General features: G+C 44.7%; 5 protein-coding genes across 6 annotated transcripts; 2 read left to right on the top strand and 3 right to left on the bottom strand.

Moving 5' to 3' along the window:
• Nucleotides 1–9,249: 9,249 nt before the first annotated feature.
• Nucleotides 9,250–41,801, bottom strand: b4galt1l (DP-Gal:betaGlcNAc beta 1,4- galactosyltransferase, polypeptide 1, like). The gene is made up of 6 exons (XM_079745442.1): nt 40,995–41,801; nt 36,729–36,964; nt 24,928–25,115; nt 20,412–20,534; nt 15,078–15,182; nt 9,250–11,234 (listed from the first exon to the last, which is right to left on the bottom strand). The coding sequence occupies exons 1-6, from the start codon at nt 41,323–41,325 to the stop codon at nt 11,105–11,107; spliced, it is 1,113 nt and encodes a 370-aa protein (XP_079601568.1). The 5' UTR covers nt 41,326–41,801; the 3' UTR covers nt 9,250–11,104.
• Nucleotides 41,802–43,040: 1,239 nt separating this feature from the next.
• Nucleotides 43,041–51,962, top strand: rest (RE1-silencing transcription factor). Its single transcript, XM_079745006.1, is given in 7 exon segments — nt 43,041–43,188; nt 44,447–44,811; nt 45,100–45,702; nt 45,960–46,120; nt 46,385–46,468; nt 48,354–50,374; nt 50,376–51,962. Coding segments are annotated over 6 exon segments (3,159 nt in total). The 5' UTR covers nt 43,041–43,188; nt 44,447–44,542; the 3' UTR covers nt 50,397–51,962.
• Nucleotides 51,963–51,982: 20 nt separating this feature from the next.
• noa1 (nitric oxide associated 1) lies at nt 51,983–57,323 on the bottom strand. The gene is made up of 8 exons (XM_079745007.1): nt 55,997–57,323; nt 54,889–55,053; nt 54,482–54,595; nt 54,285–54,379; nt 53,891–54,022; nt 53,203–53,319; nt 52,857–52,974; nt 51,983–52,588 (listed from the first exon to the last, which is right to left on the bottom strand). Exons 1-8 carry the CDS (start codon nt 57,258–57,260, stop codon nt 52,314–52,316), a joined length of 2,280 nt encoding a protein of 759 aa, XP_079601133.1. The 5' UTR covers nt 57,261–57,323; the 3' UTR covers nt 51,983–52,313.
• Nucleotides 57,324–57,606: 283 nt separating this feature from the next.
• Nucleotides 57,607–63,029, top strand: nipsnap3a (nipsnap homolog 3A (C. elegans)). Of its 2 annotated transcripts, none has more exons than XM_079744516.1 (6): nt 57,607–57,747; nt 58,189–58,396; nt 60,588–60,749; nt 61,134–61,283; nt 61,915–62,001; nt 62,393–63,029. In XM_079744516.1, the coding sequence occupies exons 1-6, from the start codon at nt 57,676–57,678 to the stop codon at nt 62,467–62,469; spliced, it is 756 nt and encodes a 251-aa protein (XP_079600642.1). In that variant the 5' UTR covers nt 57,607–57,675; the 3' UTR covers nt 62,470–63,029. The 2 variants fall into 2 exon arrangements, with proteins under 2 accessions (XP_079600642.1, XP_079600643.1); XM_079744517.1 differs by having other exon boundaries at nt 57,629–57,747; nt 58,192–58,396.
• An 11,204-nt stretch (nt 63,030–74,233) lies between these two features.
• On the bottom strand, nt 74,234–112,070 carry abca1b (ATP-binding cassette, sub-family A (ABC1), member 1B). The gene is made up of 49 exons (XM_079745383.1): nt 111,964–112,070; nt 110,653–110,760; nt 109,411–109,504; nt 106,724–106,865; nt 106,275–106,393; nt 101,845–101,966; nt 100,692–100,895; nt 98,756–98,845; nt 95,040–95,280; nt 94,563–94,702; nt 93,752–93,868; nt 93,202–93,396; nt 91,739–91,944; nt 91,003–91,179; nt 90,226–90,448; nt 89,847–90,068; nt 89,242–89,446; nt 88,996–89,109; nt 88,343–88,517; nt 87,902–88,033; nt 87,316–87,593; nt 86,736–86,956; nt 86,395–86,470; nt 85,951–86,195; nt 85,597–85,648; nt 85,222–85,344; nt 84,892–85,046; nt 84,417–84,541; nt 83,960–84,058; nt 83,416–83,605; nt 83,109–83,203; nt 82,986–83,018; nt 82,771–82,876; nt 82,550–82,624; nt 82,111–82,280; nt 81,831–82,008; nt 81,288–81,403; nt 80,812–80,956; nt 80,590–80,713; nt 80,138–80,267; nt 79,840–79,966; nt 79,544–79,606; nt 79,252–79,358; nt 77,747–77,888; nt 77,480–77,614; nt 76,932–77,035; nt 76,697–76,789; nt 76,098–76,341; nt 74,234–75,816 (listed from the first exon to the last, which is right to left on the bottom strand). Exons 2-49 carry the CDS (start codon nt 110,716–110,718, stop codon nt 75,655–75,657), a joined length of 6,897 nt encoding a protein of 2,298 aa, XP_079601509.1. The 5' UTR covers nt 110,719–110,760; nt 111,964–112,070; the 3' UTR covers nt 74,234–75,654.
• Nucleotides 112,071–116,380: the final 4,310 nt, after the last annotated feature.

The raw sequence follows: 116,380 nt of genomic DNA, 5'->3' as shown, positions 1-116,380 counted from the left end.
GAGCTTTCCTGGAAATGAGTCTCTTGTGTGTGTGTGTGTGTGTGTGTGTGTGTGTGTGTGTGTGTGTGTGTGTGTGTGTGTGTGTGTGTGTGTGTGTGTGTGTGTGTGTGTGTGTGTGTGTGTGTGTGTATGTGTGTGTGTGTGTGTGTGTGTTTATTAGAAAGATAAGATTGGTTTTGTGTAAAGAGACAGTTGGGGAGATAAGAGATGCAATATAATTTACCTATATGAGTAACTTGGGTCAGTGTGCTCACGATCGAGCAAGTCAACTACCGTAATACACTTTTGGATCCGACTATTTGTACAGTTGACAAGACAGGTTTGAAAAACTTAATCCGTACGCATCAAGAGCTGAGTGAAAGAGAGAGCTGCATACTTGGCCACTCACGATAAACAAATACCACCAACCCCCTCGTATAATCCCAAAAGAGAAAAGCTGTTCGTACAACGTTGCTAATTCCTACTGCTGCCAAACAGGCATGGTAGGGTTTGTTAGTTGTAAGAACAGAATAGTTAATAGGTTTTCCATTCTACGTTCGGCCAATACCAGTAATATGTGTTTATGTTCTCCCAGGGACGTGGACAGGGAAAAGTTACACAACTGTTACGCCAGTGACCCAAAAGGAAACCCAGACATGCACAAGAATTATGGAATGTAACAGGTTCTGATGCAACATAAGTGGAGCCTATAAAGTGGAATTTTTCCATTAAATATTTGCAGGACAGCTGTTGGCATAGGTGTAGTTGCCTGGTTTTCCTTTAAGACCTTTGCTTGTAGTTTATGGCTGCACTATTGGCAATAATTCAGCCAAAAACTAAAGGAAACAATCGGAAAAGGAAATAGTGAACTTCTTTCTATGATATCCCCTGACATAGACCAATCATATTATGCCGTCCGTCCCTACATATAACAAACCGCTAAACACTGCTAATCTACCGACTCAAATGCATTGTCCTAGTTTTGAATGTTTTTGTAAGTGTCACTCTGTTTTTCAACCCGCTCTCCAGCGTTGTGCCATGAACGTACAACCACTGGAGTCCCCGCTCCCTCCTTCCAGCTCCTCCTCCTTGTTTGTTAGTTTTATTCTTTCTTCCTGACCGAAGGCTCTTCCCCCGTTGTGTTGTGTACCAGACGACGTGCATACCAAAGCACAAACAGATGTGTTGAGGAAGGTTGCCCACATCTGCAGATGAATCTCTGGTCTCGTAGGTTCTCTGCAGTTGTATTATGCAAGGCAAAGGTTCAGGATGTGAAACAATTATCATGTGGATTTTCATATTATTATATTTAACAAGGTCATCATTTTCAACCTCTCTCCCTCTGATTAGAATCTATTAAAATCAATTAAAATGTATAAACTATTTAAATCAACTATTTGATTTGAAATTTAAATTAGATTTTGCCACCCCATCTCGATCTGCCATTTGATAGGGTTTGAACACGTAAATCATGTAGACAAGAGAAAGGCCATATGTTGGATAAACTAAAGCAAAGAAGGAAAAGGTAAACATATGGGTGCTTACAGCCACGGTCCAAATCTCAACCCTTAAGTTAAGCGTTCCGAACATGGAGCAGACCAAACTTTATGCTTTTGTTCCTCATTAACGAATACATAGCACCACAGGCAGCACGGTGACCAGGAACATTCAAAGGGAGATACATGTTAGGAAAGCAGTCAATTTTACATGCTTGGGAAATACACTACCTGGAGACTCTGTAGCACTATAGAAACCAGCTCTGCCATTTTTTTTGCCTTGTGCAGATGGTTGAGCAATACAGAGAACGGAACAGCTCCCCTAGGAATAGTTTGGCAACCTATTAAACAATGACAAGGAAGTGAAATCGATATGAGCCTAACGCTATCCTATGTCCTCTGAACTATCCCAGATACATTTCCTACGTGGTTTCGGTAAGCGTTGCATATTAAACATTTGCATCCTTGAAAGCTTACTGGAGCGAAACCACACGTAGATATTGTATAAATATTTGCACAATTACAAGGGGCACTTCAACCCTGTGGTTTCCTCTTTAGACTCAGGGTTTGATTCCAACAAATTCTAGCATTGATTAGTCTTTCATTTTATTATTTATTTGACCTTTATTTAAGGTCAAACTAAATAGGTTGCGTGGTTAATGTTTATTAATTGTAATTCATTGAAGGCTGTTAAGTATAGTATAACAGTGTAATCAGTTGTATTATTTACAGTTAAAATAATATATTACTAAATACATTTTATTTGTATTACGTTTGATATTGATTTGAGACAATTTCTATTGTGTGGTCAAGCAAGTGGTTAAAGTCGTGAATGTGAATGAATGTACGGGCGGGCGTACAAATGGATAGCACCAATAAGGGAAGGGAGTCTAGACTAGAGCTCGCTGTTTGCTTGTATTTGAAGCAAGTGCTATCCATTTGTATGGTACACCAATACGTACGACCTGCTCTAGAGAGAACAAGACGTAATTTCCTGTCTTGCAGCACTTATAGCGTTCCCGTTTCTCATTGGCTAGTCATTGTTATAGTTAGCTATATTAGCCTCTTTAGCAAACCAGCTCGACAACAAACAACACAACCTTACATTGTATTGCACGCACAGCAAGACCGTGCAATGCCTAAATTGGTGACCGGAATGAAGTAGCAATGTAATCAAGTGTTTGAGAGCATTTAAAATCTATATTAAAAAGACCAACGTGGTACAAATACAAAGAAAATAAATCTCTTTACGGGAGCAGCTATTTTGCTGTCGAGTCGCACGGTCGGCCTCACTGAACTCGCTCTACTATCAGAAAAGCGAGAGGGACCGACTAAAAGGGGGCGTTCCTCCGTGAAATGCCGCAAGAAAGATGGGAGATTTACAATTTACGACTAGCACCTACCGGCGTACCATACAAATGGATTAAACAAACAACACAACTTTACATTGTATTGCACACACAGCAAGACCGTGCAATGCATACATTGGTCACCGGAATAAAGTAGCATTGTTATCAAGTGTGTAAGAGTATATAAAAGCTACATTTAAATGAACAACGTGTTACAAATACAAAGAAAATAAATCTCTTCACGGGCAGCTTCACTGAACTTGGTATACTCTAAGAACTACGAGTGGGAAGGTCTATACTACGATCAAAAGGGGGCGTGCATCCGTGAAATGCCGCAAGAAAGCTGGGACTCGTACGGGCGGGCGTACCATACAAATGGATAGCACTTTCAACTGTTCCTCATACAGAAAGCTTTGGTTTTAATGTCCGATGCTATTATTTCAAAAGGTAGTTTGTACTACAACCTGGCGAAGGCACCTGTACAAGTACATGGTTACAAAAATAATTACATAGAGCATGTCTAAACAGACAGGGAACATTGAAGGAAAATACAACACGATAAAAACAGATACATACATAAAATTCCAGTTTAGGTAAAGCAATTATCAGAGCTTTCCAATACGGATAATCAGTGGCGCCTGGTGAATTTTAGTTTAGGGGGGGCTAAAAGTTTGTAAACCAAACCCCCTGTAGGGGGACTGGGGGCATCCTTCCCCTGAAGATTCTTTTGTGATTTTCACAGACAAACTAAGCATTCTGCTGCATTCTGACAAAATAATAAAGACAAAAGAGAACATTTCATTACAAAGACGAATGGAGCCGGGGAACTAAGTTTTAACTTAATTTATTTGCCTTGTAGAATTCAGCAAGATTAAAAGTGCAAATACATCAATAATAATTGGGAATTATACACGAGAGAGAATGTGATTCTAAAATGGGTGAGTTACAGCCAAACTATTGTGTTGGTATCTTCACTCATAAATCTATCTACAGTCAAGTATGCATTTAGACAAATACGATAAAATATCAATATAATATGTAACATATATATATAACATTTTATGCGTGGTTGTTCAAGACACACTGAAGGCATGATGCCACCATAGGTTTGCAGAGAGCTATATACAATATACACACTGAAGGCATGATGCCACCATAGGTTTGCAGAGAACTATGTACAATCTACACTTGAAAAGGGGTGGGGTGGTGTGGGGTTGTGAGGGCCGCTGTAACCCAGTGTCCATCCTCACAGGAAGGGGGGGTGGGGGGTTGTGAGGGCCGCTGTAACCCAGTGTCCATCCTCACAGGTAGGGGGGGTGGGGGACAGAGAGTGAGAAACAGAGAGACAGAGAGAGAGACTACATTAGACGTGTTCGCACTGTAACGACTGCCAACTGCACTGTTTTTATCACAAACATGAACCAAGCATCATGTCCCGAATTCAATCAATATCAGGCCTCGAATCACAACAAATAGGATGCAGGGAGACAGCAGGCGATACGGCGAAACGATATGATTTTCCAAAATCACATCCGAGGTACAGTCCAGAGATACAGCACCAAGTTACAGCAATTAATAATGCTCTATAAACAATTAGATAAGTAGGCTACAAACATGTTCTGATGGCAAAAGTTTCTCTCACATACACACAAACACACACAAACAAACAAAACGTGTTCGCACTGTAACGACTGCCAACTGCACTGTTTTTTATCAGAAACATTATGAAGCAAGCATCATGTCCCAATTACAATCAATATCAGGGCAGCTCGGGCCTACCTTATTTGAAGAGAAGCTCACATCGACGGCCTTTCTGAGTCGCAACCAGGTTAATCACCATGTCATTGAAGTCCGGTGATTTTTGGATGAGGTCCCGCTCAACAGACAGCATCGCTAGGGCGTTAAGCCCATCTCGTCCCGTGGCACTTCGGAGAAATGTTTCGATCCTCTTCAGTGTACTGGAGAACCTCTCTTGACTCTGCCGATGACACAGGGGTTGCAACTCGTTTGGGCTAGTCTTAGGCGTGTACTTGGCAACATGTGCGTTTGACAGGTGATCTGCTAACTGGCTGTCTTAAAAAAAAGAGAACTGGTCAACGAGGTCCAAAAACACGGCCCGCTGGAGTGAGGTTGCCGGTTCCTCAGAGCCCCTGAGAGCTAGCTCGTGCGCCCCACAGAACCTAATGCAGTCCACAATCCGTGACAGCGAATGTCTAGTTTTTCTTCACCTGCTCGTTGTGTCTCTGTGTACGGGGAGATGCGGTGGCCGTCATCCAGCTGACAGGCAATATTTACTTTGACCAACATTGAAAGCTTCACAGTTTCCAATGTGAGTTGCACTGCCTTCATGTTTCTTTATTTTACAGGACACATGTTTTAAATCCGCAACCCCATGTTGGGTCCAAGCTGTTTCTCCTCCGAACAGCACGCAAGGGAAACGGAACAGAGCGCTCCTAGCTAAGCTAGCCGTTAGTCTTTCCTTTCGAACCAAGAGGTGCAAAATGAACGAGTTTGTCGCGTGCCCTTTTGTTTTATCTGAACATTGTTTGGCCGATGTGCCCCCAGTCTCTTTCTTTCTTTTTTTTCTTCTTAAGACATCAACGAAAACGGATGAGTCATTAGATAGTCCACTTCGTTAGGTAGATTAGCGCTCGCCTTTGTGGTCAGGTTTTTTTTTTCACTTTTTTCTCCCGCCTCCGACAGTGACCGACACCAGTGAGAGTCACTGTCACTGTTGGTCTGGGCTATATTCCTTTAGCCCAACTGTTCTCTAAATCAAGGGGGTATGTCATAACACCCGTCAATCACGATTGGACGACACCGATTGGATGCTGATTTTCTTAAGCATGGTCTTAGAAAAGTCAGCCCAGACGATCTGTCTGGGTTGATTTTTCTAAGCCCACACAACATATCTATATGTATCTCCTGCGTTTTTGTGACTATTTGGTGCTGTTGCTTCTCCGTTGCACCAAAATCAACCAATTCTAAGTTGTAGTAATTATAATATTTTCATTAATTTAATAATGTTCTCATGTTTATTCTAAAAGATAGGGAGGGCTTAGCCCCACTAGCCCATTGATACCAGCCGTCCCTGCGGATAATTATCAAATATTCTGTTTGTTTTTTTAAAGTGTGCCGGAATCAGGGGCTGGAAACTGCAAATTAGATGAAGTAATCATCTTAAAAGGTCCCATGGCACGAAAATTTCACTTAATGAGGTTTTCTAACATTAATATGAGTTCTCCCAGCCTGCCTATGGTTTCTGAATGGCTAGAAATTACGTATCCTGCTCCGCTCTGACGCGCCGATTTGGAATTTGGCCCCATATGTCGTCATAAGGGGCCAGATTACCTCCCTTTTCTCTCCTTTGCCCGCCCAGAGAATTTGGCCCGCCAATGAGACAATGAGCTACGACCACGGTGTGAGCGCCACATGTGTGTGTGTGTGATTACACACACTGTAAATCAATTGTTGTACACTCTTTGTTATTTGGATAACCGTTCTGCTGTGGGTGTTATGGCGCATAACACGCAACATAAGGTAAGGTTTGCGTAAAGCTCCCATTTGTTGAGGGCAACATTCTCTTTCTCCTCCATGTCGACGTTCAATCTGGACTTGAGTGGGGTATTCCAAAATCACATAACCAATCACATAACCGGGTAAATTAACCCAGGGTTTACGGTAACCCTAGGTTTTCGGTTCCAAAATGAACACGGTATGTTAGTTACTATAGAAACATATGCTCTGAATCAAACCTGGTCGGAGCAGGTTTTGCGCAGGTTAAGTTTGGAACATAGCCCGGTTTTGGGTCAAACCCGCATTCACCGCAGATTTCATGTGTTCACAATGGCACGCCCTTTTGATGAGAGGCCTGTTGATATCGGAGCACAAATTATTCGTGCAATCCACCGGCTCGACATCTTGGCATATCCGGATGAATTTTTGCTGGAGAGATATAGATTCTCGCGCAAATCTTAAATATATTTAAATAGCCTTCTCCAGCCTTACATAGCCAACACTACCAATCGAGGACCTGGCCTCAGTTCACTCCAGACTATTTGCGTAGCCCTCCGTTTGTGGCAAATGTTTTATCTATAATGCTGTAGATGCTGAGCACATATCAGTCCTTTCAGATGACCCATCCACGTCCGGACCAAGATTTTCATCGGCCTCCTATCATACAAAGAGAAATATTGGCTGAGTACTATGCCGAGAGGCGCTTACAACAGAAAGTATCAAATAGTCCAAACGGACTTACATCCACTAGAGAATGTTCGATCGTAGCCGGCGGCTCCATTACAAGCACTAATCCATCTTGATCTGTGAAGTTGATGAATTGTCACTTTTAGGTTTTCTACCCAGTTACCAAAAAAAAACATTTGGAACATTTGCGCTGTGGCAAGCACACGGTTTGCATGTGTTACTTCGAAGACAAACAAAATCTAAAATACAAGAAAAACAGAAAAGCCTACATTCAACCAGTGGGGTACCCTCACATGGCCCCTGACTCTCTGAGAAGGTACCTCCAGGTTCCCCCTCCGTGCCAGGGTGCCCTGAATTTATGTCTATTGCCAGCTCCTCCACCGGGGTCAAGACAATTTGAGGGTCAGATCCAGTCTGATGACTGTCGGCCTTTTCACGATTGGCTTAAAAAAAAGGGCCTATTTAAATGCAGGAGTGACAAATATGGTATGACAATTTAAATGCTGGACTGACAAAATATACCAATACGATGGTGGGAAAAGCTTACCAGTTTGTATGTTTTATACTTCATTTTTATACTTGATCCGCTGATGACTTGGGAGCCATCGGAGTACATATTATTTAGAAGAAAAGGGTTATGTGGTAGGAACGTTAAGAATGCTTAACTGGGATATTAATAGATTCATGACTCAAATATTAAGGATCATGCTTTTGACATGTAACTAACGCATTTACGCGGTCAGCGATCCGCTGCCAGGCTTTGGTTCTCTGGGTTGCAGAGGCTTTAGCGTTCCCTTTTCTTGGGATAATGTCCATTTCATTGAAATAAGCGGCCCGTTTCGCTATTTCGATCAGGGTTTCCATGATCCATACATCACGTATTCATAGGTTTGGCGTGGACGCGCACAACCCTGTGTTAACCAACCCCTTGTTGATTGAACTAATGCATAACCCGTGCGGTGGAACCGACAGCTCTGGTTTAGTTGGCACAGGGTCAATTAACCTAGAGGTCAGCGTTAACTCTGTGTTTGTTAAACCTCCGTTCGTGGAATACCCCACAGGGAGTCAAAGACAAAGTTCCTTTCCCCCAATTTCTTCTCAACCATGGCCGAGATAACCCCCACTACGAGTCTCGTTGTGGAAGTACCAGGAGTCCCCAAACGGCAACAATCCCTTTCTCCTCCATGTCGCTGCTTAGTCCGTACTTCAGATTGACGTGGGAGTGGAAGAACTAGAGACGTCGGAGAACCCGACTGTCGTTTGAGATTCATAATATCCTCCTGAGGCACACACAACTTCTGGCCATGATTATATATATTATATCATATATCTATATATTATATTATTTAGATATAGAGCTCCAGGACTCGCGCCAGAGCACCCAGTGTTCTAAAATATTTACAGAACACGGCCAAAAGCTGTGTGCGCCTCCGGATGATATTATGAATCCGAGCCTTTGGGATACATCCACTGTAAACACTAGCGCACTGTACCATGGCCGCAAGCTGCTCAGGGCCACACCTTCAACCTCCACCTTGACCCGCCTCTTAAAAAACGGCACGTTTGTGGAAAGCTCATTGTGGGACTGGCTAGTAGTGGCTGTAATTCTGCACCAAGGCTACATTTCTTGGACGTCTTCAAATACTGTATTAGGGGCCCACTAACGCCTATATAGAAGCATCCATAAAGTAGCATGCAATGGGACCTTTAAAAATCTTGTTTACATTATTTGCTCCTGTATAATGAAGCCATCTACCACATTGTTTTCTGCTGAAGTATTTTCTGTAAGGTTTTAGGGCTTGCAGAGAATTGATTATTGAAAGGTTTACACAACCAAGAGCAGGCAGCGATTGAAAAATATACATTGTCTATAAAACGTTATCAGTCAGTGATTCATTATCGTGTAGTGCTGATGAGGAAGACATCAGGGCCATTGGGTCCAAAACAATCTGTCAGCTGTGAGGTGGATACACAGAGGTAGGCTATTGTATTCTAAAGTATTTATATACGCAAGAAAGAAACTAGAGCGCCAATCAGAAGGGTGACCTGGCTTACCGATATCAGACATCACACACCGCACCTATTCAACACAAGGTTTAATGTTAGCTTGGCAATGCATGGCTACAATAGGCTAAAGTGTATCCTAGCATATTAGTTTCCACTTTCATTCTGCATGAACAAATACAGAATAGAGCCATTCAGAAAGAGACCCAATGCATAAATGTGATAAACTACAACAATCTTACACTTTATTCCACAATCCAACTTTGGCAAAAAAATAAAGGAAAATAAAAAATGTTGAAAGAGATGGATATGCATAAAGATTCTGATAATTCCATAGAAAACATTACATGTGAAATCAAAATAAAGAAAATAACAAAATGCCTGATCAATTCATAGGGACGTGGCGGTGATTTATCGGACTATAAGCCAGCCAACTAAGGCTGTTGTCCACAGATTGACATCAAATCAATGCAACAGAGGTCAACTCTGAACATGACAACCACCCCAGTTACTCGCATACATCCACACACACCTGATAGTCATCGGGAAAGCTCCCTGCAGTTTATTGGAGCACCGTCATCAAGACAACCCACACGCACACTGTTTGGTCTACCAGCTTCTGGAGCAGCGGTCCCTGGGAACAAGCACTAAATGTTGCCAGGTAAGGAGTAATGGCTGCGGGCAGCCAGAGCCCAGTGTTCTCCAGCGGGGGAGAAATGAATGCATGGGCAATAATTTACTGTTAGCCGTGGAATCAATCAAAGGATGTAGTCCTCGGAGTGATCCCACAGCCAGAAGGTTTCATGGCAGAGGAATGACAGATAGTCACTTTTACTCAAGCTTCCACGCCACTATGTGCATTAATCTAAACTCTAGCAGACACTCTATTGCAAGATCTCTCAGCACTTTGATTAGGTCTTCAAAAGGCATTATTAAAAGGCTCAGGTGAGTGTGTTCTCTCCACGGATAACCAAATCAAACCCAGAGAGAACCTTCCCCAAACAGCATATTGATGAGTAAAAAGACCCACGCTATCAAGAAGGCACATTTTGTCATTTAAAATGAACCAACATCATATTGCATCCACACAAGACACTCGCACGCATGCATACACACGTTATTCCTTCAATCTAAACATTTACACAGCCACAGTATATTTCCCATTAACAATAACCCCCCTTCTTCACACCCTTAAGTAATCCAAAACCTCTTATCAGTTTAAAAGACACCTGATATGACTGAATGAACTCCTGACTGGGTGGATTCAAATTATAAGTGACCGGGCCTGTGACAGCCCTGCCAGCAGAGTACATTTGGTGGGACTGAGGAGCCCCCAGGGCAGGCTCATTCCCGGGCAGGCTGGGAGAGGGCTCCAATTCGATAAAGCCAGGGACACAGAGGAGGGGAAGTTCCAGCCCCTCCCCCAAGAAACCCAGAAGTTCATTTCCAAAATATATTTTTGACCTTTTGTCACACACACACACCCCTCCTAAAAACAGAATAAGATAATATATTATACCCAGGGTGCGATTTGCCGGTGGGGATGGTGGGGATTATCCCCGCCTCTGGTTTACACGTCCTACCCTCTGCTGAATTTTTTTTATCCTCGGTGGGGATAAAAATTATCCCCCCCACCCAAGTATTTTCACCATTACATCGTAATAATTAACAACCAAAATACACAGGGTCCGTCTTCATTTTGAAACATTTTAAAATGTTTCTCAAAATTATCCCCCCCTCTGGTTTTTTCACAAATCGCACCCTGATTATACCCCAAAACATTTATTGGGCTGAGAACCACACACACACACACGATGGTGTTGCGAACAAGATTCTGCAGATGTCCCAGGGACCAGCCGGCACTTGGGTACAAAGTAACGCCACAACACATGTTCATGTGTTCAAAAGATTCACTCCTTTATTCCTCAGCGATGTCCAATGGTTGTGAGACAAACCCCCCCCCCCCCCCGCCTAAAAAAATATTAAAACGCGACAAAAAGAGTTTGGTGGCTGGTTTCCATAGAAGGTCATGTAAGGCACATTTGAGTATTGCGGCGGTCCGTGGAGGTGAGGTCATGGTTTCCCCACTTCCACTGTGATGTAGGTGTACAACGGCCTCTGCTCCTTGTCAGTCACACTGTACGTGAGCGAGTTGATGCCGTCCTTGGCCATGGTATCTCTGGTATGTGCCAGTCGGTTAAACCTGGAGACATATAAAGGCATAGGGTTGGATGTGCGCCAAAGAATAAGTCGATTTTAATAGAGATAACATTTACAAAATAAGATCTTAATATTAGGTATAACTGAAAATGACGGTGTCCTTGTTAGTGTGATCCCACATGGCCGCACAGGAGAAATGCAACAATCGGTCACTGCATGTTAAAGGTTGTATCAGCAATTCTAGGCCGAAACATAAATGATCACATTCATCTGATCTTTCCTCACGATCCGCTAGCTGCCTGCCAAATAAGCACGCCGTCAAAAAAACGCTTCTCTGAGATCGTACACAAAAACAAATGGTACTACCAACCACTCAAAACGAAAACAAATAGTATTCAAACCAGTCACCGACGAGGGGTGGGTGTTGTGGGGTTTTGCACTTCGTTCATGATAGTTTTTACCGGATGCACGAAACATGGAAGGGAGGGGCGAGCTGGCTCTGTTTGTTTGGGATCTCGCTTCAAATACCAACAGTAGTGACGTCGCCCAACATCGCTGATACAACCTTTAATATAGTTATTATGTAATAACGTTATGGTACGGCCCAACCATAACCCTACCCTGTCCGGAAAAAGCTTCTTCGCCTTTTCCTTAACTAACTACCCCTTAACAAACTTTTTCCCTACATGCTGTTCCATAACGATATTAAGCATCAAGTACCCTGTAACAGGCAACCTGGGGCCTCATTACAGAAACTTCCTAACACTGAAATCCTATCCTACCTTGAGATAGGAAGGCATTTAGGGGTTTTGATGTTACAGAAGGAGGTTTCCTAACTTAACTTAGGAAGAAATCCTATCTTATCTTAAGATAGGAATTTAGCCATTACAGAACTATCCTAAGTTAGGAATTTCTTAAGTTAGGATCCCTAAGTTAGGTGGCCATACACCCTGTCCTAAATTCAAAATAACTGTCAAAAACAGAAAAAAATGGTAGCAGCACTGCTAGTAGGTCTGTATGAACCAATGTGTACCAATACCCGCCATGACCGTAGTACTAGTGCTACTAGCTTGCCGTTATTAACAAAGATCCTCAACAGTCTCTGTTAACGTTAAAAGCAACTCGTTCTATCTAAGTCCCTAACTTAAGTTAGGATGAGAAGTTAGGATTTTTTTTGTAATGAGGCCCCTGGTCTCACAGAAATCTGTGAAATGACCACAGACGCTTTGAAATTTCTGCACTGACGTTAGCGCTGAGACTTCAAAACCCTTCAACTCATTCATTCTTCATCCTACAGACTTCATTCTATCATCAAATGTTCAGCAGATTTCCTAGATTCAGTGTAATGATTCTTCAACGTTCAGCTTCAGCAGTGTAGCGGAGCATTTCAGCGTCAGCAGACGTTAGCAGGATGACTTCAAAACCATTCAACTCATTCATACTTCATTCTACTGACTTCATTCTACATTCAAAATGTTCAGCGGACTTCCTCGATTCAGTCTAATGATTCTTCAACGTCAACATCATTTTTGGGTTATTCACCCAAAATTCCCCCATTCACTCCCATTGAAAATTCAAAAAACGTTGATTCATCCTTCATCCTCTTCGACACTTAAGACATCACAACTTGGTCAAATTTCAACCGTTTACCATCATTCAAACAAGTAAACAGATCTACACATTTGTATCTTCAATAATATTCAAACAGAATTTCGCTACCATTTATACTTTTTACAGATTCACAGTTTTAGTTTCATTCCGGATTCGTTTTCAGTTGGTCTGACTCTAACCGTTTGCCTCAGCTGTTGCTCGTTGAGCAATCAGTGACCAACACACCACTCTGGAGTCTGGTTAAAGTCACCGTGGGGGAGGGTAGTGTAGTCTTTGTTACAGTCCTCTCTCCCTCATGGACTACAATAGTGGACTACAACAATGGACTACAATAGTGGACTACAATAGTGGACGTTAGCGCTGACGTTAGCGTTGACGTTAACGGTGACGTTAGCGTTATTGCTGACGGTAGCGTTAGCATTAGCGTTGACGTTAGCATTAGCGTTGACGTTAGCGTTAGCACTGAAGTTAGCATTAGCGCTGAAGTTAGCATTAGCGGTGAAGTAAGCATTGACGTTAGCATCAGCGCTGACGTTTGCGTTGACGTTGGCGCTGAAGTGAGCATTGACGTTAGCGTTAGCACTGAAGTTAGTGTTAACGCTGAAGTTAGCATTGACGTTAGAATTAGTGCTTAAGTTAATGTTGATGTTTGAGTTGACGTTAGCGCTGACGTTAGCATTAGCGTGACTTTAGCGTTAGCGCTGACGTTAGCTGTGAGACTTGAAAACCCTTCAACTCATTCATACTTCATCCTACAGACTTCATTCTACCTTCAAAATGTTCAGCAGATTTCCTAGATTCAGTGTAATGATTCTTCAGCGTTCAGCTTCAGCAGTGTAGCGGAGCAATTCACCATCAGCAGACGTTAGCAGTATGACTTCAAAACCATTCATACTTCATTCTACAGACTTCATTCTACATTCTACATTCAAAATGTTCAGCAGATTTCCTAGATTCAGTGTAATGATTCTTCAACGTTCAGCTTCAGCAGTGTAGTGGGGCATTTCAGCATCAGCATTCACACCGCAATACCTTCAGGGATTGCAATTCTAGTTTATTACTTGTTACTGTCATTTCAAAGTAATTAGTTACATTACAATATTACTGTCTTTGAATTGTAAGGAATTACACTACTTTTACATTACTTTCACCAAAATTACAGGAAATATGGATTTGGTGTTCTCAATAGATCTTCTTGTGTTCAATGCAGCCCATTACACAGCAGGAGGTGATGTGCTATGGCATAATGACTGAGCTAGGCTTAAGGCTAACAAAAGTACAATATAATGGTCGCAGTTATGGCTCATGGTGCAATACATTTTGTAATAGAAATACTGTTACTTTAGGTATTCATATTGAAATCAATAGAGCTAGAGCCTACTACAGTTGATTGTAAAAAACAACAACATTTGTGAAATTGTGACTATTGGTCCTGTCTCGGGTATTTGGCTCATTTCGAATCGCCCATGCCTGCTTAACAATTGCTGGCTATGGGTATTCACAAAACTGTCCTTAAAACAACCCTAAACATTCGTTTTCAGAAATGTGCAACTCCAAAAATCAAGTTCCAAATCAAGTATCATAGCGAAATATAGTTTTTGTCGTGTTCTATTCGGCATTTTGTAAATCGATTGACTTTGGTGGAAGACTCATTGCTACTTGACCGGAAACGGAAAGGCAGGCCGGTTGTAGTCTTTTCGCTCCGTTCTAGCCCTACTGTTGATATGGAGTACCGAGCGAAAAGACTACAACCAGCCCCACTGGACTCTGCTGCTGCCAGGCTTCTCCTCTAGCAGTAAGAGGAAGTAAACATTTGCACAGATGTTTTTCGGTTTTGTTGAATTTGTATAAAATCAACACGCAAGTTAATTTCGGGTTTAAAATGCATTGTAACGCATGTTACTGAGATTTGTAAAATATTACACTTTTTTTTGTAATGCCTTACATTACCGCGTTACAGCAAAAAGTAATGCATTACTTCTGTTACTCCCAACACTGTTGGTGAGCAATGATAAGAGAATAAGCGAGACTATCAGGAAGGACCCAGCTGTGTTTGAACGAATGCTCTTCTGTGTGGCCAGAAGCCTGCCATGCATGGTAGTACGGTCTTGATAAAACATCCCCACCCACCTAATGCCTTAGGGTTACACAGGTTCTGGATTAATTATAGAGTACAGAGAATCCTTTTTTCGTCTGTTTTCGAAAACCGATGAAAGGAAGTGGAAAATAGCAGAAAGGAAGTGGAATCCTGGAGAACAGGAAGGAAGCGTCTCACCTCTGAGGGTTGGGCTCGTTCTTCTTGTCCCGGTTGTGTCGAATCATTCTGCATTTCCCCACCGTGCCACTGGCCCGAGAGATGGTCATACCCTTCATGGATAACCTGGAGACAAAGACAGACCCCCACACTTTAATGTTTGCAAGCAAGATGAAAAGCACCTACACGTGTCTTAAGTCTTTAAACTTTGGCCCTTTTGGTGATTATGATGATGAGGGCAGCAATAAAATAACCATCTGTCACCGACTCACATACTTGAACTGATAGACACATGTTGACATCTACGTGTTCGTCTATGTCTACTGACCCTGAATAGTGTCAAACTTGTGGATGTGTGAGTTATCATTTTTGAGAACGGGTCGGTGGTTTGAGGCCAGGTTCTCGTACACGGCTGTTTGTCTGTAGAGGCTAAATGCTACAAATGTACTTAAAAACAATATTTTTCATGTCATGCTATATACACACATGATATGTTATATGAAAGCTGAGACTCCAACAATGTAAGCCATATCATTCTGTGAGCTAATCTCAATTAACTAGATTAGAGAAAGAATAAGCACAATACCAAGACAAATGACACCTTACCTGTGATTGCCATCAGATCATGTTTGATTGCAATAAACCACCTTTAGGAGATATCTTAGTGTTGGTGTGTGATTAGGAGCCTTAGCCATATATCCATTTAATTTAGGATTTAATTGGTCACGCTGCTGGCAAACGCACCGGTTTGCAACAAACATTGTGTGGAGTGGTGGCACTGTGGAGCTTGGTAAGGTCCCAGTTAATGTTGTTACTGATAAACATTCTATGTCTGTTCACTTTCATGGGCAATACTACAATCATCCATTAATCACAATTGTAAGTTTGTTTGCAGGCGTGATCGTGGATGTCTGCAGCATTTATAATGTGACGATTAGTAACATTTTCTTCGTGTTTATACTATATGTAACCTTGGTTCATTTTATGTTCCAAACTTTGGGGCTTAGTTAGTCAATAGACGTCTTTGCAATGTATATGGTTACTCGACTTTCAATTGTTAGTGTTTATTACTACAGTCGCGACACACTGTAGTTCAGCCTTAGTCAAGTTGGTGTTTAACTCCGGTCCCCTGAATACGATGAATAGCATTGATAGACTTATTGATTTATATAATTCCTATTTCATATTATCTACATCAGTGGGACTGTCAGTAGTGTGTATATTTGTGTATTATGTCTTCCGTGGTGTCTATCAATGATACTGTCATGGAAATATCCATCATAATTATATATATACACAATAATATACAAATTATATTAACCTTATTTATATAATTACTATTCACATTAAAAGGAATTGTATAGATTCTCCCTGTATCTAAAAGATACCTCCCTTCCTCTCTCTGACTGAGAGCTATTAAGATCGTTGTCATTTGCATTGCCATCGTAGCCATGAAATCTGATACTCAGGCCAAGCCACTTGACTGAGTTCTTTGTTCTGTAGATTCCTTGAACTGTGTTGCAGCCTTGCTTTCATGTTTTCAACATATTATTGTGGGCTAAATTGGCAATAGCTGGAGCAGAATGGTTTTCTGCTACCAACCTGTCCATCAGGGATCCTGAAGAAATAAACGTGGCAAAAGCAATCATAGGTGGAATGTACAGGTACTTTCCTCCTCACACCTTACAAAGAACATAACTGACAGTCACAGCAAAGCAATATCATGGGAGCATTTATATTACGCTTTTGTCTTAAGCGACTTACATCCATTCATACACATTCAGACACTGACAGCACTGTCAACCACACAGGGCGACAGCCCTCGGTGCAGTTAGGGTTATGAGTTTTGTGGGAAAAGTATCCAAATTTGATCAGGATAATCAGCATATTCCAATGGTATAGATTTGCACTGATATTTTGATTAGCGATAGTTGTAACACATTGGGTTGTGGAGTTCAAAGTTTTGTATGTTTGCCTACAAGGGAGAGAACAGTCGTAAACATACCTTAATGGGCTATGGCTAGAGCAGGTCAATTATCTGCTTGCTAAAAGAGACTAACCCGTCTATCAGAATCAGAATCCTGAAGTAGTTACTGTATCAAAAATAATAGGAATGTAAACCTCCTTTGGAATCTACCACCAACCGTCTCTTGGAACCACTTCCTCGCCACACCTTACAAAAAAATAACATAACTGACAGCCACAGCCAAGCAATAATCATTTGAGATTTATGAATAAGAGCCATTCATACAGACATTCAGACTGATAGCGATGTCAATCAGACACGGCGACAGCGAGCTCGTTGGGAGCAGTTAGGGTCATTGTGCCCAGTGAATGAAGACATCTGTCTGTAGATGATATTTGGAAAATAAATTTTGTCTAAGAATTTAGTGTTCTAGAATTTTAAATAAATTCAGGATGGCCGTAAATCTATCCAAAAGAAGTTATAGGTTCTTGAGGTAGATTTGTTCACAATGAGGATTTGCATGTTTGGGCGAAGTCATGACTTACAGTCAATGATTATGATTATACAGTTAGTGTAATATTTATATGTTAATCTTGAGTCAGCCTCTACAGCTGTAGAAAGTTTCATAACTTCGGTGTGAGCAGTTTAGGCCATGTAGCACACATTTCTCAAGTGAATTAAGGGCTTTCTTCAAAGCATATACCTGAAACATCTTTGAAACTCTGGGGAAATGAAACTTTTGTAGTCAAGAACAGTAACAGAAGAAATATTAATATGACAGAGTTAATTATGAAGGAAAAATGGTTAACGAAGAAGTTCCCCTTAATGCCATACTGTGTCTTGGCAGTCCGATTCTTGGAAACTAATGAGCCGGAATGTTGATTGCCTGATGAATTTCAGGTGCTGTTCATAATGCTCTAATCAGGATTCAAACTCTCAACCTCAATCTCAAAAGGATCACCAGTACACGGCATTATCCCGTTGAGCCACTGACATTCCTGAACTTCATGAAGCCTCATTCACATGGTGAAAATTTCGATTGATAAGCACACAACCTCAAGAAAACTCCAAGCACACATTTCACAAGAGAATTAAGGGCTTTCTTAAAAGAGTAAAGATCTGAAAATTTGCACCGTTAATGGTATTCACCTAATGATAGCCGTATGGTAGTTATACAATAACAAAATGGTCATATAGGCAAAATGGGTTAAGATTGTGGACGTTTGGCTTTTCTATGAAATTGTGGGAAAAGTAAACATTTTTAGAGGAGAAGACCAGGGTGAAAAATGCATCTGATTTTAGAGATTAATATGATGAAAGAATTTTGAGTCCAGGTCAATCTGGTGAGAAGAAATAAGCCTAATTCATGATTTTTTACAATAGCGCCCCCTTTGGGTGCAGTACCACAATTTGGGTTTATGGGTAGTGGGGGTTATTGGTAACCATACCTGAAAATTTCAAGAGTTTTCGACTTACGGTATAGGCTGCAGTATGACTTTTACAGAATTTGAGGAAAAAAAAAAATGTTACAGAAACAATAGGGGACCAAGCAGCTTCGCTGCTCGGACCCCTAATAATACTAACAATTACAATAGGTTGGCTCACACTTTTTGCCTGGCCCCCATGTCGTAGAATTCTAATGCAGTTGATACAAATGGTTGAGTGTATTGAAAGTTCCACGTTGCACAGGTTATTTTTAGTAGCCTACCGTCTTTATGTATGAGGTTAATAATAAGCAAGGTTCTGAAATAATTGCAACGTGTGTACACATATAGTAAACCAAATCCTAGTTTAATCTTTTTGAATTGCTTCATTTAGATACTTCAGCACTGTCAGAATATCGTGGACTTGATACCCACAGACCAATAGAAATCCCTGACCAATCCCTGCACATCCTGGTGAGGATTTGCATATTGGAACACAACACTTTAGACAAAGTAAATGTATAGGTGACACAGTGTATGGTGTATCGTTTGCCTTAGTGTGACTACTTTGGGCAAAGTTAACTTGCAAGCACAGCTCAGGGTGAGACTTGGTAATAATTCAGTGCGCTAATCAGAGCTTGTATTGCGGAGAACTTCCGTCAACGCCACAGTATCAGACAATAACACCTTGTCTCTTCTGGACCGGGGCCAACAGAACGGCAACACGGACCCAGGTTAGGCCAATAAGCCTGCAAACAAGCATGACCTTGTGTAAACGGTAAAGCCATTTATCAGTTACACAAAATCCCCAACGACTGATGAGATAAATAAAATAAATCCAGCTTTGTGATTAATAAATTCAAAAGATTAATAAAATAGATATTTTTTATCAATAAAGAATATATGTATTCAACAACTTGAAATAGAAGAGGTGAATGGCTGTTCTTTTAATATGGAACGCTTGGTTATGACCTAATGATCTTAGTATGTAAAATGTATAAAACACCATTCATAGCAGAATAGTCAGGCATGCTATATAGCCCCATGCACAGAAAGTGTCAGTCATTGATTTGGCTACAGGTCTTTGATTGGGTGCACAACAAACAGTTTTACAGCAGTGGTTATCAAAGACCATGAGAGAGAGACTCCAGGACACACACAGAGACAGAAAGACTTGCTGATCGAAAAAGATGTGGGTAGAAAGATTATTTGTTCCCGAGGGTCAATTTTTAACATTTGGACCGCTAACACTTTTTCCCTTTCAAATAAACAAGAATTAACAGACGGAACTAATGTTGGACAGGTGTCCAAGGGCATTATGCCGCTTATACCATGGTCACTTGCCATAGAAAATAAATGAAGACCATTCATTTATATTTTCATGCATTTTACAATCCAAATATAACGTTTTTCACAAACCATAACTTTGTTTCCCTGGTAACGCCTGAGGGTTTGACTATTACCTGGAACAATCCCCTCTCGTAAGGTTCTTATGCAATGGAAACGTTGTTCACTCCTCCAGTATATAGGACGGACCTTAGCTACGACTTGGCACCGGGAGGTATTCTAGTCCGCTCAGCTATGCGCCAGAGATTTAACATTATGCATTGTACATATTTATAATTCAAAATTCGTCCCAACCATAATACCACAGATACTCTAGGGTCAATAGCATATAACTGCGTTGTCTGATTAAAGTTTATTTCATTTTTCACAATTTACCAGCTCTCGTTTTGAAGGCTGAACAGACAATTTGACTGGAACTACTTAGCAGGTAGTTATTTTTTTGCGTTTAAGATACTAAGTGATTTCTTGCCGATGATCCATGGCTGCCTTTGTGAATGTCGGCACGCATCGAATAATCGATTATTCGTTCATACCACCCACCGATTATTCGACCATGAAAAATTGTAGTTATTCACATCCCTAATAAGTAGTAGTACTTAGTATTAGTACTGATATTACCTGTTGTAGATGTCATCGTCTTCGCCTCCCCAGCCCCAGTAGCTGTTGGGTAAGCCATTGATCTTCTTGAACTGCTCGTTGCTCATGGCTGACACGCCCCCGAAGTATTGCCAGTATGGTAACCTACGGCAACCGGGCGAGAGAGGGGTACATTGAGATAGTTTAAGTGGGGAACAGAGAAAAATCGAAGCAGTAGAGCTTCCGCCCACTAGCTTAAAGGACGAATCCGGTGTAAAATGGATTTGGGATATGTTTGGTATGATAACGAGTTGGAAAGTTCGTTTTGGAGCAAAAAAGCTCATATAGACGCATTCTTCAGTTGCCTGTTTTTAGCCGATTCTATAAAACGCTATAAACTTGGAACGATAGGTGCATGTGTTATTGTAAAATCGCTATTTTAAACCACTTAAAAGGCTAGAAGTAGCCCGACACTTCTTTGGTAGTATAATATAGGTCATAACATATAAAACAAGGCATTGTTAACTTTGTAAGTGTACAGCTTGTTTATTAAAAAGGACATTTTTGTACACACAATACCATCAGTAGCCATAGCCAGCCATCTTGTTTTTAAGACTCGATAGGTAGATTGACGAACACAGAGATTGTGACATCCGTCAACAACACACAAGCTCTGTGTTCGCCAATCTACTTATCGAGTCTTAAAAACAAGATGGCATCGACACTTGGAAGAATTTATTTGTGTGACTTGTCTGGCTTTGCTTTTACAACCTAGGCGGAGAGCATGACCACTCTGAACACTGTATTGTATTGTATTTTATTTTATATATTTATTAGTTACCTTCTCGGGAAATAGGCTTGGTATTCTTGGCGTTGAAGACAAATATTAACTCTTGTTATCTGCTTTACTTTATTTCACGGCCCAACAGTGTATTGGTTAATGACCGTCCCTCTACCTGGAATTCTGATATAAGCTTAGTGCCCTTGATGCTGTTAAGGACAGAAAGCAAGCGAGGTGGTTTGGACAGACACCCTTAATAGAACATATAACATCTATGAGCAATGCTTGCACCTAATCTGAGCAATCCAGTTAAGTTAGCTAGTGGGTAGTAAAAAGCCTAGTGCTGCTATTTAGGTGGTCCATATCCGCCAAATCTGAACCTCTGGCTTGCTGCACTGAACAACGTCGTGGACACTGAGCTGTCACTCAAAAGCTCACTAGCCGTTTGGGACACAACACGCACACCGAGAGGTTTTTACTCAGGACTGCAAACAAAAAGCCTGGTAGCACAAACCAGAGAATCGTCAGCGTAAATGCAGAGCCGATAGTGAGCGCATAAATTGTAGAAAGAAGCAGAGGCTACTCTGAACAAAATTATCAAGATGTAAAAGATCAAGTTCAAACGATTAACCAAATTATTTGGAATATAATTTTTGACTATTTATTTTACTCTCCCTTAAATTCTTATTTCCTTGCTCGCAGCAGGAAGAGGCCACCAAGGGGCCCGCTATTGAGCTTTAAACCTACCTACTGAGTTTAAAAGAAAATCCGTAGGGATCACACCAACACATTAAAACATGCACACCAATTAACAATTATCCAATTAACTCAAACAAACAATGAACAAACTAGCTTGTCAGGAAACATGAACCCAGACAAAAACATTAAAGGCCCCATGGCATGCTACTTTATGGATGCTTTAATATAGATATTAGTAGGCCCCAAACACAGTATTTGAAGATGTTCCCGAAATTCAGCCGTGGTGCAGAATTACAGCCACTACGAGCCAGTCGCACATTGAGCTTTCCCCAAATGCGCTATTTCGGTGTCTGTAGCTTTAATGCAAATGAGGCGGAGAGAGGCGGGTCAAGGAGGAGGGTGGGGGTGAGGCCCTGAGCAGCTTGCAGCCACGGTACCATGCGCTCTGTTTCGGTGGATGTATCGCAATGGCGAGGCGCACACAGCCTTTAGCCGTGTTCTGTAAATATTCTAGAACACACGGGAGTCCTGGAGCTCTATATCTAAATAATATCATATTATACATAGATATCTATATCATATAAAGTCAAAGCCAAAGTTCCTTTCCCCCAATTCATTCTCAACCATGGCTGAGATAACCCCCACTACGAGTCTCGTGGAAAAACCAGAGACAAGAGTGTGACGTGTTATGCGCCATGACACCAACAGCAGAACGGTTATCCAAATAACTGTACAACACCTGCGTGACAGTCCTGGAGCTCTATTTCTAAATAATATCATATAATATCATATAATACATAGATATCTATATCATATAATACATATTATCACGGCCAAAAGCTGTGTGCGCCTCCAGACGATATTATGAATCACAAACGACTTCGTCGAGTTCTCCGACGTCTCTGATTCTTCCACTTTCACATCAATCTGAAGTAGACTGAACTGCGCGCTGCCTGCTGCCGGCTGCCCGCTGCCGGCTGCTGGGCGGTGGTGCTTCGCCGCGGTGGTGCCTCGCGGCAACCGGCGGCAGGCAGCATGCCGCAGTTCATGTACTTCAGGGAGTCAAAGCCAAAGTTCCTTTCCCCCAATTCCTTCTCAACCATGGCTGAGATAAACCCAACTACAGTCTCGTTGTGGAAATACCAGAGACCTCAAAGAACCGATGTGTTATGCACCATAACACCAACAGCAAACACTTGCGTTACAGTGTGTGTAATCACACACACACACACACACACACACACAAATGTGGCGCTCGCACGGTCGTGTCTCATTGGCGGGCCAAATTCTCTGGGTGGGCAAGGCAGAGAGAGGGGAGGAGCTTAGATCCTTTATGACGACATATGGGACCTGTTACCAGGATGAGCCTTGCGGTAGTAGTAAGGCCGTTGACCTGAATTTATTCCGGTACAAAAATGTCCATCAGGAGGCAAAAAAAAATGAATAATGAATAAACACCAAAAAAACCCCAATCAATAATTCCAAATAACTTTCAATAATCGAAAAACAACAGTCCTCCCCTCGGCACTAATAAAGCCCTTCGCTGATCTAAGAGCCAGGTGTTGTCAACCGCTCACCTCAGACCCTTCTGCCCCACCTACATGATTTGGACCTGAATATATCCTACCTGGCCTGACCCATACCCCTCCTAATTCAATTAACCCTCCCCTACACATTTCCGATTTACCTACCCCCACCCCTAGTTACCCACCTTACTCCAGACCTATTAGTCTAAAACCCATCCTTACCCTCTACTTCCCTGACACCTTAAATATTCCCCAAGTACACCAACACACCCCTCTCCTCTCACACACTTGGCCTCGCCCGTCTGACGTCACCCCCACACCGCACAAATGTTCTTCCGGACTTCACGTCGGGTCCTCCCGCAGCCCCGGCACCCGGAAGCCAGCGCAACCGTAACGTGAGTGTTTTTACGTTGCCCTTGTTTGTACCGTGTCCCCTGACCGGCTTCCTCATAACGTATGTTTTTTTGTGTGTTGCAGGTGGCGTCATGAATGTGTTTGAATGTTCTGTGTGTGTTAAATAAAAGGGTACTTGTAAATCCCGGTGTCAGTCCTGTTTTTATCCATTGCCTGCAGTAACGGGCCGCCGCTACATTACAGGACCACATTCCAAATCAGCACGTATGAGCCTCCGTTTTTTCAAAGGCGAGCAGAACACCTAGTGCTCGTTTTACACCGAACACAAGTTTTAGCCACTGGGGGACCACGGGCAGGCTAGGAGAACTCATATTTATGTTAGAAAACCTCATAAAGTGAGATTGTCATGCCATGGGACCTTTAAACGTTTACTTTTATGGGTAGGGGTGTTATGTTCCTATGTATTTGTATGTGTTTATGTATTTGTTCTTATTTTCGGGACTACAAATATGGCTGTTCTGGAGTCCAGCATTTTCATTAGTTGTTCCATCTCGGCGCCCTGATGCTTCCACACACTTACATGCACTCTTATGTGCCTGCGTATTAGCTTACTCCGTTAACTGTCTGTGGTTAGTTGTCACTGTGGCAATTGGTCACTTATTTTGTTTCATCAGCCTCTTCCAACTGTTGCCATATTTGGCCTTGTGTGTTGGTTAAGATTTACTTAAGCTTTGGTTGTTTCTGTAGGAAGCTGGTAGGGGTTAAGGGCCTTTAATTTGGTGCCCCATTTGTTCCTGTTTTTGTTGTGCTATGGAGCTAGGCTTACTTATTGTACTTCGGTTGAGCTGCAAGAGATTTCTTTTTAAGGGTTTAAGTCTGTTACGTTTATTATTTTTGGCCCAGCCTTCCTTCATAGCTTTCCTTACCCGTTTCCGCTTGATCTACGATTGCCGTAATAATTAACACTTAATAATCGTAATAATCACGTAATAATCAACACAACGTCTTTACTCGTGAAACCCAGTGTCAACATTATTTTGAGTGCGCTTCATCCCTGTCCATTGCCTAGAGTAGACTAGGCCCGTCTTCCTACCCCGTCTATCCCCTAGACTAGGCCCGTCTACCTACCCCGTCTATCCCCTAGACCAGAGGGTTCTAATAGGGACGAACGAGGAAGAGGAGACTGAGAATTTCCTACTTGAAGCCAAACTTGTCCATGGAGACTGAGAGGTGGCGTGGCTGGTCGAAGCACTTGTAGGTGTTGCGGTCGTCCATGGGGATGATGTCGACGTCGCTGAAGACAAAGCAGCCATAGTCGTAGTCCTTCAGCGCCTCCATGTAACCCACATTGAGCAGCTTGGCACGGTTGAACGTCTGCGTTCCTCCCTGTTTTTTTTCAAGCAATAAAAAACAGTTGGACGCAGAAATAACGAGTGAGTTTGCACTTCATTATATAAATAATTTAAATAGTATTTTTAATCGTTTTGTCTGTTCTAAATTTAATTTCTGGAAAACCTATAAAAAAATATATATTTTGAATTCACATTCTTGAAATATCTTGCGACACACACACACACTAGAGTTACAAAGTGAATGTTATCTCTTATCAATCTTCTACTCACTACAATAGAAGTACTTCCTTGATTGTAAAAGCATGGAAGTAAGGTTATATCTAGAGCAGTCCCGTCGACTGTAAAAGATATGGACATAGCATCTGTGACGTCACCCATTGGTTTCCAGACAACCATGGCTGAATATTTCAAGCTATTGGCTCCGCCGTTGATGTGAACCACCTACAGGCTATTGGAGAGGGCCAACACCGTCTGCCCTCTGCACCGTCCGTCAAGGGATGACGGAAGGCGTGGCTGACGGGTGGGGGAGTAGTCTTTGCAGAGGCATCCGTCAGCCAAGCCCGAACATACGCTATCTGATTGGATGACGGATCCACGGATCCACAATCCACGGATCCACATTGCATTGCGGCTCCGTCCCATTCAGTCAATGGGATCCATCAACGGACGGATGCAGTGGGCAAGAGGTGTACTCTTTAACTTATATAGCTGGGATAGATCAATCAAGATAAGCTTTTAGTGAGTTTGGCTGCTGACAGATAATAATTAAAGAGGGTTAGCTGTCTGAAGAGGATCAGGATGGACCATGCTACCGCCATGACCGCCTTTGTGTGAAGCTCTGGCAAAAGCGACTTATATGTAGTCTAACATGTTGGACTACATATTAGTCGCTAACATGTTGGACTGCATGTTTAGCCTTCTCCAATAGCATGTAGGTGTGGTTTGATGTAGAAAGAACCACTGCCGTTCTAGGTCAATAGGGATCATAACGTCATATTCAAGCGTGACATATTAAAAAACTGCCATTCACCTCTTCTGTTTGAAGTTGTTGAATACATATATTTGTTATTGATAAAAATGTATATATTTTATTAATCTTTTGAATTTACTTATCACAAAGCTGGATTTATTTTATTTATCTTCTCATTCGTTGTGGAGTTTGTGTTAATGAGAAATGGCTTTACCATTTACACAAGGTCAGGCTTGTTTGCAGGCTTATTGGCCTAACCTGTGTCCGTGTTGCCTTACTGTTGGCCCTGGTCCTGAAGAGACAAGGTGTCAGGGTTTTGTCATCTGATACTATGGCATTGATGGAAGATATCCGCAATACGAACACTGCTTAGCGCATTGAATTATTAGTGTCATGGAAATATTAATCATAAACTATAATACAAAATTATAAACATTACATTAACCTTGTTTATATAATTACTAGTAAATCTAGAAGGAACTGTTTACATTCTCCTTGGACCTTAAGATACCACCCTTCCTCTCTCTAACTGAGAGAGGTTAAGATAGTTCAAATTTGCATTCCCACTGGAGCCACTAAGTCTGATACTGAGGCAAGGCCAATCTACTGACTTCTAAGTTTGTTGTGTAGATTTGTTTAACTGTCTTGCAGCCTTGCTTGCAGACATGTCCACTTCCCCCATAGTGTATTGCATTTTAACTTGGCCTCTCCCGCCAATCCAAAACTCTCGATGGTCACTCCCACTTATCTAGGTTACCTGTATATTCCCTACCAACAATGCAAAAATTTCCCTATAAGGATTTTGTTCACCCATTGTCTCCCTGAATGTATCCTTGGTAACTTCGCTTACTGTGCTTTCCCATGATCATGCTTACTGTGCTTGCAAGTTAACTTTGCCCAAAGTAGTCACACTAAGGCAAACGATACACCATACACTGTCACCACTACATTTACTTTGTCTTAAGTGTTATTGTGGTCCCATTTGCAAATCCTCACAGTGGATGTCAAATTAAAATGTAGTCTAACATGTTAGACTACATTAGTCGCGTAACATGTTAGACTACATTAGTCGCTTAACATGTTAGACTGCAGACCCCATGGCACTGTCGGCCTTCCTGTTCAGGGAGCTCAGACCTCCACCTGAGATACTGCTGTCACCTCCTCATCTCTCCCTTCCGGACTCCGATGACCGTCAGCCCGGCTTCTCCAAGACTGCGGGTCCGAGGCGGCGGAGTGAATTTCGACATCATTCGCCCATAGAATACGCCTAAAGTCCAAAAACCCCCTAACACCTCACGGCAAAGCTGGCATTGCTCAACTCGAGGTCTGTTTCATCTAAAACGTTCATTCTGAAGGACTTCTTCATTCAACGACACCTGGATATACTATTTTTAACCGAGACATGGATAAGCGCTGGAACTGGTGAGTCCTCGGTTTTTGGTGAACTTTTTCCAACAAACTGCTCATTCATTAGCATGCCTAGGAGCACTGGAAGGGGTGGCGGAATTGCAATGATTTTTAAGAAAAAAAATTCTGATTCTACCTGTTGGGACTTATTCCACTTTCGAAATCCAGTGCGTAAAAGTGGAATCCATTACAACCCCCTTAGTGTGCGCTTTGGTTTACAGGCCTCCTAAACCAAACAAAGACTTCATTAAAGAGTTCAGACTTTTTATCTGATTTTATTATGTCTTATGATCACTTGACATCTCTGACCATAAACCAATTGTGTTTAATTTAAACCTACCAAACCCTCTGTCTGTAGGTAAGTCCCCAGGTCGCTATTCTCGTTACATTAATTCTCTCACTGCTATTCACCTCTCTGAATGTTTCCTGAGTAATGATGTGGCTAGCTCCATCAGATATTATTAACAAACACTCCCACAGACCGAAAAATCCTTTTTAGTACCATCAGCTCAATTATTAACCCTGAAGTCTCCCCAGAGGTCGAATCATCCACAGGCATTTGTGAAACTTTTTAAAGGTTTTTTATTGATAAAATAGAAAACATAAAACTGTCTATTACCCCCTCTGCTTCCAGCACTTGACCGTGCCCCCCAGCTGTTACAGCTATATTTGATCATTTTTCACCAGTGACCCTCGATGATCTGGGAGATATTATCAAGCACATGAAACCCTCTACAAACCCCAATGATGCTATCCCCTCTCAGATCATCAAAGACGCCATTGAAACCATCGGTCCAAGCATTCTGATTATATTATATATATATATTATAAACACATGCCTTGTCTCTGGCACTGTTCCCTCGTGTTTAAGCACACGGTTGTCCAGCCGTTGCTTAAAAAACATAACCAGGATGTTAATTGCCCAAATAACTAGCGCCCATATCGAAACTACCATTTATTTAAAAAATTCTGGAAAAAGCATTCATCTCTCAAGTATTGCCATTTCTCAACTCTGCCAATGTCTTGGAGACCTTTCAGTCTGGCTTTAAAGGCACGCCACAGCACTGAAACGGCTTTGCTGAAAGTGTCTAATGACTTACTCCTCACGCTAGACACAGGTGAGAACGCCATCTTAGTCTTATCAGACCTCAGTGCTGCCTTCGGTACAGTAGACCCCCCTCTCTTCTAGCCCGTCTCTGTCAGTGGGTTGGTATTAGGGGCTCTGCTCTGCAGTGGTTCTCCTCCTACCTCTCCCATAGATCATTTTCAGTGTCCATAGGTAGGGATGGGGATCATTAATATTTATTGATATCGATACCATTTTCGATTCCTCCTTAACGATCTCGAGTCTTTATCGACACCACTATCGATACTTTTCTATTAATTGGTGGAAATACAATGCGTTTTTAGTGATGAGGAAAATAATTAGGAAATAAATAATTGTATTTTAAATTAAATATGTAATTCTTAATAAATATTGACATCAGTAGTTTTAATTATATATACAAAAATGATTAGAGCACTATAAAGCTGTATTAGTAATACAGAAACATGAGTAATACAGTATTACTCATGTTTCTCACCAAAACCTCAATTTACCGTTTCTCTATGTTACATTTGAACGCATCATGATAACCTAACGTCGTTTTACTGAGCCAACCTCAACACATCACCACGCAGCACATCAGAAACTTTATTTACTTTTTAAGATAACTAGCTTGTATGCTGCCGATTACAACACCTATTTCATAATTGGATTACTATTTTTAACTGATGGGACTAGCGACAATGTCGGTGTGTGCAATCACCGCTCGTACTTTGAGTGGATGATTAAGACGGGCCCGTCTGTGGTGCGACAGGAGAAGGAGGAGACAGGAGTCTTTTCAACTCGGAGACAGTCAAAGGTTACTGCATTTGGCCTTTATTTTTGTAAACAATGCTAATGTGCTTGGCCATTGAGGTTGTGTTCCCCCCTTTACAATAAATGATTTTCGCCCGTTCAGCCATCTTCGCGAGCAAAGTTAACTGCCAGACTTCACTTGTTTTACTTTTAATACCTGTTTGCTTACAATTCCATTCAAAAACATTGGTGGACACGCTGCAGTGATTGGATTTATTTGTTTTAAATGCCGTGACGCGACTCGAGGGACACAACATTACGTTACAGGACAAAGAAAATAATTAATGAGCGACGGGACTCGATAGTGGTATCGATAAGCCCAAACGTTAATGATTTTCGGGTTTTGAAAAAAGTGGAACTGGGTCCTTGATAGAACCGGGTTTCGATCCCCATCCCTAACCATAGGTCAGCACTCCTCCTCCTCTGCCCTCTGTCTTGTGGGGTCCCCCAGGGGTCCATCCTGTGTCCTATCCTGTTTTGTTTATTTATGCTCTCACTGGGGAATATAATAAGGAAATACAACCCGTCGTTCCACTTTTACGCAGACGATTCACAATTATACCTCCCGCTGAGATCCAGGGACTGCCTTCAGATGCTCGTAGAGTGTCTCAAGGAGATAAATGACTGGGTGGGGGATAATTTCCTCCATCTTAACAATAGCAAAACAGAAGTTATCATCTTAGCCCCTCCAAATTCAAAAAACCCATCTTCACTGACCTAGGTAGTCTAACCCCATTCATAAAATCATCTGCTAGAAATCTGGGCGTCATTTTTGATTCTGAGCTTTGCTTTAATAAGCAAATCTCCTCCGTCGTGAAGAACAGCTTCTACCAGCTCAGAACCATCTCTAAAATAAAGCACTCCCTACCATACCACAATCTGGAAATAGTTATCCATGGTTTCATAACATCACAGCTGGAATACTGTAACTCCCTCTACCTTGGTCTCCCTCGGTCCCTCATATCACGCCTCCAAATAGTTCAAAATGCAGCAGCAAGACTGTCAACTGGGTCAAAAAAGTGGGAGCATATCACACTCGTTCTTGCTTCCCTTCACTGGCTGCCAGTACAACAAAGGATCATTTTTAAGACTGTTCTTATGGTGTTCAAAGCCCTCAATGGTCAGGCCCCATCTTATATATCAGACCTTTTACACCCCCACCCAGCCCCTAGGTCCCTAAGATCCTCTAATAAGGGTCTTCTCCACATCCCCCGCTCCAGACTCAAACAAAAAGGTGACCGGGCCTTCGCAGTAGCCGCTCCGCGCTTGTGGAACCAACTGCCACCCGACATACGTGATGCCCCCTCCATTTATGCCTTTAAATCAAGGCTCAAAACCCATCTGTACAACCTTGCTTTCCCTCCCCATTAACTATCTGACCTCTGCACTACTTTCTTTGTTTGTGTGTGGATGTCCAGTTTTTATGTCTTTTATTTTATTCTAATGTTGTTATTTTGCCTTCATGTTTCCCTCCTGAATGCATGTATGTACAGCACTTTGGTCAGTGCAAACTGTTATAAATGTGCTTTTATAAATAAATTGTACTCACTAACTTTACTTACTAATATGGGGAAAGTATGTAGAACACTGATTTCAGCCTCAACTTCATGTTTGAGTTATTGGTAGGTCTAGGCCTGATTTTTGCACAACAAATATTTTTGCGGGAAATATTTTCAAAGCTCATTTGCTAGATACTCACCCCAGAAATTAGCCGGTGGGGGATAAGGGGGGGAAGAATTATCCGGGGAAAGATCAACATTTCTGCACCTGCTCAGGCAGTAGATAGAATGTCAGCACTTTGAATAACAAAAGCACCAGCCTCTGCCTCTTTTGCTCATGTGCACTACGTCACCATTTGACTGGCCCTGAAAGCCTGGCTCTGTGCAACCAGGACAAATGTAAACACTTCATTATCTATTGACAGAGATCAGGAGGGACATCTTGCCATTAGATCAATCCAGTAGGCTCCTATTGCACTCCTAACTGTCCCAGGAAGGAGGGATCCCTCTTCTGTGTTCCTTTTCAGGATTTCTCCCCTCTTGGTTTGGGAAGTTTCTCCTTTACCTTAAGAGGGCCTAGGGTTAGGGGGTTTGGTCTTGTCTCATGTGGGAAGCAAACGGCGATCAACACATTTCATAAAAGATGAACATATAAAATGGACTTAAATCGGGTTCCGCTGACGTAACTATTAACCTAACTCTTAATTATATATACTCTTAATATATATTTCTTTCAAGATTGAGTGTCTGAAGACGCTGGAACTGCCTCTTCTTCAGTGTCTCCCCCTCGAACAGGTGGTGGCAAAGAGGGAGAGTATCATTGGATGACTCCAAGCGCAAGCGAAGAGACAACAACGCAGTGTGATGCTTTCTTTCAGCTACACATAATGGGGGTAACCAGAATCTGGTTTTACGGCGGTACTATCTATTACAACGGAAAAGTGCCCCTTACTGCCCTTGGTCATCGTTACAAGGTGTACTTGTTTGTCGTAATTTTGCTGAACCTCATTCAGAACCTAGGACCTGAACATTGAGAAATTCCTGAACACTACCTGTAATTGTTGTGTGACTGACTACAATTTTCCCCATTGTATCATTTGAGAGACTTTTTTGTTTCCCAAAGCAAATAGCAGTGAATACAAAAAAAAATGCAGGAGCAGTTGGGTTTTGTGCTGTACGATCCTCATGGGTAGGCTAAGGTCACTGAGGATTATCCCACGACATTATCAATTGACTAAATAAATATTTCTCCTGAACAAAGGGCTGGTTAAGATGTTTGAAAGGTATCAGGTCCAATCCCCAATCTCCACTGCCTGCCCTAACGTCTAGGCATTCTTGAGCAAAATGTCTTATCCCTTACTGCTCCTAAATGAAATTTCAAAAAATACAAACTCTTTTCAAAACGCTTTGGATAAAATTATCTGGTAAATGGCTAAAAGAAAGCGTCTAATTATCAAAAGTCCAACTGTCCAAATTTTAAATTTGCATCGGAAGGGCAAAGAAGGAGAAGGAATTAGTTTCATTTAACATTTAAAAGAGACCTTCGCACACAGCACTACACTTCAAATTATCGCAGTGAGGCTGACATTTATTCACCATTGGAGACAAACAATAGAAAATATGAGAACCCAGGCAAGCGTGTTGTACAGCAAAGTTTCTGATAGCTTCTTCTGATAAATGTACTTCCTGTAAGTCGGTTTGGATAAAAGCGTCGGCTAAATGCCCTAAAGGTAAATGCATACGGCAGGGGTAACGGCCTGCAGAAGGTGGTTTAACATGGGATATTATCCACCACAACCAGCCATTAGAAACACTGCAGCCGGAGGAAGGAGTGGGGGGCTACACATTAAAACAAGGAGAGAATTTATATACTCCTACCATTTCTTAAAATAAATAAAAATAAATAAAATAATCCCCTGAAAAGCACAATAAGTTGGCACTGCAACAAGACAAACAAAGCCAACATTTGAATTGCAATGAGGGTTAGTCAAATATCATAAACTAGCCCCTGAGGGGGTCAGGTGAAACACAAAGAGAGAAGAGAGAAAGAAGCCCATATTACCAGTAGGACTCAGGCAACAGGTCCCGCTATTGGTCGAGAGCAAGCAAGGAAGAGGGGCCAACTCCTTCTGCAACACAGCCATTGGCCAAGAACGCCTGACATGCAAAAAAGGGTGGCGGTTTGAGCGAGGGAAGTGGGTTGAGAAAAATCAAAAGGAAAAGTGATGACGATGAATGAGGGAGAGAAGGACAGAAAGAGGAAGGATGACATGAGAAAAAGAGAGAACAGCGAGTCATCTGCAAATGCATAAGAACAAACCAGTTAGCAAGTACACACACAGTCGATAAATTCCCACACAAAGCATGCACCATACGCAAACATTTTCAAAAGAGTGTTAAACATTTTTTACCACAGTGACATTAAGTTTCCTATATTTAATGGTGTCATATTTGATGTTTTCTTCTCCAAAAAGTCCCCCTCAGCGGAATGTCAAAGTGATATTCAAGTGAAGTACCTGGGAGTAGTGCATGTTGTCTCTTTGAACGTATCCACTACCAAATATCAACCCAATCCCATACCATACTTTTACGTTTAATCCTCAGCTAAGTCCCACACAACATGTTCCCCTGATCTGAGTATACCAGACCTACTTTTCATTTGCGACGTTAAAAGGCGCCTCAAACGCACACAAAACATGTTGTTTCAATCGGTGCAGTGGTTTTCTTGGCTGCGGGCCCTGATCACGGTGAGGACAACACAAGCCCAATAACACCAGTGAGTACTAGGAGGGACAAGCCTCAGCTCGCCCCCTCAGACTTCCTGCATGCCTTTCATGAGAAACACTTCTGCACCAAGACTTTGATAACTTAGCAACTTGAGAATTATTCAAAGTTAAGTAAATAACAAAAAAACAGGGTTGCTGTGGAATGTGATACTTGGTAGTTCACTCAGCTCTAAATGCCATCGCTAAAGCAATATCGTTCACTCATCAGGGTCAAAAGACTTAAGAAGGGCAAACCCTACAATAGTCCTCCCACTTGCATATTAACTTCATTGTGTGTTGTAACCAGCCATACATCTATTAAAAATTGATGAACGTCACATCCACTCAATTGTATTTTCTTGTTCTAGATTACAGGTGGTTATTGTTGTCCCTACTAGGACTATACCTAGTGCTACCTAGCATGCTTATGATATATGAAAAGATATGGATTAACTATCTCTGTGAACTTTAAGAAGTGTATTGATTGTCCTAACTGTTACTTGCGTTACAATTTTGCAAAGCTTATTGCAAACCTCTGAACTATTTACACAGCCAAAGGTCAACGTCAATATTTACTAAAATCTTAAAATCTTTCTGAAAGAGCAGATGCAAATAAGTAGGAGAGAAAGCCGGTTGAGTTGAACATTGAACTAGACAAGGCCAGTTGAGAAAGACAGTTGAGAATATTGAATATTGAATATTAAACTAGACTAAATGTTAACTGAGTTCTATTTAATTCTAGAATAACCTACGGCAGACAGAAGCTGCAGTTCTGTGGGCCCTCTATGGTTTTTTTCCATTACATAGTGCCGGCTACCTGCTTTTGGTGCCAGGCGCTTCGTTTTCCAGTACCGCTAAATGTCAAGGTCATCATAGCGACACATGAAACTGCGGTGACGTCATCTTTAATGCGACACATCCCGTAACCTTGGAGGTTATTACAGGGATGGTTCGATTGACTCTTGGTATGTGACTGTTTCCCACAGCAAGGAGACAAATGTGGATTGCAGAGTAGTCAAGTCATTAACACAAATGGCAGCCACTATAGTAGCATGGCTATTTCAAAAATTGGGAGGTTTGGGCCGGATTTCCCATATCATGCAGTGAGGATGCATTGACACAGTAATGATTCTCCCTGACGAATCAGTAGTCAGGGAGGGTTTGAACGCCCACTTCTACTATCACCTCAAATCACTTGGAACCACGACGGAGGCACTCAAAAAGACTGGTAGTTCAGCCTCTACTATGCTTTGGAAAAGAGCCATTATAAGCCAGAACATTACTACATTACTAAGATAAATAAGTGGGGCAGTCAGAGACTTTAGACTGACGTCCTAGACTTTGGAATTCTCTGCCCCAGGAGATAACAGCGTGCAGAATCAAACCAGTTTTTTTATTTTTTTATTATTTTCTCCTTATAAAAATTCTAAATTAAATGAAATCTGCTTTTGTGATTTCTTGGCAAAGCATAATGTTTGATTTAATTTTGCATTCAGACTTGAAACTTCAGAATGCAGCTCTGGGAGTTCTGTGTCTGATTGGATCTTAAACTCCATCTAAACATTGTAAATACCAATGTCTCTCAGTAAAAATGTAAGCTACATTTAAGACAACTATGTATAGCCTAGCCTGTTTCACTGATCCCCTCCTACACTATCCCCATGTTTGTGTTTTTGATATTTTAAAGGTTTTCTAGATAGTCAACACAAAGTGAAACCTTGGTTGAAACTACTGAAGAATCTATACCCTCAAAGGACAAGGCTGCTCCCTGCTAATTCATCTGCTTTCTGCAAAACGAACAGCTACTCTGCTGCTTCAATAGAAGATCAGGGAAAGTTATTTCCTAAATAATTATGTCTCTAAATGGCATTGCCGTAACATTATCTGTTCAAACGATTGCAGTCACAGTTCCAACATGTCAATGTATTTTCTACAATGTGAAGCAATACAAGGCTTTCTGGAAACATACTTTATGACAGCGCTGTGTACTGTAGCGACCCCGGGTCTGAGTTTATCAGTAAAGCCATTAACAGCGCTCCTTTCATGGTCATGGATTTCCCAAGGTTTTGGTGCGGTGGGCAAGTACAGCCCTGATTTACAATAGGCAGGCTATATAAATCCATTTAAAACTGTATATGCTTCCCTTGCATTGTGGTTAATTATTGGCTTGAGCTGTCAAACTGAGTGACATTTGTGAGCTTTTTGGAAACAAAAAAAAAGGATTGGATTAAAGAGGGAAGTCTGCATCTTCTGTCGCAGCTGGCCATTGTAGTTCGTTTTAATGCATTACATTTCCCTTAAAAATTTCAAAATAAGCCATCGGCAACTTGATTGACTTCTAAGATCAGAACACATGAGACATTCGTCTTTAAAGGGATAGCCCATATGAAAGGTGGCAATAGCTCTACGCCAAATGAAAGGAGTCCCAAAAAGTTAATATCCTTATCACGTATGGCCATCACCATTTATCACCAGATTGAGTTTTTTCATAAAACAGTAAGTAATGTATTTAATGTATGTTCTTTTATGTAATGTTTTGTTGCAAGAATGCCAAGGAAAATGAACAGCAAAGCCTAGAGGCTAAATAATGCTAAAATAATGTAAAATAATGTATAATTTAAAAATGTCCTTGATCATCTTATAATAGCTAGTAATAGCTTGTATATAGGGTCTATGGGCAGCAATCGGTTTATATACCTGGCAGTCACAGTTTTTAAGGATTTGGTGAAACATTTTGACCTATATTTCAATGTAAAAAGAAGAGGATCGGCTTCAGTTTGGCTGATCACACATCACAAAAAACAGTAATTGTAACGGCCTAAAACATTTTTATTATGCACATACCTAGTTTTAGGTTAAACTGATTGAAACAGATCACAAGTGTTCTGGCAGTCAGAGCTTCTCGCGAGATCAGATCGCTGAAGTCACCTCATGACAACAAGTGAAACCGAACCCTACGATACGCTGAGCAACAAAGTTAAATACAACAAGGCTAACTGGATGACAAACAACATATCAACGTCATCATTACCGCACAATGAGACCCAAAACGTTCTCAATCTCAAAAGGACACGTCTGTGTGGTTAGAGACCCGTGCGGTTTATACCTGATTGATGACGTAGATGCCGTAATCTAGCTGCTGTCGCTGCAGGATCGGGTGGAGGTAGTGGAGCCAGAACTTAAGGTGCTCATCCCGGTTCCGGAAAGGTATGATGATGGCAACCTTCTGCAGGGCGACACAGTCTTTCGGTTTGTAGCGCCCGCCCGGTCTCAAGTCCACATTATCCTTCATGACCTGCTCCAGCGAGACCGGGGTTTTGAACTCGACCTGCAGAGGGCCCACTGGACAGAGAGGTGGGTGTCAGAATGATCCGAGCAGATTTCTTAAATAAACGTCTCCGCTTGGCATATTGTCTGTCTGCTCTATTAGGTTAAAAACACTGTAGTCTAATTGTGAGCTGCTTTAGTGGCGTTGGTTGAACGATTGTAATTCTTAATTGTTGTAGGGGCATTAATAGACTTATATTATTGATTGTTCTTAGGCTTTGTGTTGTTGACTTTTCACTCATCAGGCAAAGACAGAGCAGTCTTTCACCGGAGTCTTTCGCAGGTGACTAAAGGCCCTGACACACTGAACCAAGAGTATCTCAGCGGAAAGATATGTTTTCGCAGTTCTGAACTTTGCACCATTAGGGGTCTCATCTTAGTTATGTTGATTGGCTGAAGGCATTAGTAGTACTCCCGAACACTGAAACTATGTGGGCGGCTGAAGGTCTGGCCTTATCCGTGTTGCGAAACAGAATGTTTGGCGACAGGATCAGGATGTTTTCCATGATTGAGGTTCCTACCAATCTCTTCTCACCTGCCCTTTGGCCTCCATCTGCAGCTAAAAGTTCCTTCCTTCAATTGAAAATTCAATTCAAATTCTTCCTCCTCAAACCCCTAAAAACTTGTTTTTCATATTCTTCTCAAGCCCTACACTGCCCTACTTCCCTCCTCCCTACTACATAGTGATTTTTGAAATGCTTTGTAAAAAAAGACAGGTGACATACGCTCCTCATTTCCCCACCAACCCGATATCACCACCTCTCACCGCTCTCTCCCAATGTACTACCACTCATCCTTTCCCACCACCAAACAAACTGCACTGACCCTAGTCCCTTCCTCTTTCTCCTGCCTATTGCTTATGACCTCCTTCCTTTCCTCACCCATCTTATCAACAGCTCTATGACAACTTTATTTTCCTAACACTCAAAGCAGCAAGAGTGAACTCTCTTTTAAGGAAACCCTAACTCAACCTATCTGATGAATATAATAACCAACCTGTCTCTCTTCTACCATTTATATCCAAAACACTTGGCGGTCTTTTCCCAACCCTCTGACCTCGACCCGAACAACCTGCTGGACCTCGACCAGTCTGGATTCAAGACAGACCACTGACGTCCCAGAGAAACATGACACTACCAGAACAGCCTCCCTCTCCTCTGCTGTCATCAGCAAGGTGATTAACCAGCACTCCCTCACTACGTGAGCACCCCAGCAACCGCTCAAAACAATTTTGAAAAAGTTTGCCGTCCTGGCTCCACAATGGTGGAACAAGCGCCCGACTGACAGCTGGATAACTGGGACCCTTGACCCATCTTCTGCCTCATGCTGGTAAACTCAGCTGATAAGACTGCATGTTGGTGAATGAAATAATAATGCATGATATAAATCTTCTATCTCTTGGTTCTATAGCATAGCATTCGAAGCAGTTGCTTTATTTTATGAAAAAAAAATAGTACTCCATGTACTGTGCTTGAATTTTTTGGTTGCATCTTGTTGAATACACTTACTGTAAGTCGCTTTAGACAAAAGCATCTGCTCAATAAGTGTAATTGAAGGATAATGGCTAAATGCTGACCAATTGTGTCTGGCAACAAGAAAGACAAATAATGATCTAAATGAAAATATGTATCAGTTATCAATGCTGACTGATGAAGAGAAACTTCCTTTTAGTAATATATTTTAAATCAAAATATTTGATTTAATATTAGCGCATGAACATGGGAAGGTTCAGGCAGCAAAGTTACCAAGGATACATTAAGTGAGACAATGAGTGAACACGATTGTTATAGGGAAACGTTTGCAGTGTGGGTAGTGAATACACAGGTAACAAAGGTGACTGTAAGGCCCCGTCCACACGGAGCCAATATTTTGGTGAAACCGCATAAGTCTTGTGCGTTTTGGCCGACCGTCCAGACAGAGCCGGCGAATCCGCTGCCCGAAACCGCACATTTCTGAAACCACCCTTGGAGGTGGTTTCAAATCTATCCGGCCCTATGCGGTTTGGTGTTAGGATTCGTGTGGACGCCTGAAACGCAAACGATGACGTCATTAGCCCCCCACCAGCTGGGGGACGTCAGAGTTGCGTTTAATTTTTAACTTATAATTTTATTTGTATTCTTTTTGTAGCTTTAAATAAAGCCCCTTGATACATTTAATTACTAACTGTACATTAAAAAGTATTTCTGCTCAATTGAAAAGGTTGAATCTCCTCCTGACTGAATGTTTGTATACAGCGCGCAGGCTGTATGCGCGCAGGCTTGATACGCTCCACTTTTTTCTGTGGAGAACCAGCGCCTTGAATATTTACTACAGCGTTTCTACAGCTCGATGTGGTTTCGTCTTCATCTTTACGGAGATATTCCTGAACCGCATAAAACGAAACCGGATTGTTTTCGCCCGTTTCGGCTCCGTGTGGACGGGGCCTGAGTGACCATCTTGGAGAGTTTAGGATTGGCTGGAGGGTCCAGGTTAAAGGGCTCATGTCATGCCACCAGGTGGAGCAGTTATGCTGTGATCCAGATGCCTCGACACCAGCCTTCCGAGTTGCACTTGTGACATAATTTCTGGTCTTGGAGCACTTATAGCGTTCCCATTTGTCTTTGGTACAAATACAAAGAAAATAAATCTCTTTACGAGCGGAGCCATTTTTGTTGAGAGCGTCATCACTGAACTCGGTATACTCTCAGAATTCCAAAAGGGGGCTGTTATGTTCTAATAATGTTATGTTCTAATAACATGGTCACACTGTGATACATGGGTTTGCTGTATGTTGCTAAATAGTGGTTACGGTTCCTTTAAGAGACTGTGGGATTATTGTGGGGTGGGATGCGACGTGACGTGTAATGCGCGCGCATTGTAAAACAAGGAAGTGTTGATCGACACAGGAGTCTGACGTAAAGAAATGCAGTGTACGTTCTGAAGCAACACGTGTGCGTGTCAGTCTTTCACACACAACAGGGGCGTGCCTCCGTGAAATGCCGCAAGAAAGCTGGGAGATTTCCCCAATTACTACTAGGAAGGCTAGTGTCTGAGGCATCTGGATCACACCATTACAAGCCGTTTGGCACAGGGAAGGAATGATTTTCATAGTGAAATCACAAGTGGGCGTGTCCACCCAGATAGATGAAGGATCGATGACCAACGTTTGCTACAGTCCACTGGGGTAGGCTGGTAGACAGATCTATCCAGTGTACATCTAGGTGGACACGCCCACTGGTGATGTCACTATGAAAAGCATTCCTTCCCTGTGCCAAACGGCTTGCACCAGCTAATCACACGGGCACCTGCGGTGGCATGACATGAGCCCTTTAAACAACAAAGAAGAATCGACACAACAAAGAAGTCAGTCGATTGGCAAGGCCTGAGTATCGGAGTGGCTACATTGGGAATGCAATGTAGCCAATGCGGTAGACTGACTTAACATCTCTCAGTTAGAGAGAAAGGGAGGTATCTTCAGGTCCAGGGACAATGTAAACAGTTCATTTTAGGTTGACTAGTAATTATATAAACAAGGTTAATGTAATGTTTATAATTGTATATTATAGTTTTGATTAATATTTCCACGATACTAACAAGTACATTCTAATTAAATCACGATCATGCCATTCTACCCTATAACGGTGTGACTATGATTAAGGGCTATACCTGTAAGGTGACTGGGCTTGACCAAAACGTGTGCCAGGGAGAGAACGTAAATAATCATTTTCTTGGGTTATGGAGGGGCTGGGGGGTTGATAGCGCCCCCCTGACAGCTACATAACAAAAAAACTAGAAAGCAAAGAGAAGGTAGCAAGAAGATAGAGCCATTGATCAAAGAAACGGGCGGTAGACTGACTTAATTGTGGCCCTTTTAATGCTCTTAATCGTAGACGAATATAGTGTTACAAAATAGAGGGGAAAATAAATATATCTGTTTGACACGCTCATGTGACGGGGGGGGGGGGGGGGCTGACTTTGCAAACTCAAGGGCCAAGTTTCCCATGCCATTCTCGACTCAAAGAACATCATGCACAATTACATTAGCGGCGATCAGTGGGGACTTTACCTAAGAGTGGCGATGTTTCGGGACATTTCCCAAGCTCAATCGCCTGTTGACTGCCTGCAACAGGTAGTTGTTCATTTGAAGAGATCCCCTGGTTCCTTTCATGGTTTGTGGTTGCTAGTCCTTTGGCTGTTGAAACGACATTCGTCGCGGCCGGGTACGGCCGTGCAGTTGAATTCCGTCTGGTAAAAGTTTGCCCTTTTTGAATAAACGCATGTCGGATGTCGAACGACTTAACGTAAAAAATAAAAACCACTGAAATGTGGAGAAAACACAGCAACACGATCAACTTGCATATTTTGTGAATACCACTAAAATTCACAGGCTCTCTCATCCTTCTGGCCGTGAGTGAAGGATTGACCGCGCTTGGAGGTCGATACGTCTTTAAGAAAGAAGGGGGCGTGGCGAGTAGTCGGCGTAACTTGTAGTCTCGTGCTGTAGAGAGAAACTATCTTGAAAGTACCAGCTAAAAATACTTAAAAGAAAAAGTTATCCTGGACCGACGAAGCGTTTGCAAATCAGCCAACTTTCAGTCAACTTTAAACCCTCAACACACGTTTTTAAAACCGATCGATTATGTATTGCTTAAAAGTGCTCGCGGAGGCGCTCGTCCTTTCCATTCTGTTTCGGTAGATAACGGTTATCTAAAAAATAAATCGGAACGAAAACGAAAGCGACGACATTGGTCTTTGGAGCCTTCTAGATTAATTTGCCGTCGACCAAAAAATAATACTACATGAGGAGAGTAAACGTTAACCAGATCCTGCCATCGGGGTCTGATATGGCTCTCTGTTCGATCTGATGGCTGCTGACGAGGGGCTTCTTCCGGGTGTACGAGAGGAAGGGAAGGGCGTCACTATTGGGGCCATTTGTTACACACACACACACACACACACACACACACACACACACACACACACATTATTTATGTGTTTTAAATACATTTTAAATGTAAAGGTATGACATCGTTGATGGATGTAACCACTTATAATAACCAGTGTTTGTAATTACGCCATTTAAAATAACGGCATTAGGTAACGCCGTTATTTTTTCAGTGACGCGGTAATCCAACTAATTAATGTTTCCGTCGTTACAACACCATTAACGTTACTGAACGATAAATGCGGTGCGTTACTATGAATTGATTGAATAAAATTAAGCGTATACAAACACCCCTGGCTCCACGCACAAACTGCTAGTGAGGAGGTTAACGAAGAGATAAGCGATTATGATTGGCTAAGGCAGAGTCATGTTTAATGATAACCAATCGGAGCCAGTGTTTTTACACACAAGCCAGGACACGCGCGCCACATACATACACACACACACACACACACACACACACAAACACACACACGCACACACACACGCACGCTAGTGGCCAAAAACACAGATACCTCCACCACCACAAATACTTTTTGCCTTACAGTAAGGCAAATAGTTACTTTCCCTGGCAACTAGTTACTTTTATTATATAGTGATTTAGTTACTAACTCAGTTACTTTTTGGAACAAGTAGTGAGTAACTATAACTAATTCCTTTTTTCAAGTAATGTACCCAACATTGCTTATAACCACTCCAAAGTCAGATGAAAGTACAGAAACGTTAACACACACACACACACACACACACACACACACACACACACACACTCACACACACACACACACACATGCGCACATTTAATGGCTCAAGAGCACATCCATGTGGTAAATGGCAACTATTGCAATAGTTGGGGTGAAAAAATAGGGAGATGTACGAATTAATTCATAAAATATAATTAATGTTGAAGAGAAAGAAATATATTTTCAGCGCAATAAATGATGAATACTGATGCTTGTCAAACATTTCGAACGTTTCGAAGGAAAGCGTTTCTGGATTGGCGTCGAAGGTTACTTCAAAGTTTTTATTTGTCAAATGAGAAAATAGAGATAAGGAACTACAGGACAACTAAAGCAAAGTTATTAAAAATTTCTTAAATGGATAACGATGCATAATAATTGTCAAAGATCGTATGTACACGCGCGCGCACCCCCACACACACGCTGACGGTTGCGTGCTGACGTCACCGTCCCGCTACGCTCGGAAGACTAGTGGAGGAATGTGCGGAAACTTCCCCCGACACTTTCTGCTTTGTTTCGTCCGTGGAAAAGCGTTGTTGACGAGAAGAATTTAAGAGATTCAATCAAAATAACGGGTAAGTGGGCCATCAGATAAAAGCGATCTCTTGTCTAAGTTTTTGATCGACGCTGAAGGAACTGTCTCAACTTGAAGAATAATAGTTTGGAAAATGGAGGCAGTTGTGTGCGGGGAGGAGGGGGTGTCGGGTGTTGGTGAGAAAAGGCGAGCGAGGCGCTGTCCAGGGCTGATTATAGCCCGAGTTCAGCACCAGTGATCACACTCGCCCAACAGATGTTTAAGGACCGAATCGAGCTCGGCCCAGTGTAATATACTAGTTTAATGATCTGTTTTCGGAGTATCGCGTCTTTTTGAGATTCCCGAGAGTCTGAGCACTGCGTTTGACGCGCAGATCGTGCTTCCGGAAAGAAAGTTTTTGTGGCTAAAGTTCTCAGCGAGGCAATGGCCTCTCCGTGCTGGACAGCGACTAGGATTTGTTTATTCGTCGTTATTTTCACATTAATGCAAGCCTTAAAAGTTTGTGTAAATTGTGATTGCATTTGAAACACATATACTTAAAGGCGCATACTTGGATAATTTTCGCCTGGCCGAAAGTTAAAGCTTGTTTAAAGTCAATGAGAGACTTTTGTCGAGAACTAAAACTTGTTTTCAAGTCACAATGCTCGCAAAGCTAATGACTAAATAACTACATGGTCAAACTGAAATAAATTTTTAGTTTTACATTCGTGCTAACATTTAAGTATACAACTTTACTATCTCTTTTATGCATTTTTTTTTCAAATATTTTTTATTTATTATTTATTATAAGTTGTGTATGTATTGTTTTTCCCTATATTAAATCAGCACGGAAACGTGTACACTTTGTTCCTACTGCTTGGCGTTCCCATTTCTGGGCGCTGTCGATGAAGTTGTGGTGCTGTTCCAAAATGGCCGTGCCCACACTGTGTATTTCTAGGCAGGCGTACAGACAGATAGAGGGGGCAGGGGAGCCGCATGTTAGTCTTATAAAACAATGAATTGCCTCACTGATGGATTGATTCATTTGATCTTTCAACTGTCTTGCTGCATGGCCAATATGTGCACTAAAAATGTACAACTTGACATTAACCTGTTTATAGTTCATAAGAAAAAAAGCTAGAACATTTATATGTTATGGAATATTCAAAAACTGTCATCCTTCGGTATTGGCCTTTTTTGCTCTATTAAATCTTAAGTATGAATATTTTTAAGGAAAGTACCTGTTTACTGGAGTTTACAGTATTTAAAAACCTCATCAACCCATTATGACTCTCTTTCTCTCTTATTCTTTTATGTAGCCGTGGTGGTGACTTTGTATCCCTGGGTGGCCCATCACCACCACCACCTCTACTACCATATCATAACCTAGAGGCAGAGCACCTCTTTTCTCTAGCATGGCCACCCGTGCCATGTTCCCCGCGGGTGTGTTCTCGGTTGGGGGGGAGATGATGGAGGGTGAAGGCCCCAGCCTGAGTGAGCTGCCCGGGAACAACCTGCCCGTGCCCCAGCTGGTAATGCTGGCAAACGCGGCCACAGAGGTGGGGGGCATGGAAAGTGCGGTGGAGGACGGGGCCAGCTGCGACGGGCTGGCGGAGGAGAAGGACATGGTGGAGCTGAAGACTGTTGGCTGCACCTACTCGGACAGCGAGGGAGAGAGCGTGAGGTAGAGTGGGGGATTCACAGAGATGTTGTTTTTATTTCACAAACTGCTGGGCAAGGTAGATACTGTCAAGCAAGTTTCTACTTTTCGTTCTTTTACCGAAAAAAATTGTCGTATTGGAGATGAGATTCCTGTAACTTCTTTTTGGAGCTTCCCCAAATGTTCAATGTCTGTGCCTTGATTGCTATCTGCCTCACGTTTCACTTCTCTGCTATGCGTAAAAATGTAAAGGTATAAAGAGATGACTACTCGTACCATTCAACCATTCTAACGAGCAGTGATCCTCGGCAGATACAGCTACGACCAGCAGAACCGGGTGGAGTTCTGCATCGTGGAGTACGTGGATTCCCCCGGACCACGGGTTTGGACCCCAGCCCCTAGGAACAAAATCCAGGACGACCACGAGGCAGCGGAGGAAGAGGAGGAGGAGGAGAAGGAGGAAACCAAAGACTCGGAAGAGGACGGCGACGCCGTCAAGGATCTTTCCAAACCGCAGGAGCCGAGTGCCCCCGACACGGCGGAAGCTTCTGCCGCCGCCAAACGCAAGAGTAGCCACGCCGCCGTGGTGGAGAGCGCCAAGAAGAAGAAGCCCTTCCACTGCAAGCCCTGCAACTACCAGGCGGAGAACGAGGAGGAGTTTGTGGAGCACCTGGGCACCCACGCCGTCAGCAAGAGGATGGTGTTGAACCGCGTGGAGGGCCGCAGCAAGGCCAAGGGCGTGGAGGCAGGGGGACCCGTGCCGCTGTCGGAGGCAGGGAGGGCAGAGGCCGGTGGGGGGGACATGGGGGACAGCAAGGGGGTGATCCGCTGCGAGAGGTGCGGCTACAACACCAACCGCTACGACCACTACGTCGCCCACCTCAAGCACCACAGCAAGGAGGGGGAGGACCAAAGGTAGGGGGGGGGGGAAACGCCTTGAAAATACCTTGGCCTGGTCACCTGAAACTCACTTTGGTATTGAAGTGAGTCTCAAGGTTCCCCTCGGGAATTGGAAGTGTGTTGTTCATTGTAGTCATGAAAATGATTTACTCTAATTATCAACTGGGGTCAACTGAGGTCACTGCTGAACAATTATGGAAGAACTTTATTTTATTCTGGGCCAAACTCAGTTCACTGCTCATGTTGATGTGTTGTTTCTCACAATCCTTTAGGGTTTTCAAGTGCACTCTATGTCCATACACCACCGTAAGCCAGTACCACTGGCGGAAACATCTGCGTAATCACTTTCCCAGCAAGCTCCACACCTGCGACCAATGCTCCTATTTCTCAGACCGCAAAAGCAACTACATCCAGCACATACGAAAACACACAGGTGAGCCTTGGGCGGACCGCTGCTCCTCTGCAACTCCATCCTGGGTGTTCTTTAAGAATGCACTTAGTGTTAAAAAGATAAGTTTACACTGTCGAAAAGGAATCAATGAATAATTAGAGGGGGTAACAAAGATTAATTAACAATGATATTTATGGTTCGTTGGGTACTCCTGAAACTCTTGGTCAATACTACTTGTTGTTTGTCTCTTTGTGTATTGAAATCTTTGTGTGTGTGTGTGTGTGTGTGTGTGTGTGTGTGACCCAGGAATGCGTCCGTTCCGTTGTCCCTACTGTGACTACTCCAGTTCCCAGAAGACTCACCTGACCCGACACATGAGGACCCATTCAGGTGAAATATCTGCTCCCATTGGTCTTCTCTCTTCGCTACGATAGCTATAGACATATGGTCGTAGATGGTTCGTAACCTCTGTTAAAGTAACTTTCGACACGAACCCCTTAAATAACTTTCCTATTTAATATTGTAGTATTTGTGGTAAGTTGGTAAATCGTTTATTAGCAGTTTTTTTTATTTTCTTTCTTAATAAAAGTTTATGATCAAATCAAAAAGAACAGTATAATTAATCAGAGTAGTAGTAGTAATTGTCCATTTAGAATAACAATCAGTATTTTAATACTTTAACTTTTTGTGTCCTTTGTTGCCCTCGCTGGAAACAGTTGATGTGGGATAAGTATGGTAAACATACAGATACACACACACACACACACTGCATTCTTGTGATATTCTGAGTGTTTGAGCAACCTCCCTCCATGTTTGGCTTCGTCCCCCTGCCTGTGTTCCTCCTACATGTGTGATTGACTGTCCCTGTTGATCATAGACAGTGGTTCCTAACCATAATGGGGCTAAGGCTCACCAACAGTCCTGACCAAAAAATTGAGTCAGATCCAATTAAAGTTTTGGGAATGAGTATAAGGGCGCACTCACACTAGGCCATCTGTACCGTGCCCAAGTCCGTTTCACACCTGTACCGTGCTCAAGTCTAGATCGTTTGGCTAGTGTGAGCACGCCAACCCTACCCAAGTCCACTTCAATTCCGTGGCCTGAGCACACTTGGGAGAGGTGTGCTCAGGCCACGGTACAGATGCTAATGAGCCGACACGCGCAAACGCACGGCTACGCAACCTGAGCTGGATGACGTATAGTCCATGCGACCCTTCTTTCCCATTAAACAATAAACATGACGGCAAGCGGTTCACGTTGGTGCGGTAGTGAAGTTGAGTTTTTGAACAAAAATGTCCCGTTCGTCACGGCGCAGGCTTTCTTGGTTCACTGGAGAAGGCGGGGCTGCGCACGGAGTCCAGACCTCTTTATAATTATTTGCACCCTCGCAAATGTTTTATTTTTTTATGAATGAAGACACCCGCATGCAAGAATAACTTCACGCCTGAGTGTAGGCTACAAACGCTACCAACTATTTACAAGTGCAAAAACGCCAACATATTCTTTATTTTGGTGACACTTGTTTTTTATCCCGACAAAAGCCTCGTAAGGACAGTTCCTCTGCGTCTCTCTCGTAGATCGCACCATCTTTCAACGTCTTTGTTTAATACAACTACATCACCTTCTCTCACATGATCAGCAGCTTGCGGATTTCACTTTCTCTCAAGTTAGAAGTCAACTGCTCATGATTATATCGCTGCGTTGTCTCAGGGCAACACCTCTACCCAAGCCCTCCCCCCCCCGGAACCGCAGAGCCGTTGCATTTACAACAGAATGAAACCCAATAAACCACCAATGTGTGCATAAGCAACAAAGTCAGTAAAGTGCAATTGTGTTCTCTGGGTTGTTCTCCGTTGTTGTTCTACTAAGCAGCGGACACTTGGCACTTGACATATTACGACGTGATGACGTATGTAGAAGAGGCAACCGTACTCAGGCCCAGTTGAGATTGCCTAGTGAGCACAGGCCAGCGCACAGCGGGGGGGGGGGGTTGTGAAACGGACTTGGGCACGGTACAGATGGCCTAGTGTGAGTGCGCCCTAAAAAGGATTAGCAAGGATACAGGTAATCAAAATCCGACTGAATTTGTTATAATAATAATAAGAATAATGATAATGTGTTACTTGTTCGGGTAGAGCAATATGGTGAAAAATGTGGTATATTTATCATTAATGTCAAATATTTATTAAATCTCCAATTGGTTGGGAGCCAATGCTATAGAGGCTGAACACAGTTCATACCCTGTATTGAATCCCCATATCTCTTCTCTGAACAGGCGAGAGGCCGTTCAAGTGTGACACTTGCAACTACCTGGCGGCCAATCAGCACGAGGTGACGCGGCACGCCCGACAGGTGCACAACGGCCCCAAGCCGCTGGCCTGTCCCTACTGCCTGTACAAGACGGCTGATCGCAGCAACTTCAAGAAGCACGTGGAGCTCCACCTCAACCCCCGACAGTTCCACTGCCCCCTCTGCAAGTACGCCGCGTCCAAGAAGTGCAACCTGCAGTACCACATCAAGTCCCGGCACGTGGGCTGCGACATCCCCATCGACGTGTCAAAGGTCAAACTCCGCGTCAAGAAGGGGGGAGAGGACTCCGCAGACCCCTCGGGCCGCAGCAAGTCCGACAAGGTGAGGGGCGTGGACGACGACGAAGATGACGACGACGGCGGCAGCGGAGGCGACTTTGAAAGTGACGAAGAGTACGGGAGCAAACTAGCACCGGCTCCGATCGCCTCGTCCACCAAGAAGAGTGGTGGCCACGCGCAGGTCGTGGTGACCGATGGGGAGACGGACCGAGTCCAGAGGAAGGCTAAGACCGCAGCGGCGGTCAAGGACAAGGGCGCTCTGGAGGGTAAGGAGAAGGCGATGAGGAAAGTGACGACTAGGCAGAAGAAGGTCGCCCGGGCCAGCGAGAACACTAAGGAGAAGTGCACTGCGGCTGTGGGAGGTCCGGCGGAGTCACCAGCATCGCCGCCGAAGAGCAGTGACCCCAAGGTGAAGAGGAGCTCCAGGAAGAAGCAGCAGCTGCCGAAGGAGAAGCCGGGCATCCAGGACGCCCCGGAGGCGACCGAGCCGGCGAACCCCAATGAAGAGCAGGTCGTACTGCAGCGGTCAATAGAGGAGATGAAGAAACTCCAGAAGGAGAGGAGGATGGAAAAGGTGAGGAAGGCGAAGCAGGAGGACGATAAACCGAAGGCTGACGTTAAGACGAAGAAAAGGCTCCAGTCCAGGAGGACGGGAGCAAAGAAATCTGACAAAGGGAGTGGAAAACCTGTGGAGGATGTTTCCGTGGGGAATGGCCCAGAAGAGTCACCTGAAGTGGAACAGCAGGCGAGGAAGGTCAAGGTTGGGAAACGGAGAGCAATAGAGGCCTTGGACCTTTCGACAAAGCATTCTGCTGCCACCCTGACCTCAGGAATCCCCAGTCCCAAGAGGTGTAAAACGAGCGCTGCCAACAAGCCGGCCACAAAACCTGGCCTTTCTAAAACAGTTTCTGAGACGACAGAGCCGTGTCAAGCCCCGCAGAAAGAAGAGGTGAAGCTGAAGAAGACCAGGAAGACTAACAAGAAGACGCCCATCCTACAGGAAGCCCCCGCTTCCCCCAAAGACGAGCTGGACTCTGTCACCGGGGCCACTTCGACGCCCCGTACAGACGTCCAGAGCTCTTCTCCTGAGGTCCAGAGTGATGTGACCCACCCCCAACCAGACTCTAGCAACGTGCAGAAGCTGACAAAACCCCGGCCGGCGCAGCCAGAAGACAAGACCGCTGCGCAGGAAACGGCGCCACAGGGAACAACGCCACAGGGAACAACGCCACAGGATACAACGCCACAGGATACAACGCCACAGGAAACCGCTCCCCCAGCGCCGGAGAAGGACCTCCCCGCAGCGACCGAGGTGCCGTCCACGGGCTCCGGCCCCGGAGAGGAGAAGACCCCCTGTGCCGTCGCAGACTGCGTCCCCGCGCCTACCTTCCGGCGGCCGGGCGCCAAAGCCCCACGGCCGTCCCTGGAGCTCCCAAGGCCCACCGAGGAGGACGAGGGGATCCACAGCAGCCACGAGGGGGCGAGCGACGCCAGCGACTGCGCCTCCGAGGGCGGCAGCGAGGACTCTGGCCTGAACAGCGCCGGGGCTGGGTCGGGCAAGATGCCCAACGACCCGGAGACGCCCACCGACGAGATCCCCACGCCCACCGAGCTCAAGTGTCACCTGTGCGTCTTCTGCGACCGCACCTTCCCCTTGGAGGTGGAGTACCGGCGCCACGTCAACCGCCATCTGGTCAACGTTTATTTCGCCGGCCAAAGCCGGGAAATAAACTGAAATGAACTGAAACACACACCGTTTGTTTTCGGTTACCACGGGGGCCGGTACATGTGAGGACCAGCCCACTCTGTGTTGCCCCACCTGCCATACCGAAGGACGGATTAAGAAGACGCAATTTGATAATTACAAGATCATGAAACGTTCGTCATCCAGACGCTCATGTCCTCCGCGGTTGGTTGAACCCATTGAAGCTGTTACTGTAAGATGAAATCCAGAGGCCAAATGGATTGGACTTTTAGTTAATCACAAATAACTCTTATATTAGTTGCAGTCTAAGTTTATCAATTGTATGATATTTTTGGTATAAACGATGAGCCTCACTAACAGAATAGTTACTAGGAAGCTGTTTGTTTTGTTTTACAGTATTCAGAACTATAGAAATCGCATCATCTGATATCATCTGATACTTTGATAATCAGACTTTGTACTTAAGATTTCCTTTACATTCAAGATAATGGGGCAGAAACATGTTTTTTTGTTATGAATGAGGTTTCCTTTGTTCTGTCAGTTGGGAAAACAGTAGCTGTATTGCTGGCATTACGTGTCATTTCACCATGATTTTTTTTATGCTATGAAATCCAAAGATTCAATCATCGTCCTTTGTATTTTCCTGTTCATTTCCAGTGCCTTTGACAATCATCTGTAATGTAGTGTTTGTGTATGTGCGTAGCTAAGCGGGTAAGCTGAGAGGCCATTTACTCGATTTGCTGTCCAGTCATGTCCAACTATGTAGTTTATTTTTAATTTTATTTTGGAGGAGCTGTCTCCATTTCGGTTTAACAACTAGTACGATGACAAACATCTGGAAGGTTCTTTTAAGAATGGTTGGTCTCTCCAAAATCTCAAGTAAAACACAGCATGGCTGAAGCTTCGGTTATATTAATAACTAACAGCTAGCCAGCTAGTGGGGTACTTTTTTATTATACTGAAGGTAATGATTTGTTCAGAGGTTGCATGTAACTTGGAAGCAAATGGAAAACATTACCGTTTTGTTTGTGGAGACTGATGTGCAATACTGTCTTTTAGATACACTGGCAAATAAATTCTGACTTGATCTATTCAAATAGGCTATATGTTATGTTCTGTGTATATGTTTGTATAAGACTGGCTTTATTGCAGCCCAATATCAACTTTTTTCAACTTTTTTTCTTGTGGTTAAGTAAGCTGGTTGTACTTTACATGACATATTTTGCATAAGTGTAGTTAACATGAAATGAGGTTGAAGTTTGAAGCAAAATACAGCTTGATAGGAATGTTTGTTGAGATTTGGCTTTAACTAAATCCTTCAACCATTAACTCACTGGATCTTCACAGCAGTGCCATATGAAACGTGCCATTATATAACTTGTTATCGCAATAGAAAAAGCCCTGGTAACGAGATTCTAAACAATTGTTCACTTAATGTATTTGTGGCATTGATGTCTACATTTGAAAATACATTTTAGCTGTAGATTCAAAATTACACCAGCAAAGTAAAGTATCTACTCTGACTTGATTCCTTTGTTACAAAACCCCTTGGTCGTTTCTGTTCCAAGACTAAACATATTTTAAATAAAGTTTGGTGTTTAAATGCAAATGACCGCTTTGCCTCTTTTTTTTTTTTCAAGCAGCTTTATGTGTACACTTTTTATCTCGTCAATGTTTCGTATTTATTTTGATTTGATGATGAATAAAGGAATACAGGAAACGATCTGGTCAAAGTCGTAGATGAGATGTAACGGACATTCAGGACGGACCGCAGTTGTGGAAAACACAAGGACAACGATGGAAGAGGCATAGTAGAGACATAACTACAACCTGAGGCGGCTCAACACTTAAGTCAAGTCCCATTAACAGAGTAGTCGAGTCGACATTGTACTCATTGCACACAGCGAGGTTCTTTTGAGAGAGAGTTATCTCGGATGTCATTTCAATACCCTGAAGCTTTTTTCTGCGTCGTCTTCTTCTTCTTCTTCTTTTTGGCCGGGATGCTCTTGGCTCCCTGCGCGGCCATCGGCTTGGTCTCCAGCTTCAGGACGGGGCTTTTCCTTGGCTTGTAGGCCGAGGACTTGCGGACACGCTCCCCCTTCAGCGTGACGACGTGGGGCAGCAGCGGGGGGGTCCTCAGGGAGAGGCCGGACGTGCCCGGGGCGTGCGCTCTTAGGATTAGCTGGTCTCCTTCCACCCCTGTCACCGCCACCCAGCCTACAACAAAGATACACGAGAACGTGGTACTTTATTGATCCATACACAGAATTGGGGGTAGAAAGTAGTGTAATGCAGAGCGCCATCCACCGAGACCACTTTACTTGCATGAATACTTATACTTGATATATTTTGATTCACTCCAATTACTATGTCAACACTCAGTCATCCCACACCCTCCAGAAACGCCCACCTCAGTTTACTAATGACTGCTTGCGGAAGCAGCAGCAGCACTTAGTAGTTCACGTGTAGGGTTGCGTTTGGTCACCTGCAGAGGACATCTTGATGTCGGCCGTGGCTTGGAGGTACCCTAGACCCTTGAGGGTGAAGTCCTGGGACACCAGTGGGGGAAAGCTCTTCATGCGCTCCTCCCCGCCCATTGGAACCTGAGAAATATGTCGGGAGAAATATTAAACGCAATGGACACCGAAATGGCCCAAACACGCATGTTGACTTGTAGCTATAGATTAAGCATTATTTCAAATGGAGGGCCGTGCTGTGAGACATGCTGCTCTACCCAAAGCCAGAGAGAGACTGACGGACATGGAGAGAGAAAGACAGAGGGAAAGAAAGACATACAGACAAAGGGAAGTCAGACAAGCAGACAGACAGACCCCCAGTAGGACGTTCCCTGCGTGTTTCTGGTAGAGGGCGTCGGCCCGGTCCAGGCTGGTGAGGTGGACAGGAAGCTCATTGGACGCCACCACAGTAAACCAACAGGACTTCTCACCCTGAGAACACAGAACCCCACAATGTATATCGCTGGTCAGTGTTAGTATTACTGGTATTATTTATATATTGAACAGTAGCCCAGATGGCTTAATTTGAGTCAAACAGATACATATTTGAGCAAATCAGAAAAAAAAAAAAAAATGGGGAAGGGACAAATGAGAAATAAGATGAACGAATGGCTGAAGGCAGCTATGGTAGGAAACACGTAATTAAATTGCAATACACTATGGGTGAAGTGAACATGTCTGCAAGACAGTTAAAGGAATCTGATCAAAGAAGCCAGTTGATTGCCATGGTTTAAGTATCAGACTTTGTGGCTACAGTGGCAAACTATTTCAACACCTTTAAAATAGAGAAAAGGAAGGGAGGTATCTCTAGGTCCAAGGAGAATGTATACAAATTCCTTTTCAATTGATTAGTAATTATACAAACAAGGTTTACATAATTTGTAAATTATAGTATATTATAGTTATGATTAATAATTCCCAGACAATATCACAGCTTGAGTTTTTGTGTATTTGCGAGAGTGCATGCATTTGTTTGTCTGATTTGAACCAAGCAGGAGGGTACCTGGAGGTAGTCGATTCTCCCCAAGGCCCCCAGGAAGAGTACCGTGCCTGGCTTCAGGACGAAGGTCCGGGGCACGATAGCCTGCCTGGGTACCACCGCCTTCACCTCCGGGTCAGTCAGAAGACCAAGCACCTGACACAACAGACGAGAGAGACAGGCAGAGCAAGGCCCAAAGATACAGAGAGACAGACAGAGGGACAGCCAAGAGAGAGAAGCATACACAGAAAAAACGTTTCAGGGATTATGTTCAGAGATTTCCAGAGAACATAGCTGTCAAAATGTAAAACTGGAAGCATCTTTTTGCCAGATTTCGACTAACTTAGTAGTAAATTAAACAACTTTTTCAGGGGTATAAAGGAAGATCATGTGTCAACAAGAAGGGGAGGGGCCTCACATCGTGCTCCTTCATGATGCCTGGCGTGTCGAATAGCCAGTGGGCGTCTTTCAGCTCATTGTGCGAGAACTCCACCTCCTTCACCGGAGGGGGCTCTGAGAATAAATGGCCAACATAGATCGGAAAAATTAAAATACCAAGAATAAACTAGCCCTTGGGCAGAGTACTTCATCTCAGAGCTGTTTGGTTGGTTTTACCTGTGGTTGTCTCCTCTTCCACACCGTATTCCCCATAGGCTAGACTGTCAGGGTCAAACTGGATCTCTTCCCTCTTGGGGACTGGGTCCACTCGGAAGGTCCTCCCGATGCGACCTAACCACACCAGCAAGGGATGCACGTGGGAAGACCACCGTGAGGCTTATTTATAAACGTACATTTATGATTTGATGTTAGAGTAGTCTTCAAAACCACAATGCATGATTTGGCTTTACGTGACAGGATTTGACTCTGGGTTTGGGTAACTCTCCAATGTCAGGATATTTGCATAGAAAATGTACACGTACACACACAGGATAATTCACAGGCAAGGCTGGAATAACACGTCTTATACAGATAGATGCCTGTGGGTATGGCTGTGTGGTGGAGCGAGGGGTTCTCTTTCTTACCCATGAGGTAACCCTGCTTGCTGAATGTCTGCAGTCTCCTCAGCTCTTCAGGGGCCAGGTCTTCCTCGCTCTGCTGGGAGTCCTTCTCCAGGCGCTCCTGGCGGCGGAACAGGCGGTACGGCGTGGGGTTGATGATCGGGAACTTCAGCAGGTTCAGAGTGGTGCCTGAGACCCACCACAGGAGAACAGCAGGGGAAGGGAGCATGGGCACACGGCAGAAGGGAAAACGTTTGGATCAGTCGATGGGTTTACAATTCATCTTTGGATGACGACAGACGCCAATGTTTCAAAACGTTTTTTTGCTATTGTTTGATGTCACCTTGTCACCTGAAGAGACTGCTAGTCTGGCTCTCTTTATGAAATGGAGATATTAGTTTCCCTTTTCCATTGTATTTATTGTGTGCAGATTCAAAATTTGTTCAAATCCATCTGGTTCTATAGGATCAAGCTCACAGATATTTCTTAACAATAATGCCTGCATTCGAATTCAAAGTAGGTCATAGATAGAAAAATGTGTATCCCATATAAAACCTAACCAACAGCCTTAAATGAGGAAACACAGTTCTGTATCCACAGAACTGAGGATACAGTTCTCCCCCCTAACAACATTCATCTCTTCCATTCAGACCTCCTGATGGCAGCGGAACAAAGAGTCTTTCTGGGCTGGACTCTTTAGAGAGCATCCCTTCAGGGAATACTGTAACTACTGTGGTACACAACACACTGAGCAGCCTTGTCAAACAGACTGGCTTTTGCCCCGCCCCCGGGAGGAGCCATAACTACACATTTATTTGATCGACTGACCAATAGGAGTGCTTAGAATGTCAAAGGACCCCTGTTTTGATTCCCCTCCCCATCCAGATGTGCACTATATTATCAATAGATCGACTCCAGTTATTGGCACTATTCCAGCTTATATTCCAGTTATTATAGTTCATAAGGGGCCTTTTTTACAAGCCTTGATTAAAACTGCTTTCAAACAAGGCAGCATTCAGCTGTTGTCTTACGCATAGGGAGGTTGAGCAGAGCCTCATATGAAAATACTAAAAGGGAGAGAGCATGAAAGTGGTTGTGATGACCAGCTGAACAGCCCCTCCCACCTCCTCACCTGGCCAGGGGGAGATGGTGGCCTTGTGGATGACATCAGTGCCCTTGGACTTGCAGTAGTCAGAGTCTAGTAGTGTGTTAAAGAGGGTGGATTTCCCAGCATTTGCCGTCCCCACTAGATACACATCGCCCTTGTACTTCCAAGACCTCTGGAGGGAGCTGATCAGGTTCTCAATACCGTATCCTGTCTTGGCACTGATAAGGTGCACATCTTTGATGTTTTCACCGATGCCAGCTTCGTTGCAGTACTGAGAAAGCTGGCGTTTGATTCGCTGCAGATAGTTGTCAGCGTCTTTAGGAAGCAAGTCTATCTTGTTGCCCAAAACGACAATATGCTTGTTTCTTCCTACAAGGTCGGTTATATCCGGAACAATGGAGTCAGGAAGATCCAGGAGGTCGACTATGAGTAGAACCAGAGCCTTGTGGGACTTGATGCCCCGGACTACATTCCTGTAATCCTCCTTTGACATCTCGACGGTCAGTGCCTTCTGGTGGTGGACGAGGAGGTAACAGCGTTGACACACAGAGTTTTTCAACCGGTCCTCACGAGTAAGTACCTTAAACTTCTCGCTGGGCAGGTATCCTGCAACCTCCGGGGCTGTGCAGTGTAGAACAGCGCCGCAGCCCGAACAACAGGTGCTGCTGACGGGCTGGTCTGAGTCAGGGGTGCCGTGGACCTTGTGCTCACCCCTCGCAACTTTCTTCTTCTCACTCTTGGCCTTTTTACTGATGCCCTCATCCAGTGGGTAGTTTATGTCGTGGAATTGAACAAGAGAGTCCAGGTTGACCTGTTTCGTAGCTGTTTGCAGGGACCTCAGCTGCATCTCTAGACCTCTGTGTTGACTTTTGTCAGACAATGATCGTGGTAAAGATATATCGTTGGGAGCCTTGGGTGACGCGATCCTTTGGAGCTCTTTGAGTACAGTCTGTAATTCATCTCGGGGTTCTTCATCAACCAATTCACCATCATCTAAAAACACAAACTCTTCTTCCTTCTCTGGGTCCACCGTGGTTGTAAAACTGTGCAAAACGGATCCCCTTTGGCTGTCCAAATGGGAAACCCTTGACCCCCGTGTACTGTAAAATAATCTGGAGGTTTGTGTGTTATGAAAAAGTTCTTCCCGAGTAATGCAAGTGGATATATGGCCCGCAGAAAGCACATGAGCATCCCTTCTACTGGGTCTCCCAGACAGACAAACTACATATAGATAACGGCGACATCTAGACGATACAAGTTGACGCAACGCGACCTGAAACGGGTACATCTTTACAATGTAATCCAACGGTCTTGGGCTGCAGACATCAACACAAAATGGACATCAATTCAACCTTCGCAAATAAAAATAAAGACGCACGTGAAGAGTAGCAACTGATATCCTGGTCGGATGTGACGTAATTGTGACGTTTATTTACCTTCTATAAACAGACTTATTCTGTTAAATATATTTTATAGAATCGATTACTGTATGCATTATATATATAACGACGATTATTTAATGTTTCGTCACTAATAAATAATCTAAGAGCATGTATATCATTTCATAAAAAAAAGGAAAAATCGAGATGCACATTGTACAGTGACGTCAAGCTTTAACTTGTTTTCCGCGTGTCCCGAACTGTCATTGGGTTTGACTTCCGATAGTTGGAAACTTTTTAAAGCTCTGCCACTCATTCATCAAAATGCTTCGGAACGCACTGTGCCGCTTGTCAGGCAAAACGGGACGCGTTTGTGCTGCAACGTCCGGTGTGGTGGTGAGTTTTATAATGTGCAGTATAATGCCTATAACTATCGGTTTAAAAAGCTGGCCGATTGTAACTGAAATGCCACTTTTTATGCGATAAAGTAGGAACTAACGGTTATTAACTAACTTTGTTTCACGTCAATGTGTACATCTAAGATTTATACGGATTCACACTTATGGAATTTGTTTTTGGTGAACGTTGTTATGCGGTGAACTTTGAGTGAGAATGATCTTTATACAGGAGAAGTTCAAAGGTGAGCGGCTGCTGTGTATATATTAAAATGAACGTTGAACTACCATGAGGCATGCACATATAACATAAACGTTTCTGTAATTTCATCTGACTTTGGACGTTTTGAATGATTTTAAATAAATCAAAAGATAGAACACACACGCACACGCACACACCCCGTGCATGTTATCACATTTCCTCCTGCTCTTCCTCCCCTAGCAGCGGGCGCTGTTCTCAACGGGGCCCCAGCAGCAACACGGTACCTTTTACGAGTTCCGAACATACTTTATCCGTCCGGACCAGAACTCGGCCTTCCTCAAGCTGACCAACGAGAAGATCCACCTGCGAACGGCTCACTCTGAGCTCCTTGGCTACTGGAGTGTGGAGTATGGAGGCCTCAACCAAGTCTTTCATATCTGGAAGTATGGTGAGGACCGAGAGAAGGAGGGTTGCACAAGCAGTGTTGGGAAAGTTCACTTTCTACGTGAACTAGTTCAAAGTTCAGTTCACAAATTAGAAAATGAACTAGTTCAGTTAAACGTTCATAATTCAAAATTTTGAACAAAGTTCACAGTTCCAAAAAATGAATTAGTTCATAGTTCTTTTTTTCAATATGTTGCTGTGAGCTATTCGTTTTTTCTGAAATTTGGAACATTGAGCCCCCTTTTGAGGTTTGTCTAGGATGAAATAGAGTGGTTGAATCAAGTATCGTAGCTTAATACAGTTTCTATCGTGTTTTATTGCACATTTTGTAAATCCCATTGATTTCTGTTGGAAGACTCAGCGCTCGTTAACCGGAAACGGAAAGGGGGGGTGTTTGGTTGTAGTCTTTTCACTCGGGTCTAGCCCTATTGATGAGAAGGAGAACCGAGCGAAAAGGCTACAACCAAACGTGAACACCCCCCCTTTCCGTTTTCGGCCAACAAGCAATGATTCTATGAGGTATTCTAGTCCGCTGAACTATGAGCCAGAGAGCTAACGTTATGGATTGTACATATTTATAATTCGAAATTCGTCTCAGCCTTTAAAACACAGATACTCTAGGGTCTATAGCATATAACCGCGTTGTCTGATTACAGTTAAATTCATTTTCCACAATTTAACAGCTCTCGTTTTGAAGAATAACCACCGTGCCATTCGTTTCAATGGGAATCGCGCCGGTCTATACTTCCAACATAAAGTGTACATATTTATAATTTGAAATTCGTCCCAGCCTTTATACGACAGATACTATAGGGTCTATAGCATATAACTGCATTTTCCGATTATAGTTTAATGTTACAATAAGATGGCAACACCGCAACTGCAAATTAACCGCACGGAGATTACCATGGCAACCGGTCAAACAACACGGCGATCTGCGCGCGCATCCGCCGTGTTGATTAACAAATGACCCCCCTATTGAACGAAGTTAAACCGAGTGAGCGTGCCGTTCACAGACACCAGAATGAACGAGTTCACAGTAACGTTCGTCAGGCAGTAATACAGTACGTTCAGTTCACCCAAAATAAGAACGAGTTCATGAACTATGTTCAATGAACGCGTTCAGGCACAACACTGTGCACAAGATATATAAGATTTATGTAGAACTGTCAGTTCGATATGGACAAGTCAAGTCAAGTTGTTACAAAGACGTTTTGATAAAAGAATAGTAGCTGGATCCAGTTTTTGCTCTGTGAACAATTATCTTAGATCCCAATTGATCCTAAAAGGTCTAAAGTAGTGTCTGGAGCAGGGTTCCTCAACATTTTTATTACTGAGGTCCGGTATGCATATTTGAAATATTTCCTGGGCCCGGTATGAATGGGGGGGGGGGGGGGGGGGGGGGGGGGGAACCATTATATGCCTGCCTAACTTAATCGAATGAACACAGCTACTGTAGGACCGTTATTAAGAATGAAAACATAGTTTTATACAATTGTTAACAGTCTAACAACACGACTATGATATACTCATAGGAATCATCAAGCCAATAAAAACAAAGATGAGCGTGTTGAGCGTCTGTTAACAGTATGCAATAAGCATAGTTATTTTTCTTTATTTCTAAATCTCTGCAGCCTGGTGGCCAATGGTCCGGTGGTTGAGATCCCCTGCTCTAGAGGGTTCATAAAGCGAAAGAATATCTATATGAAGCGGTGAGAGTAGGGCAAGCGAGGCCCGAGAAATGGCCTTGATTAAAAGACACAATGATATTAAACGGTGAATTCTGCTGTAGGGCCATTTGTGTCACTGATAAGGTTTGTTTACTTATGCTATAGGCCGCAGAGTAGCCTTCAACTTTGGCACAGCAGCTGAATGCAGACTCTGGGTCAGAATTTCAGTTTGTGCCTTAACTAAACAAAGAGACACTTTGTTGAGTGAAGTCACACTTTAACAAAACAAACCAGACTGGTTGTGAATAGGATTGTTTAGAGGGCTTGTTCAGTATGAAGTTAGAATTGTTCATGTGAAATATAGATGCCGAATTCCAGGGCTTGAAGAGCCCCTAGTTTACCAGCGGGTGTGATGTTGAAATCACGCTGAATGAACAAGCAGATCGACGCCCTATTCACCACTGTGTAGTAGGAACTCTCTCCACCATCACTAGTAATTTTAGTGTCCGTAATTTTTCTTCCCAGACAGTTTTTCTCAGCGGGCAGGTGTGCGGGCAGCTCTGTCTCAGGAACCCCAGTGGCTTGGGGAGTACATCTCTAAAGCCATCCCCATGCTGACCACCCAGGACAACGAGGTCACCTACCTGGTCCCCTGGAGCCAGATCCAGAGCCCACCCAAGGAGGGCGGTGTGTAATGTCTACATGTAGCCACTTGGTGGCGGTATTTCATTATTTAACGAAACAACATGGTTCGGTTCAATCTTAAATAAAGTCTTAAATTCCATGATTGTCCATAGAAGATTGTCAACCCTTCCTTATAGTCAAGTGAAAAGATCAACGTAGTTGTTGATTTTTATTGATGACCGCACAGCAGAGACTGGCATATGTGAAATGGTTGTATGCGTATATAGAACAGTATACTTGCATCAACGCTTGAATATTCTACCTTAGACCAAGTGTCATGTTGGATTTGACTACATAAAAAAAGACATAATAATACATACTAAAGTGAAATATTGGGATACAGGGGAAATGAGTTTCATTGTATTAAGTGTGTGTGTGTGCCTTTAGGGGCGTATGAGCTGGCCTCCTTCCAGATGAAGCCAGGGGGCCCCGCGGTGTGGGGCGAGGCGTTACAGGCGTCAGTGTACGCCCGTGCGACCCCCGGCTACGGCCACCTGGTGGGGGTCTTCCACAGCGAGTTCGGGCCGCTCAACAGAGGTGAGCTGTGGGCAAACGCTCAGGTCCGGTCAAATCCAATTTAATCTTTAAGAGCCCATCCAAGAAAAGCATTCTTGGATGGGCTCTTAAAGATTAAATTGGATCTGACCGGACCTTGGATTTGACCGAACCGTGTGGACCAAGTCCACACGTCTGTGCAAATGTATTAGATTATATTAGATTGGACGGGCCAGAGCCAAAGACAGGATTTTGTTCTGTTTTTTTTTGTCAGGGGATTTGATTCATTAATTGCTTTCAGGGTGTAGAGATAATTTCAACAAATATGACAAAAAAATCATTCTACTATATATTGCCTACATTACTGTTAAGGTAGTCCACAGGGCACATAACTGGGTTTACCAGTGCTAACAATCCTTTATTCGATACGTGCCTGATGTAAGAAGACCTTAATGTGCCTGGCCTGCATGGGTCTTTACACCGCTGTGGAAACACATACAACAAGGGGCTGAAGGAGCCTTTTAGTCCCTTGCAATGTAGTTCCTGGAACTAAAAGTTAAGGGTCGTTTTGGTGAAAACTTGGCTAAGGTCACCCTTCCTGTGAACTTGTCCATGAACACATGAACGATCTGTATTCTGCTGTTTGGTTCATCTCTGCGTCCTGTGTGGTCAGTTCACGCCTTGTGGTGGTACGAGAGTCCAGACCATCGCGCTGCCGTCCGCCATAAAGCCCACGAGGACGCCAGGGTGGTGGCTGCAGGTCGGTGCTAATCAGGATAGCTGCTATATCTTTTGTTATATAATATACAATGGTTTATACTGTGTTAAATAGGAAGAATTGCGCTTCCCTTAGGCTAGTTTTCATAGTTTGAATGTTTTTGTTTTGATACGTAGCCTACAAAGTGTTACAATAAAGTACTTCATAATGGAGGCCTTTTAGATTATTCTCAAATCTTTTTTTCAATTTAAATGGAATGGGATTGATAGAGATATGCCGAGATAGCTGGTGATTGTCTTACCCTTAATTGTCTTGTTTAAAAAACACAAGATGTTTTAATGGGGCTCCGACAAAATATTATGAACTGGGTTTTGAATGGACGTTCAACTTACATGCTTTTTTCTGGTTGTGTGTCATTCATTCTTCTCTCCAGTGAGGGAGAGCGTGGCCCATCTACACTCCCAAAGCAATAAGCTCATGTTTCCTTGCAGCTTCTCTCCTCTGAAGTAGCACCAACTTGTCTGGAAACCATCACTTCTCCTCATTCCACTGTGTAATTATGTCAAGCCTAGGTTTAATCATTGCTGCCAATCACATAACATTGGTATTTAGAAATTTACAAGCTGTTACAATACCGGGTACCGCTATCACGACCAACCTAGTGCAACCGTTTCTTATTGATTAGTAACGATTGTTTCTGGATAGTTTATTACCAACACATGGCAAGTTTGCATGTAAAGGGAAATTAACTGGCACTTATTTGAATTGGCGATTACATCACTTTAGAGTATCGTGGTAGCGGTTACAGTTTAACATGCACACAGTTCTTTTTAACTTTTTTTGCTTTACTTGCTGGCGTCTGTAATTGAGATTATCCACAAAGTGGGTTTAACCGTTTTGAATATAAACAAATGATTATACACTTAACAATCCAACTGTATTTTATATTTGCAAATGTTTACAAATCATGAATTATGTTTTCTATTGCGACCATAGAATATCCCCTAATCTTGATTAAATGCGCTAATATATGTTAGATCAGCCTTATATCATGAATTGTGAAAATAATAAACAGACTTTATGAGTTTGACTTTAGGATTTCTCGTCTTTGACTGAGCATTCACAATTAAAGAGAAACTTCACCCATTTCCATTAAGCTTTGTATCGTTAGAAACCCACTCATATTTTTAAATGGTCGTGCATCATTCCCTTATTTTCCCCTGAGACCGGAGAGATCCGTATTGATCTCTAACACTTCCTGTTTTAAATGACGCAATATGACGATTTTTGCGTTATTCTAAACAGGAAGTGTAAGAGGGGAGGATTCTCTTAAGACTACAAGCACTAGTCCCACCCCCTATAGGGGGGGGACCCACTGACGCTACAGACCTATTGGATCAGTGCCAGTGGGTGGGACTTCACCAGCAGAAACTAACATCCAGAGCGTCTGAAGCTTAGCTAACAGACGCTGTGGAGAAAACTGAATTAACGACAATATCCTTTACGAGCCGCAATATAGCGATGAGCAGCTGACGCTGTTAGAGGAACAGGAGGTGGCGGCTGCTGTGGCTGCTACAGCCGAGGCAGAAGACCTGCCTGTCGCGGACGAGGAGCCCGGAATGGCTCGAGCTGGGGCGGATTGGTGGTGCCTGTGCTCTCACTGTGCGCCTATGGAGTCCGTCTGCTGCAAAGAATTTCAAAGATTTCGATTTATTCTGTTTGAAACCTCTGAATCAGACCAGGACACGGGCGTATGTGTTGTGGAGCATCCTAGTTTCGCACCGCATATGGACAGCGGCGTCCTGGAGACCCATTTCAGAATCCCAAAGGTGAACTGGAAACTTCAGCCAAAGCCTGCAGGGACGAACGGACGTCTGACTGTAAAGTGAGTGTTTTTATTTTTCGTTCTGTAACTATCGTGGCATGTTAACTGCATAAAGACCATCTTTCGCTAACTGTGTGCTCAATGTTTTGTCTAGACAATATCGCCTAACAGCCTACTGACACTTTCTGGAATGGGTCCTGCAAGGCGAGAGATTGGGCAGAGGCTGTCGTGTCGTTTTAACTACTTGCGTCGTGCAGACCATCTGACTAAAATATCCAGCTCCAGACGGCCAGTACTGCGGGCCCCAAGAGGCTGACGACGCTCAAGAGGAACTATAAGTTTCATTGTTTACATATATTTTTTTGTTTATATTTCTTGCAATAAATGGTTCAAATTCACGCTGTTGTAGTCCTTAGTAGTGTTGTGGAGTGGAGGTGTGTGAAGGGGTGTGGATTCTGAAGGAGGAGAAGTCAGAGAACATCGATCAGTTCAGATCCATCTCGCTGCTCGGTGTTGAAGGAAAGATATTCTTCAGCATGGTTTCAAGGCGCCTGACAGACTTCCCTCTAGGGAACTCCTTACACCGACACCTTGGTCCAGAAAGGAGGGATCCCAAAGGTACCGGGATGTCTGGAGCATACAGGCGTGGTCACCCAGCTGATCCGGGAAGCCCGGGAAAACAAGGGGGACCTGGTAGGGCTGTAGTGCAGCAGGTCCTTACAGAAGATGTTAGGTCTTCCCCGAAGCCTGAGCAACATCTCCCTGTACGGGAAGAACAACTTGCTGAAGCTCCCCTTCAGTATTCTGAATGAAGAATACATGGTGACCAGTACAAGGGAGGTCCTGCAATACCGGTATTCGAGCGACCCAAAGGTCTCCCAGGCCAGAATCCAGGTCAAAACAGGTCGGAAGCGGGAAGCAGCAGAGGCCGTCGGCAGAGGCGAGTCTCGGCTGAGACAGCGTGCTGGTGGGCACGGTGATGCGAGGGAGGGCTGACCTGGGTAGTAGCACAAAACCACGCTCAGCCTCAGTCGAGGAGGTGCGAGCCAGCCGGATAGTTGGAATGCGGCAGCAGGAAGCCTGAACAAGATGGAAGCTAGGGGTGAAGCGAAAGGTGTCTTGGGCATCTTTGGAAAGCGGAGCCCCATCGCATCAAGTTCTTGATCCAGGCTGTGTATGACGTTTTACCAAGCCTGTCCAGCTTGCAAATCTGGGGGATGGTTGAGTCACCAGCATGCCCTCTGTGCCGGAGGAGAGGGACCCTGGAGCACATTCTCCAAGACCTCCATGACCAAGTCCACAAGGTCATTGCAAACACCATCTGCAGCGAAATCAACCACTGCAAGCGTATCCGCCCAGCGGAGAAAAACCTGGTCCCCTGGAGCCAGATCCAGAGCCCAACCCAGGAGGGCGGATTGTAATGTCTACATGTAGCCACTTGGTGGCAGTATTTCACTACTTTACGAAACACAACAGAGACGAAAAGCTGCTTCACTCTATTTTGCCGATCAGGCCTCAGGAGGATGTTTGTTTTTAGTAGGGATGGCCAAAACTATTCTTTTCCGGGATCAGTTCTTTCAGTTCCGTTCACTATCACGATTTGTTCATTTGTTTGATTCGTTCGTTAAGTCAGATGGTCTGTTACGTCATTTGCCAGTGAATCGGAAATTATGGAATAAATGTTAATCAACATGCGTGTAGCCTACTACTTTCTAATGTTCTGGTGAAATTACCCAGGTTAAGTGTAAATATTAAGCATATATATAAAGCACATACGTGCCTTTTTTTTCCACAAATATCCTTAATACATAATGGGGTGTAGTAAGAATTATATGGCGTCTTCCAAGTAGCGCTAATAAGCTCATTAGTTAACTTGTGTGGTGGTGCCTTATCGTTTGTTTACCCATGGGCCATGGCAACGCGATTGCTACCTGCTCTCATTGGCTGAATCGGTGAGAACGTTTTAAACTCAATCAATGTAAGGTCGCGGGGCGACGAAGCTCTGTTCGTTCATTCTGTCATATATTTTATTTACGTGACCATTAAAAGAAACCAAAAGAAAAAAGAATCAGTTCTCTTGTTTTGAGAATCAGTTCTCGTCGTTCACCTTCGGGAGTCGTTCGTTCTGACTGAATCGTTTGCGACTGACCCATCACTAGTTTTTAGAGAGTATGTGTGTGTTTGTTTGCATGTTGAGGAACAGTGATCAATCAGGTGAATGGATTCCTCAGCTCACCATTGAACCTATAATCTTACACGCAGCATAATTTTCCCTCGGGGCATTTCCCTCCTCCTCTCTGCTCTTGCATTATATTAATTATTTCTATGTTGGCACAGAAATGACAACACTTTTCACTTTTAAAGAAGTGAAACTGGATGTTTTCAGACCAAAAGGGCCTGTCAGCTTCCAAGAACGTCCGTATTCATAAGATACTGAACCTTAGTCCACTTGTCACTTTACTTAACCCCATAGTCAAGTGACTAGTGGGTGTTTTTTTCAAATATTTGACAACACAGCACAGACTGCAGCACAACACAAGACATGCGGACTGTTATTAGAGGGGATGTCAAGCTAAACCGCCATGTTCCAAAGTAGGCCAAAAGTTACGTCAACAGGGCGCACTTTGCATGGCGAAATCAGGTTGTTGCATTAGTACAAATGATGAGTCGGTCGCAAACGATTCGGTCAGAACGAACGAATCCCGAAGGTGAACGACGAGAACTGATTCCCAAAACAAGAGAACTGATTATTATTATTTTTTTTTTAAACATATAACAAAAATATGGTCACGTAAATAAAATACATAACAGAACGAACAAACAGAGCTTTGTCTCCCCGCAACCTTATTTTGATTGAGTCTAAAACGTTGATTCAGCCAATGAGAGCAGGTAGCAATCGCGTTGCCATGGCCCATGGGTAAACAAATGATAAGGCACCAGCACACAAGTTAACTAATGATCGCTGTAGGCTTCAATATCATGCAAGCACTTTGTTGTCTTTATATTTCGTTCTACATCACAATTGCATGCTTTAATAAAGTATTGTTTTTACCTACCATTACGAGTATCATTTGGTCTAGTTGCTAACGTGCTTCACTGCTTATTAGCGCTACTTGGAAGACGCCATTTAATTCTTACTGCACCCTATTATGATAATCATGTATTAAGAATATTTATGAAAAAAAAGGCACGTATGTGCTTTATATATATGCTTAATGTTTACATTTAAACTGGGTAATTTCGCCAGAACGTTAGAAAGTAGTAGGCTACATGCATGTTGATTAACATTTATTCCATAATTTCCGATTCCCTGGCAAATGACGTAACAGACCATCTGATTTAACGAATGAATCAAACGAACGAATCGTGATAGTGAACGGAACTAAACAAAAACGATTCCCGGAAAATAATCGTTTTGCCCATCCCTAGTTTGTACCAGATGACAATCACACACACACTCATACACAATCTAGGCCTAAAAGTGCCGCATCATGTAATAAACAGTATGTTCAATGTTAGTGTTTATTTTAAAGTTCACTTATACAAATGTTTTATTTATTTGTTTTCCTCTTGCCTTGGTTCAACCAAATGTCATGTTAATCAATGTCATGTATTAAGTTTATGTGTGTGTGTGCGCAGGGACGTCCCTAGGAATTCTGGGCCCCCTGACAGAATTCAGTTATGGAGCCCCCCCCCCCCCCCCCAACATATATACATTTTAAATGTTGTATATTCATTCACATTTTATAATCATTAAATATTGGGTAATACTGGGTCAAAATTGGGTAGTCATTATCATCATCAAGGATGCAGGGAATGCAGAAAAGTACATTGAAACTCTTGCTATGGACTAACCAGTCACACTTTACCTTTACCTTGCCATTTGGTGTCTTGGAATATTTAAGGTAATCAGGTAAAGGCTTTCCCTCTATATCGTTGGGCATCTCCTCATCTTCCCTAACAGCATTTTTTCTGAAAATACTTGCCCTGTCATTGTCAGTCAATCTTGCTGGCCACAAACCTGGGTCAACAGAAAGCAGCTGATCTGGGTCTGAGACCAGTACATGTGGCTCATCTGCCTGTGGCTCACATCTGTCTGACGTGTCCCTCATTTCAGCCTCACTTGGTTCCTCCACTTCCTCATCAGTGCTGCTTCTACTTAGACTGTCCTCCTTCTCCCCTTCTTCTATTTCAACCTCACTGGTTTCTTCTGTGGGTTCTGTGGCAACCCGTTTCCCCGATTGTCAGATACCCGGTAGGAATCACACAGAAATCAAGGGTTAAAGCCGCATTCAGCGTTTATTTCACGAGAATAATTACTAGTCTGTATACTCGTGCTAGGGTCTCCGTGAGCCTCTAGATCGCCGGCGTGGTGCGGAATCCCTCCGTGTCGCTTCGCCCTTCTCCCGGTCTAGCGAGCGCTCCCGCCGTGTCACTTGCCCGGCGCTGTGCGGAATCCCTCCGCGTCCCTTGCCGTTCGCCCGGTCTGGTGCTTACTCCCTCCGTGTCACTCTCCCGTTGGTGCGGACTCCCGCCGTGTCACTCTCCCGTTGGTGCGGACTCTCTCCGTGGCACTTCCTGGTTCGCCCGGTCTGGTGCGCCTTTTATACCCGGCGCTGGTCCTTTCCCTTCCTCCGGCCAGGTGTCTCAGATTGCGCTGATTGGGGGGAGAGACGTGGTGCTCTCTGTCGCCGGCTGGAGGTTGGCGACGGTAAACCCGGTCTACTGCGTGTCCTCGGACCCGCCCGGTCCGAGGTCCGGCGGCGGGACGCCACACTCCTCCACCGCTTGCTCAGGCCCCTGGTCTTCGGTGAACCCGCTCAGGCAGGCATCCCGGCGTGACAGGGCGCCGGCGTTCCTGGCTCCGGCCATCCACTTCCGGGGGCGTGGTCGGTGACCAGGATGACCTCCCTCCCTAGAAGATAATACCTGATGTTTCGGGGGGCCCGGAACCACCGCGTCACTCGTGCGTTGGTGTCCCTGGCTCCGGCCCTCCGCTTCAGGGGGGCGTGGTCGGTGACCAGGATGACCTCCCTCCGCCCTCCACCGGCTCTGGGCTTGATCGGCCCACTCGTGGTCCACTGTGATTCGCCGAAGCCGCTTGGCGGTCGACGCCTTCTTGGAGCCGGGGTCCTTGGTCACCTCCTCCATCAGGTCGTCGTCCTCGTGGCCCGTGGGTCCAGAGGGGACCCGGTGGTCGTCAGAGCTCTCGTCGGGATCTGGAAGTTTCACAGGTTTACCTGTCTCCGGGAGGTCGTCCCCATCCACGTCCAGCGTGATGGCGGCTTCATTGGGGATCGACATGGGCCGGTGGTCGTCCTCAGCTTCTTTAGCTGAGTCCCTTGCTCGGACTGACGTCTCTGCCGCTTCCGTCTCTGCCTCTGCCTCCGGCTCGGTGTTGACGTCGGCCTCTGGCTCGGCCTCGAGCTCTGGCTCCAAGTCGGCCTCGAGCAGCGCCACGGCCTCTGGTTCCGGTGAGGCCGCTGGCTCAGCCTCCGCCCTGGGCTCCGTCTCCACCACGGGCTGGGGCTCGACCGACGTCTCATCGGCCTGGATTGAGGCCTCTGTCGTGGGCTCGGTGTCGATGTCGGTCTCTGGATCGGCCTCGAGCTCTGGCTCCGAGTCGGCCTCGAGCAGCGCCACGGCCCCTGGTTCCGGTGAGGCCGCGGGCTCAGCCACCTCTGTTCGCCCTCCAGGGGGCGACGGAGGCCTGGTGGCCCCGTAGGCCTGTTGAGCTCCCCTCACCCCTCTGCGGGGTGGTTCTCTCCGGCTCCGGAGTACACGCGCCGGGTCCTGTAGCCGGTGGAAGATCGGGCAGTCCTTCCCGATTAGCAGCGGCACCGGTAGGTGGGGTACGATCCCTGCCCGTGTCGTGAATACCCCGTGCGGGGTCCGGATGACGACGTGGCAGGTCTCGAACGTCCGGGTGTCCCCATGTATGCAGGTCACCTCTATGGCCGCGCCCTCCTTCCCGCCCGCCAAGTCGGGGCGGAGGAGAGTGACCACGCTGCCGGTATCCACGAGGGCCTGCGTGCCCCGGTTCATTACCCGCGCCGGTATGGTCGGGCTTCCTGCTTTCCCTTGTGCCCAGCAAGTCGCTCGCATGCATGGCTGCGTCTGCTGCCGGCGTGGCTCGTCTCGCGGCCCCTCCTCCCACGGCCTCGTCTCCCGCGGCCTCATCTCGGGCCGCGTCGTCTCTGGCGGCGTCGTCTCCGGCGGCGTCGTCTCCGGCTGCAACGGGGCGGCGGTCGCGGCGGCGGTCGCGGCGCTTAGTTCGGTGAGCCGTAGTACGACCTCGTAGAGCAGGGCCAGACTCTCCGTGGTCTCCCGCTGCTGCTGCTGGGCGGCCGTCGCCGCGGTCCCATCCGGGTTCTGCATGCCGGCTGAAGGGGGTTCCCTCACAAAACCGGCCCGTAGCGCGGTCGAGTTGCCCGCATCCTCCACCATATGTGGCAACCCGTTTCCCCGATTGTCAGATACCCGGTAGGAATCCCACAGAAATCAAGGGTTAAAGCCGCATTCGGCGTTTATTTCACGAGAATAATTACTAGTCTGTATACTCGTGCTAGGGTCTCCGTGAGCCTCTAGATCGCCGGCGTGGTGCGGAATCCCTCCGTGTCGCTTCGCCCTTCTCCCGGTCTAGCGAGCGCTCCCGCCGTGTCACTTGCCCGGCGCTGTGAGGAATCCCTCCGCGTCCCTTGCCGTTCGCCCGGTCTGGTGCTTACTCCCTCCGTGTCACTCTCCTGTTGGTGCGGACTCCCGCCGTGTCACTCTCCCGTTGGTGCGGACTCTCTCCGTGGCACTTCCTGGTTCGCCCGGTCTGGTGCGCCTTTTAAACCCGGCGCTGGTCCTTTCCCTTCCTCCGGCCAGGTGTCTCAGATTGCGCTGATTGGGGGAGAGACGTGGTGCTCTCTGTCGCCGGCTGGAGGTTGGCGACGGTAAACCCGGTCTACTGCGTGTCCTCGGACCCGCCCGGTCCGAGGTCCGGCGGCGGGATGCCACAGTTCATCATAGCTTGAAGAGGGTCCTGACTCTAAGATACATCATATAATTTAGAATATGTCTCATAATTATCTGAACATATTAAACAATGTTGTCAACATTCTATTTGATTGGATTGAGCTGGGCAAGACTAAATATGTATTTGTAAGTTTTGATTTGCTGCATTAGCCTACAATAAATAGCAGCTATTAATCTAAGGGTAGACTACTTTTAATTTTAGCTGGCTTAAAACTTAAAAATCAGCTAAAATGTACAAGTATCCTTAGTTTAATGTCTGCTTATAATGTAATGCAGCCAATCAAAATATTCCAAATCATCTTACATAAATGTTAACCCCAAAGACTTTTGTTCATGGATTGCACATAGGCTCACCTTCTTGCCTTTCAACTGGGGGGGGGATAATCCTGGGGCTGCATCCGTGCATGAGGGCAGTTTTCATTAGCTAATGTCAACAGCTATCATGCTATGGCTGGCACGCAGTATGGAATGTTAATCATTGCATTATCTCCATTTGTACCATGGTCTGGGTGAATACTCGATTCTGATTTAAAAAAAAAAAAAACTCACGATTTTAACTCTAAAACACAAGTATTATTAATTGATTAAATATTTATTTCTTTCGTAAGTGACCATGGTATAAAGCGGGATAATGCCCTTCGAGGTATCCATTAACAGAAATGAATGGATTTCGCGGAAGCAACCGCGGAGGACGGTTCACGCCTCCACGTCGTCAATTCATTTCTGTTAATGGACACCTCGTCGGGCATTATCCCTTACATATGCCAACATTACACATTACACCTGACATTTCCTTTTCAGTAGCAATGTAGGCTATTTGTACATAGGTAGGCTATTGGATATCATGTGAATGGTAATGTTTTGTTTTGGGACCTCAGTGGTGGAACGAGCTCCCTACCGATGTCAGGATCGCTTCTTGGTAAAAAAAAAAACTGGGTGACCAACTGTCGACCCCTTTGAGCTCTTTCCTCTGTTTCCTGCCCTGACAACCTGACTTCTTCATTTCACCGACCGGCATACACACAAACTGAGTGACTGACTTCAGACTTCTGCACTTGCTTCACCACGATCTGCCTGGCTACTTTGCTCTGCAGTAGCGTAAGACTTGGGCTGTACCAAATAATGACAAATGAGAGGGGGGATAATAGGGTGAAGACTTTCTAATGATTTTGTAAAAATGGATAAACAAACCACATGTTCATTTCATTTGATGATTTAATCCGAAAAATAAAATTAAAAGAAATATGAATCAATACTTCGCCAAAATTTACTTGCATATAGTTGTAACAATATTAGTGTCCTCTGGGGAGCACCCGTCAGTGCTGCGGCCCTGGAATCATCCTAATTCCCCCCCCCCCCCCCCCCCCCCCCCAAGGACGTCCTTGTGTGTGCGTGCTTTAAGGGGCGTTTGAGCTGGCCTCCTTCCACTTGTAGCCAGGTCGTCCATTCATGTATGGCGAGGCAATCCAGGCCGCGGTCTTCGCCCGCGTAACCCCCGGCTATGGCCAGGGCCACCTGGTGGGGGTCTTCCACAGCGAGTTCGGACCACTAAACAGAAATTAGCTATGGGAAATGGTTCTGTAGCCACGATTTATATCAATAACTCTTTAAAATCCTTAAAAGTCTCAGCCACTGTGTTAAGGTAGTCCACAGGGCACCTTGCTGGGTTCTCCTATGGTTACAATCTTTTAGTAACAGCTAAACAATTTTTCGGTTGGGGACTCCCAAGCTTACTTGCCAACTGTGGCAAAATTAAATGAAATGACCAGACAAGCTTATTACAGGCCTACGACAGCCGAAGCATTGAACTATTGCTCTCAGATGGAAAGAGAATTTCAACGGATGTGCCGAAAATATCATTGTTAAAATATGGCCTGGCCCAGTATTGAGCAAAATGCTATGGCAGTAATCCGCAAAAACATTCTGCAGTGTGATTCTATAGCACCCCGTCAATGTATGTAATCTAGAAGGGCTCATTGTTGCCACTAACAGGCTCAGATTGTATTTAAACGTAATGGATCCCAACCTTTTTCTTTACCTTTTGCTAGATTGCTTGGTCTGGTTGTTATTGTGTCCTACCAAATCTTCCTCAAGGAGAATTCTTGCTGGGAAATCGCGTTGTTGCAGAAAATGTCCTAAGGATAACATTGCAGCCTTTTTTGTGTAACACAGCTGGAAGATTCTAGCTCAATACTGGGCCAATTCAAAAATTGTGTACGCATTAGTCCCTTAGACCCAAAAGGATCGGAAATTGGGTCAATTTTGAAAAATTCTTCTTTCTTCTTTTTTATACATCTGACCAGGTCTCATCCAGACACAAGGTCATCCTTCACATGAACTCTACCATAATTGCCAAATATTGATCAGTATATTGACTGACATTGACCTACCCACACTGATCCAAAGTGTAACCTCTTAAGATCTGTATTCTGCTATTTGGTTCATCTCTGTGTCCTCTGTGGTCAGTTCACGCCTTGTGGTGGTACGAGAGTCACGACCATCGCGTCCTTGTCCACCATAAAGCCCATGCGGACACCAGGGTGGTGGCTGCAGGTAGGTGATTATTATCCTAGCTGCTATATCTAATGTTATAAATAGTGCAATTTAATGGTTATTGTGCTCAATAGGAACAATTGGGCTTCCCTTGGGCTGGTTTTTAATAGCAAAATCTTGTTTTGCGACACAAAATGTATGAACTGTGTATAGAGTGAACATTCAACTATCATGCTTTTTCCTGGTTGTGTGTTTGTCGTTCAGTGTGGCCCACCTACAGGCCCAAAGCAATAAACTCATGTTTCCGTGCAGCTTCTCTCCCCTCAAGTAGCACCTGATCCTGGTGTCTGGAAACCATCCAGATGCATTTTAAGAATTCAATTTTATAATGTTTTTTTCTGTAATCATCTGAAATGGAGATTATCCACAGATTATCGATTGCCTGATTGAATTGTGATGAATATGAACAAATAATATTAATTCACCTCATAAGACTATTTTAAATATGTTTACAAATCATGCACTTAACAAATCATGAATCATGTGGTCTATTGTGACCATAGAAAATTGTCCTAAATTTAAATAAATGCAATAATCAATATTTGATCTGCCTTATAATGTGAACGGTGAAAAATAATAGATTCCCTTTTTCTACCTGAGCATTGCTAATTCCAAATTGGTCAATAGTGGAGGACTCTTTAAACTTGAGGTCTCCCTATGGCCAATCGAAGGCAGATCACCTTGATAGTATTGGGATGGGGTAGATTTAGTAGGTTCCAGCCAGTCTAGCTCGGCTTTGCTCAGAAGCACTTCTGAAAGCACACATTGCAGGATGAAGAAGTGTTTCTAGGTTTTAAACCTAGAAACACTTAGGAGTAGAACAGCTTCCAAGTAGAACAGCTTCCAACAGCTTCACGGAGTACATCGAGAGAGGGGTCGATTTGTTTTGTATTTATTGTATTTTGTGCAGGGCCAGTAACAGTTATCCTCACAGTCCTGTCTTTATACATTTCAACGTAAACAGATATTAAATATACAACTTTTTTTCTAAGTCAGATCTCTTATTTGATCAAAAAAAAAGAAAAAAGGAATAACAAAACATGGGAAACAAATCACCCAACGTAATCTGTGGAAATTTCAGTGCAATAAAACAATTCCAATTGACACCATGATTAAAGTGCTTGGCATGGGGCTTTCCCCTTCTCCTCTTCATTCTCCCCACACCACTAAAGGACCCTGACCTTTAACCTTAAGGACAGTTCAGTGATGTACCCTTACTTTGGTCTCATTGCAAGTCACTTAGCTTATGCCAAATCTTAAATGGTCACCCGAATGAATTATTTCACTGGGCGACAAACAAGCCAGAACGGCTTTAAATTACAACAAACATCAAACATCTTGAAATGGTTTGGAACTCAACAGTAGAAAAGCCCCTCCCCCACCCAATAGTGGTCAAGGCATTGAAAATACTGTAGTGTGCTATGAAAGCATTCATAAATCTAGCCCTAACTGTGTGTGTGTGTGTGTAAAATGTGTTGAGGTATAAAAAACGGTATGAAATGTAGACACTTAAAACAAATCTGTTATTTTCTCTCGTCTTTTCTTATAAAATCTATAAAATCAACCCCCCCCCCCCACACTTCTCAAACGATACAGTACATTGCACGGTGTCCGTTACACACGTTGATGGGAGTGTTGTTGAGAAGAGAGGCTATAGGGGACCCCCAAGTCCCTGTACTACACAAGGCCTTTACAAGAACGCCACTGAAGGAGGGGGGAGAAAATAAAAGGCCAAACAATCCAACAGTTCTGGCATCATCTACATGTATAAATAAAAGCAACATTGAAAAAACTAAAATCAAAGGATTCGAAATTAACAAAAAAGATTTTACAGTCTAGCCCTTGGCCATTGAAATTGTTTTGATTCTTCAACACACATCAAATACGACACAAATCCTGAATTGTTATCATAGGCAGGCACTGATCGCAATCACACAAAATAGGGAGAAAACCCCCCCCCCAAAAAAAAAAACAGGGAAAGGAGCATCTTGCTGTATTCAAGTTTAAAGCTCCCTTTCTTTTGCTCTCTCGCTCTGCGGTGCCAACAGCCGTAGAGAGGCCTGCCTCCCAGATACTCCACTGGGAATCATTAGAGTCGTCCTGCATCGACCGCTTCGGTCTGCTTGGTTCCAGTTTGGACAGGTTTCGTCCGGTTCAACGGGCAGAACAACTTTTGTCAACAACAACGTTTTATAAGATAAACAATACTGGAGGTTTAACAGGTCAGGCCAACTCTGCGTCAAGGTCTGGGTTTACGCTCTGCCATCACTCTAGGTTCTGCTGGCGTCGGTCGGGTCTCACATGACGGACTCTCTGAGCTTGTCCTCTGCCGCCGCCGCGGTTGCCGCAGCGCCCCCGGAGGACAGGTGGGGGATGGTGATCGCTGTCTCCTTCCGTTTCACAGAATTGTCTTTGGAGTGGTAGTCGTCACTTTGGTCCTTGGCGAAGTTCACAAACACCTGTGACGAGACGCAGAGACGGGGTCAGGGATGGGATCAGTGTGCAAAAGTGACAGTCTAGACGTCATTGGGGTTTGGTCTCATGGGTCTGCGTTGGATCCCTTTGGGTCCAAGTTTCATCGCTTTGGTCAGTGTTTTGATCGTAATATCTGCAATATTCACCACCGTTTTCATGAACCCATTTCGGTTTATTCTCAGAAACATCAGTGAATCTCCATGTACCTGGACTGGTGTTGTCCACCGTGGTCCCTAAGAAGGCATGTGTGGGTCTATTGATGTACCTGGTCCAGGGTGGTCTGGCTGACGGAGTAGTCCTCTATCTGCAGCAGCTCCTTGTTGCGGGCCAGAATGGAGAAGACGTGTGCGAGGGAGGTGGAGCTGGAGGGCAGCTGGTACTGCAGCATGTTGCGGTGCCTCTCCTTCAGTGTGCTGCCCGGCAACTCGCTCTCGATGAACTTCATCACCGGCACCAGGTCGGGGTCGGGTCCTGTCACACGCAGGACGATGGTATAGCCATCGCCAAACCTGGTGGGGAAGGAAGAGAGGTAGGGAGGCGGTTGAAACGCCTGATTGTGTACGGAGGAGTTGATGATCAAATCTCACATGAAGCCATCAAACAAAGCGGGAAAATACGAAAGCCTTAACTTCAATGCATAGGTTAGTGACAATATTAAGGTTGATAGCTCAGATTTGATGCATTATTTAAGTAACTAAACAAACAGCCATCAACCTGTGTATCTTGAAAGATTGAGTTGCATTCGTACAATATCAAGAGAAGACACTATTCCATGAGACAAATGGAGCCCTCTCACAGAGGAACAACAATGATGCTTGTGGCCGATAAACTGATGTATTTACAGCTTTTAACGGCTGGATTTACCTGTTCTTGAGGTGTTGGACGCTGCCCAGACAGCGGAACCTCCCGTTCACCATGATTGCCATTCTGGTGCACAGAGCCTCACACTCCTCCATGCTGAGAGTCAAAAACAGAACGCATGATACACTCAGTATGGTTTAAGGTTTTTATTTAGGTACATCAGAGAAATCTCCCTATGCGTGTTTCTGTTGGAGAGTGTGAGTGAGTAGGCCAGTGTGTGTGTTTGGAGAGTGCTGACCTGTGCGAGGTGAGCACCACCGATCGGCCCTCCTTGATGACGCTGTGGATGCAGTTCCAGAGAGCGCGGCGGGCCTTGGGGTCCATGCCTGTGGTGGGCTCGTCCTGGAGCAGCACCGAAGGCAGAGGAGAGCCCACAGGGGGAGCACGAGACACAGAGGAAGAGGTCAGGAGGGGAGACACAGCGACCTCAACACAACACCTTCCTTCTCCTCCGCTGTCTTAAGGACACGTTTTTCCCGAAAGAGTTCTGAGCTTTTATCTACAGTTGTGTTTCTCTTTTCACTCTCAATTCTCTCTGTACAACAACAGACACGTTAACGCCAACTGAAGTCTCTCCTTTCTCCCATCAGAAAACAAACCCAGACCGAGCCAGTTTCTACTGAGCCTAGTGTTTACGCAATAGCTGGCCTGATTGTGTTCTGGTTTACAGTATATTGATGTCACCCAAATTAAGGGATTATTTGATTGTGTGAAAAGTAAATGGCTCAACTTTTGTTTGCTAGTGTTCAAGTGCCTGTAGGCAATCGAGCATGCGTGCAGGCCTACCAGGAAAACAACCGGCGGTCCACCAATCAGTGCCATGGCGGTGGACAGCTTCCTCATGTTTCCTCCGCTGTAGCTGCCCGCCGCCTTGTCCACGTACTTCACCAGACCCAGCTTCTTGATGCCCCACTCCGCCACCTGGTCCCCACAACGCACCAACAGAACGGGTTAGAAACGGCCATACACATGCATGGCACCAACACGAACATAAGAAATGAAATGCAAGTACAATAAATGTTCAATCGATGAAATTGTATAACATTGACTCACGTCGCAGACTTCCTTCTCGGGGACCCCCCTCAACACGGCGTAGAACTCCAGGTGCTCCCTGCCGGTCAGCAGGTCGTTGATGGCGTCAAACTGGGGACAGTAGCCCATGTTCTGGTGGACCTCATCTATCTCCCTCAGGATGCTGACACACACACACACACACACACACACACACACACGTTAAAGGCATTCGTATAAATTCTCCTTGCACCTAGAGATGTCTCTCTTCCTGTCTCCATTAAAACGTGTTACAGTAGTTTGCATTTGCATTGGCACTGTAGCCAGGGGTCTGACACCGAGGCCATGCCAATCTGCTGACTCCTTTGTTGTGCAGATTCCTATAACTGTCTTGCAGCCTTGTAGAAATGTCCACTCTCCCCCATAGTGCATTGCAAATAAACTTAGTCTCTCCCACCAGGGTTGACTTAACCCACGGCCAATCCTTAACTCTCCACAACGATCACTCCCCCTCGCCTTTGTTCCCTTTGTTGTCACTGACCATGGTGTGAAAGTTTTCCTACAAGCATCATGTACACAAATTGTCTACATGGTTGGTCAATTGCTGCCTGTATCTTCCCGTGATCATGCTTTAAAATTAAATCAAATACTTTGCTGTCAAGAAGTGTCCTTGAAGAAGTTATTCCTAATCAATTACCCATAGAAAGTATGATCAGGTTAATGGCATATCTTATGGCATAGCTTACGTGTTGCCACCAGCGGTTCGGTTTGGTATAAATAGGTGCAGAACGGTTTGCGTTTACACCGCCAAAAGTGGGCGGGGTCCGGACTAAGTACTTAGTACTCTACTCTCAGTACTCCTCTGTTGGGGTACCAAGCGGTCTGAAAGGGTGCCAACAAGTCCGAGCTACACGCGCCGTCCGTTGATCGGTCGACAGAATCGTCACTTCCGGGCGACAGGGGGATGATAAAAAACAAACAAAGTACCCGCAGGGTATTTCTGGCAAACGGTGAAAGCTTAGCTTATTGAAGAAAATTTTGTGGAAAAGTTTGCCGTCCTTCTTGGACGTCCTGCATTGTTTCTCTTTGTTTACTGTGCCGCTTTCTTCTTTTTAAATTGGATTTATTAGCAGGCTACACTGCGTCTGGGCTGCTATGGTCACGGTGCTTACCAAGCTGCCGCGGCTATCGCCATCTGGCTTAAACCCGCCCTACATTAAACCCGCGGTGGAGACGTGAGCCGTAACCAAGTTGCGCATTAACACACCTATGCTACCGGACCTTATCGTACTGTCCTAACTGCACCCGCTGGTGGAAACGCGCCATTATATCCAACATGATCTAACACTGGGTCAAAGGGGCCCATGTACCCTCCAGGGTATAGGGTCGTTTAGCAGATGCTTTGATCCATAGAGACTCTCAGTGGGTGCTGATACACGTCACAGGTAAGGTAAGGGGTTAGACTGGCTCTAGCAGGCCTAGAGGTCAGTCTGTGGAAGTGGGATGTTCAAAGGCAATAATAAGAGGAGAGGGGAGGCTGTGCTTACCTCCTCCCAGCTATGAAGGCCTCTCCACTGGTCACCATGGCGTCTCCTGTCAGCATCTTAAAGGTGGTGGTCTTCCCTGCTCCGTTCACTCCCAGTAGGCCAAAACACTGATGGCGAGAGGGAGAAATTAAGTGATTGACAGATCCATATTAATACAGTACCATCCCTGCTCTGATAAAGGATTTGTTGACAACTGTTCATCATCATTCAATCATCTCAACATCAAAAACAATATTAAAATTAAGAATTAAATCAAAGTTGTGTTGAATCCTGTCCCCTCCATCCAGCTCACCTCTCCAGGGGGTATGCCGACACACAGACGGTCCACCGCTGGCTTCTGCTTCCTCTTGTATACCTGTACAAACACTTTGTTCAGGTCACAGAAAAACACTATCCATATTTGAATGCTGTAGTCTAAAGACTCAAGTTTAGGTCCAGCCTCCCCTAAAACGAATAGGCAAAATTAAAGATGGACGGCAAAATAAATTGTATGGGTTTAATGCAGTGGGTGGGGAGAAAAGGGTGGATGAGATAGTGTGTGGGCGGAGGCGAAGATAGATAGAAGGAAAGAGGGGGAGCGGCCTGCACCTTGGTCAGCTGACGTAGCTCCAGGATATCTCCCTGTCCCATGCCGTGCACAATCCTCTGCCTCTCACGAGCTACGTCCTCATCTTCCTCCCCGATCGGGGTCAGCTTCTTCCGGTGGCTGATGGGCCTGGTGGGGGGGGAAAGGTCAGGAACACGCCGGTGGAGCTTAGCCAGTTGTCTGTCTGTCTGTCTGTCTGTCTGTCTGTGTGTGAGCAGCCAGTTGTCACAGTATGTGTGTTTGTCTGAAGGCGTGTGTGAGAAGGTATATATGCGTGTATATGTCTTCATGTTCCAGTACCTGGGCTTGATGCAGAAGCGGTACTGGATGAGCACGGTGATGATGAAGAAGACCGCCCCCTCCACAGCCATGGCAAACAGGTTCTTCCCCACCATGTCCCACTCCAACGGAGAGCGCAACCGGTTCTCCCCTGGACACCACAGAACGGTTTGAGGGAACAATCCCAATACACAGCTGAACCGTTAGTTTCAGACCTGCATTCATTATTTTGTATAATATTTTTGGGATTGGCTTGATTGGTTTGATTTCTTGAAGGAAACTAAATGTCCACTAGAAAGCTTAGTTAACCCATGGTATATGGATATCCTGTGCATTATAAAAAAAAAACTATTTATGGGTAGGTTAAATCAAAACGATAAAATAAAATAAAAAACCCACGTTTCCAAATCACTGGGAATCAAACTTCTAACCAATTCTCTACCCGATGAGCGAGACAGGATCGTGAATCTCACCGAATCGCTCCAGGGCGTCGGCCATGGCCTGATTCTTCACCATGTCGATGAGGCCCCTCCCAAGGCAGAAGTGAGGGAAGATGAGCAGAACGTTCTTCAAGATGTCGTTGATCCCTCCGATCTCCTGCAGAACCCCCAAAAAAGCAGGTTAGCAGAGCCCTTGAGCACCGTGCCTCCACGGAAGACGCCATACTTGGCCGTATGGCGGTTGCTCAGACTCACGTTGTTCCCGAACAGCTCCATGACGAAGGTGGAGATGCTGCCGTTGATGCCGATGAGGATGTTGACGCTGGTGAGGACCACGTAGGCCGTGCTGGGGATGGTGAAGAAGAACGAAGCCGGGTACATCAGCGGGGTGATCGACCACCTGAGGGACGACACAGACGAGAGGTCAGGTCTGGTTTCGGGAGGGAATTGCGATTTTCTCGCTCAATGGGTCATCAAAAATGTATACACAAAGCATCAAATCTATTAAGATATAATACATGAGCAACTCATAGCGTAACGGGTTACTCTGTTTATTCCTTTGGAAGGGGAAAAAGGAAACAAAAACAATCAACAGAAGAAGTTTTCTTAAGCGTTCCATAGAACAACTCCACGTTTTTACTAGGTGACCCCATAACTCTCTGCCCTCTGGAAGGGGAATACGATAACGCAGCCCTTTGAATGCCAGGGGGTCATGGGTTCGAATCACTCACCCGTAGAGCAGCAGAAGCAGGGCCAGTGCGGGCAGATTGGTGGAGGAGACGTAGGCCTGCTGTTGGAAGCAGACGAAGATGAGGATGACGAGGGTCGCCGGGACGACGTAGTTGAGCTGGGGAACACAAACAGGGAGCAGGGCGTGTTAATGTGATAGTCCACCACACAATTACACCACCAATATCCCATGGGTCAAATCATATTTATGGTCATGTCACACATTATGGAATTTCATAACATTTAGGATTTTGTGGACCTGTTTTTTTTTTACAAAGTAAACTATGGGTTCGACAATTTGCAAAATGCATTGTTTGTATTAAAAAGTATGCAAATTAAAATCTTCTTGACCAAAAATATGGCAAAAAACTGAGGTCTATGTGTATTGATATGTGTGCATAAGACAAAAAGTATAACGAAATAAGTCACATTGTAATTACACCGGATTCAGTCACACCTATGCCCCCCCCTCACGTCCTGTCCCCTCAGCACCCACCCCTCCACTTCCTGTCAGGCCTTCCTCCTCCGTCCCCGCCCCTACTCACCATGTCCCACGTAAAGTTGGCCACCCAGTACAGGAGTGGCTGCACGCCGCTGATGAACTGCATGTGCTTGGCCTTGCTCACGCGCTCCTGGATGAGGAACACAACGAAGCTGGCCGGCACGAAGGACATGGCGAAGATCACACAGATGGACACTAGCACATCCACCGAGGTGGTAACCCTGGAGGAGGAGGAGGAAGATCATCAGACACAAAGGAAATAGTCTTTACAGGGTCATGGTCCCTATGTGGCAACGGGTGTGCTCAACCCAAAGCGTACTCACAGTGCGACCTGGGACAGCTGCTCCTTGGTCAGGTTGAGGGGGTGGTTGAAGGCGCTGATACCGTACTTGGTGGGGTCCGCCCCGGGCGGCAGGTTGGAACGCAGGATGCCGTTGTTAATCACGTTTATGAACGCCCCGATGCTGTGCCAGCCCTTGTTGTTGAACCAGATCTGGGAGCAGGAGAAGGGGCAGGAAGGAGGAATAGACGTAGGAGGAAGAGGAGGAAATTGGAATAGGAGCACGAGGAGGAGGAAGAGGCGAAAGAGTTGAATGTGGAAAGTAGAGAAGTAGGAAAAATATCAAAGGAGGGATGAGGAAGAAGAGTAGGAGACACAAAGAGCTTGGGTGAGTTTAACTTTATTCGCAAAGCCCTGAAGCACGCCGTTTTTTCAGAGGGCTTCAAAGGCCTAAAATGTGGACCGACTTAAGGTCTCCTTACCTTCACGTTGTTCTTGGTGTCCAGGCCATTGATGAAGCCGGACAAGCTGCCCAGGAACCGGTCCGCTGCAGCCCCCTTTGGCAAGAGACAGAAAACTAAATAAACATTGTGCATATAGGCAGGCCTTCAGAAGCTGTTGAGAGCACATTGTGTGAGCCATTGTACTGTAATCTTCAGTCAGCAACAAGATTTAAACCGTCCCAAGTGGGCTTTACACAAACCTTCTGTAGTTCAAAGATCTTTCGGACCCGCTCGATGGCATCGTCCACCTCATTGGCTGCAGGGAGGACTTGAGTGCTCCTGGCGCCCAATGAGAAGCCTCCATATCTGCCAAAGAAAGACAACACGCCTTAACATTAATGTCAAATAATGTGTAATCTATGTATTTTTGGTCAAAGAAATTTGGAAAAACACAAGGTGAAATTGGAAAACTTACCTGAATTCATTCACCCACACTTTGTTGTTCAAACTGATCAAAGACAAAAAGGAAAGAAAGGTTTTGTTAGAAATGTATTTTGCAGTACCAGTGGGCTTATAAAGAATGATGGTTCTTGTGTACCTTTTTCCGATGATCTGAGCGTAGGTCTTCACCAGGTAATCGGAGATGTTTCGGCCAGTCAGGTTCTGCAGCGTGTCTGTAGCACTGATTTTGATCTGCACACACAACAACAACGAGGTCCAACGTTACCTGTTGGCTATGCTCAGGGTCAAGGTCGAGGTCAAAACTTGACTTATGGTTAGGTGTAAGGACAGGACTAGACAAATTAGTGACAAAGGGCAAGGGATGTACTTTGACGGGTTTGGAATAAGGCTGTGACCTGACATGTCCAGGCTCCAACTAAGTACTGGCAGTGCATTGCGTTTACCTCTAGTGGAGGCAGTCCGCCCGCTCCAGCGGGACATTCCGGAAGCATCTTTTTCTTTCCGTCGCAGCTGCAGTTGCAGGCGGGGGAGGGGTCGTCCATGGTCCAGTTGGTGGCGCTGAAGAGCATCTGAACGCTCTCAGGAATTTCAGGAACGGCCCACTCCTCGTCTCCCATCGTACAGGAACTCCCACTGGAGAGAGAAGGGGGAGAAGGTGGGCGCCCATTGGTCAATCATAACGGGGGGTCAAGAGGTCGAAAAAAGGTCATAGTCATCGTCATGGTTGCACTTCGTCAGGACGGACTCAGGCCCATTTATTATAATGGTTGGTTTCGATATTTTGTTTGAGGTTATTTTGTGGTTAGGATAAGACAGGATTAGAGATTTTTGTTTTTTACGATTCTCCAGTTTGGGGCTGACCTCCTTATTGTGAAGCTCAGGTGGGAGAGACAAAAGTATATTTCCTATCGAATGACCCACCACTCTGGTCAACAGTCAACAGGAAGAAATGTGGTGTATTTGGGGCAGGGCGGGGTGGGGTCTTACGGGAAGGGATGTCCTTCCATGCAGCGCGTGCCCAAGCCCGGGGCCTCCATCAGAGCACTCAGCAGCTTGTTCATGGTGACATCGTCGGGGGCGTCGTTACTGGGGACACAGATCAATAAATAACCCTTTCACAAACACCCTGATACGCCTCACACACACACACACACAACAACTCATTCCTCAACAGACATATACATTTTCCAAAGTGTCGATTGAGGGTGAGAGAGGGGTTCGGGAGTGAGAGGGGTTCGGGAGTGAGAGGGGTTCGGGAGTGAGAGGGGCTTGGGAGTGAGAGGGGTTCGGGAGTGAGAGGGGTTCGGGAGTGAGAGGGGTTCGGGAGTGAGAGGGGTTTGGGAGTGAGAGGGGTTCGGGAGTGAGAGGGGTTCGGGAGTGAGAGGGGCTCGGGAGTGAGAGGGGTTCGGGAGTGAGAGCGAGTGCGTCAGGGGATCTGCAGTACCTGATGAAGGTGACCTGCTCCTCGTACATCCATGGCTGGAGCTCAATGCTGGGATACTTTCCGAAGGGTGGGACGATAAGGCTGAACACCAGAGCGATGCAGACAAACACGGCAGGAAGGACAATCTACAAGGAGGGGAACAGGTCAGAAACCCAAGTATTCACGTCTAGCCACAGCCAATCATCGCTCTAATACACTGTAACAGACTCCTAGAGCAATAGAGGTTTTTTTTTTGCAAAGCATCAATGCAAAGTGCAGAAGAAGAAATTTGTTCAAATGAAAAGAAAGGATGACATTGGAATTAATCTTAATAGACGACCTCAGCTCTGCCGTCTGCCTTCAGGGATGTCCAATCATAGAACTGCCCAAATCATTCTATCCCAGTAGCCAATCATAGCACTGATATGTCCCCACAATGAACAATCAAGAAACGCCTCGATTCTATAGCAGTGGCCCCATCCAACATAAGCTTCACCTGAGCGAAGAATCCTTTCCGGGAGCGTCGGGCATAGAGGAACCTCTTCCAAATCAGGGCGATGAACTGCTGTTTCCTCAGAGTCCAGCCCTTCTCCTTGTAGGATCCTTTTCCGTGACTGCAGTGCAGCCAGTCCGTCTCACGTGGATCTGCACCTTTAGTAAAATAACAGGACGGTTCGGTACACGTCACTCAGAATAAACTGAAGCGGCCAAACTGTTCAAGAGTGTGAGTGAGTGAGTGAGTGAGTGAGTGCGTGAGTGAGTGAGTGAGTGAGTGAGTGAGTCAATAAGTGAGTGAGTGAGTCAGTGAGTGAGTGAGTGTTTCTACCTGGGTCTCCCTCGGATTCGTTGCCTTCCTCGTGATCATCCTCAGTGAGGGGCTTCAGACAGCTCTGGTGGTCTCCACCGAAGGCATGCGTTCGCGGCCTCCGCTTCACTGGCAGTGTTCCGTCTACACACACACACACACACACATATACTTTGTTATGGGATATATGAGACACATCAGTTTGTCCATCCAGCCATGTTCTTTTATGCTGATGTTCTTTCTTTCTGTCTGTTCTCTTCATCTGTCTTCCATGTTTGCAGTTACACAAGCAACAGTTTATTGATACACCAGACAAGCTGTGACCTGCGTGTTTTATTTTTTGGAATGAAAGGCCACAGGGTTCAGAGGTCAGGGGTCGTTTTCAGGACACCTTACCTGATGGGACTTCAACATCGACGCCGTTATCTTCGGCCACTTTCAGGAAAATCTACAGAACAGCGAAAGTCCTCAGTTAGAGAAAGATCAACTTTGTACTCCGTTATTATGAAGAAGGTTTCTCCAAGACATGCATTCATTAAATCCTCCCCACAGAGAATCCTTAATAAACTACTGAAATGACCCATAGAACATTTCACTGTATCCAAATGAGGAATCCAAACGAAGAAAAATGGGTGAGGGTGGAGTTGGATGTTAAAAGCTGTTCTGAGGGATGCATTACAGGAGAGGAGAGATTGCATATCATAACCCGGCTGGAAGGTTAACTTGTGAACGCCCCAGACGCCTTTTCACCTCCTCCAGGGTGGTGTCCGACACTCCGTAGCTGGAGATGCCAAGGTCGGCCAGCCGGTGGTCCAGGTCTTTGAAGAGGGGCACAAAGGCCCCGCCCTTGGCCGCGCTGTAGGGCAGCACGTAGGTCAGCTCGTGGCCCAGGTCCTCCACCAACCGCGCCGCCGGGACGTGGCCCAGGATCAGGCTGGAGATGTTGGCCACGTCCGGGGCGATGAAGGGGCACATGGAGGCGGCCAGTCCGTTCTCTGGGGGGTGACGAGGGGAATCGGAGGTCAGTTTTTTATTTTTCTTCCTTGACAATCAATCACAGGAGGTTTATGGAGCTACGCAGACGTGGGCCAAGAGACCTGAGTAGCAAAGCCGATATAATCGAATAATGTCTGCTTTTCCTTAGAAACCATCCTGAATAGTGCAATAAACAAACGCTTGGTGGGAGATGCCTACCGATGGTGGCGGCCTCGCTCTCATTCTCACTGCCGAGGCCTGCATCAGAGCTACTGACAGACGCACACTCTTCCTCCTGTACATGAGACAGACAGACGGAGAGAGAGAATGAAGGAGACAAAACAAGTTTATATCAAAGAAATAAATGCATACATTTGAAATATCCAACGATACTTAAATACATCTACACACCTAAATACACCCAAGTCCTGAAACAGTTATTAAACTATAAACGTTCTAAAAATGATTATACTACCATAACAATGGTTTGATAACATATTCTGCAGCAGTAACACCACCGTCAGCCAGCAGGTGGCCCGGTCGCTGCTGCAGACGTTTACCTTCTTGGTGAAAGACACAGTGCTGGAGGAATTGCGGCAGGAGGCCAGAGAGGGTTCGGGCTCCCTCTTGACCAGGGTCAGGTAGTAGCCCGTGCCCAGCTGGTTCTTCAGGAACAGCGAGGAGCCCACGCAGCACAGCTTCCCGTGGGAGATGATGGCAATGCGGTCGCCCAGGATGTCCGCCTCGTCCATGTGGTGCGTGGACAGGATGATGGTCCGGTCTGAAAGGGAGGGGGAGGAGCCGAGGAGTGTCAGAGGCCGATCCTTACCTCTTTTCTGAACCAATTCCATTGAGCGGCATTGTGGTGAACACCGTGGTCTCGTTAGGGTGTTTGACTTGAGGCCGAACTGGTTTCCAACCCCACTGTTCACGCCACGCCTGCTGCGACCTTGGAACGAGATACCTAGCCCCTACCTGCTCCTTTAATCACCTGAATCAAAAAATCCCAAGCCCCTTTGGATAAAGGAGTCTACTAAATTACTACGCCAGATCACAGACGCCATTTTCCTCCTCAGCGGTTGGTTCCTCGCGGCCAATCCGCTGGTCCTGATGAGACCAAAGAGGAAGAGGTCCACCCACCTTGTCTGTAGTTGAGCAGCAGATCCCAGATCCCTCTGCGGGCGTAAGGGTCCACGCCGGCCGTTGGCTCGTCCAGGATGACGACTTTCGACCCCCCGACGAACGCCAGGGCCACCGACAGCTTCCTCTGCATGCCCCCCGAGAGCGTGCGGGTGGGGGACTTGCGTTTGTGGGGCAGGCCCGTGTCCTTGAGGATCTGCTCGATCTCCACCTTCACCTGCTCCTCCGTCAGACCCTTGAGCCGGCCGTAGAACCAGATGTGCTCCTCCACCGTCAGCCTGGGAGAACCACATGTCAGGGGCATCGGGGGTCCGGGGGACGGTCGCTGAGCTACGTGAAGGAGTCTGGCTGAAACCTTCGGGACTGGGGTGCTCAAATCGTGCTCAAATCGGGAGAATTCATTTGAGGCGCAATGAGGACCAGGAGAAGGTCTCGCTCAGGGCAGCGGGATATGGCAAAGTGAATGTATGCCAGCTTGGGTTGGGGGCTAGCTTAGAGTGGAGGATCGCGGGTGATTCGACCCGCCTCAGAGTAGAGGATTATGGGTGATCTAAACAAGGCCAGGGGGGAGTCTCGTGGTACTTACATGCTGAAGAGGACGTTGTGTTGCGGGCAGACGCCCAGACTCTGTCTGATGGCACTGAGCTCTGTCCGGATGTCTTTGCCCATGATATAGGCCGTGCCAGAGGTCGGAGGGAACAGGCCCGTCAGGATAGACCTACGGAGGAGGGGATGCTAGCATTAGCCGCTAGCTTGGATCATTCTCATATTCAGCCCTTCACCACATTCCAAGCAAACAAAACACTGACGGTGAGATTGGCGACATTATCAGTACTAAACTCTCTGCACTAGTGGTAATCCTAACAGTACTCTTTGAATGTGTCAACCCCAAAAGCATCCACCTAAACCAAAGTATTCATAACAGAGCTTTAAACGTAAGAGGTTCCAGAAATAGGAACCATGACCCCTGACCCGTCAAGGTCGCCTGCTTTGGGGCTACACCATAACCCTGTCCTCCGTCACTTACATGGTGGTGGTCTTCCCAGCGCCGTTGTGACCGAGGAAGGAGGTGATCTGCCCCTCGTAGAAGCCCAGCGAGAGGCCGTCCACTGCCAGCTTCTTGCCGTGGCGATAAACCTTCACCAGGTTCTCGATGTACACCCCCGGCTTCAGGTGGGACGGCTCCTCCTCAATGCACACCGCTAGACAGATAAAGTTAGCATTAGCCTTGGGTCAACATATCCCAGGTAGGGGACAGCACACTAGGGGTCCATCTTCTATACAACGACATAATAGTCCCTACCAAAAGGCTACAGTATCGTCGGTCATTACCATGAATCAACCAGCTTAACAGTTCATATTGCACCTTACACATTTAATCAGGAGTGCCAGGACAGTCCGTTTTGGGTGTTTGACTTCAAGCTAAAAAGGTTCCGGTTAAGTCCCCATGAAAAGGAGTTCACTAAGACACATTAAAGTTGTTGAGAGATCCTACGAAAACCATGTTTTTATGTGTTCATCGCAGACAGATGGCTGCTTACATTGCTGGATTGAACAAACCGCAGACAGGAAACACAAGAGACAGCATTTATCAGCATTGTCTTAGTGGTCCAGATCAGCAGTGTTAAAATAGCCTCCCTACTGCTACCTGGTGGAGAGAAGAGGTGTGTGCAGCCTTACCACCAGCGTTTCCTTTGCAGCCCTGGGGGATTTTAGTGGTGGTGCCCATCTCCTCTCCGAACCAGTAGGACTTGGTGAATAGGAAGAACCAGGGTCTAGGAATACCGTACTGGCCTGAAGACACCGATCAAAATGGTTATTGAATGCTCGAGGCATTTCATTGGTTAAACCAAAATCCAGGGACTGCAGTTGTGCTAAGTCGTTGTGACAAACAGAGCGAAACCAGATCATCGGAGAGGTCCTTACCGGGGAAGACCGCCTCGATGTACCAGGTCATGACCCCGTAGAGGAACGAGTCGAAGTACATGAGGACCAGGGCGGTGGTGAGGCTGAAGTCGTCCTGCTCCAGGGGGCTGGCCACCAGGTTGGACCACTGAATGCCCACCCCCTGCTCCTCGAACAGGGCAAAGTACTCACAGCCGAAGCCAAACGCCACCGGGGACAGCAGACTCTACACACGCACACGCACACACACACACCATTTAAACATATCCTTTTTATTATAACTTATTGAAGCCTATATTCAATAATTGCATCGATTCTTTGTTCATCATATTAATGTACAAGCATCCGTTCCGTTTCCATTTATTTGTATATATAATATATAGTGATCCATCGCATTTGTATTTAGCAATCAGTTTTTATCCATCTGGGTTTATATTTATATTGACAATATAATCATCCTTTTTATTTGTCATTTGCATTTACCTATACCATTCTGTTCTTCACTTCTGTATGGTTTGAACACCGGAGAACACATCTACCGATCACATTTCATTTGCAATAATAGCTCCAGAGCAACAACAACAACAACAACAACCACCACCTCAACCACAACAGCAAACACTTACAGCGAACACTTTGGCGCCGAAGCCAATGTGGTCCTGCCAGGCCACGCAGAGCACGTAGGGCAGGTAGAGGGTGAAGTAGATGATGCCTCCGCATGCCGCCGCCAAGTTGGCACGCGCAAACACCGTGCTGATCAGGAAGCACTGCATGATGGTGACCACGGCGAACGACCCCAGGAAGAGGAACACCACGCCGGGATCACTGTAGGGCAGAAGGTTCCCCTTCTGTGGAGGGGTGACAGAGTTAGAGAGTGAGTCAGTGAGTGAATGTGTGTGATGCTGCAACTCTATAAAACAACAACCCCGATCCAAACGCTTCTTTGCCAGTCCAATTCTAATTGAATGCTGACTTTGGAAGTGTCTTTGTGGGTGCATGCAGTACCTTGAGCAGGACCACCAGTAGGCCGGCGCTGACCAGCAGGGGGACGAGGCTACTGATGAACCAGCTCAGCCACAGGATGCCGTTGTCCAGGCCCATGATCCGCATGGTCTCCTTGAGCCGCGCCTCTTTCTCGTACACCACGCTCTTGATGATGATGGCCACCGAGTACATCCACGCCAGCGTCATGAAGAGGGGCATGGAGCGACTGATCACACGCAGGAAGCTGGGGGAGGAGGACGTGAACGAATGAATGAATGAATGAGTGAGTGAATGACATTGAGGGAGAGAGAGAGAGAGAGAGGGAATGAGAACATTCAGGACAGAGTGAGGGACAGGAGAGAGGGAGAGGAAATACATAGAGAGAGCCAGAGACTATGGGTGACAACATGAGTAAGAAGGAGCGAGTACGAAAGGATGAGAAAAAACAAAGGTGGGGAGGAGAGAGCGCTTGAGAGACAAAAGGGAAAGACAGAAGGAAGACGACAGAAGGAAGTGTGTGGGATGTAGTAATGACCGTTTTCGAAGCGCAGTTAAATTCTGAGAACAAGGGAGTTTTGTGGTGCAACTAATGTGCCAGCAGAAATGAGGCTGGAAATACTGGAAATCAGCTCACAAACCCACTCTTGAAACTCTGAAATGTGGATGGGATGGGACAAGAGTCAAGAGTGTGATTTGTTTGACTTGTTGTTATAGTCATAAAGTATATAGAACTTCCTGGTTATTATTAGAGTTGCTTGTATGACGGCTGGGGATAGAATAGACGCTGTCTGGGCTTACATGTCGTCGACGTAGCAGGGGTAAGGCATCTGCTGGATGTACACGCCCGTCTTCTCCTTGGTGCCTGTGACCGCCCGCACAATGCTCTGCTCGATGACGTCCTGCAGGTAGGAGAACCCGCCCCACACGTAGCGCATGTCCTCAAAGGGGTCCGCACGGGGCCCGGGGTCCCAGTAGCTACAGAGAGAGAGAGAGAGAGAGAGAGAGAGAGAGAGAGAGAGAGAGAGAGAGAGAGAGAGAGAGAGAGAGAGAGAGAGAGAGAGAGAGAGAGAGAGAGAGAGAGAGAGGTCCAAGTTAACGAGAGAGGGAGAGAGCTTCAGGTTACCATGAGAGAGAGAGTTTCTGGTGATAAGAGCGAGAGCTTTTGGTTCACGAGAGCGAGCGAGCGAGCGAGAGAGCACGCTTTAGGTTAACACGACAGACAGACGGCTTCAGGTTAACATGAGAAAGAGCAAGAGCGCGAATGGAGGAGAAAAGTATCAGAAGTTTGAGTCACATGGGAGAGATATAGGGATAATAATTATGATTCAATAGAATAAGACCTACAGGGGGTATATAAACCTTAAGTTTGTTTGTATTCAGAGCAACTAATCTTTTCTCTTTACCTATCTTTTAGGATAAAAATGAATGACACATTGAATGAAGCAATGTTGATTTGAGATACTTTCAGCAGGGTTAAATGCAGGTGTATTTGTGCACCCTCTCCTAGTGATGGAGATATAACGAGGTCCCTTACGCGTCTTTGATCTTGTTGGTGCGTTCCACGTTGTCGATGTCCATGCGGATCTTGTAGTTCACTTTTGGTGGCAGCTCAGAACTGTTGGTGTCGATGTCCGGGAACACGATGCCCGCCCAGAACTTCCTGTCCTCCAGCAGCACCATGGACTTGTCTATCATCTTCTCCTCTGTGTCCACCGCCTCCAGCTTGTCCAGGTTCACACACTGAAGTACACACACACACACACACACACACACACACACACACACACACACACACACACACACACACACACACACACACACACACACACACTTACTTAAGTGTTTGTGAGAACCCCCCGCGTCCTCACAAAACGGGGGTCCCATAAAGCAACGTGTTTCGAGGGGACCACAGCTTTGGTTTTCCCCAGGGGTCAGGTCTCAGGACGGGGTCTCATGGTTAACACACCATCGTGGTTCATCCAGAGACCCCTTTGAACCAGAGCCACAGGGGACCCGCACAAAGACAATTTGATTCATAAATATATGGCCTCTAAAGCCCTTTGAGACTATGCATTTGATTTATTAATAATATAATTTCACTTGACTTCGTCGTTCAAAGTTTTACTATTTTTAGGAGCTTCTGTAATTAAAACGCAAGTTTTCCATGACAAAAATAAGCCCTTTCAGCGTGATGGGAGACAGAGGCACAAACAGAGAGGGGTCGTTTCCTGTTTTACTGGGTGAAGTGAAGTCATTATATGGTGTGTGTGTGTGTGTTTGAGTGTGTGATGCAAGGGTGCGTGCACATGGGTGGAGAAGAAAGAGGATGCTAAGTATGAGTTTTGGTCCAGCCTGAGAGGGGAGGATATTGTGGGATCAGTACACTGCAGGTTTCTGGGAAAGTGACTACGTGAGCGAGGGAATGAGCCAGTGAGCCAGTGAGAACAAGAGAGACCAAGAAGCGATTGAAAGGGGTTGAAAGAATAGAGTTACCGGGGGAGAGAGAGAGCCAGACCGACAAAGAAAATGGGGAAGAAAATAAAAAAACAGCTTCATTTCTGGCAGTTTTTCTTGCACATTGAGTAGGAGGGGGTTCCAACAAACAATGAGTCGAGGAAGGCCTTCGAGAGTGTTGTTGTGATACAGGGAATGACCTCAACTCAATAGAGGAATGAGATTTTTACTGTGTCCACTCTTTCCTAGCCCGAAATAAAAAGTTACAGTTGCTATGGTGCACACAAAAAAGTATAATAATTTGCTGTTCCACTCAATGCGAGAATGCTATGCTCAGTGTTGTGGCCGGCCACCAGAAATAAAAGCATTTGCTGCTCCACAGCCCCGAAACCATTCTCCTTGCAATACATTACATTTAGTTGACCCTTTAATCCAGGTATCTTCTCAGATACAGGTCATTGACGAGGACCTCGCTAGGACCTTCCAGCTGGAAGGGGAACCCTTGAACCACTAGTAGTAGCGATTGTGTAAGGTGACACTGACCTCCATGAAGCGCGAGATGCTCTTGATGGCGTCGTCCGTCTCGTTGAAGATGTCCCGCCAGGTGAGGACGCTGCCGGGGGGGCGCTTGTCATCCGCCTTCCTGATCAGGAAGTCCGAGACGTCGGTGGCCGTCCACTGGGTGTGGGACAGGCGGTCTTGGAAGACGCTGGCCGTGGCGTTGTTTCTGAGCAGGGCCTGGGTGGGAAGGGAAACCGTTTAGAACTACAACGGGGACAGGGATAACCAGAAGTTATCCCTTTCCATAATGTCGAATGGTGACATTTCGCATTGCATTCATTTGAAAACACATTTAAATTTGCAGTTTGAACAATTTCAGTATTTCACCAGAGGGGATGCTGTTGCTGCAGTTAGATTTAAAACCTGGGGTATTCTCACAAATCAAGACATGCGATTCCTCATCTCAAATCTGATAGCCGACTAGAATCAGATCAGGGGGGAATGGGGACCTTGACTTTCTTTAGCTATATTTCACCAATCATGTTGATGGAGGACACAGATATAAAGGATGATGGAGGAGAAGCCGTCCTACCCGCAGGAAGTTTATCTCTTTGCCGTTCTCCAGGAAGGTCCACACTTTGGGCCTCATCTCCTCCCACATGCCTCCAAGGTCCCGGAACACCCCGAGCTCCTGGAAGGTTCGGTTTACCTGCCGGGACAAGAGGTCCAGTCAACAGGAGGGCTTCACATGATGTCACACAACACCCAAGTCTGCATATTTGTACTGGTATGCAGTAATTCTAGAATGTTGTGCTGTGTTCCGATATCCATACTTCCATGAGTACACTTAAACGTAGTACACTATCCGCACTCACTAAGTGCGTACCAATTGAAATACTCTGTGGTGCACTAACCGGAAATTACGATCGCGACTTCCGCCGCGGCTCGTCCCCTGCAATAAACATCCCACTTTGAACGGTTTACGCCTAGCAGCTATAAAAAGCTATAAAAGCAATAAAAACTACGAAATGACTCCATTAATGCAGGCTATGTGGAAAATGCGCAGACGTTGGCTCAGCCTGGCTCCGTCCTCTTCCACTACGTAGCTAAGATGGCTGCCGTTGAGTACGAAAAGTGTACATCGATCCACCCTCAGCGGTTTGACCGTTTTGAGTACACCATCCGGGTCCTGTCAGTACACTTCTTTTCTCCCCGATCTTAATGGAACGCCCTACGCACTCAAACTAAGTATTGTGCGTACTGATAACATGGATATTGGAACACAGCACAGGTCATGAAGTACCAATATATGGTCGCCTTGAAGTTCACCGGATTCAAATCTTCCTATTCTAAATGTCTCTATACAGGCCTATATCAATCCCTCTAGGTGGAGGTCGCGGTACCTCATGGATGATCTTCTGTGTGGCTGGGGTGTGGGGCGTGTACAGGATCTTCCCCATCAGCAGGGGTTTGATGGCCTGCCACATCATCCTGGACATGGGGTTGGAGTCCATGCTCCTCATCAGGTTGTTACAGAAGGGAGCTGGGGGGGGTTGGGGAGAGACACAGGTGCATGATGGGATAACAGTGAGTAAAATATTTTGAAAAAAAAAATCAAGATAAAAAACAAATACAGAATGCAGAAGAACTGGAAATATTGTCAACAAGGGCTAGGCAGGAATTAAACAAATGTTTATATTACATTATAAGTGACACCATGTCAACATCAGACACACTTTAAACATGACAAGTCAAGCACGAATCCCTTAAAATGATCCCCTCAGCTTTGCCACTGTAGAATATCCCCTTTGAAATACAATACAAGAACAAACGGTCTTTCTATTGACGACCCTTCATTGGAAAAACCCAGTGAAACTTACTGGACGTGTTGTCGTACGCGGCGGCCATGTCCTCCTCAGTGGCGTTGTGGTTCCCGAACAGCGCCTTGTAGTTGCTGTCCTCGTACCAGTTGAGGGACTTTATCTGCAGACCGCCCCCCTCAGGGTGGCCGCAGACGATGCGTGACACCGCCTGGTACATGGCGCTGGGCGAGGACGTGGCGTTGTGCGTCAGGAAGATGATCTCGCTACGCAGGTCCTTCCAGCTCTTCATGCTGGCCAGCTGGGGGCGGAGGAAGAGGAGAAGAAGGAGAGGAAAAGGGGGGTCGAGGAGGAGGGCGAGAGGTCAGGGAGTGAGAGGGAGGGATCGTCTGCTGGCCAGATTCTGCTCACCTTTGTTTTGATTCTAGTAAGTTTGTTTAATAGTCGGGAATCAAGTTTTATTTAACATACTAGGTTATGACTTTATGCTATATATTTTTTTATTTGTACATTGAAGAAACAAATAGACATGACACAATGACAAATGCAATGTTTTGTCAATTACACCATGGATTATACACCAAAACAAACCTTTCACAGGTTAAAGAAAAGTTCACATAAGGATAAAGTTACTAAAACAACAATTTGATAAGTAGCAGTGGGCATTGATGATACAAATATATGAACCCCTTTGTTTGGGAAAATGAATTCCCTCTTTGAGGTAAATATGCCTGCATATCTCGACTTCCTCACAGTGCCTGATGTAAAATATGGCAGTTAAGTGGATCCCGTGGCTCCAGACTCATCTGATGACATCAGCAAACTCCCCCCACTGCTTCCATTTAGCCGCGCACGCTATCGTAGCGCACAAATTCATAAGGCTACTGGGTGTGTTGTCTGTTTGTAATGCATTAGGCCTCCCTAGATGTTTCAAATGAAGACCAGTTTTTGTAGATGCTCCACTGTGGAGTTTTAAAAGCAAAGGAATTTAAAAGCGTGACGTTCCAAAGATTTATGATGTAGTTGTGTTCAAAGTACAGTTGTGACCATCACACCATGGTTTAAAACGAAACGGGAATGAAATTGAATCTGAAACAATGAACAAGCAGCCTTACATGTCTGGTTAATTTAGAACTAGAATGTTCTTGGCTAGATTTAGTGGCCCTCCACTCATGATCCCAAAATGAGGGACGATTGTAATCTTTCCAGGACAGCCATCAACCAACAGACAAGCTGAAAGCTACATGTTTATTGTTCATTTACCTCCTGGAGCTAACCAACGGGGCTAGCACCAGTGCTGTTCTGGCTCAGTGTAAACGGCTGGCTAGCTTGTTTAGAAACCCTGTGCTCTTTGTTCAGCTGTGCCCAGCAGTACATCTCTCCTAGTAAATAAAGAAGGGGTCCTCAAAAAGGACACATGAGAGACTCCATGTCTTTACACGCAGTGCCAGGCAGACAGAACAGGCCTTTTTCCGTCCTCCCCCAACCGTGTCTCACGGTGTACATCACTAACCTCCACCAATCAACAGGCGCCCTGCCTCTCCCAACCCCCGACATGCCAGCGGTTCGTTGGCCGCTGGTGGCTAGCGGACAGCCAACGACTGAAGCGGTGATGGCTACAGAAGAGCAGTACAACAGGCTTCTAAGAAGCTGCTGTAAATTCAGACAGAGTTCCTAGAGAACGGTGTGTTTGATTGCCAGGGGTAGAACTCGTTGGATTAAGGGAGAACAGAAACCCCTGACCAAGCCTTCCTCAGTTTCAGAAAGGTTTCAGCAGGATTGCACCGATAGCATGTGTTCAACATTAATAGGGAGTCATCTAATGCAAATCATGAAGTGGTGTTTTGGTTTCCCCATACTCAACTTTCATACAGAAGTGATGACCAAGACATGAAAGCGGTCACCCTCCATCTGGAGTTTTTTGCCATCACAAGGGGAGAATGACCGTTGGAACAGGCATCAGTGAAGGCTATCTGCCCGCTTGTTGCTAGCTCGAGAAAAGGTAATGGTTCTAGAACGGAAACCGTTTCAAAAAAGTAGAAGCAGCTAGCATGTGGCTATTTTAAAAACACTTATATCTGTACCTCTTCTGGGATTTGTTCTCATTGCTGTGGCTGCTTTGACACCTGAATTTCCCTCTAGGATTTAATAAAGGTTTATAGTAACCTAACTGTGATACATTGATGCTAGGAGAGGGGAGATGAGGGGGTGGGGTATTGTACTGAAGAACATCAGAAGGAGTCAAGTTTATAATACTAGGAGATACTATGAGCATCCCATTGGTTTAAGGTCATTAAAGGGATACTTCCCCGATTCAGAACCGGTGATCTATCATTATAAAATCACTATTATATAAAAAAAAAAGTTTTTTCTTCCCTCAGTCTAACCCAGTCTTCCCTTGGTCCAGCTGTCCTTCTTACATTTCTCCTGACCTGACGTCAAATGACTCGGTTGACGTCATGTCAGTAGAAATTTGCTTGCCTGCTAGAAGGGCCGAGGATTACAAACTACTGGTTCTGCACATTTGTAAGACCACCAATAAGGAATGAGGGGGCAGGAGCTCGCGTACGAGATGTAAACACAATGTCCGCCATGTTTCTTCACCGCTTAGCTAGAGAACTAGACCGACACAAACCTCCGACCATGGCAGAAGCGAATTTGCGATGGGAAACAGCCGAAGTGGAGACCCGTGTATTGATTTTCGGCCATTGTGGAGAAGGTATTGGGGGAATAAAAGTTTGCTTTGATTCTCTGAAGTCCAGATTGAACTATAACTTCAGATTGAAGTGGAAGGACCAGAGACGTCTCTGGTTCTTCCACTTCCACATCAATCTGAAGTAGACTGAACCGCGACATGGAGGAGAAAGGGATTGTTGCCCGCGATTGTCTTCTACCGGTTTCCCACCCGAGGAAGCGGGCAGTGTGGCGGGAGCCAAGCGCGGGCAACAATCCCTTTCTCCTCCATGTCGCGGTTCGCAGTTCCACAACAATCTGAAGTTGCAGTTCAATCTGGACTTCAGAGTGTCATAGCCAACGTTTCTTCCTTATTTTGCAAACCCGCACCCGCCCGTACCCGAGAATTACATTCCGCACCCGACCAGACATAAACATACAAATTGATACCGACACCTGACCCGCGCTCGAGGAAAATTAGACACATTAGATGGAACGCCAGGGAATTACACTATCTGGTGTTTGGCCTGGTGCTTTAGATTGCTGTGCAAACAAATCCCATCATCCACTGTGGACGGTTTTAGTTGAGTCCTCTGCTCCATCTCCAGCACCGGAGAAGTCTCTCTCGCAATCGCAAAACCCGCGACCGACCCGCGCTGTTCAGGCGTACGACCCGACCAGCACCCGTGTCCGACACAGTACCTACATTATTTTCCCCCCCGTTTCATTGAAATTGTGCGGTTCATCCGTCGGGTACCTGAACCCGTGCAGGACTCTGGCCGAGATAACCCCCACTACGAGTCTTTACTTGTTGTGGAGGTCTTTAATTCATAATATCATCCGGAGGCCCACAGAACTTTTGGTCGTGATATTATATATTGTGTTATATTATATAGATACCTATATATTATATAATATAATATTATTTAGATATAGAGCTCCGGTAGTGAAGTATTCCTTTAAGCAACGGAATTGGAATTACTGACATTGAACGACCATTCAATAACGAGAACAACGACTAGACTCGCTGTCAAAAGGAAGCCCCTTTCACAGCTTCTGCGAGTTCCTGTTAAAACACTGGGGCTGATAAGAGATGGGCCTACCTCCACTGCTAGGGATCCCATGCTTTCCAGGAGGTTGTTGGTCGCTGTGACAACCTGTCGGACGGCCATGGGGTCAGATTTAACATCCCGCTGTAAACAACCGAAGAAAAGAAAAAAGGGAAAGAAATGTTTTTAGGGGGTCAGCAAACGTTGTGGTTCAAAAACATGTATTTTACAAGCGTCACAAATTGCTGATCTCCAAATCTAAAGGAAACCCATGTTACTATCCGATTGGGTGCGAAAATATTTTTCCACGCGTGTCTTATGTTGGAATAATGCATTTAAAATTTCCTTGTGGAAACACAAAAGACATGTGCAACGCTGCTGTCACCTTAAGAATTCTCTATTAATCTCTGTCAATCACTCTTATGTTGATTTAAACTTTGATACCATTTAAATTTAGTAGGGGCAATAATAATGATGATAACAGTGATAACCTAGCAACCTCAGGACCTTGATACATTACCATAAAGCAGTAAAATTGATGCAAAATGGAACTGGATCAGGAATTACCATTAAAGAAACATGCCGAGTTAGATCACATTGCCCTAGAAACACGTTCTCCTGAGCTGGAAGCCACACAAAGGCTTACCAGGGACAAAATGGAAGGAGGTGTTAGAAACCATTATTCTCCCGGCATATATTTTCCTTGCAGTACACCGGCTTAAGTTTTAACGGTTGAAAGTGTCTGGACCGGTTTACTTTACGGACGGCTGTAATTCGCTCCAGCAGAGAGAGAAAGGGGGGAGGGATACAGAGAAAGAGAGAGACAGACAGAGAGTTAGAGAGAGACACATAAGGAGGTGACAGGGTTCTGCGAGTGGAGAGAGAAACACTATAATTTCTCTGAAGTATGGAGACAAAGGGTAGGGCCTCCCTGGTTGGGACGGTGACGTGCAACAGCGATCAAACATGCCCCGGGGCTACTAAAGCTGGGGGCAGGAAGCTCTGACACAGCTCCATGTCGAAACATGCCCCCAACCGCCTACAGCCCCTGCCCGATTCCTCACACACAAACAGCCTGGCCTGGCCTAACCTCACACACACGCACACACACACACACACACACACACACACCAGTTGGTTAAAGATAACGATAAAAGTTATGATATATGAATACAACAATGGTTATGATCAATAGTAACTATAACTTCTACGACTGAACACTTTGGTTCAGCTTTAAGGGTCGTTTAATGGTAAACCGGATAGAGCTCTGAACTGGACTGCGAGAGTAAAACACATTTTGATACATGTAAAATCCCTTAGATAGTCAACAACAGAGCCAGAGCCCAAGATAAGAGTTAGAGATAACGAAGAATTTATCGATTTAAGGTCCCAGGTCAGATAAAAAGCCAACAAGGGGTCGAACTTCGTCCCAAATTAATTAAAAACAGATTAGGCCACTAAGAGGTACTTCTTTCAAATACTATAGAAATAACAAATATTATGCAAACTAACCAGGGCTGACTGATGTAGCCAGCCACTCCAGTCCAGGTAGCTTGTAACAACCAACAGACTCCTATTGTATCAAGAGCAGAGTCCGCAAATGCAAATGGTTCCGAATGTGTTTATTTTCCCCAACGGTGAACCTTTCCATCCCATTGTATTGATGTCGGGACGTGATATGCAACACGGGACGAGCGTTTATATCTCCTGCTAAATGAATCACACCTTGTGGTGAAAACGAGGCGCCCTACAGAGTAGACCGTAATGTGACGTGTGTGAGGTCACTATAGGGTCAAACATTTTTAGCTTATACAACAGGGAGGCCCTCAGGTCTTCCAGCTCCAATGGCTAAATCGTATCCGCTTATAACTCGAGTCACTGTTATGACTTTGGCATCAAAGGACATTTCTCCCCTAGTTGTTTGGGCGGCCATTCTTATTTATCCACATTCCTGCAACTTCTAAATTCCAACCACGAACACAGAACTTACGCGGAGGAGTTTCAGGAGATCCAGGCTTCTCAGGAAGCGCTCCTCGATCACGTCCAGCCACTTGCCGGGGGTTTTGCAGATCATCTCCTGGATCATCGCAGCCAACCGGGGGTTTGAGATGATCACAAAGTCCTCCAGGTCGTACTCGTCGCCGCTCTTGCGACACAGGCTCTTCAGGTGCACCCCGTAGCCCTTGAGCAGGACCTGGTGGTAGCGGAGGAACCACCACGCAATAGAAGATGGAGGGAAGGGAGGAGAATAGATTAGATGGAGGGTTCCAAGAATTTCCTGCGAACGCGAGTTCCGAGTGGAGCGTCGATAAGGGAATGTGATTATGCAATCATTATGGTGCATCATTAAAAAGGGAGATGACATGATTTGATGGTGTCACGTATAGATGGATATTAACGGGAGAAGAGAAAAAAAAACAGGTAAAATAGTAAGATAACCAAATGGCCTCTGATCCTGGTGACTATAGCTGGGTGTGGGGCTTAGTCTCCACAGCAAAGAGGTGTTGGTCATACTCCCAACCTAAATAATTTTCATGCATCTCAAACCAACTACAATTAGTCGGACAACCTGTAGAAACATGTGTCCTTCACTGTTTTTCAAGAAGACAGTTGTTAGCAACTGTGCACCTCTGTCTGTGTGTTTCCTTCTTCCTCCTATTATTTATTTATGATGATGATTGGTTTGGTGTTTCATCGACGTATGAGTTCAAGTGGTATCTTGTACCGATATCATTAAAAACAGTCAAGGTTTGGAAATACTGTCACAGAAAATGTAGTGTTGTATAATATCGCCTCTCTCGGTCTTCCGATGACCATGACGTAATGTGCGAAACACCTTTCTGTGAAATAAGGTGTGCTGTGTCTTCTAGTATGCACTTATTTCATGTCGTATTTAGCTATAGTACCTAGTTATGTAGCATCTTATCCTAGCTATCTTTGTTGTATATGGGGAATGGTTTAACCTAGCGATTGGAAGTGCTTTGCACTTGGTTCTATGAACATCCTTATTGTACCGACACCGATATATTATTTCCCTTTCTTATGACAAATGTACTTATTGTAAGTCGCTTTGGATAAATGCGTCTGCTAATTGCCCTAAATGTAAAAAGGAATGAGGGGATGAGTCACTGCTGGCTGTTTACCCGCTCCAGGTTGACATGGGCTTCCAGTATCTCCTGAGTGGCCTCCTCTCCAAGAGACAATTTCTGGACCAGGAATGGGGATAGGGTGTTGTTGTCGTGCAGGAATTCCTTCAATTTGAAGCCTGGTGGATGGAGGGGAGAAAAACCGAACACTTCAGCTTAACTCTCAACTTTGGAGTTTAAAGGACAGATGTACCTGGGGAGGTTAGCACAGAGAGAAACCCAATGCGTGGTCACATTTGCAGTCCTGATATTCCCATTGTGTTCCCGCCGTATTTACTTTCTCGGAAATCTAAACCATACCTTGCGGGGCTCATTTCTAAAGGAGGCGCAAGTGCTCACTTGTTTGGTGAGCACAGACCAATGTTCATGCTCGGGTAGAGCCAATGTGCATGAGGTGTGCATGAAACCGGGTTATATGACATCCCTGTGCCCGTACAGCTTTCTCCTTTGGGAGGGCACGCTGCATGTTTTGCCATGCAGGGCAGGGGCAAGACTACAAGGAGCGACCCCCCCAATGAGAATCTATGCCAACACAGCTGGCCATGCTCTCAGCTCATAAAGCTTTGAGTTTCATGATAACCCCGCTGGCTATATTTGATCCAAATCGGAGGTAGGTCAGATAGGTAGGCAAGGTATAGAACATTAATTTCAATGTTAAAAGTGCCCCATCTCATGGTCTTAATGTAATGAAGGAATAGTACAGCATTGTGATATAACACACACACACACACACACACACACACACACACACACAAACACGTGTGTGTGTCTAGATTTGTATAGACAATTCCGTTCATCCACAAACTAATCACTGACGTTGAAGGTGCTTTTAAACAAATTGTCAGCCCAAAAACCTATTTGCTGACTGGCCCACTCAGAAAGAAACTAAAGTATGCCATTGACTTCCTTATACCCTGTAATCAGATGAAGAGCACCCACACAAGAATACAAGTAATAACCTGCTATCCCGTGAGCACACCGTCTGGTAAAGAGGGAAAAGTAGGAAAATGAGAAGAGAGCCACTTCCTTTCGATGTCATGTATGTGGGGACCACTTCTGTTTTGTGGTCCTGGGTGAAGTGCCAGACCAACGGACCCTGTCCCCAGTCTTCCATTCTGAGCATTTTCTCAAGGGCCCCTATTTTATCGAGCAGCCGACCCAGTGGACTGTAACAATGGGTAGGCCGATCTAACCATCTTACATCTGGGTGAACTTTCCCACGTTTCCCCATCCCAACATTTTCAAACAGGAAGCCATTGGGCCTGGAGCAAGCTTCCAAGGAATCAGTCTTTTTTTTCAATGAAAACATAACTCAAGTACGCTGGTATGAACCATTAAGCCAACTAAAAGGGCTGTGTGTGTGTGTGTGTGTGTGTGTGTGTGTGTGTGTGTGTGTGTGTGTGTGTGTGTGTGTGTGTGTGTGTGTGTGTGTGTGTGTGTGTGTGTGTGTGTGTGTGTGTGTGTGCGTGCGTGCGTGCGTGCGTGCGTGCGTGCGTGTGGGGGGGGGGTTAACAGACAAAGGGCACTCAGGTAGACCCCTTCTTTGGTCCCTAAATCACCAGCAGGCAATCAGTCTCACAGCTCGTTGGTAGTGTTTGTGAGTGTCTGTGTGTCCGGGGGCAAGAGAGAAACTCCACAATGGAAAGGAGGTCTCACTCACACTCACACACACACACACACACACACGTGAATGTGGTGGAGAGGAGGAGGAAATAATACTTGTTCCCTTAAAAGACGCCGACAGCCTTCAAGCGTCAAGCTGCTCTTCGGCAATTGAGGTAAATTGGCAACAAACACCCTACTGTGCTAAAACGGCTTGCTGAAGCGGTAGCGACAGGTCATTAGCAGCTTGATTTACATCCATCGTAGACCCCCTACCCAGCGGGCTGAAGAGCCCCATAGCGCCACGCTAAGCCTCACATGTCAGCAGGCTTGATCCACACTAACAGCAGCGTTGGAGCAAAGCCCCTACAGGGAGACGGAGGAAGGGGATTAAGGTCAGCTGAGGGGACGGCCAAATATGCTGCAGCAAATCAGCTCTGAGACACACACACCTCCGTCTTCTCCAGCACCCCCTGGGCGGAAGGAACTAGTATAAGCCAGGCGTTGCTATGCTTGTATGCTTAAGGATAGTTCGCCTGAGGTAAGTGTTCGACCACATATCTTGTCTTCAGGGCTAAGAATGTTCTGTAAACACCAAATGTTATGACGTTACCTCCAAGGATTCAGGCTGTATTGTAAGTGCTACTATTGTAATGTACCCCTTTTTTAACATCATGACAATTGAACCATTTGTAACAGTAATAAACTAAGGGAATTAATTCTTTAATTATTATAATTGTTTTACAAATGCATATTTGTAAATATGCATTCATACTTTTTTTTCCCCCTTTTATAAGTAGTTGTAAACTTGGTCAAATGTTTTGAAACAAAGGTTCATGCTTAAAACTAATGATTTTGCTTGGATTAAGGCGGGTGTCCCTGGGTTCAACGTCTGGCGGTGGTGGCGATGATGAGGGCATGGCCGCTCGGCGCGCGCATGTGATTCGCGCGGACAATTTGTCCAGCTGCAGCGCAGCCATGCAGGGACGCCCAGCGGGGACCGGCTGGAGCGTTGTTCTCAAACCCAGTGACACCCAGCGGGGAGGGGGGGGCAAAGCCCTCCGCACCCCGCGGGGGAGAAAAACAACACTGGGCAGGAGGCTCCAGAAAAACACCAGTGCAAAAACTTGCACACTTCTTTTCTGCTGTGGCTTTTGGTGTCGCACGTCTCCTTCCCCGTTCCCTCTCGTCCTCTCCCTGTGACGTGGGTGCTCCGTTAGGCAGGAGCTAGAGGTGTGAAGCGCCGGGGATCGTAAAGCTGGGAGGCGTTGGGTGATGACGCTGGCTGACTTTCATGTGGAGCCCCCCAAGCAGTTGGAAACCAACCGCAACATAAGGTTCACCGAACTGAACATGCCTGGACACAAATCGAACCAACTCCAGGAGACTATCCATTCATGAAGGCATTACAAATTGCTCATTACTCTTCACTTACAAAAACCTCAGAGGGAAATTAGGGTTTTCAAATAATGGAGTTGAATAATTCAGCTTGAGTGAATCAACTGCTTGCATGTGATATTGTAATGGGGCCGGTCGTATCTCGTTTGCCATCGGAGGATTGTGTATTGCCAAAGTGCAACATTGAACTGAACTCATATGTCTCCTTGACCGGCTTGTACGGTAGATGATTAAATAAGACAGTAGGTTGCATCATCATCAACCTCTTTAAATATCCACATGGCTTTCATGTATTAAAAATGAGTCATTTCAGGACAATTAAAAACATTAGTAATTGGAATTGGTTTGAATTCAACCTGATACTGTCACGAAGGAGGACAGCATCCAGGAGTAATGAATACATGATTGGAAGGAAGAGAAAAACTATGAAACACTTTTTACCCAAGAGCCTCTCTGGCAGCAACGCTCTCTCACAACCATGTCAAGGCCAACAGTCCATTAAGGTAATATTATCAACCTGAAACATCTTGATAACTAAATAATCTCTTCAGGGTTTAAACAAGTTCAATAGCCAACACATATCCACACCAAACCTCCACTGTAAAAAAACCCACACTGATTCTCCTAGTTATGAGTGGAAATAACACCAATAACAACCTTATCCAGAACTACTGTTATCCGACAAACACCATCTTCAAACCTGGATCCTAACTCACACCAGCTATTGTTGAAAGTCTCAACCAACTTCCCACGTCAAGAGCGAATAGCTTCGGGTCGTGTTGCACGACCGCAGCCCACCAGACGACCTGTAGAGACACGACAATGGGAGGCGCTACAAGTTGTTGCTGCCGACAAGCCTTTTTTCTTCCAATCAGAAAACATGGCGCCGCTGCCGGCAAGCAACGGTATTGCCAAGGATTTCAAAGGTGAAACATAATTAAAGAAATTGGATCACATAGTTTGGAAATTAACAAGCTACAACTCAACACACCCACCCTCCCTCCCTCCCTCCCCCTTCTCCTCTCCTCTCCTCCTCCTGAATATCTCCATTTAGATTCATTACTGGGAAGACGGAGGGAAAAAAGGTAGAGGCTAGACAAGTTGGGACTAGCAGCCCCCCACAACAAAAAACACAACTTAAAGCTAACATAGGCCTCTCCAAGCTTCTTCAAAGTAAGCTCAAGAGTAGTGGAAATATTTGCATATTCTGAAGGACAATATTTACATTGGTATTCTTATAGTTAAAAAACAACAACTGTACCAGGTCAGTTTTTGGTCCAAATGCGTTGATTTTCATAATGCTTATCATTTTTATCAAAATGATGATGTTTCTGAAGATGAATCAACAAATATAATGGTGACAAGACGATTATGTGGGAGGGGAGTGTTAGGACGTCGCCCCGTCTCCATTTGGTTTGACCGTCTACCTGGTGTAGTGGCTTGGAGAGTCTGTAGTGCCTTGGCCAGCTCCTTGAAGCCATCCAGGTTCTTGTCATTCTGGCTGTACAGCAGAATCTTTTTGGAGTCGGAGAACAGCCTGGAAATTCTGTCAAGATGACATCCAAAGCTGAGGTTAAAATGTGGCCTTCTAGAAGCCTTGCTGCCTTAAATATATCCTGTTAAACATGCATGACCATGCAACACAGATTTCCAATTATACAATATTTCTCAATTTCATTAACAAGGTGGACCCATTAATCTATTGATTAATGAAATCCATCTACTAACTCCTAACCTGTCACTAAATGTAACTTCTTACCCCACTAATTTTTTTTGCCCATACAATGAAATGAAATGAAAATGACTGGGATAACCTCAATATCTTTCCAACCCTTATGATGCCCTCAAAGCCCAGAACCAGACAGACCCGACTCACATGGAGTCGTTGAAGTTGCCCACTACCCCTGGAGACTCCCCGGGCGTGGGGTGCCGGAAGCAGGGGTTGTTGGCGTTGCAAATGATTCCCTGCATCCATGGTAGTATCCCTGCCGAGGGCATGGCCTTGTTCGGAAAGTGACCTGGAAACAGTGGAACAATTAACATGACCTGGTAAACCAACGGGGAAAAGACCAGAACCGAGGGTCTCTGGAATTGTGAAAATGTCAATTTGTTTGTTATAGTTTTTATAGTTTTGCGTAAAGGGTCCAACAACAAAATACAATTTACTCTAGTCATCTCTAGTTCGTGTTAGCAACAAGGTTTCGAATAAGGTTAATTGACTGAACAAACCGTTATTACCAATAAAAGTAAATCACAACAGAGTAGCTTTGATAAGCATCATTAGAAAATGGCTTCCTCCTTAGCTGGCAAACCTTTATCAATGTGGTGCATACATTCACGATAACCTCGGTTGCAGCGGAACAGTTCATTACCGAGAATGGCAGGCGATAGCACTGAAGATCTCGCTTCCCTTCCCCTCAATCCAATACAGACACATTTTACATCCCCTTTTTATCAGGTAATGTAATTCCGTGTAGCAGCTATAGCTGTGCTGCTTGGCCCTGCCTGAAACCCTATAATGGGTTTAAACTCCATGTAACCATCGAGTTGCTCCCAAGAGTTCCACCTGGCTGGATATGGGCCGATATGTACAGCCCATATCCAGTACCCAGTACCTGTACCCTAGCATGCCTCCGAGTCTCGTACCCTAGTATCGTAGTAAGGGGTTTTCACTTCTGCCTTTTGTTCACGCGTGCACACGTGTGTGTGAGCGTATGTGTGGAGCGGGGGGGTATTGATTGCTCAACCAGTAGGGAACCTTTGCCCCAACAAACATCTCCCCTCCCAGCACAGCAACTTCCGAACAGGCTATCAGCAGCACTGTTCGGACTGCCAACTAGCTCATTGCTGAGCAGAGGAGTGATAAGATAGTGTTCCATATGTACAGGGCACATACGGCTCACAGCTGCACAAGCGCGATCAATGTGAATGTTTATGACATAATAGAGTCCTCAGGGTTCCACACTAGGATAAACTGCTTTAGCTGGATTGTTTCTGACAACATTTTCTACCTAACTTGGGCTGAAGTTGGGAGTGGGGTGCCATTGATAAATGCAGAGGATTCAGAGAAATACAACTTTTTTGGAAAACTCTGTTGTGATGGCGCCCTTCCACCCGCTGCCCGTTATCTTTGGTCGCGTGGGCTGGATCGGACCTTTGTTAACTTGCTGCATGTGTGTGTATGGTCTGCGTGTGAGTCTCTGGGTGTGTTGGGCACATAAGGAGACCCGTTGCGACATGCCCTGGGCCCACACGCTCTATGAATCACCGCAGAGCAGAAGTATTGTCTGTCAAAGCGATGGTCTCTCACTCACTCACTCACACACACGCACACGCTCTCACTCAAAAAACAGGGAAACTTCCAAAAACTGACAAAAACTTCCATTTCATGGCCGCGATTATGATCGCTCACTGAACATTTTTAGAACATGACACGATTAACCAAAAATTACCCCATGGCATGGAGCTTTTTTTGGGTGGAAAACCTAGATCAAAAACAGTACATAATAATACGAGACTAGGTTATCTTAATGTTTAAGATGAAAAACATTATGGGTAAGCCCCTAGTCTCACTGATAATGTGTAGGGAAAACAACAGCAAAGTCAATTTAAATGAATAGGAAAAGTTCAGAGTCAAACCCAGCCATCCCCCTGCTAGTTGTAGCATGTTAGTGATCAGGGCTAGAAGGGACGATCTCTCACTCTAGATGACGATACGAGTTTATATAAAGAGCTCCTGGCCCTGCCTGGGAGCTCTTTGACCTGGACTACATGCTACTTACACATCCCTGATAATGAGATTGCAATGAGCCATAAAGGCCTCTGATAAAATCCAGAATTACCAATAAAACCATAACTGGCACAAATGATATTTCTCAGGTGTAAGAATTGATAGGCTCTTAGAATCGCTTGGCACAGCATTAAACCCAACCACGTCCAATCACAAAGTTCCATCTCCTAAACTATGATCACACTCTCTTACGCCACTACCTACTCTACACAAACCTCTGTGTCCTCAGTTTGTGTAGCGGTGTGTGGGTTACAAATATTACAGCGTCAACAACCTACATCTGATAAAAAACGACATTATCATGCACTGCTGGACTTTCTCCAGGGCATTGATTAGCTCAACGTCAGGAAAGAAACCAATCAATCCTTCCATGGTGTCGTAGAGGTCAGCAGTAAGGGTGAAAGGGTAGGATGTTTGGGTAAATGTGGTCAAATGTAACATTGGTGAAAGGGGTCAGACGTAATGCTAAACGAGGTTAGATGTAATGGTGAAAGATGTCAGAAATAATGGTGAATGCCACAAGGCTGCCAAAAACATGATGGTGCCGTTGACCTCTCAACTAAAACAGCTGCTTAATTTGAAAGTCAATGGGCTAGCCACCGAAGCATCACAATAGACATCTTTCATTGTGATGCATAAGTGAGCTCAAGTGTCCTAACGCAGAGTGTATGCTAATAGTGCATTTGTATGTGTATGGTCAGGAAGGAGATGTGCGTGAGAGACAAAAGTCCATGTAATGGCTGACGACAATCTCATCCCGTGCGTGGACTCACATTCATTCTGCTCGTACGGAGGATAGTTAATTCTGACGGCGATTAAAATGAAGAAGACGAGAAGCGGCCATATGACTTCTATCAGCAGCTGGAGCTGGAAAACAAGAAGGGAGAGGACGGTTTAAAAGGATGCACACCGTTTTACAAACACACCAGTAGGTTTAGATGCGCTTAGCAAAGCATCCCCTGTGTATTCATTTCCTGCTGGGTATGTTCAGATTCAGTCATCAATCCTGGGGGAAACTGTATTGTTATGTTGCAAATATTGGTCAGCCCTTTGCTTTACATCATTAAAATGGTTAATTTTATGGTTTTATGATACAAAATGTTGTTGTTTTGCGTATGCTGTCCAAAACAAGTTTGGCACTGGTGTATTATTTAGTAGGGTGAATTTGCATTTGAGTGAAAACCAAAAAGATCCATGTTCGAACAGAGCTTTTAAAAAGCCCTCTCCTCACCCCCCCACCCTTGGAACGCTCATCCTTTTATTAGCGCGTCTTCATTCATAATGTATGGCCGTGGTGGGAATCGATGCTAACAGCCCAGAATTCACAATAACCACTGCAACATGGCTGCCTAAGGATCCATACCCCACACCCTCCCCCACCTCAGACCCTCAGCCACATTGCTGATCAAGCTGATCAAGCATTCATGAAGCACCTCTTTCTCTATCTCAGAAGACAATCTGTAGGCAACAATTTTGCTGTAACCTTTGACCTTCAGTGATTGGTTTATAAAAACTCTTTGTCATGTGACCCTAAAGGTTTACTCAGGTATACCCTACACGTGTGAATATGTGGCGTAAATAAATCAAATTAATTTAAAACAACCCATTAATGTGGACTAAACTTAAAGATCCTAAATTAAGTCAAATATTTGTATTTATGCATGCAAATTATTATTTTGGTGTTCCTCTACACAAGCAGCTGACTAATAGAACGTATCAAGCAAAGATCAACAGCCTGGATATTCAAAGCAACCCACCACCCCTTTAACATGACTGCACATCCCCATTAAAAAAAATCTCCATTAATTATTAAGTATTCATCATATTTAATAAACTAAACTAATAGTTTTTAAAGAGTTAGGTATAAACAGAACCACTTCAGAAGTCTTCATCTATTGTTGGAGATGTCAACCAGTCTGGGAGCAAAGTAAAATACCAACAACAATATTATCTACTGAAAAGAGAAAATAAAAAGTAGATAAATAACGACACATTTGTGCATGTTATACACTCACTGTTTGTCTTCTTCTGTAGGTGAAGTTCTTCCAGAGAAGCAAGCCCAGCTGAGTAAGGACGGACATTTCTGCCCCTCGGACAGACTTCCACTCGGCGGCGGTTCTCAGCTGGAAATGACAGGAAGACACGACGGGTAAAAGGTTGAGCGCAACAGACTGAGTACAGCTCAAAGGTACTGCGGTCAAAGGTCAAAGCCGACGACAACACTATATGCCTTCTCGGGCACGACAGCGCTCCCCGCCTCAAACGAGATCTTGTGTGCGTGTGTTAGAGGTGTTGCAGAAGCTATCACACAAAGGTCCATAAGAGCAACACTTTGGTCTGCGGTCTACCGATGCAGAGGTGCATTTGAGGGGGGTCGGTTATATGCCGTGAAACGGTGTGAAAAGGGGGTAATAGGAAAGTAGAGTGGGGGGGGGGGGGTCCATTGTTTTCCTAAAAACGCCCCACTCCCCTCGCACACCCATTCTACCGTTTTAAACGAGTTTAGAGGTAATGATTGCATTTACTTACCTTATCATGTTTGTTTCTTTGATCACGGAATCAAAGACCGGACACACCGTAGTAGGGATTAAGTTGCAGCGATGTAGTCTAGACTAGGCTACTTAAGATGTGTGGCATCAAGTTGGTTTATCCATATGGAAAAGTAAATTACAACGGACACATCTAGTTACCCTCTTTTATAGCCATGGTTTGGGGATTACCGTTCAAATGCTGATGACAAACAGCTGTCTCTGCATTTTAGTTATAAAAGTACGGATGTGATGATTCTACTTTAAATCCAAGGAAAACACACATGCGCGCGCCCTAGTGGCTTATAATAAAACACATGTGCCTTAAATACTTCACTGTTTCTACGCACGCTTATTGAAACGTAGGTATCCGTAAGGAAACAGCAAACCGTCATTAAAGTGCTGTTCCCAGGGTTTTAGTCAGGAAAATGTTTGTGTGACAACCCATGTAAACATCCAATACTTACAACTCCAGGGTTATTTTGGTTTGTTGGTTGGTTTCACGCAAATCATATAAAACGTCCTTGGACTTATGGATAAGAGATTTAATCATAGTTTAATCATAGCGTTTGATAATGAATGAAAAAACACGATTATATCCCCGATGCCTCACAAAAGTGAAGTGGTGTTTACATGCTCGCAAGAACATGCATTCCGAGTAATACAATTAGCCATTTTAGTCTGGGCTACCACTGCGCATAACTCTACGGAGGTGACTAGACGTTTAACAATGATACTACTACGAAAAACAACAACATTGTACAACTTAACTTAAAAAAAACATCAGGTGGGCCATACCTTTTCTTTTGTCGGCTGATCTTCCTCAATCCCTGCGTTGTTAAATCCTCAGTGTTGGCCAGTGGTTATCATCCAGGGGTGGAGAACAAGCTCTCGCTACGGCGGGGAGGCAACTGTTGTACGATCAGGGCTTTTTATATTGGTTAAGATTTTTACCTACATCCGCCCTGAGAGGCCGGGGTTACTGCCGGTCGCTGAATTCGATTGCAGGCGGTGTTCTTGGAACCCCTGGTGAAGCATGCGGAGTGTCCAAACATCACTCTAAGAGAACCACTGCAACATCTGGAGCCGGTGCACCGTCCATTTGTCCCATTGGATGCCTGCAGGGTAGAATCTGCAATTATAAGCCCTCTGGAGACTATGAACCATCACAGGAATGCGTCCTGAAAGTTCCCGTAGTTAGCGGGGAAAGAGATTGCACAAGCGCTTTGGACATTGTTGGTTCACATTTTGTTCACTTAAGGATATAATTTGGCTTATTTCTTTTTAAACAGACTCAAAGCGAGTTGCTTCTACCCTTAAGACAATGGCCTACGTACACAACCCATGTTGATGAAACTTGAAGTAATATGTACCGTTAGAATAAAAATATAATGTTTGTTCTTAGCTAGCATGTCCATGAACTGAAATTTTCCATTTTGAACAAGGTTCATGCGTATTTCCAGCAGAGGACTAGCCTTAGGCCTACTGGACAAGAAGGACATAATGAAATAAAGAGTTATTTAGATCAGGGGGAAATCAAATCTTTTTACTCTCATGGCTTGTAGAAATTCAGTTTGTTTATATAACAATTGGATGAGTGTGCTACCATATTAAAGACAGACACAATGCAAACACTGGAATCATCTGTTGTATCCGTTGTATGTGGACCTATGTGATTTGAAAATATTTATTAAAATTCAGGGCCTTTAAGGACATCCATTACATCTCTCTATCGCACTCTCTCTCTCTCTTTCTACACAATGGAGTCAGCTTCCACCGGTCTGCTAAGTAGGTGAAGGGTGAATTATGTCATCTGACCGCGAGTCACCCGTGAGATTGTCTCCCTGCCTCCTAGGCACTAAAAACAACAATCTTGGAAATGATGAATAAGCAAGAATAGTTCATGGAGGGAGAGGAGGAGGGAAGCAGGACAGGAGGAGGAGGAGGAGGTGTATTTATTTACAAAGCTTGGCAATAGCAGCATATCCATGACTGTAGACACAAGTGTTGTTATAAACAATTTCAAATGAAGAATGTCTATATTACACCGACAAGGTGATTCATTATTTACATTTAAGAAGGAACCTTCTTCTTCCAAAGTTCTGGCCTTGAAGTCCAAAGAGGGTGGCATGAACTTACATCATGTGCACGGACACACACACGCACACGCACACGCACACACACACACACACACACACACACACACACACACACACACACACACACACACACACACACACGTTGTATTGTGCATGTCTCAAACAGGTGCAGAAACTAGAAGCAATAAGCTACCCAGTGACTCCATTGGTTGGCAGTTCTGTGACATAATCTATAATATATCCTGTAAATATACTTTTTTTTATTAACCTTTATTTTACCAGAAATATTCCCATTGAGATTGAAAATCTATTTTCCAAGGGAGTCCTGGCCAAGAAGGCAGCATGAAAACATAAAAGTTTTAGATTTAACATTTAAAAAACAAAATTCACATTTAAAATTAAATACAAGACACAAAACACAGTAAGACAAATCACAACAAAGCATGAATTCCATTGTCAGAAAGTCAATGATCAGTAACCGGACATGTACAGTTTGTGATTAAATAGTCCTTAATCCTGCTTCTGTAATAGTTCATGGTGATTTTGGATTCCAGTTTAAGGTGATCCTGGAGATGAGGGTGCAGGAAGGTTATACATACTAAAGCTGATAGACCGAGGGATACTATTGTTTGTTCTAGGAGCCAGTAGAGGATAAAAATAAGGAGGCAGTTTGTGCAAAATTGCCTTATAAAGAAACCAAGGCTGTTGTTGGTATATAGCAGTGTAACAATTTGGTAGTCATTAAAATCAATGTTTTTCTTACTTCTTGAAAAGCAAATTATATTGGTTTTGTCAGTATTTAGTCTTAATTCCTGTTGGTTTTGCTGAACATTAAAAGCTGATTGGAGGTCCTTAGTTGCACTTAATAAGGATGAAGCAGAACTATAAATAACGATGTCATCCGCATAAAAATTGATTCCTTTATTCGTAACATTGCAACACAAATTATTTATATAAATCCTAAATAAAATGGATTCTTGTGGGACACCATTATGAATATTCTTTGACTTACACTTTGTGTGCTATCGCTCAGATAGTTATCAAACCATTTAACTGATTGAGGAAATTCCTAGCTTCTGTATTAAAACAGAGTGGTTGACTTTGTCAAAAGCCTTTGATCAGTGTAAGAATAGTGCAGCACAATGTTCTTTCTTAATTGCTGTTATTATGCCATTAAGAACCTTCATTATAGCAGTGACAGTACTATGTATCTTTCTAAACCCGGATTGTAAATCATTAAGAATCCTTTAACTGATTACTTATAAGCCCTTCCAAAATCTTGCCCAGAACTGAGTTTGGACATAGGCTTATAATTGTTAGGGTTTGCTGGCCACCACCCTTCAGCAATGAGACAACGTAGGCTGTGTTCCAAATTTTGGGAGTTTTACCATTTTCTATAGTCAGGTCAAAAATTTGGTTTAATGGTTCAGTAATAATCTCAGCAGCAATCTGTAACAAATGGGGATCTAATCCATCAGGGCTATCTGAATTCTTAGTGTTTATTGTTTTTAAAACATCATGTACCTAAATAAAATCAAGTTAAAAGGGAGCTTTTGCCCAGAGTAGGAAGAGTTTTGAGACATTTTAAGTGGCAGTTCCCTTTCAAACATCGTACCTGAGGAGATAAAATACTGATTTATAATAGATAGCATCTTTGTTTTGTCTGTAATAATTTCATTTTCCAGTTGTATTTTATTTGGTAACACACTGTCACTTCTGCCTGAATACATTTGTCTTAAAAACCTTCCAGAATTTAGATGTCTTTTTCATGTCAGCAATTTCATAAATATTATAGTCTGATTTAGTTTGACGTATCAAGGAAATACTTTTATTCCTCATATTCCGAAAATGTTTCCAATCATAGTGACTTTTGGAATTTCTTGCAGTTGTCTAAGATAGATTTCGCTAATGAAGTTAATCAGAAAGGTGATAAGTGAACAATGGATTGACACAGCCTTTAACCTTGTATTTCCTAAGAGGAGCGTGCTTATTTATAATATCTGAGAAAAGCGATTTAAAGTAAGACAAGGCCATATCAGGGTCGGGCATTAGACCTACTTTTGCCCAGTCAAATAAATGAAGATCATGTAAAAAGGCTTGCTCACAAAAATATTTAAAATTTATTTTGGTTATGATATGTGGTTTTAATTTTGGAAGCTTCATGCCTCCTACTGCAGCAATTACACATTGGTCACTGATGTAATTTACAATTACAGCAGTGGCTTTGTATTTGAGGGGATAGTTTGTTAAAAACAGGTCAATAAGCAATGACTTTTCAGGGTGTTTAGGAGGCCTTGTCGGTAATTCTATAATTTGTGTCAATTGTGCAGTATCACAAAAACATTTGAAAGGATCAGAGACCGGAGAAAACCCGTCCCAGTTCAGATCTCCTATAAAAACCAGCTCATTGTATTCAACATTAACCAAAGACTCGATAATGAGGATAATGTATCTTTTGATGCCGACAGAGGTCTATAGCATCCCACTATTGTCATAACACAACCTTTAGTAAATTAAACTTTGAACACAAGTAATTCATATTGTTTAGGAACTGACTTTGATATAACAACTGTTGTCTGAAATGTATTCTTTGCATAGATTACCTTTTATATTAGTACTTAAGATGGGTTGCAGATAGTAGGCCTAGCGATTTTAGCAGTGCTGCTTTGGGGCCCGGAGATGTTAGCATGCCTGCTACCTTAAGGTGTAAGTAGGGCTGCTATTTGGAGGTGTTGGCAGGTCTGCTGCTGCCAGGGGCCTGGAGATGTTATACGGCCTGCTACCTGGAAATGTTAGCCAGGCTGCCTGAGGCCTGTGGCGTGTTCGGATATCCATACTGCCCGTACATACTATATTTAGTTTGAGTACGTAGGGCATTCCAATTATGATCAGGCGGGTGACTAGCCGCGGCGGCAGTCGCGAACACAATTTCCAGGAAGTGCACCACGGAGTATTCGATTTGGAACAACCCTGACATCTGAAAATCTTTGCATAGTGTAATATGTTTAAGCGTACTCATGGAAGTATGGATATCGGAACACATCACTGGAGATTAAGTCCGGTGTGCTCAGCAGTACTACTTACCAAAAATGAGTAGTAGAATTTGATTCCAAACA

The sequence above is a fragment of the Pollachius pollachius genome (assembly GCF_949987615.1).
Source record: "Pollachius pollachius genome assembly, chromosome: 10".
In the NCBI taxonomy this organism is placed as follows: Eukaryota; Metazoa; Chordata; class Actinopteri; order Gadiformes; family Gadidae; genus Pollachius; species Pollachius pollachius.
The sequence above is the reverse complement of the archived record's forward strand: the minus strand, read 5'-3'. Positions and strand labels throughout refer to the sequence as shown.

Coding starts and splice junctions, on each gene's coding strand:
- b4galt1l (XM_079745442.1), bottom strand. CDS start 41,325: ATGAGAGAGCCTGTGAATTTTAGTGGTATTCACAAAATATGCAAGTTG. Junction 36,965..40,994: donor CGAAACATCGCCACTCTTAG/GTAAAGTCCCCA, acceptor CTCTCTGTCCAG/TGGGCCCTCTGCAGGTCGAG. Junction 25,116..36,728: donor GCATCTACGTCATCAATCAG/GTATAAACCGCA, acceptor GAAAAAAAACAG/GGAGGAACGCAGACGTTCAA.
- noa1 (XM_079745007.1), bottom strand. CDS start 57,260: ATGTACCCGTTTCAGGTCGCGTTGCGTCAACTTGTATCGTCTAGATGT. Junction 54,596..54,888: donor CAAGCAGGGTTACCTCATGG/GTAAGAAAGAGA, acceptor TGGTGTGGTTAG/GTCGCATCGGGAGGACCTTC. Junction 52,589..52,856: donor CATCAAGATGTCCTCTGCAG/GTGACCAAACGC, acceptor TCTTTGTTGTAG/GCTGGGTGGCGGTGACAGGG.
- nipsnap3a (XM_079744516.1), top strand. CDS start 57,676: ATGCTTCGGAACGCACTGTGCCGCTTGTCAGGCAAAACGGGACGCGTT. Junction 57,748..58,188: donor CTGCAACGTCCGGTGTGGTG/GTGAGTTTTATA, acceptor TTCCTCCCCTAG/CAGCGGGCGCTGTTCTCAAC. Junction 62,002..62,392: donor CGCCAGGGTGGTGGCTGCAG/GTCGGTGCTAAT, acceptor TCTTCTCTCCAG/TGAGGGAGAGCGTGGCCCAT.
- abca1b (XM_079745383.1), bottom strand. CDS start 110,718: ATGTCCGTCCTTACTCAGCTGGGCTTGCTTCTCTGGAAGAACTTCACC. Junction 83,606..83,959: donor ATGGAAGGACATCCCTTCCC/GTAAGACCCCAC, acceptor TTCTCTCTCCAG/TGGGAGTTCCTGTACGATGG. Junction 77,615..77,746: donor CCGAGAAGGAAGTCTGCGAC/GTGAGTCAATGT, acceptor TGTGGGGACCAG/GTGGCGGAGTGGGGCATCAA.